General features: G+C 43.0%; 1 protein-coding gene and 1 pseudogene across 4 annotated transcripts; one reads left to right on the top strand and one right to left on the bottom strand.

The window, feature by feature from the left end:
* The first annotated feature begins 1,042 nt into the window (after positions 1 to 1,042).
* On the top strand, positions 1,043 to 1,187 carry LOC121292059 (annotated as a pseudogene).
* Positions 1,188 to 9,857: 8,670 nt separating this feature from the next.
* Positions 9,858 to 80,919, bottom strand: l3mbtl1b (L3MBTL histone methyl-lysine binding protein 1b). 4 transcript variants are annotated; one of them, XM_041213464.1, is made up of 23 exons: positions 80,617 to 80,919; positions 79,524 to 79,537; positions 76,322 to 76,455; positions 75,264 to 75,369; positions 69,165 to 69,303; positions 64,410 to 64,533; positions 58,461 to 58,548; positions 57,240 to 57,334; positions 56,832 to 56,936; positions 51,852 to 51,987; positions 47,170 to 47,249; positions 46,875 to 47,026; positions 43,227 to 43,303; positions 42,977 to 43,062; positions 41,032 to 41,142; positions 29,173 to 29,287; positions 27,423 to 27,525; positions 26,193 to 26,354; positions 19,317 to 19,484; positions 19,135 to 19,217; positions 15,439 to 15,605; positions 14,269 to 14,331; positions 9,858 to 10,943 (listed from the first exon to the last, which is right to left on the bottom strand). In XM_041213464.1, exons 1-23 carry the CDS (start codon positions 80,682 to 80,684, stop codon positions 10,800 to 10,802), a joined length of 2,520 nt encoding a protein of 839 aa, XP_041069398.1. In that variant the 5' UTR covers positions 80,685 to 80,919; the 3' UTR covers positions 9,858 to 10,799. The 4 variants fall into 4 exon arrangements, with proteins under 4 accessions (XP_041069398.1, XP_041069402.1, XP_041069401.1 ...); XM_041213468.1 differs by lacking the exon at positions 80,617 to 80,919 and adding an exon at positions 80,047 to 80,145; XM_041213467.1 differs by lacking the exon at positions 79,524 to 79,537 and having other exon boundaries at positions 80,617 to 80,918.
* Positions 80,920 to 101,788: the final 20,869 nt, after the last annotated feature.

The raw sequence follows: 101,788 nt of genomic DNA on the forward strand, positions 1-101,788 counted from the left end.
GCTGAAGATGAGGTTCCGGTGCCTGGACTGGTGGAGCCCTGCAATACCGTCCCCAAAGGGTGTCACACATCGTCATCATCGTCTGCTGTGCCCTTTGTAACCTAGCACTCCAGTGGGGAGACGAGCTGGCTGTGGAGGAGATGGAGAAGCTGGAGGTCTCATCCAATGAGGAGGACGCCAACGGGGATGAGGAGGTCCTCGAAGGTGATGATGACAGGGATGAGGCCCTCACACTGGCTAGACAAGGCAGGCGCACTCGGGAGGCCTTCATAGTTGCTAGATTTGTGGACGATGATGATGACATGCAGTGAAGTGACCCCATGGATCCTCACATTGCATCTGTGAATGTTTGACTCCAGTCTGTCTTATGGCAGTGCGAATACCCTCTGTGATAATGCTCCTGTCATGGAGACGCAGTGGAGGCCCTAATAGTCACTCGATTGCAGAAAGATGATGACGACATGCAGTGAGGTCACTCCACAAATCTTCACACAGCCTCTGAGAATGTCTGACCCCTGTCTGGCCGAGGGCAGCTCGCTTGCGCTCTGTGGTTGGGGTCATATTATAGAGACGCAGCCATGAAACTGCAGAAGCAACTGATCCTTTGTCCACCTTCAGCACCTGAGCCCTTCAGAAGCACACTGTCAATGCTGAAAGATGCTGAAGAGATAGGGGGCCAGCCCCTCCGTAAAGGTGCTGAGAGCACAGAGAGAATGACGGAACTCTGTGGTGCCTGCCCTCTACATTCTGGCAGCAATGACAAGCACCATCGAGGTGCAGGCATCAGTAATGTGTCCAGGGAGTGTGAGGCCGGACCATCACTGTGGTCTGAAGGCTGCACAAAGCACAAGGAAGAGGCCCTGGACTGAGACTCCTGCCTTTATCTTGTGCAGAAAGGTTTCACATCTGAGTGACAAGAACACTGCTCATCAGAACAAGGAGCCATAGACAGGGAGACATTCTTGGGAGTTTGTTAACAATAGTGAACAGTATGTACAGGTGATTAACACTCGTGCCAAGGCTGTGCAATTAATTCTCCTTCATACTCACCTGGCAGGGGAGAGACAATGATCATGGAGGTTGTTCTCCCAGGACGAGGCTATCCCATTGCACTTCGGTTGTGCTGATGCCTGCGATGTCCCTAAATGCAGGATACTCGACTGCAAAATTTGCGGCTGATTTACAATTCAATAATTCTCCTTAACTTTCCTAACCCTGCTGCTACATCTTGGTGCTCCCCGGACATCCACAGCAGAGGTGGAGGCAGTCTGCTGACTGTATCGCCCTGTCTGTGATGACCTTGGTGGGTATCCTCTGGAAGGCCAGGATTTGGAGGGCTCCAGCCTACTTTCGGGGTCCTGCTGTGTGGCAGTGGCACCTTCCTCGGTCTGTAAAGCTGGAGCTGCGGAGGTCACAGGAAGCGGGGGGGAGTTGGATGGACCCATCACTCCCAGAGTCACCTGGATGGGTGGAGTGTGCACCTGCGGATCCTCCTTCTTATGAGTGTCCGAGGGCCCTTGGCTGACTCCTTGAGGAGAAGGGGCGGCTGGAGTGAGATCCAGCTGCTCAGTGCCCCTCTTGCGTTCACACCTTTGGAGGCCAAATATGGCATCAGCGATGGAGTTGAGACCACGCAGCAGTGCAGGAGCGATGTCCTGGACCAAGGTCTCCAAGGCGGCCGCCATCCTACCAGTTCTCACCTCGGTGCATTGGCATCCAGGCCCTATCATCTTAGAATGAAGGTGGATGGACTCCTCCATTGTGCCTTGCAACCTGAGATGCAGCGGACGTCCCTTCCTGATGTTCTTGAGCTTGCCTTTGTCGCTCCAGCAATTGTGACATGACCGAGTCCAGAGGCTCGTCATCTGATTCAGACTCAGCAGATTTCTGGCCTCCAGCAGTCCTCCGAGTGCCAGACATGTGGGAATTCTCTGTCACCACCTGCTGTGGATCAGGCAATGTGATGTGCTCACCAGCTTGTGATCCCAAGGCTACTCTAAAGCTAGGTCCCACCCGAAGTGTGTGTCTCTGCACTGGTGGAGGGTGTGGGTGAGCACTGTGAAGGGACTTCAGGGAGGGTGTTTTCAGATTCCTCTTCACAGGTTTCTTCAGGGCTTGATTGGAGGCCCTGGGTCATGGACTCCATTGGCTGTTTGGCACGTGTGCCTGTGAAAGCAAGGGGAGATAGTTAGTGCATGGCAGTGGCCTGTGAAACAGGACACATCACTCACAGCATGGTTGTGTGATGGATGTTGCACTGCTGGATCCTCACTTGGTAGACCAGCGCCGACCTCACTGTCAGCACAGGAACAGTCCAGATCCTCCCTGGCCAGCTGGATGGCTCTGTTTTCAAAGTCCGTGAGGACCTTGATTTAGGGCATTCTGCCACTGGTCTGTGACGTCTCCCTTTAATATGCCAGCTCATCCTGCATGAATAGAAAGTGTAAGCAGGATTCCTGCCAGACCAGATGATAGGAATGCCAGGCCTGTGTGGGTGGGCGGCACTGGGTGGCTGACCCCTTTTAAAGGGTGTTGGTCCTTTAGAACCAGATGGGTTTTTACGACAATCAGCAATGGTTTCATGGCCGTCGTCAGACTTTTTAATTCCACATTTTTATTGAATTCAAATTTCTCCATCTGGTGGGATTCAAACCCGGGCCCCTAGAGCATTACCCCGGGTCTCTGTATTACCAATTCGGTGACAATACTACTATGTCACTGCCTCCCCATTGTGTTAATCCATAGAGATCATTGCTTGACATTTAAAATTTATGAACCCACAAATAGCTTTGAGCATTAATGCTGTAGCTTCAAAAGGTTAGCAACATGAACTGAGGACTGTGAAAGGTCATCTTCCACACAGGTTGTGCTTGTGTCCAGCTCTGGTTCCATTGAAATAATGTCACAACTCACTAGGATGTTAGATCATTAGACAGGGGCCCTAAAACCCTACACTACTATTCTGCATACTTTACTAATTAATTCAAGCTAAGTAAAACTTGTAAATTGAGGCATTTTGAGATTGACGCCTTTGTATCATCTTGTGCAGGGTATTGTATTTCTGCTATTAACATCTTCGATTAATTAACACACCATTGTTTAGTGGCATTTTAACTAGACAGTGCAGTGCACCTACATGTCATAATAGTAATTCTGTCCTGATATATAGGTGGCAACCAATGTAAAAATTAAAATTCTGAAGTATTGCTTCACACGTTTTTATTGAGAAAGCAGCTGATCCTCCCAATGTTGCTCATGGATATTCTTCCATCCTCTGCATGTCATATTTAACAGGTAGACTTAAGTCTGCTGCTTATTTATTGCTCTGGGAATAAATATTGGCCATTTCTCTAGATTGTCATCTTGGCTCCTCCCATTACGACCTTGACAAGCTGTGGTTGGCTACTTCAAGGTACAGGAGAAAATAACTCCTCCCTTTTTGCATTCTTTTAAAAAAATGTCGATATAAAATGTATGAGCGTATGAGGCACTCTATACTTTACCTAGCAATAGAAACTCAGTTACGTGCTACCAAGCTAGTCAGACCATAATTAATTGCTTTAGGCTATAAGGGACTGGAGGTACATTGAAGGCAGATTCACAGAATCTCTCAGTGCAGAAGAGGCCCTCCAGCCCATCGAGTCTACACCGACACGTGAGAAACACCTGACCTATCTACCTAATCCCATTTACCAGCACTTGGCCCATAGCCTTGAATGCTATGACGTGCCAAGTGCTCATCCAGGCACTTTTTAAAGGATGTGAGGCAACCCGCCTCCACCACCCTCCCAGGCAGTGCATTCCAGACCGTCACCACCCTCTGGGTAAAAAAGTTTTTCCTCACATCCCCCCTAAACCTCCTGCCCCTCACCTTGAACTTATGTCCCCTCGTGACTGACCCTTCAACTAAGACTTAGAAATTAGGCAGTTTTAATAAAGATGGAAGCAAAACATGCAAGCTGAGAATGGATAGGATTTCTCTAGTGCTACCTTACTCTCACCTAAACAGATTTACTAACTACACTGATTCCTGTAATTCACAGGACCCCAGGATCTGAGCATGATGGGATTTTGTCACTGCAATTGGAAGGATGTTTTACAAGGTTGTAATAATAGGTAACTAGTTATTTCTCCAGCTGATTTGAAAAGCTGTACAACAAAATTCCAAAGCCATTGTCAGGCAAAAGTTTCTCATAACTAATGCTTCAGTGGTCATTTGAGACCAATTTTGAGAGACTGATAAATAAGTTCTAAATCAATTGTTCCTCAGAGAAAATAGCATGTGCACAGGTTATAACCATTTCAGTAATATTTTCTAAATGTAAAATTATTGAAAGGCTAATTTTAATCTGCACGCTTCGTCTCAATCACTCCTTGTGGTAGCGAGTTCTAAGTTCTAAGCCTTCTTTGGTCTCTGGGTAAGACATTTGCCCTCAATTTCCATCAGATTTATTCGTGACCATTTTATATTTATGGCCTATAGTTCTGATCTCACTTGCCAGTGGAAACATCCCAATGTCTAACCTGACAAACCCTTTCATAATCTTAAAGACTCCTCTCAGGTCGTGCTTCAGTCTTCCTGGCTTGCTCAATCTTTCCAGACGTGTATGACCTTGCAGTTCCGGTATTATTCTAGTAAATCTTTTTTTGTACCTTCTCCAATGCCTCTGTCCTTTTTATAAAAAGGTGACCGGAACTGTTCACAGTATTTAAAGTGTGGTCTAACCAAGGTTCTATACAAGTTTAACATGATTTCTCTGCTTTTCAGTTTTATTGCCGGCAAGCCATTGAAATCTCCGTTCACCTCGGCAGGACCGGAAGATCCTGCCAGCAATGAGGGGCTGGAAAATTCCAGCCAAGATGATTTGTACATCTCGAACTCCAGATCCCTCTGCCCCATTTACACTTATTTTCCAAGGCCCTCCTTATTCTTCCTACCAAAATAAACCACCTCTCAGTTACCTACGTTGAAGTTAATATGTCAATTGCGCTCCCATTCTGACAGCTTATTGATCTCTTCCTGTATTTTGACACAGCCCTGTATTTTGTTTATTCAATGAGCCAATGGCCATTATAATACATTATACTATAAACAGGTACTCGCACAAGTGACTTACTTCCTGCTTGTTGGGAAACCACATTTTCAGGAACTATATTTTCATTTAAAATTTGGATGGACATTGCATCATTTGGACACTTGGGAACTGACTTGGATTTTTTTTAAAAAAGGTCATAAGTTCACCTTGGTCTGTGAGCAACCATGCCTTTTTCAAGAAATCACATGATCAGCATGGCACTTGAGGAGGAACATGATTTGCTTATTTGAACTGTAAACACTTTAATGGCTAGGGAAAAAAAAACATTTTAAAGGCAAAGGCCCTGGTGATTAACTGGAAAACACCCGATGAAGATCATGTTCTACGCTTGTTTTTTTTTAACTCAGTTGGGAATAAACTAAAGAGGAAAGCTGCCCCATTCTCACATTCCTTGCCTTGCCTGAAACACAGTGAGGTTATCAATACCCAGCTAGGAATCCTCACCTCAGTGGAACTTGTCTGTATTTGGTAAAAGAGGCTGAGACAAGAGGGAAGTCCCAAGGAATGATCCAGCTCTATTCTCCTGCTTGACTTCTAGTCCTTTGAAGCAGTCACGTGCTGTGGATAAAGGGAAGCTGGTGGATGTACTATACTTAGATTTCCAGAAGGAATTTGATAAAGAGCCACATCGAAGGTTATTGCAGAAAATAAAAGCTTATGGTGTAGGAGGTAACATATTGGCAAGGATAGAAGTTTGCTTAGCCAACAGGAAGCAGAGAGTTGGCATAAATGGGTCTTTTTCTGGTTGGCAGGATATGACGAGTGGTGTGCCACAGGGATCAGTGCTGGGGCCTCAACTTTTTACAATTTATATAAATGACTTGGATGAAGGGATCAAAGGGATGGTGGCTAAATTTGCTGACAACCAAACATAGGTAGGAAAATAAATTGTGAAGAGGATTTAAGGAGGCTACTGAGTGGGCAATGTGGGCAAATGTGAAATTGTTAATTTTGTCAGGAAGAATAAAAAGGAAGCTTATTATCCAAATGGTGAGAAATTGCAGAGCTCCAGGGTTCAGAGGCATCTAGTGCATGAATCACAAAAGGTTCGTATGCAGGCACAGCATGTAATTAGGAAAGCTAATAGAATGTTATCATTTATTAAGAGGGGAATTGATTATAAAAGTAGGCAGGTTGTGCTTCAGTTGTACAGGATATTGGTGAGACCGCATCTGGAGTATTGTTTATATTATTGGTCTCATTTAAAGAAAGATGCAAATGCATTAGCAGTTCAGAGAAGGTTTACTAGACTAATACCAGGAATGGGCGGGTTGTCTTATGAGGAAAGGCTGGACAGGTTAGGCTTGTATCCAATGGAATTTAGAAGAGCAAGAGGTGACTTAATTGAAACCTTTAAGATCCTGAAGCATCTTGACAGGGTGGATGTGGAGAGGATGTTTCTCCTTGTGGGAGAATCTAGAACTAGGGGTCACTGTTTAAAAATAAGGGATCGCTCATTTAAGACAAGAGGCGAAGAGAAATTTTTTCTCTGAGGGTAGCCTTTGGAACTCCCTTCCTTAAAAGGTGGTGGAAGCAGAGTATTTGAATATTTTTAAGGCAGAGCTAGATCGATTCTTGATTAACAAGGAGGTGAAAGGTTTTTGGGGGTAGGTAGGAATGTGGGTTGAGGTTACTTTCAGAGCAGGCATCTTATTGAATGGCAGAGCAGGCTTGAGGGGCTGAGTGGCCTCCTCCTGCTCCTGGTTCGTATATTCATGCTGAAGCCCCTTTGGTGAGAACCTCCAGACTTCCTACTGGGACTAACATTCCATCTTCACATGAGGAAGCACCGGGTTGACGACATCAAAACCCTGTGAACTTTAACATGATGCCACCTTCCAAAATAGCGCTTCTGACGTCTTCTTTCTTCGATAACCGAGGTTCCCTCCCCACTGTGATTACCAGGGCTCTCAACCGTGTCCAACCCATCTCCCGCACCTCTGCCCTCCCTCCTAGAACCATGATAGGGTCCCTCCTAGAACCATGATAGGGTCCCCCCTCTTGTCCTCGCTTTTCACCCCACCAGCCGCTGCATTCAAAGGACCATCTTCTGCCAACTCCAGCATGATGACGCCACCAAACACATCTTCCCCTTGTCAGCATTCCATAAGGACCTTTCCCCCGTGACACCCTAGCGCACTCCTCCATCACCCCCAACACCTCATCCCCTTCCCACAGCACCTTCCCATGCAATCGCAGAAAGTGCAACATCTGCCCCTTTACCTCCTCACCGTCCAAGGGCCCAAGCACTCCTTTCAAGTAAAGCAGCGCTTCACTTGTACCTCATTCAATTTGGTCTGCTGCATTTGCTGCTCCCAATGCAGTCTCCTCTACATTGGAGAGACCAAACGCAGACAGGGTGATCACTTTGCAGAACACCTTCACTCAGTTCGCAAACATGACCCAGACTTTCCTGTCGCTTGCCATTTCAACATGCCATCCTGCTCTCATGCTCCACCCCCCCCCCCTTAAACAGTATAAATTTCATCACATTTCTACTTCTCTTTAGCTCTGAAGAGTCATACAGACTCGAGATGTTAACTGTTTCTCTCTTCACAGATGCTGCCAGACCTGCTGGGTTTTTCCAGCATTTTTTGTTTTTGTTTCAGATTTCCAACATCCACAGTATTTTGCTTTTACCCTGTGAACTTTATCCTTTTTAAACTCTTCTTTACCCGACAATCTCTGCAATTTGTTTTACAAAAAATAAATGTTTTATAATAAAATGATCATTGAGTTTATTAAAGAAGTTTGGTTAAAGTCCCTTTTATTCTGGGTCTAACCATAGTGAAGGTAAATAACTGGCCATTTTGTGAGTGAATTAAACATTTACACTAATGGTGTGACCTGTGGAGTCGTGGAGTTAGATAAACTGCGCATTCCTCCCATGCCGGTTGTAACATATAAACAGGTACTCTGACGAGGGACTTACTTCCTGACCTCTCAATTACCTATAAGATGTAAGTCAGGCTTCTGATGGTGCAAGTATAATTACACTCAAGAAGCTCCCCATCTCCCATGACAGAGCAGTTCACTTAAATTGGTGCCCCTGAACTCCATTTCTGTCCCCTCCACCATCAGTGTCCTGTGACTGCAATAGCAGAAGTATTGTGGAAATAGCATCTCCTCCGAGTTGCCCTCTGAGTCACACACCTTCCTGACTTGGGCCATATTATCAAGGCTTCGTTGCTTCTGGGTTAATATCCTGGAATTTCCCCACTCAGTAGCACAGTAGGAGCACCAAAGGGCTGCAACGGTTCAAACAGAAGGGCCTTCACCACCTTCTCCTGATATCCAAGTATGAGTAATGAATGTGGCTTTCCAAATGTTACCCATGTTCCTGAAAACAATAAATAAAAAGACACATTCCCACAGACATGCAGTGAGCTGCACCACAGACAACATGCCTTTGATTTCCTGTAATATTGAATGTGATGAGCAGAAAATCTAGGCCCATACATTTTTTTGGAAAGGTCTTGACAAACAATTATTTTCTTCAATTTGGTTGCAAAACAAGCCTTTCTTAATAAGGAAAATTTCCTAAAGCAATATGATATATTAACACTAATTTTTTGAAACATGTACCTGTTCCTTGTTGCACCACTTATCATTCTTTAAGGAACCTGGAGCTTAAAAAACATGTGTGAGAGCACCTCTGGGTGCTCTACCCTTTTAATATCTCCCTGGAGGAAGTGATCGGAAACTGCTTCATATCTTTGCCCTCAAAGGCTTGGGGAGATCAGTTGAGCATCAAAAAGCTGAATTACAACCAAATACGTGGGTTGCAGTTCATTGAAATTGCTTTTAAAATATAAAGTCTTGGCGGTAATGCAGCTTGGGTACAAAAACTCTATAGCAGTGAGTGGCAGGATGTGGGTTTTGCCAGTAGAGTTGGTATTTTAAATTAACAGGTTTTTTGTTAATACACTATTATTCTTGTTACTATGGAAAAGAGGGTAGCTGTCTTGCCAAAAGAGAGGATGTTAAATACTTAAACTCCTTTCAAACCAATAAATCTTGGCACCAATTGCTAGTTATCATTGAAATCATTTTTCTTAAAAGGGAAATTCAGAGACATCAAAGATGAGCGATAAAGGCATAAAAATATTGGGAGGCGTATGCATGTTCCTTAAAAAAAATCTCATTCAAAACTTCTGTTCAAATCCCCATTAGTGCTAACATTCAAGGTAGCTAAGGTTCTGAATCTTCTCAACTTAAAAAAAAATATAGATAAAAAACAGAACAAGCAGCACTGGGAACCAGCTTAACCATGGCCTCAGAAAGAAATGATTCAACCTTAACTTGGTGTGATATTGTAAAATGGGTGTGTGCAAGTTTACAGCACATTTTATATTAATGGCAAAAAAATCAGGAGAATATCAACAGAAATCAAGAGATGTAAAACAGTCTGGCAATTTATCTTACATTTTGTTATTGCGCTAACTCAAGATCTACCCCATTCTGTGTTAGATACAGTGCCAAATCGTTAACTTGTTTTAAAAAAACAAGAACTTCTCAAAATTGGGTTCGCAACTTTGCTAGAAATCCCAGAGGAACTCTTTGCCAATGTAACACACAGACAATTCTATTAAGCTTTTATGAGAGGAATAAAAACAGCCCCCTTTTTAGCTGAATATTACCTGTATTTTGCCACAAAAGGTGAAATTTCAAACTTTTGTCTAAGTCCTTGATTGCTGTCCATTTTTGAACATAATTACATGACAAACACTGGGGAACTAGCAAATTACAAACACTTACGAGTTTTTACTTTACACAGTTTAATCTATTATAAACATTTCAATGTAATGTGCGTACATGAGAAACAAATGGATGTCTCTGGCAGCCACAGCTCTCAATGAAACCTTCACATTTAAAAATCCACTGAGAATTATACATTAAGCAGTGTACGATTAGTTCACGACTGTCCAACAACAGCAGCTCAGCTATTCCACTTCAACATTCCCTGCAACTCATTACACAAATAATCAGACAAGATCACAGTTTATACCAGAAGTGAAAGGAATAGAGGGTGGCACACCTCATTCCTTCAGATTATGACTGCAAACACATATTGAGATTCAGTTCATGCGCTCATCGTAATTGTACAGTTCATCCTGTCGTCTCAAGAAAAAAACAAGTCCAACTGTGTTGAACAGATTTTACCCAATGGTGCTAGGACAATGGTCTCTTTTTTTTTTAAATCTTCCTAGCCTCTGCCACATCTCTTTGCTTCTCATTCTTTTTCACACGTACTAAAAGAAGCACTTGAGACCAAAAAACAATTTGCATGAAGAAATAAAGGTAACAAGATGGAGACTAAGTTTTCAGATAGGCTTGGGTGGAAGACACAGGAAATGGACATCATGTGACACAACGATCAAGGCTCCAAGGATGATAACCTTTTTCAGTCGGTTTCCCTAAACGAGGTTCAAGTGTTCTCTTAAAATTCTGGATACCTAGAACAATATCACTTACAATAATATAATACAGGGAGACATTTGTTCTTCCAACAAAAAAAAAACGCTTGTCTGTCTTCAAAGGCTGTGGGCTTCACCCACTGGCGTTGGCACCACAGACTTTAGTTCATTAATAAATGTTAAATGAGTCAGAAAGTCAGAGAGAAGAAAAATCATCTCAAGCTGGATTTCATTCCGGTCTGCAGGTCCTTGTGCTTAAAAAAAAACAAACATTCTTTACAGTCCTTTAGCAGACTTCCAACTCATTTTCTTCTGCATTTTTAAACATGAGGATGGAGTTGTAAATCTTCAGCGCTGGTCCCAGTTTGATGCTCATAATTTTAACAATGTCCGTCTGAGTCAGTAGCAAAAAGGCTTCTCCATCTATTTGCTGTGTAGACAAAAAAAATTTAGGAAAGCAAAAATGAATGGATTATCAAAGAAATTTTTTTTTGTCACTTTTTCCCCCATCTCTTGTTCAAGACATTGGGTTATGCTTTTACAGGTTCTAGGTGTCCTCCAGCATTTCATCCAAGTATCCGTTCTTCACACTTGAATACTGAATGTCAGCAAGCCTATTCAACTAAGGTAGATTGTACAGTTTAGTCTAATCCCTCCTTATCTAGTGCCCTTGTTCATCAATACACTCCCACCCACACGTCTGCACACCAACACTTTTGATTTTCCAGCAAAACAAGAAGAAAACGATTGGGAGTGGCGTCTTGTCTAATATTTCTCCTCCATAATCCGAGGGAAGATGTCAATTACAGCAACCCAACTGCTATCACAGCTGAGATCAGCTAACACAGCATTAAGTATGAAACAAATCCACAACCTTTTGCTCTGCATTAGTACAGACTGGGTAGAGCCTTTAGCCACTCACCCATCGGAGAGCTGGGAATATGGTATGATATGAACTCAAAAGTATGAAAAGCACATCGAGTAGACCGTCAAAAATTCAAAGTGCTGCTCTTATTTGCAAAAAGAATCTCATTGGCTCTAATTCTAGTTCCAGACTGCACAATGAATACACCAAAACACTACAGCATTGACATTTATTGATTAAAATAAAAGATTTTAACAATGTAATTCTCTGAAAGGCTAGTTGTCATGATCAGGTGGAACATTTTAGAGCACATATATGACATGTTACTAAAAAACAAGTACTGGCTTTTGACAATCGTAAATTTAGCTTAGAACATTGAAGCAACTGAGAAAAGTCCAAGTGAAAAAAAATTCAATTTTTGATCCTAAGAAGCCAATGTTTTGATTTAGTAATTGCAGCGCAACCATGGGAAATTCAAACAGCTTCTCATTTAAACCCAAATACTTAGCTATAAAAAGCTTTCCATCTGTAGCTAAGCAATTACAAAAAAAAATCTAATGTCCAGTTTTACAGAACCACTTTTAGATTGAAGGAAGATAGATATCTGCCGAGATCGGACATCTGATTGCCAATGTAAACACAGCTGACACTGCACTTTTAAATCCATCAAAGCAAAATATTATTGCATTCTGGGCTAGATTTCATGCTGGGACTAGCTTGGAATTGGTGGTGGGTAACAGTTGGTGGATCCACTGACACTAATAACCCAAAATAAAACCAAATGCTTGATGTTGCATGTGCACAGTATTAAGTGTATCCAAGAAATGTTGTAATGTGTGTGTAAGCAGAAGAAAAACAAAATCATTTATGATTTTAACCCTGGAACTGTGCCCACCAAAAATTAGAGATGTAAATCGGCGCAGCTCCACCGATCCAGCTACACCACTGCACTTACTGGGATCAATTTTCACTGCCTTTGTCTGGTATTAGCTGGTAATGGATTCAAAATGGGGTTGGTACCCTTACTGACCCTGTTACCACCAGCAATGAAAGGGTGTCCAGAGTGCCCAGCTGTTTCAGGTGCTGGGCCCCTTTTAAATATAGAAATCAGGGTCTAATGACACAAATGGGACCCCAATTGCCTTGTCCCATTAGAGGTAGCCGACTTGTACATTCTGACCAGTTCCACGGAACCTGGAGGCCAGTCAAAAGTGAGTGCTGAATTAGTTTTGTGCTCTTCCAGAACCCACAAACATAATACGGGCCACTGCCATACTGCACAGTACATCAGAGATTATGCTGCTTCTGGTACATTAATGTTATTGTGACAGTAGGATAAGCATCAGGGAAAGTTGAAAAGACAGCTAAGAAAGTGTCCGGGATCTTTGTCTTTGTAAATACAAAACAAGAAAGTCATGTTAAAACCTTTGCAATCTGGAGGTAGGATGTCAAATCCTTGGAGAGGGTGCAAAGATGGTATAACAAGATGACGCCAGGGATGAGGGACTTCAATTAAGTGGAGAGCCTGCAGAAGCTGGTATTCTTCCCCTTAGAGCAGTGAAGGCTAAGGGGTGATTTAATAAAGATATTCAAAATTATGAGGGGGTTTTGATAGAGCAGGTAGGGAGAAATGTTTTCTTCTGGCAAGTGCATCGGCATCACAAGGTCGTGGGTTCAAGTCCCACTTCACAACTTGAACACAAAAATCAAGGTTGACACTCGAGTGCAGTACTGATGGAGTGCCATCTTTTGGACGAGATATAAAAGAATCAATGCCACTATTTTTGCAGATGAGCAGAGGAATTAGCCCCGGGATCCTAGCCATTATTTGCTACTCAATCAACATCACAAAAAGCATATTCCATGGTCATTATCACATTGCTGTTTGTGGGAGCTTGCAGAGTTTCCTACATTACAAAAGTGACTACACTTCAAAATTGGCAGTAAAGTACTTTGGGACAACCAGTGGTCACGAAAGGCGCTACATCAATGCAAGTCTCTTTCTACAAATTTAAAATAATTGGCAAAATAAACTAGAGGGGAAATGGAGATGATTTTTTCACACAGTAAGTTGTTAAGATATCGAAGGCACTATCGGAAAGAGTAGTAGAATCAGGTTCCATAGGAATTTTCAGAAGAAAATTGAACATACATTTGAACATAACTAATTTTCACGGTTATGGGGAAGAAGCTGCAATGTGGGTTTAAATTGGGCGGCTATTTAGAAGAGTTGATACAGGCAAGACAAGCCAAATAGCTCCCTTCTATGCTTTAAGATTCTATAATATAAAAAGGACAGCTTAGACAGAGAAATTATGCTAGGGATATGGCAAAAGTGATGGTTAAGTCACAACTGGAGTCCTGTGTAGAGTTGTAAGCACCCCATTAAAAGTGGGACATTACAGCATAAATTCACCAAGATAAGAAATTAGCTATGAGGAAAGATTTGAGATTTCCACTTGAGCAGAAAAAAGATTGAAGTCTTGAAATTTACTAAGGGTTTGGATAGCGGAAGAATACTTTTTTCTGGTTGGAAAATCAGTGTCATCAACTTTAAAATATCAGGAGAGTGAGGACAACAAATAGGAAAAATGTCTTTATGCATAGAGTTGTTACAGGATAGGATGCTATGTTGCAAGGAGAAGTTGAAGCAAACAACATTACATAATTTAAGGGAGAGAAGACAAATATTTAAAGCAGAAGATGATGAAGGGTTATGAGTACAGAAAGGGACAGTGGAATTTATTTTTGAATTGCTCCAGCACGGAGCCAGCATAGACCCAATGGGCCAAATGATCTCCATCTTATGAGCTGTAAACATTTATGGTTCCGTAAGGAATTTCCATTTCAATGCACTAATCACCATTGACTATTCACTTAGAGCACTTACCTCTTCCCTGAAAATAATGGCTTGTTCCTTACATCCTGGTAAACTTTGTACAAAATTGGCCACCTGTAGAATTCAAACATACATTCAGAACTTTGAACACTTAAGAAAATTGCAACATCCACCTTTGAACTTAAAAAAAATGTGCAGTTTGAATTATGGGTTGCCTAGAATACTTCTAAATTTTCTTGCCATATTTCTGTTCACCTGAAAGAGCTTGGTCTTTTGGAGTGAAGTACCATGGCACCTTGCTCAAGTGGGCATTATTCATTTGGACAGTGAGTGGCATTAGGATAGTTGACTGTGTGGGGCCAAAGCAGAGGCAGCTATCCATGCCTGTGCTCTTCCACAAAGGGATGTTGGATAGTAAGTCAAACTGGGAACTCTAGTTGCAATTCTGTCTCGACCTCAGGTCAACTACAGCTACTCTCTGACTAAGAATCATTAATTCATCACAGATCAAGAATCAAACCTGGTGATTTCTTGGTCCTTGTGGCCCGATTATTCACTGGATGAGCTCAGAGTCATTAGGAGTGGCAGGAGCAAACTAATATTTAATACAAAAAACTGTTTCATCCTGAACCGTGGCTACAGGCAACATCAAGGTGAAATGCTAATCTCTCACTTAATGCTTCAATGAACTCTCTCAAGGTCAAAAAATTGAAACTATTAAGATTCACAGCTTAACTTTGATAGTTCCTGTACCATTCAATTCAAGTTAGTTCAGTTCACAGTTTAATTTGTGCCAATTTACTAATTTGTAGAAGGACTCTTAAAACTTTAGAACAGAAGTGGTGATTTTGAAGGGGTAATTTCCTTGATTTTACAATGCTGCAATTTCCTCTTAGGAATCTGGAAGATTTTACACTGCATGTGTCAAAATTCCTGATTCTCAAAGCTAACGGGTGAGTTGCCTGCCTTAGTTATGAAGTCAGAAAATTAACCCAAAGAACAGGACAAATGGAGTGGAGAAGAGAAGTTCTTAACAACACACACACACATACGCACACAACCACAAGAGGTTTTCCTGAACAGAGGAAATAGGCCATGTAGAAGGCTGCGAGAGGGTTAAGCAGACCTTGAAGTTAAAGCATTCCTGGTTTCAATCACAAAATTAGAAAATTGACAGGCAGTGTCCTGCTGCCAGGGGTGGGGGCTGCTTCCTCATTTTACCTCTTCTATAGACCACTTTGCCACTTTCTTTGCAGTGTGACCTGCCACCTCAGGCAGTAACTTGCTGTGCTGTTCCCAGCAAAGATACAAACGTTGCATAGGATGTGAAGAGACCGAGGACATAAATACAGACTGGTGAAGAGCTTGCTGCAGATTGTAGTCGCTCTCTACAGAAAGGCAAAAGATGAAAAATTTTTCACATAAGTAACAGAATCCACCAGGACACCCAAATGCTACATCACGAATGTATATTTAAAAGATCACATTTGGGATCAGTATGGATTAAACACAGCATTACCAGTCCACAGAACTCCAACCTGTTGTTAACAATGTTCATCACTTACAAGAAGAAACCTCCCTTTCTATTGGTTCATAGCTGTCTTTCCAAAACAGGGATTGACTAGAGAGTGATAACTAGAGAGGGGTGAGAATGAAAGAACGTAGAATGCATCACTAACCAAGTTGAGATCTCACACTCTATAAGGACATTTATAAAGGGAGTTCTTTTCACAACCTTATCCATTGATTCCTATCCTTTCCTTGCTTTTTCCTTGTTTCAGTGCTAAGTGCTAACTATGACAAATCAAACTGCGTGTGCAAGTTATGAATCTTGAACTTTGAGAGGCAAATCTAATGGTAGAATCACACAATTTTTACAGCACAGGAAGTGGTTATTGGCTCATTGTGCCTGTACCAGCTCTTTGAAAGAGCTATCCAATTAGTCCCAAGCACCACCATCCCCACCCCCACCCCACACTCTTACCCCACAGCCCTGCAAATGTTTCCTTGTCAAGAATATAGCTAACTCCCTTTTAAAAGCTACTATTGAATCTCCTTCCACTGGTCTTTCAGGCAGCGGATTCCAGATCAATAACTTGCTGCATTAAAAAAAAATGCTCATCTTCCCCTGGTTCTTCAACCACTTATCTTAAATCTGTGCCTTCTGGTTTGAGATACTCCTGCCGGTGGAAACAGTTTCTCTCCATCTACTCTTATCAAAACCTTTCACAATTTTGAACTCCATTAAATTTCCCCGTAGGATAACGTGGCTGAAATTAAAGAAGATTGAAATCCAAGTGCTCATCCTGAACAACGCAACTCCTACTAGCAAACTGCAGGCATACAAGAGCCTGATCTTCACACATTTAAAGTTGCTGAATTAAGAAAGAAGGTGCACTTCAATCGAGAACAATCATGCCAAATGTTCAAAGCTAAGCAAGCTGCACACAAGTATACATCCTGTAGGATCCAATGGTTGCCTGCCAATTTGTAAGAGTTGAACTTGCTTGTTACTGCTTTTTAAATTTACCCACACGATTAATAATCAGCATCAGTTCAGCTGGTGACATTCTCACCGCTTGAGTCAACAACTCATATTTATATAGCACCTTCAACGTAATCAAACATCCCAAGGTGCTTCACAGGATTGTTATTAAAAAATTACACCCAAATCACAAGAGGAGATAGAAACAGAAAATGCTGGAAAAACTCAGTGGATCGAGCAGCATCTGTGGAAAGAGAAACAGAGTTTCTCAGAGGAAATAGGGGGGGTCAGATGATGACTACCTTGTTCAAAAAAGTAGGTCTTAAGGATTGTCTTAAAGGAGGAAAGTGAGGCAGCGAAATGGAGAGGGAATTCCAGAGCTTGGGGTCCAGGCAGCTGAAGGCATGGCCACCAATGGTGGAACAATTAAAATCAAGGATACTCAAGAGGCCAGAATTAGGAGTGCCGATATCTCAGAGGGCTGTGGGACTGGAGGGGATTATAGAGGTAGGGAGGGGTGAAGTAATGGAGGAATTTGAAAACAAGGATGAGAACTTTGAAACCAAGACACTGCTTGACCAGAAGAGCCAGGAGATTGTGAGTTCAAGTCCAACTCCAGGATTTGAGCCTAATCTAGGTTAACAGTGCTGTGGATTTCAGCGAAGTGCTGTGGTGCTGCCTGTCAAACAAGATGTGAAACCGAGATCCAGTGTGCCTGCTCAGGTGAACCCAAAGGATCCCAGAGCAATATTTGAAAAGAGGGGCCTCTGGGGTCCCTCAACCAATACACAACTTAATAGGTATGACTCATTTTCACAGTTGTGCAGGCTCAGAATATTAGCTGCCATGTTGTGCACTGACTGTTAACTTTTCAATCCACAGTGACTGATGGACATTTGTTTTTCATTGATGAGAGAATTCTAATGTTCCTTTCACTAAATACCTATGTTATGGTTTCCATAGAAGATGGAACATCAAACGAGGAAGTAAAAAAAGCTAAAGATAGATTGAAATTTGTGACCTCAAAACAATTAGTTTCAGTTGGGCTTATACTTCATTCCAAGTAGAAAACAAAATATTCACCTGAATATAATGTTAATGCTCGTTTGCCAATTGTTCACCATCAGATTTGAGTTCAGAATTACCCAGAGCAGGTCATGAGGTACAAATGATGATTCTGCTGACCAGAGATTGCAGAGTGCGCAAGCTAGGAAATGATGAGTTCACAGTGCCTGAATTTCCATTAAATTTAAAACCAAGGACTTTGGAGCTGCAATTCCTCACTAGTGCTGCATGCAAATTTCATCCCGCAATGGAAAGCCTGGCTGCAGAAAATGTGGGAAAATTTAGGAAATGTTTCAAAACGTTGACACATTTTGAGAGAAAACATGGAGGCGCCATTTCCATTGGCAGGAAAACCAGGGGGCACAGATTTAAGATCATTGTTAAAAGAACCAGAGTGGGGAGGGGGGAGAATGCTTTCTAGGCAGAAAATTGTTATGGTCTGCAATTTAGAAACATAGAAACTAGGAGCAGGAGTAGGCCAATCAGCCCTTCGAGCCTGCTCCGCCATTCATTATGATCATGGCTGATCATCCAACTCAATAGCTTGCTCCCGCTTTCTCCCGAATAGAAACATAGAAATTTATCATCCAAAGGGATAAGAACATAAGAAATAAGAGAAGACCATAAGGCCCATCAAGCCTGCTCCAACATTCAATATGATCATGGCTGATTTTTAGCTTCAACTCCACTTTCCTGCCCACTCCCCATATCCCTTGACTCCCTGAGACCCCAAAAATCTGTTTATTTCAACCTTAAATATATTCAATGATGATGCGTTGGCAACCCTCTAGGTAGAGAATTCCAAAGACTCGCAACCCTTTGAGTGACAAAATTTCTCATCTCAGCCTTAAAAGATTGGCCTAAATTATGGGTGGTGGAAGCAGATTCAATGGTAACTTTGAGAAGGCAATTGGATATAAACTTGAAAAGGGAATATGTGCATGGCTGTGGGGAAAGAGTAACGAAGCGGGACCAACTGGGCGGCTCTTTCAGACAGCTGAATGGCCTCCTTCTACCCTGTTGTAGTTCTATGAAAGTGGGATACACATTTACAGACATCACAATTATTTACCAGTATCCTGCTGCTCTCAATTTGGTAAATTTTGTTTTGTTTGCATACTTGCAAAGCGAATGTGAAATCCAGAGGAACAAAAGTAATAAGGGGAGCAGACCATATGCTGCAGCTGCTCCACCATTCAATAAAGTCTTGACTGATCTTCTACCTCAACTCCACCTTCCCATTCTATCCCCATATCCCTTGATTCCTTTAGTGCGCAAGCGAAATATGTGCACAAACAGCTCTACTTTTACACTGGCAGCCTGACAGCTAAACATTTGCAATAATAGCACAGTCTGATTAACATTACCTGCCGTTTCTTTTAGTCTGCCCAACGTTTCTTCTTCTTGCTTCACAAACTGGAGTTTTAAATACTTTGGTGGACGTCCAACTCTAAATATCAACAGACACATCATGAGGGCACATGGAGCAATAGGAGCCAAAAATGTTTTTAAAAAAAAATCAAGAGGCTAGTGTATACTGATAATTTACTTTCTCTGTTTTATCTTGCCATCAACTGAGACTTGGGGCTTTTTGACTGGCAATTCTTCACAGCATTCTTCGCCAACTCCTTTGGCCTGCCCATTTTCCATGACGCAATGTCCCGTCAGGTAGTCTGTTTTGATTTGGTTCCCAGCACCATTCTGTGAAAGAGTTTTTCTGGTGAAGGGTGGGGAGAAGGCAGAATTTGTTAAAGTGATGAATAACCTTTTTAAGATCTGAGAATCCCCTCAATCAAAAGCACTGTGTCTAACCTGGCTTCGGGAAAGAGGGGGCCCGCTGAGAGCCTTGCCTCTGCCTTTGCTGCTGACACCCCCCCGTGAAATATATGCCCTGTCCTCCCATCCAACCCCCCCCCAACAACATTACTTACCTGTGGCCTGGGTCACTCCGCAGTCCTGGGACTTCGGTGCCTGCCCTTCCCGCAGCAGCCACGGCCTCCCCAGTGGTGCTGCAGAGCACATGAGCTGCCAGCCTCTGATTGGCCTGCAGCTCTTGATAGGCGAGACTTCCTCCGCTCCCAGGGTCTTGATTCCAGGGCATGGCCTGGCACTGGCCTCTCCACTGCCAGTCTGGCACGTGGCTTGGTAGGCCTTACCAAAAAGAGGCAGTGCGGGTCTCTCGCAAGATCCCCAATGCCTCTATGAGATTCCACATTTATACATTTCACGACCATCGGACATCTCAAAGCACTCAACAGTCAATAAAGTACGTTTGAAACATAATCACTCTCGTAATGTAGGAAATGCAGCAGCCAATATGTGCACAGCCATCTCCCACAAACAGTAATGTGATAATGACCCAGGTAATCTGTATTTTGTGATGCTGATTGAGGGACAAATATTGGCCAGGTCACCAGGTACAACTCCCGCCTCTTCTTCGAAATAGCGCCACGGGCTCTTTTATTTCCACCCGAGCAGGTAAATGGGACATCAGTTTAATATCTCATCTGAAAGGTGGCACCTCCAATAGTCCAACACTCCCTCAGTACTGCACTGGAGTGTCAGATGAGGAAAGAAAATCTGCCCCACCACTAACTAACTTTATCTGGGTGATACTTGTGCAATAAATGTGTGAACACAACAAATTAAATTTATGAACCAAAAAATAAACTAGCTAATTGAGGCAGTTTCTATTTAACAGATTAAAAACTCAATTGGAGTACCAATTGCTGGCCTTCACCATTTCTGTTGGGTCTCACTCAAAGATAACCATAATACAATTAATGAAGATTGATTCTTGATTGGCCAACTTTCTTTATGGCAACATACTTACAAAAAACATGGACTGAACACTACGTTTCAAATGGAAATTCCGAGGATGTATAAAAGTCAAGAGCATCCACCAGGATAGATTAATCCCCAGTGATCACAATTTATATTGTGGTTTCCATTCATAAACTCGTGGTCATAAAAATTGCTAATTTTAATTTCTAGGATCAATTATGCAGAATACCGAAAATCCTCATTACCAATCATACTTCATTTTAAAATTATTCAGACACTATTATAGATTCACACCGCATTAATTAGTGAAAGATTCAGTGTCTGATGAGTGTTATGACAGTATGAGAAGCTGAAGCTGCCCAGTTAACTGACTGCAAGGAATGATGCAGCTTTCAGGTTTTAGAAACCTTCAGTCAAAGAGGCAACACTGTTAAATATCTTGCAAGCCCTGAAGCATTTTACTACTGTAAATTCAATAACAAGAGAAATAAATCACAGTACCAGGAAACTAATATAGCCTGTGCATATAATTTATGTAACACTGTAAAACACTACCAAAAAACTAAACAACTGGGTCAACATCATCAGTTATTTCTATTTTTGTCAGGAAGTTTAGCATTTCTTTATTAGAGGCAGAAGGATTGTTTATAAACGGATTCAAAATTTAGAGGAAAAATGAAGGCTTTAAGCCCGTGGGTCAAATAGTCTTAACAAATACATGAATCACCAAAACCATCTATTGCGAGCTAAACTGTAAAAAAATCTATCATTTAGAAAACTAAAAACCAAACAATATTTTTTTTTTTTAAACTGGCTCGGTATTTATTCTGTAGTCACATTCTTTCTGTAGTCACATTCCATGACTGGAATTCAGTCAAATACTTTTAGAGAGGCTCTCATTATATCTTTGTTAAATTGTTAAATGCTTCCCTGGCAATTTGAAAAAGAAAAAGGAAAAAACGCTACTTTCCATAAGTATCGAAAACATCGAAGATACAGAAATATTTTGATATATATATATATATATACACACACACACATACGGGCATGAAGTTATCCACATGTACAATAACATTTTTTTAAAAAAGGGATTGTCATGCAAGGCAAAGAGGGAACAACAGCCACCAAACCCGAATGGCCTAGTAAATTATACTGCTACACCAAGAGGCAAGATGTAGATTTCTTCCAGCCATTGTGTGTTCTGCCAACCCTGGTGCACCAAGTGATGGTCTGAATCAACATTGCTATACGAAATAACCTTTGCTATTAAAAAAAACTTCCCAATCTGCAGGAAACCTCAAAAGTGGACAGGGATCAAGTCGACAGTCCAGCGAAGGACAACTGGTTTAGATTTTAAACGCCTCCCAGCTGATGGAATTCAGGCAGGAAGGACAGTCGCTCCAAGGCAGTGAACCCAAGTCCTTTTAAAATGTGTAGCTTGGGCTCAGCATAATTTTGACCCAAGGCCCAAGTGGGGGAAGCAGTGGTGGCTTCCCTGCCAGGCAAACATGAGAAATAGGAATGGGAGTAGGCCACAAAGCCCCTCTAGACTGCTCTGCCATCCACTAGGATTATGGCTGATCATCTCCATTAACTCCATTTTCCCCCCATCCCTCGAATCCCCTAGTACCAAAATTTTTTTTTGATCAATCTCAGCCTTGAATATGCTCAATGATGGACCACAGCCGTGTGTGGTAGAGAATTCCAAAGATTCGCAACTCTCTTGAGTGAAGAAGTTTCTCCTCGTCTCAGTTCTAAATGGCCGACCCCTTAGCCTGAGGCTATGACCATTAGTTCTAGACTCTCCAGTAGGCGGGCAAGCCAGGAGCACCAGCAAACATATCTAAAAATGAGCTGTCGATCTGGTGAAGCTATAACACAGGACTACTTGTGTGCCAAACAACACAAGCAGCAAGTGATAGACAGAGCTAAGCAATTCCATAACCAACGGATCAGATCTTAACTCTATAGTCCTGCCACATCCAGACATGAATGGTGGTGGACAAGCAACTCAGGCTCCACAAGTATCCCCATCCTCAATGATGTGGGAGCTCAGCACGTCAGTGCAAAAGGTAAGGCTGAAGCATTTGCTACAATCTTCAACCAGAAGTGCCAAGTGGGGGATCCATCTCAGGCTCCTCCAGAGGTCCCCAGCATCATAGATGCCAGTCTTCAGCCAATTCGATTCACTCCACAAGATATCAATAAATGGCTGAAGGCACTGGATACTGCGAAGGTTATGGGCCCTGACAATATTCCCGCAATAATACTGAAGACTTGCGCTCCAGAACTTGTCACGCCCCTAGCCAAGCTGTTCCAGTACATCTACAACACTGGCATCTACCCAGCAATGTGGAAAATTGTGCCCAGATATGTAAAAAGCAGGACAAATCCAATCCTGCCAATGGTCATAGCCTCAGGCTAAGGGGTCAGCCATTACCATCCCATCCATTATCAGTAAAGTGATGGAAGAGGTCATCAACAATGCTATCAAATGGCACTTCCTTAGCAATAACCTGCTCACTGATGCTCAGTTTGGGTTCCACCAGGGCCACTCAGCTCCTGACCTCATTACAGCCTTGGTTCAAACATGGACAAAAGAGCTGAACTCCAGAGGTGAGGTGAGAGTGACTGCCCTTGACAGTAAGGCAGCATTTGACCGAATGTGGCGGCAAGGAGCCCTAGCAAAACTGGAGTCAATGGGAATCGGGGGGAAAACTCTCCGCTGGTAGGAGTCATACCTAACACAAAGGAAGACGTTTGTCATTGTTGGAGGTCAGTCATCTCAACTCCAGGACATCAATGCAGGAATTCCTCAGGGTAGTGTCCTAGGCCCAACCATCTTCAGCTGCTTCACCAATGATCTTCCTTCCATCATAAGTTCAGAAGCGAGGATGTTTGTTGATGATTGCACAATGTTCAGCACCATTTGCACTCCTCAAATACCAAAGCTGTGCTGGTCCAAATGCAGCAAGGCCTGGACAATATCCAGACTTGGGCTGACAAGTGGCAGGCAATGACCATCTCGAACAAGATAGAATTGAAAAATCGTCCCTTGACATTTGATGGCATTACCATTGCTGAAACCCCCACTGTCAACATCCTGGGGGTGGTGGGGGAGGATTATCATTGACCAGAAACTGAACTGGACCAGACATATAAATACTGTTGCTTCTTGAGCAGGTCAGAGGCTAGGAATCCTGCAACTCACCTCCTGCCTCCCACTGTCCTCAATCTACAAGGCACAAGTCAGGAGCATGATGGAATACTCCCCACTTGCCTGGGTGAGTGCAGCTCCCACAACACTCAAGAAGCTTGACACCATCCAGGATAAAGCAGCCCACATGATTGTTTGCGGATGGGGTGCCATTCACACCCTTCACCACCAACAAACTGTGGCAGCAGTGTGAAACATGTACAAGATGCACTGCAGGAATGCACTAAGGCTCCTTAGACAGCACCTTCCCAACCCACGGCCTCTATACCATCTAGAAGGGCAAGGGCAGCAGACACATGGGGAACACAACCACCTGCAAGATGCCCTCCAAGCCACTCACCATCCTCACCTGGAAATATATTGCCATTCCTTCACTGTCGCTGGGTCAAAATCCTGGAGCTCCCTCCCTAATAGCACTGGGGGTGTATCTACACCACTTGGATTGCAGCAGTTCAAGAAGGCAGATCATGTCCACCTTCTCAAGGGTAATTAAGGATGGGCAATAATTCATGGCCTAGCCAGCAAAGCCCACATCCCTCGAGTGAATAAACAAGGCCAGGGCAAACAGCCTCTCAGCATCTATCTGGTTAAGCCCCCTAAAGAATTTTGTAAGTTTCAATGAGATCACCTCCCATTCTTCTAAACTTGAGAATATAGGCCCATTCTACTCAGCCGTCCCTTATAGGGCAGCTTTCTCATCCCAGAGATCAACCTAGAGGAAGTGCAATGTAAGTTCAAGTCAAGTATATCCATCCTTAGCTAAGGAGACAAAACTATAAACGATAACTCCAGGTTTGGTCACACCCAAGTCCTTTGCTAAGAATAGCAGACAGGCCCAGAAAAGTAACGTAAATTTAACTTACTTTTCTTCAGTTTCCTTGTAGCCCAAGAGGTGCAGAAGTGCCCCTCTAGGCCCCACTAAGAAACATTTGGTCTTTCCTGCTCTGGGCTTCCCTGCCTTGTCAGGGATACTTCTTAAACCTCAAAATCCTTTCAGAAAAGCCTCCTGAAGAGTTAATGTCTTTTTCTGTCCAAAAAGTTATTTTACTTGGTCTTAAAAGATTGATGGTGATCAAATCCTTGAATGCTTTTCTGCTTCCAGAAAACTCAAGTTTCTTGGGTCTTTCCATGGCGGACTACTCCCAGGCAATTAGTGGGCCTCATTATCTGTGCCCTGCCCACCTCGGAGTCAAGGAGCTATTACAGACCGGGAGAGAAATGCCATGGGGGCTAAGAAAGTTGCAAACAATTTTAATTCAGGGGAAAAGAATACCATCAATGTTGGAAGCCTCACGGCTGCTGTTTGTGACCTCACAACACTGGTGGCCATTGTCACTGCTGCAGAGACTGGGTTCTGCTACCATTTCCAGGCACACGACTAAGGGGTTGGAATGGACCTGTGATACATGGGGCCAATTAAACTTACCTGACCCCAGGAATATAGGTGGGTACAGGGTGATTAAGGATGAAGTTACAGTATTCAGGATTATGTAACAATCCAGATTACTACGCTAGTGTTATTCTCCATGGAGCAGAGAAGATTAAGAGGTGATTTGATTGAAGTGTTCAAAATCACGAATGCTTTTGAAAGAGTAAATAAGGAGAAACTGTTTCTGTTTCCAGTTAGTTACATTCCAAAGACAATTGGATAAACACTTGGAAGGTTAAAAAAAAATGGAGATAAAGCAGGGGAGTGGTAGTAATTGAACAGATCTGCCAATAAGCCAGCACAGACACATCATTTTATGATTTCAGATTACTACTTTTCTCCTTTAAAAGTGAAAGAGCCCAGTGTCTGAAATGAGAAAATATCACTCCAAGTTTGTTTCAAATAAATTAGGCATAGCATAATGAATAATATATGCTTTGCCTTTTCTTCACCTCCCTCTTCTTTAAGCTGCCAATCTGAAATTAACTGGCATAATACACGATTACAGATTCTCACTGGCAAATGTTTGAGAATAGTGCTTGTCTGCTTCTCTTGGACAAGAGACTGCATGCAAATAAAGAAATCAAAGAGGGGGGCAAAATATTTTAAACAGACCATTTTTTTCTATGTTGGAGATCCACAATAAAGCAGCATGAGAAAAAAATGTTTTTACATAATGAGTGGTTACAGTTTGGAATGCAAATCGGGTTGGGAAACAGATTTATTAGTAACTTTCAAAAGGGAACTGGATAAATTGAAGAGAAAAAAAAAATTCAAGGATAAGGGGAAAGAGCCAGCAAATGCGACTAACTGGATTGATCTTCAAAACAGCCAATGCAGACTCAATGGGCTGAATGGCCACCTTTTGTAGTGTACAATGATTCTATGATAACAACGGATGGGACAGTGGAGGATGCATTCACAGCAAAAAAAAAAACCCTCAGCTCTCAAGATTAACTACAGTAAACTACTTCTGTTGTATTACTACTACTCACTTAAGCATGGAGGTGTCTTCTGATGCTGTTGAGATTGCCTGTGTTCCCATTTTCTTTAGCTTCTGAACAGCCGAGACAGGTGACTGCCTCTCTCCACTTAAACGGTCTGGTAAAACCGTATCTTTGTTGAGGTTAATTTCAGAATACGGACAACTGACTAATCTAAAATAGAAAAACAATATATCGCTATTTGAGGTCTTCTAAACTCATATTCTGAAATATTACCCGTGTACAGTCACTATACAAAGTGATCCACATTGCTAACAGTTAACTGACTCAGTCATATTTCCATTCCTTGTTATCAGCGTTGCAATACTGTTAGCCTGTTACGTGAGGGGAAAGATAGAGACATCCCAATAATTAAACACTGGCAATATTTCAATCTCTTCACAAAAACCCAACGTCTGTGCACATTTCCTGTTGTCTTTTACCCATTAGCGACACCTATGCCTAAACATATAATGGAAATTGCCTATGTAAATATGTTATGCTGTAATACTGCCTTCACGCCAGCTGAGGTGCTGTAGTATCTCAGTTTTGCTTCTCCCAGCTCCTCAGTTTGTACTGCAAAGTCTCTCCAACCAACTCTACTTTCAAATTGCTACAAATTTTGACCTTAAGTAATATTTTTGTCAGAATTGTATTTGATAAAGGCTGAATATAAAAATGGCGACTGAAATACACCTTCGTGCCCTGGTTGAATTATCCCATGAACCCCGACCCTAAATCATTGGAAGACTAAATTTGGCCCTGACTTCTCAAGCACCACAGGAGATGAACTAAGAGTTTTATAGCTTTTCTGCCTCAGATTTCCATCACTACTAACATTGCATCCCTCTTTTAAATGATTGTTTTTTTTTTAAAACAATCACGAATGGATGCAAATTTTTATTAAGAGCTTAAACTAATTAGTCACTTCTAGTCACTGCTGATGCCCCTCTATTCAAATGCAATGAATATGCATTCCTTGCCCTGTTGATTTTAGTGAAGATGATCCAGGAGTACAGACTATATATCTCACTTCAAACCCCACTAACCTTTCTTTTACCAACAATGTAAGGACTCAAATAAACAATGGTTAAAATCTGTCAATCAATTATAATTTTTTTTTAAATGGTCAATGTCATCACCGAGGATTAAAATGAACAATTCTAAAGATTTAAACACAGAAACAAGTTATTTTTTTTTAATATAAAAAGGCAGATGGTACTAATAATTTCTCTCACATACGTGTAGTGTGCAGCATATCTTGCTCCTTTGATGTGCCCTATTCCTTTACAACCAGGTGTTGGGCATCCTCCTTGTCCTGGACTTAGTGCCAAGTCAGCAGGGCCTAATTGTGGGGGAGGGCAATGAAAATACAACACTTAGGCTTTATAACATTGGCCTTTTTGACTAAATAGAAACAGAAAATACTGGAAAGTCATCATAGGTTTGTCAGCATCTGGTAGGAAAAAGGCAGATTAACCATTGAGAATGAAGACCATTTGGGCAGAACTTTCCCAGTGCCAGGATGGCGGCGGGCGGCTTGGAACTGAGCCTCAGAGGGGCAGCTCTCTGGCCCATTCCCACCTGCAGGGAGGAACGTGGATCAAAACGTGGATCGGTTGTCCACCCGTATTTAAGGCCCCAATTAGGGGCCAGTCAGAGTGTAGCAGCATGCCATCCATCGCCTGTGGAGGTTGCCAGCTTAATGGAGGCTGCCTCCCTGCAGCAATTCAGGTGGCTATTGGAGCCGGAGCCTCCATCCCCAAGGACGTCCTTGGCCCCAACAATACCGCTGGAGGGGTTTTTTTTCCTCCAGTTGGAGGGGCCTAAATTTTTTAAAATTAATTTTCACTGCTCCAAGGGTGGTTGCATTGAGACACCCCCCTCACTTTTACATACCTGCCTCAGCAGTACCTACCTCTCTTGGTGGGGCTGCCAAGGCTGTAGGGCTGCTGGGCCGGCAACAACCGGACTGGACGGCAAGCTCAGAAACAGCTAATTAGCAGGCCACGCCCAGGAAACTAGCTTCCCCAGTCTGGCCCCTGGCAAGTGGGGGCTTGAGTGCCCATTTAGCCCCAAGGCCCAGAGGAAAATCCTACCCTTTGTCCTTCAACAGACTTGATAGCTCAGGTAATAAAATCCCTTCAGATATTTGGGAAAATAAAAAAAAATTAAGCCAATTACAGAGGGGAGGTTAATGGCTGGCAGGAGGTCTGTAATGAAATAGAAAATGGTGGGAACGTGCAATTGTCCCAACAATACTGAAAAAGAAAAAAAATAGTAGGCCAATGCTCCAACACAGACCAGCCCCTATCAAACTGGGTTCTGAAGAGATCTAAAGGTCAGCCAGCTTCCTCACCCACTGGATGCCAACAGACCTTCCCTTGGCCATAAACAAAATGGGGCATATAGTTATTAAAGTGGTTACTCAGACCAGAGAAATGTCGAGGACCCAGTAGAAAGAAGAGATTCTGCTTCTTGCAACGAGCATGATTGGAGCTGTGTAGAATGTCAGAGAGGTACCGACTTTCAGGTGCAACGTTAAAAGATCCAATAACTGGGGCTTCAACATTCATCCCTCAGCTGGCAGCACAAAAAAAACAGGCCAGGTGGCCATTCATTCCATTGCTGTGTATGGGATCTTGCTCTGTGCATTTAGCTGCTATGTTTGCCTGACAGAAACAAAGACTACACTTTTATCATGAAGTAATTCATTGGCTGTGAAGTGTTTTGGGATGTCCTGCGGATTTGAAACATGCTATAAAATGCAAGTTCTTTCTTTCCAGTGGCTGTGAAGAATGTTGGCATCAAATGAGGAAAAACTGACTGTGTCTCCGCTCTGGAAAAACACAGCTCACGATCCACTTTTAATAAAATCATGGCAACATAATTAGCAGCTCTGATTCCTCTCTGCAGTGAAAGGAGGACATATTCTAACAAGTGGCTTTAATGCAAAATAAAAGGAGAACACACAGCCAGGACTCCAACTTACTAAGAGGTATCTGCAGTGAATGTCCAGTTTTAGCACACCAGCCAGCAGGATGGATATCTGGGCTATCTGCATCTATCCAATAGTCATAGTCATGACTCCAGCCATCAAAATGGATCTGAAACACCATAACGATATTATGCATTATTTATTCTAAATAAAGTAACATATATAACGCTCATGTCATGCAAGTGCTGGGTAGCAACCATCACCAACATAAAAAGACCCAACCATATCCTTATGACTGTGAATGGCACCACCACCTCAAAGTTCCCCACTACCACCCTGGAGGTCACCTCCGACCACAGCTAACTAGGTCAGATCAACAGCCCAGCTACAAGTGCAGGACCAGGGCTGGGTACTCTGAATGAATGGTTCACCTCGTGACCCCTCCGTGCCTCTCCATCATTACAAGGTTCAAATCAGGAGGGTGATGAAATGTTTACCTCTGACACAGATAGAGTCACAGCAACACTTCAGATGGCCATGTCATTGAACTAAACGTCCACTGTCCCTGCAGTTTGCACTCTGCACCAACACACCAAAGCTTATTCCAACAACAACCCCAGACAATGACCTCCACCATTAAGCAGTGAGGTCACTGGGTCACTTGCATCTCCAAGTTCCTTTCCGAGTCAAAAGTCCTGATTTGGACATTCACCATTGTTCCTTGTTGCTCAGTCAAAAATCATGGAACTCCCTGGCCGACATCATGTGGGAGCTGCCTCAGCACTAGATTCGCAGCAGTTGCCCTGAGAACAACTACCATACCCTCCTCAGGGTAATTAGGGATGGTCAATAAAGGCAGGCATTAAAAGGAAATAGCTGCTCATTCACCATATATGCATCGTGAAATCAAAGCTTTGGCTTCATATCAGCTAAGTATTTTCCCCCAATTTGTAATTGTTAATCCTAAATTTCAAGTAAGTTCAATCATTTCCAAAAGCTGTCTGGCCAAAATCTTTGTATTAGCTGCTAGTTTTGGATGGGGAGAGGCAAGGGATTCTAAAACAAAGCAAATGCTGATTTACTAGACTTCACTTTGTTGCAATATGCAGCTTATGAGATGTGAGAAGAATAATGTTTCATTCTGTATTAATGATAAAGCGCTAATGATGGAAATATGAGTTTCGTGGCTGTTATCTATAATTTCCAAATTGCACCTTCTGCCTTAACTTCACTGATGGGAACCAGTGATCTTTACAAAGATGAGCCCCACTATTTGTCGACAAAACTGTTATACAGATTTCAGCTTCCAGGTGTTGTGTGACAGTATCTAAACACGGAATTTTCCATTCCGTGACTAAGTCCCATGAGGGGGGCAGGAACGAGGAGTCTTTCCTGCCATGGGGGGAGGGGGATTTTTTTGCTTTATCACACGAAGCTGGCCTCATTAATTATGGGGTCAGGGGTTTCCTGATATTTTGCACGGCAGGGCAGGTTGGGTGGCAAGCGTCCCACTGTCGTATTTGGGCGCCATATTTAAAAGCCGCCCGGGCATCAATCTACCCATCGGTCAAGAAGAAATGGCCCCACCAATCACAAGAAGCTCGGGCCCCCAGATTCAGCGAGGCCTTCCGGAAAGTCCTGCTGAATGAGGTGGAGGCCAGGAGGGGCATCCTCTGCCCAGGGGATGGGAGGAGGAGGCCGAACCAACAGACCAACCTGGCACAGCAGGAAGTCTCCATGGTGGTCAGTGCCCAGGGCCTCCACCACAGGGCTGGCCTGCAGTGCAGGAAATGGATGAATGACCTCATCTGCCTCCGCAAGGGTAAGTGAAACCTCAACTGTTCACACTCACCTCACTGAATGGTAGAAGGGACATGGGCCTCAGTGGCAATGTGTAAGGTGATGGGCTCCACTGCAGTCCATCTAGTCTGCAGGTGGAGAGGCCACTGTGGGCCCTTGACCCTTCCACACAGAGCTCACATGCCGTCTTTGGCGGGGTGGGAGGTGGACAGGGCAGGAAAGGGTCTCAGGCATTGAGGGCACCAGCGAGCACCCCTAATAACATGCCTCTGTAAGTCTTATCCTTATATCTGCATGTTTTCACCGTTCTGGAGGGTGCTGTCCCAAAACCCTTGTGGACAACCTGCAGTGCAGCAAATCACATGGCACACATTCCAGTGGGTTATTTGTAAGACTGGAAGCATAAGAAAGATACCTGAAACCAATTGCTCTCAACCCCATCTTCTCTCTTTGCACAGGAAAAGTTAAGGCACAAGAGGAGAGAGGGGGAGAAGATGGGACGGCAGCCGGCCTGATTTGCCTCCATCCAGTCAGGATCCATGCATGTCATAGAAACCCAAGGATCACGTGTTCCTCCATGTTGGAGGCAGCTCATGAAGTCACTCGGGCTCTCATCTCTCACTTACAGGTGCCAGCAGGAACCTGTTGGCAAGGCAAAAGGACAAAGCCCCACCCTGCAGTCACAGCAGCCACAGAGGACCCAGGACATTGGGGAAGAGGAAGAAACCCACTTGTAGAGGAGTCATAGCAGTCACCTGCATCCTCCACCAGTACAGAGACAAACAACTCAGTGGATACTAGATGTAGTTCAGTAAGGAGGTCTCATTCTTGTGGTCACGGTACAGGCACATGTCCGCAGCAAGAAGAAGAGTCAGCCAAGCTCACCAGTGTTCAGAGGACTGCTGGGATAGAGGCATCTGCGAAGCCAGAGTCCAATGATGAGCCTCTGGAATCAGCCATCCATGAGATGCTGGAGAGGCAGCAAGCAGCAGGGAACATCAGGCAAAGATGGCAAAGGCCCTCAACAGAATGGCATATGAGCCAGAGGAGGCTGTCTGTCTGTTCTCTGATGAAGTGCTTCCGACCTATGCACACATGGAGGCCTCCATGGGGAGGGTGGCAGATACCCTGGAGAACCTGGTCCAGCAGATTCTGCCGGAGATGCACACAGACCTTTATTCTATCGCTGAAGGCACGAGTGAGCTTTTGCAGTGGCTACATGAGGTGGGGAAACGGGGCACCCTGACATCCTTCCAAGTGCCCCTTCCCATCAAGGAGTCAGGCAGGAGCCATTGGGCATCCAAAGGGAGGAGCAGCGGCTGTGACCTCCACTCAGAATTCTCCGAGGGTGTCCGACCCTTCGAAATCCCCGTTGCCTGTGACCCCTTCAGCCTCGTCCTCTGTGACCGCAGAGGGAGCAGCTGCCCCGCAGCAGGACAGCCAAATTAAGCCAGGCCCTCCAGGCCTCGGGTCTCCAGAGGACGGCTGCCAAGGTCATCCAGGGCAACAGGACAAACTGGTCAGGGGGCTGCCTCCAGCCCTGCCACGGTGTCAGGGGAGCACCTAGAAGAAGTGGTAGGGAACACAAGATTAAGAAGTTTTGAATTCACGTGTTTGCACGGGTGAACTATGATTGTTGATCTTATGAAACTTCTGTAAATATAGTCCACTTGCACTTTAATGAGATCTGATGTGGTTTATTTGTTACGTAGTCCTTGAGACTGCGCACCCCGCCAAAATCTTCCGAGGGACACCCAGGCTGGGTCTATGTCCCCCAGAATTATGCATGTGCCAGGAGGCAAAGGTTTTTGCCAGGGCTCTTGAGAGCCATGTGTAAGGAGCCTTTGCCCTTCACATTCTCATCTGTCCCGACGCCCTAGCATTGTTAGTACTATATGCTGGGGTTCCCCTTCAGTTGTCCAGTCGAGATAGTAACATGGGAACAGGAAAAGACCATTCAGCCTGTCAAGTCTGCTCCGCCATTCAATACGATCATGGCTGATTGAACACTTCAATACCCTTTACCCACACTATCCCCACAGCCCTTTACATTGTTGCTAATCAGAAATCTATCAATATCTACCTTAAACATACTCACTGACTGAGCTTCCACTGCCCTCTGGGGTAGAGAATTCCAAAGATTCACAACCCTCTGAGTAAAGAAATTTCCTCTCATCTGGGTCCTAAGTGGCTTCCCCCTTATTTTGAAATTGTGTCCCCTGGTTCTAGACTCTCCAACCAGGGGAAACACCTTACCTGTCTATTCCTTGAAGTATTTTGCAGGTTTCAATGAGATCACCGCTCAGTCTTTGAAATTCTAGAGAATACAGGCCCAGTTTGCCCAATCTCCCTTCATAAGACAGTCCCGCCATCCCTGGAACAAGTCTGGTGAACCTCCGCTGCACTCTCTCTATGGCAATAATATCCTTTCTGAGGTAAGGGAACCAAAACTGCACACAGTACTCCGGGTGCAGTCTAACCAAGCTTCTGGACAACAATCTAGACTTCACTACTCCTGTACTCAAATCCTCTTGTGATAAAGGCTAACATTCCATTAGCCTTCCTAATAGCCTGCCGCACCCGCAAGTTAGCTTTCAGTAACTTATGGACAAGGATGCCCAGGTCCCTTTGTACATTTACACTTTCTAATCTCTTACCATTTAGGAAATACTCTGCACATCTGTTCCTCCTACCAAAGTGGATAACCTCTCATTTTTCCACATTACATCCCATCTGCCATGTTGTTGCCCACTCACTAAGTCTGTCCAAATCCTCCTATGGCACTTTACATCTTCCTCAAAACACACATTCCCGCTTAGCTGTCTGCCTTCTGAAAATCCAAGATATTGGGTCCATTGACTCTCCTTTATCAATTTTGTTATTAGCATCCTCAAAAAGCTCCAACAAGTTCATCAAACATGATTTCCCATTCACAAATCCATGCTGTTTATGCCCAATCAGGTGATGATCATCCAAGTACCCATTTATCACATCCTGCATCTCCGCCCACCCTTGATTACCCAACTCCCATACAGCATCTCAAGATCTGCATCACGAGGCTCCATACTGTTTGGAGCAGCCATGATTATTGTGACCTTCAGCATCCAGTCGAATACCTTTACCCCTCCCCACCGTAACCCCCCTCCCCCCTCCACCTGAGGTGCGTCATTTAACCTCCCCACCGTTACCTGTCCCCCATCAACCTTCGTCCCATACAGGTGAATGTCGAAGTTCCTTACCTTCCCAAGGACCCCGCCCCCATTACAATTGGCATGCCCCCTCATCCTGCCAACCCCAAAATTCCACCTTTCCTTCCACACCCCTCCAACAACCCTCAGGGCCCCTTCACTCGCCATCGCCAAACCCTCACCTTCGAAACCTACTGGTTCACACTGCCCCGCTTTCACCCTCACCACCCCTTCCTATCACTGGTTCCCTGAATATTCCCCTCAGGGACTCCTCAATTGAACCACAGGCCCCTCCTCTGAGCCCCTCTCTATTTCCAACTCCTATGCCCATTCACACCTGCACACCAACCCCCGGCCAACGCCCAAACTCCAGCTGGACCCTTCCCACCCTCACACCCCATACCAGCTCACCCCCACAGCATTGCTCTCTTTCCCCTGCTACCCACAACCTCCTCCACCCTCCTCTAGGCCTCCACACGTGGTGTTCCAGGGTCCAGTCTCTACAGGCTTCCATCTTCCCTTCCAATCTCCGCTAGCTGCCCCATGCCTTCCTGCAGAAAAGTGCAACATTTGCATGCCACCTTGGTCCAAATGTGTTCTGCACTGGCGTGAAAACCCTCTGGTGGCGTGGGGGCAAGTGGGGGACGATTCCCTTCAGGTCTTCATCTGCATCCCATTTACTGGATGCCAGCCTTTGGTGGGAATGGCGACCCACCACGATGGGCAGGAGCGCACGTTCCCGCTGTCATAGTACACCGGCGGAAAACTGACTTTACGGCTTCGGCCGCATTGCTCCCCCCCCACCAACCACACCCGCACCTACCATTAAACCTGGCACCTGGGGGGAGGGTCTGGAAAATTCCATCCTAAGGACAAATCAGGTTTCCTACAGTACTAATCCCTACCAACACTTGCTGTCAAAGCTCACACAAGAAATATGCCGCCTGGGCAAGCTACTGGAAGGCTGTGTTCACCTGCTGTGTCACACTTAGATAACAGTCAGTGGCTTCAGGCGTGGGCTAAAGGCGGTGGAGGGAGAGTGGGGACAGAAAAGTTGGAAATGAACACTTTTCAACATTTCACCAATTTGTTCTCTACCATGACTGCTTTGCGCACACAGTTCCTCATGCATCAGCAGCCCTTCAGAACCCAGCACCAGTAGCCTATTTTTCACATGCGACCCTAGATGATCAATTTGAAGGGTATTCGACCACAAAAAAGTTCTGTCGAAGGGTCATGAGGACTCGAAACGTCAACTCTTTTCTTCTCCGCCGATGCTGCCAGACCTGCTGAGTTTTTCCAGGTAATTCTGTTTTTGTTATTACAAACAATTCTGTTCTCACCCAGCAAGTCCACACCCCCACCTTCCAGTGTTGAACATCATGGAGAGTTAATGGGATTGGATTACCAGACAACTTGTTTGCATCATGCAGCAGACTTTCCAATATAAGTAATACATGGATGACTTTGAATATCATGAGAGGGAAGTATAGTTCGTCTTTTAATATGTGAAGCACTCATCGTTATTGTGATGAGTTGCTTTGCACATCAGCTATGAGTGAATAAGGTGCAACTTTAGGGGCTACAGTAATAAACATAGGCAGAGGTATCCATGGTAGAGGTATCCATTAGCAACGAGATAGAAAGATAACAGTTGATAAAGCCTGCTCTTCAAAGATATTAGAAACTGTTTGATCAAAGTAACTTTGGAGAAAACAACTACAACTGTTTACATAAATAGACTGTCTTCAAAGGATTTAGGAAAAGACGCTTCACAAAGTCTTATCTACGTCCTGTACCTTTGATGCGGACACAATGTGATAAAGGAGCATGGTTTGCATAATTCTTCAGAGAGAATTCGGAAGATACAGAAATCAGAGTGTTGCTCTCTCTGTAGGCAGTCAGGCTGATCACTATGCTTAAAGTCTATTTTGTACACAACATTATGGAATAGTTCATGATTACTCGAAAGGCATTCTTGTGAACCACAGGGCTTACTGAATACTACCTGGGAACAGGATGCCTGGATACTTTTATTCCCTCAAGCCTAGGCCCAATTACTGCAGGTATATCAGCAGCTCACCTGAGATCAAATAACTCAGTGCATACCAGGAATCAAACCTGGGCCCTCCCTGATCTGACAGACTGGGTGCCACACCATGCAGTGACCTCACCAACTCAGCTACTGAGGAAACTTATTACTAAATCTTTAAAGTAATTCTGTTATCAAAGTATGACACTGTTAACACAATGAAGTCCTGCTGTTCACGGGGGATACGTTCCTGTGAATTCTTACACAAGGTGAAATCGCAAATGGGAAGCATACTTTATAATGGGAATGAATTAGATAGGTTCCAGACATCCCAAAATTTGGATTTTAATTGGGTTTTTTCTCTCTCACTCAGAGGCCTTCCTGTACTGAAAGCACCAACTGAACCTTTCACTGTTACACGCAGATCTCTCTCTGATCCAGTTTCCCCCCTCCCCTTCCTCATTATTTATTTTGTTTGTTTTTTCAAGACAGAAGGCTGAAAACAAAAAGCAAGGTCTCAGCCCTGAGCCGATTCCTTTCACTCCGCCATTATAGTGAGAGCAATGAGAAAGCGGGGCTTAAAGGGCTAGACCTCTCTCTCTCCCCAAGTTGTTGACAACATCACACTATTTCCAGTATGGAGACAGCTCACCACCTGTAATACCAAAATTTAATCCTCTTATTCCTCTTCTCTCCATCATTTAACTATGGCCAAGTGCCAGGGTCCCATCCATCCACCGGCCCTTATAAAGCATCTCTCTCTCTCTTTCTTTAATGAACAGCAAGGGTCATGAGGACTCGAAACGTCAACACTTTTCTTCTCCGCCGATGCTGCCAGACCTGCTGAGTTTTTCCAGGTAATTCTGTTTTTGTTTTGCCTCTTCTCCCTATCCCGGCTTGCGGTGGTATTGGGTGAAAGAAGTTCGTTTAAAAAGTCACTGCTGGTTGTTCTGTTGTTGGTTGTTGTTGATGTGCAAGTGACTGTCAGGACAATTGAGGGAGAAACTGCTGCTGCAGCTGCTGCTGGCTTTCTATCTCTCACTCATACACTCCCTCTCCCTCCTGTTTGGACCAAGGAAAGAAGCAGCCTCTACAACAGGGGCCCTCGCTGGTTGCCAGGCCCGAGCAAGATCCGAGAGCAACCAAAGAGACAGACTGTAACAACTGGGAGAAACGTACACTATTCAATAACCTTCCCTCACTCATAAAAATATCTCTATATAAATGTGCACGCATACACCACTGATCTGCTTTTCCTTCCCCCATCGGTGCCTCTCTCTCACACACACACACACACAAACACAGAAAGAACTGGCTTGTTACAAGAGCCTTTTGTTTTTAGTTTGCTTAAATCGCGGATAGGCAAAGATTTGGGGCTGCAATGAGCGATCGTGTGAACAAGGGCTTTCGCCCGGGTAAACAAAACCGTGAAAGTCATCGCGAATTGCGGAACTTTACTGTACATCAGGGTACTGCAGGTGCCAGCAAACTTGACGCAACACAGGGAACTCACAATATCCATTTTAAAAATAATTGGACAGGTGATAACTAAAAGGTGAAAGAATTTCGCTTTGAAGAGTTCCTCAAATGTTAAGCCAGTGAAACATAGTTTCAAACTAAGATGAGCTTGATCATCCAAGGGTATTAACAGAAAAATTGTTTTGAAGAGTGGACTGGATTGGTGACGTGTATGGCACTAGATTGTTCCCACCTTTCTAGTAATTTTGACTTTACACAACACGTGATAGCTAAGGGGCAGCCCTTTTATCCTGGAAATCACATTTTACACTATCACACAAAGTCACAATCATCAACCCCACTCCCCTTCCCTTCTGCAGACTCTTGAAGATGCTGAGGGTCTAAACTATAAATCACAGAACTTTTCAATAATCCTTCAAAGCAAACAGTTATTTGGGACTGCATCTACTGAAGTTAAATGAATAGGTCTGGCTGACTTATGGTATGGATTATTTGGGTATATTTCAGAATTGGGGAGGTGACTGTGTGGATTAAAGATTCAGTGGGAAACACATTGTATTTAACAGTTGTTGTAGTTACTAAGATTATCCAGGCTGCTGCAGGTGGTAATCAAAATAAGGCTACATGTAGTTTCGCAAATAAAAAGGCACAAAATAAATTCAATTGAAGGCAGACTTGCAGCCTTAAAAAAGAGACACCAATGGAAACATGACAGACGTCATCTGACAATATAAATGAGTGCAATGTAATTGCTCAGTCATGAATGGGAAGAACGCAAGTTTCAAAAGTGCTTTGAAATAGTAGTAAATGCATATTTAGCATTGTCAACATTTACAATCTTGTACAATTGTTTTACTGGGGGATGAATGCTAGACAGAATGTGAATGGTACAATTACTTAAAATTATTTTTATAAATTTATATCAAACACCCAAGAATTCATAACATTGAAACTTCTGCAGGTTTTCAAAGAACAAAACATAGCATAAAAAAAACTCAAAGGAATTTAAACTTCACGCTGATTGGATTTGGTCAGACCAAACCTGTACCAATCAGTAAGTATAAATATTCTGGATTTCTACTGATGTAGCCTGCAGGGTCTAAAAGAATCAAGCAGCCATATATATTTTTTCATTCAATTTACGAGATGTGGGCATCGCTGGCTAGGCCAGCATTTACTGCCCATCCCTAATTGCCCTCAAGGTGGTGGTGGTGAGCTGCCTTCATGAACCGTTGCTGTACATGTAATGTAGGTACACCCACAGTGTTGTTAGGGAGGGAGTTCCAGAATTTTGACCTATATGGTAGTTATTTGCTTTCCTCTCCAACTTAACACAAAACTGTTTTAAGAATTTTAAAGAGTTGTTCTCTTAGCTATGAGAGGAAAGACTGTGCAGGTCACAAGGCTGATTCTTTTATTACATCTTTCTCATTTAGTATCTCGATAAATATAATTAAACCAGGTTTCATAGCTGCCCAATGTGGTAACATCACTAAACGCAGGGAACAAAATTAGATAAATGCAAAAAACTGCGGATGCTGGAAATCCAAAACAAAAATAAAAATACCTGGAAAAACTCAGCAGGTCTGGCAGCATCTAGGGAGAGGAGCACAGTTAACGTTTTGAGTCCGAATGACCCTTCAACAAAACTAAGTAAAAATAGAAGAGAGAGGTGAAATATAAGCTGGTTGGGGGGGGGGGGGGGGGGGGGGGGGGGGGGGGGGTGCAGTGGGACAAGTTGAGCTGGATAAAGGGCCAGTGATAGGTGGAGATAACCAAAAGATGTCACAGACAAAAGGACAAAGAGGTGTTGAAGGTGGTGATATTATCTAAGGGATGTGCTAATTAAGGATAGAAAGCAGGACAAGCAAGGTACAGATAGCCCTAGTGGGGGGTGGGGTGGGGTGAAGGAATTAGATAAAACATGTCCAAGCCAAGTGAGCCCAAACCAGTTCAGGCTTGGTGTACTGATTGTCAGAAGATTCCTATGTGGCTTGAGTAGCCTCATACTGCACCTTTCCAAGTTGGTCAGGTCTAATTTTGTTACTTGTTAGGGGAAAATTGAAAATGCTAAAAGCGAACGTTAAGAATTTACTGAAAAACCCTAAAATCTCCAGGTAGACATGGATGCTGAACATATTGACTGTTGAGGGTAAGCAGATGGACATTGCACACAAAGGAGCTTTGAGTTTTGTGTGATTTACAAAGTTTCAAGAGATGAGCTAATATCTAGGCACAGACAGAACCATTCAAGTGGTACAATGGCACGATGAAGCCTTGAGAGCTGGACTGGAGATAAAACATAAAGTTAGTTTAGGTGTACTTCTCTCTCAGATAGGGACAGGGCAGATGGTTTTAGCTTAGATATGAGAAAACATACAATGGACAGAGGGATCTTTGAAGAAACACCAGCAATCTTGAGTTGTGAGAACCAAGGTCTTGCGTACGTGTTTTAATTTTGATTGGATAATATAATTATGTATACACTCTTTAGAATAATTAGTTAACAGAACCGCGTGTTTATGCACTCAATAGGATAGTTTTAACATGGCACCTGTGTGTCGGTTACCGAGTGGATATATTCAAATGTACTCAAATCTATTGTGATAAGAAAAAGTATATACGTTACGAGACTTTGTAATTATGGCAGAATGCCCCTTGATGGACTAAGAGGCTGCTCTCCCTGCGTATGCTCGTACAAGCTTGAATAAAACGTCTTGTTCGAGAATCCAAACAACAGACATCCTGAGTTATTTGTCCTGACCTGGGACTTGGTCTAAGCCGTAGTTAAGAGGGCAGCTGCCCCATGCAAAAGCCGGATCAATCCGGGGTCTTGGGGAAGGAGGTTGAATCCCACCTACATTACTCAATTGTACAACACAACCTAACCCGATACTTAAATGGGAAAAGAAGTGAGGTAGCAGTACCGTCACTGGCACGTTTTCCCAGGGAAGTGTCGCTCAAAATAGGTTGTTACCCAGAGTGACGATTCCCCAATAATGGAACCATCCTGGGGTGCTCCATATCAGCGATACCCATGCAACAATCTTGTTACGGACTTGCAACATGACAGGTCTCCGTTAGCGACAATTTTTAAAAAATGTAACATTTACATATTTTTTTCCCCCCAATATGAGAAGGGGAATAACATTGAAGAAGTCATTAAACTAAGGTGTTTCCCAATTACAGATCCTAAGGCACTACACTTCTTTTGTCGAAGTGGTGCTCAAATGCAGGGGAAATAAGTAAGGCAAGATTGAGGTTGGTTATACCATAAAGTGCATATATAATTACAGTACAATTAATATTTAACAGCAATACTTTGTAATTATATAATGCCTTTAATATAGGTAAATTTCTCAAGTGCTCCATAGAGGCATGGGGGGGGTGGGGGGGTTGGGGGAGAGTAAATACCTTTATTCTATGATCTTCAGTATCTACAATAGTTGCCACTCTTATCAGCATGGGATTTCTCTTATCTACAGTCTCCAGTTTCATGTTCAAATGAAAGCCATGGGGTGGGCGCTAGAGGGGAAGGAAACAAAATACAGTTCAGAGATGTGTCTTAAACTAGTATGCTGATCTGAGCAAACAAACTTTTAACTTATTTTACACAATTAATGAATGCTTTTACCAGTGATGCTGGAACAGAGAAGTCTAATGCAGAACAAATTTTAGTTCAAACAGATGGTCATGTGAATCCTTCACACTAGCCACAAAAAGACAAATGGAAAGCACTTTGTTTAAAAATTTATACTCAAGGGTTTGGGTGGCAAAACATTGACTGATGACTTCCCTCTTGCACAAGTAATACTGAACACTCTAAATTTGGCATAACATAGGTTAGATGCCATGCCTGGTTTCAATTTCACCTTACCTACCCTGACAGTGCGTGCAACTGGCAATGGAAGGAGGCTGTTCAAAGCAACTGTTCAGAAATCTAAAAAAAGACTTGCCTTTACAACTTCAGAATGTTCCACAGCATTTTACAGCCAATTAAGTACTTTTGAAGTGTAGTCACTATTATGTTAAAGACACAGCAGCCAACTTGCACAGAGCAAGGTCCCAGAAACAGGATGGTGGTTATGACTAAAGGCTTAAAGATGCTGGGTTGTGGGATAAATATTGGCCAAGGTACTGGGGATCGCTCCCCTGCTCTTCTTCAAAATAGTACCACAGGATCTTTCATACCCTACCCATGAGTACAGACTTAGCCTTGGTTTAATGTCTCGTTCAAAGGGTGGCACCTCTAATAATGCGGCACTCCTCCAATGTCAGCCTAGATTTTGTTCAAATCTCAATAATGGGACTGGAACCCACAAGCTTCTGATTCAGAGATGGTGGTAGTGCAACAAATTGAGTCAAGGCTGACATTGAGCTCAACAGACTTTAATTACATTGTCCGCTTGATCACAGACATTGTTCTGGGTGGCCACTGATGGCCATCGTCTAAGAGCATGGGCTTCATCCTGTGCCCACATATCTCTGGCGGCATCAAGCCAGGCAGGTGAAAAAAAAGGTGGGGGAATTATCAAAAAGAAAACCCATTTTAAAAATACTCAGCCTGTTGCACAGAATTTACTCCAGCTAATGGAATGCAATAAATCCTTTCTTAAGCTGGGTTTTCCATGATCCATGTGCCATCTGCAGTCAAAAGGATGATGGACACCTTGCTTCTAAGTCTCTGCTGTGCTATTATTTAAACAAGCCAAGTGGATTCATGGAAGAGCAGCTCAGTAATGAGCATGCCCACTAATACTCCCTTTCTCTGCATCTCAAAGCATCAGATTCAACAAAGATTGGGAAACTTGGTGCAGTCAAGACCTGGAGCACTACCATGTCCTAGCACAGCAGTGACTGCAGTATACAACTAACTTAAGAAAAAAACCTTTGCATAAAAAGATGAGAGGTAAGTGGAGAGATTGCTTAATTTTTTAAAAAAAATTGCAAATTTAACTCAAGATGATCGGGAGTTTTTTTTATTTTAATGGTTCAAAGGAATTAAGGAACCCACAAACTGCACATTATTGAATAATAAATGTCATAATACAGCTTTGCCTGACTTACAAACTTGTAATTATGATATATGCTGCACTGAGTATGACCATTGTTCTGCAAAGGATTTTACACCAGATTTTACAAGAAGTCTATTTGCTATACCAAAAATACGTATTTTAATTGTCACCATACAACAGGTAAAGAATCCCTTGGCTAGTTGATCCAATTGCCTTCTCCCCCATTAAACGATGGCTGAATTTTCTATTTCTATGCAAATGTTGCAACAGGAAAGAATCAAAGATTGCTCACTGCCTAATTTCTAATCATCTGCTGAGCACAAGGGAGTTTGTCACCTCATTACCTGTTTAAAAGCCCGTGCTGGAGCTGCCTGTGCACCAGAGCCCTCCAAGTACTCCTCCCAGGAAAAATCTTTGGTATCTTTATACTCTGTAAGAAAATGCACAGTGACATAAATTAAAATAGTAATGCAGGGAACGGAGCTTGAGAGTTTTAATCTAGACATAGAAAGGAGTTGTATTTTAGATGGAATGCTCACTACAGTTTATGCTTTTTAAACAGAATTTGTATTTTGAAGGAAAATGGAGACTAACCAGGTGGTGTTGTAAGAGGCAATCCAGATGCCTGACATGATCCAACTGGACGAATATATGGACTGCTAGCATCACACCTATCAACAGAAAAATATTCCAAAAATGGCAATAATGTCCAACTCTGGCAAATGACACAAATCGCGCCCCTGACTGTAAATTAAGCCTAACCTTCTTGCTCTCTCATGTAATTAAAATAATCAAACAGTTTCCATTAGTACAAAATTAGTACATTTTGTAAAACAAAATCCAAGAGCTAAAATTTCAATAATCCACAAAACTCATCAGGCTTTCATTAGGAACAAAGAGGATGTAAACTTGGGTCCATCAAACTCTGCAGGAGTGAATCATAGTAAATACATCTGTTAAAAAACAGCACTTATTAAAACACCCATATAACTTACATGACAAAATATACAAGAGGCACTCTGAAACCACGGACACTAACAAATGATGATCTACGGATAGTCTGCAGTGCACAAAGGCATTTTACAACTTAAAGCACAGCTAGCTGCAAAGCTACTTGCACTGGGTCAGGAGCATTGCCACTTTCCCTTGTGGCTTGCTTGCTCCTTTTCTATCCCCAGATTCTCATGAGGTCAGTACATGTTGGAGAGCATGAGATGGCAGCAGGTTTTGTAAAAGAAATGGTTTTTGTGGAATGAGGAGCTCTTTACCAAACACGTATAGGAAAGATGGAAAGCCTCTATCGGTGGTACTGTAGGCTTGCACATGATCCAACGGATATGGACTGTATGCTCTCATACCTAACCCCAACATTTTTATCAAACCTGTTGACAAGGATGGTGCTGTTGTAGTCTGGCGTACCGACCTCTAGCTTGCTGAGAGTGCCAACTCTCATGCTTTTTCCTACCTCACCCTGGATCATGCCTCACCACTAAACATCAAGCCATTGTTTCCAGGACTGTCACTGACCTAATCTCCTCTAGAGATCTTCCCACTTCATAGACCCCAACCCATAGCCCACTTTTATCCCTTCCCAAAATCTATAAACAGGACTGTTCTGTTAGACGAATCATTCCAGTCTGTTCCTGCCTCACTGAACTTATTTCTTATCTTGACTTTTTTTTCTCCCCTTGTCCAGTCTCTTCCCACAATTTCTAGTTTCCCAGCCCTATCTGCCTCCTCTTCACTATGGATGTCCAATCTCTGTACACCTCATTCCCCACCAGGAGGGTCTGAGGGCTTCCCGCTTCTTCCTTTAATGGAGGCCCAAACACCCCATTCACCACCACCCTCTTCTGCCTAGCTGAACTTGTTCTCTCATTGAACAATTTCTCCTTTAACTTGTCTCGCTTCTTCCAAATAAAAGTTGTTGCTTTGTGTGCCCACATGGACCCTAGTTATGCCTGTCTTCCTGTGGGGTATGTGGAACATACCTTGTTCCAGTCCTACTAAGGTCTCCCTGCAAACTCTTTTTCCAGTACATCGAAGTGCCACTTCTTGCTCTTGCCTGGAACTGGAAAAATTAACCAATTATGCTTCCAATTTCCATTCTCTCACATTCACATGATCCATCTCCAACACTTCCCCAACCCACCCCTTCCTTGACTTCTCTGTCCCTATTTCTGAGGATAGGCTTTCTACTGATATTCATTATAAGGTCACCGACTCCCACAGCTACCTCAACTACACTTCCTCTTCCTGTAAGGACTCCATTCCATACTCCCAGTTTTTCTGTTTCCGTCTCCTGTTCTGATGATGCTACCATCTCAACTGCGCTTCTGACACATCTTCCTTTTTCCTCAACCAAGGATTCCCCCACACTATGGCTGACAGGGCCCTTAACCTTTTTCAAGCCATTTCCCGCACTTCTGCCTTCACCCCTTCCCCCTTCTCCCAGAACCACAATAGGGTTCCCTCTTGTCTTCACTTTTCACCCCACCCACCTCCACATTCAAAGGATCATCCTCTGCCACTTTCGCCACCTCCAGCAGGAAGCCACCACCAATCATATCTTCCCTTCCCCTGTCGGCATTCTGAAGGGACTGTTTCTTTTGCAACGCCTTGGTCCACTTCGCTATCACCCCCAACGTCTTGTCCCCTTCTCATAGCACTTCCCATGTAACACCAGCCCTTTCACCTCCTCTCTCCTCACTGTTCGAGGCCCCAAACACTCCTTCCAGGTGAAGCAGCGATTTACTTGTACTCCTTTCAACTCAGTCTATTGTACTTGCTGCTCACAATGCTGTCTCCCCTGCGCTGGGGAGACCAAATGGAGACTAAGTGACCATTTTGAGGAACACCTCTGCTTAGTCTGCAACCATGACCCTAGCCTTCAGTTTAATTCTCCACCTTGCTCTCATGCTCACATTTTTGCCCTCGGCCTGCTGCAATGTTCCACTGAAGCCCAACGCAAGCTGGAGGAACAGCACCTCATCTTCCAACTAGGCACTCTACAGCTTTCTGGACTCAGCACAGAGTTCAACAACTTCAGAGTGTGAACTCTGTCCTCCATTTTAATTTGTTTTTACACAGAGCTGTCTTTTATTCTGCCATTAACACTTAGTCTAGACAAATGCTTTGTGTCTTTACTACAACCATTAAAACTCCCCTTTGCCTTTTGTTCCATTACATTTTTGACATTATCTCCCACCCTCTAACTTATCCCTGACATTTTTTTGTTCCACCTGACCCTTCCCCCTGCCCCCACCTTTTCAACAACAAAAACCCCATCACATTTCTACGCCTCTTCAGTTCCAAAGAAGTGTCATATTGGGCTCAAACATTAACTCTGTTCCTCTCTTCACAGATGCTGCCAGACCTGCTGCACTTTTCCAGCACTTTCTGTTTTTATGTCAAGCGATACAGGTGCTGGGTAAAGAACTTCACATTTTACTCATTCTTTTTCCCACCACAGCAGATAACGACAATTCAAAAAGAAAGACATCTGTAAAAATTAGACAGTTGATGCCAACCTCCCATGGTGTCCATAATTTACAGGTCTCATTACATAGAGTGCCCTTGAAGCAAATGAGGGTGGCAGGATAGATGCTGTATTTGCAAATGTACTCTTACTAAGACAATATAATACATCACTGCTGCAGATTAGAACTACCTTAGTCCACAATGAATTACCGAATGAGCAGTAAATATGAGACGCAAAATCCATGGCTAGGATTTTCCGGTCCTGGGAAATTCCCGCCCAAAGTCAACGGGACTTTGGCTGGTCCATCAAGTTTCCGTCCTGCCCTAACGATTCCCACCACCAAAGGCAGGACTGGAAAATGCCAGCCCGTGTGTCCCATGCAATGAACTTCGTTCTTATTCTGTATTCCATTGCTTAAAAGTAGAATCGAGGTAAATCGTAACGGCACTCTTCGTACAAAGACATCGCTGATACTGGCGTCATTCCAACACGGTGTTTAAAGAGGTTTGAGACACAAACACACACACACACACCCAACACCACACACATAGCAGAGCAGTAGAGATCACCAACCTCAGAACTTCAATGACATTTTATTTCCGTTTTTAAAAAAACTAACACGTGTGGAAACATTTAACTGTTTAAAATCACAGCTATACATTTCGAAAGTTGTAGATGTACTGCAGCATCGACGAGGCTCGTGACGAAAACCGATACGCGCTACAACAGAACTACAGATCAATATACTCCAGATTCTGTACCAATAGTCATAGCTGTCATCCCAGTTGTCAAAGTGAATTAGCAGGCGGTTATCCACCATATCAGCAATAGTAGCCACACATGTAAGGGAGGGGTTCTTCTTATCGACTGCTTCTAACTTCATCCCCACTCGGAAACCAGAAGGGGTAATAGACTACAAACAAAAAATAATAATTTGTCATTTTAGTTACGCGTGATAGAAAATTGACATCTAAAACAGTTAGTCTGGCAAATGCAACAAAAACACTATCTTCAAAAAAATGTTGTTTTGTTTGACTACATCATTTAAACACTTACCGTATTCAATGACCTGAAGAGATTTTTGGGAGCTGCTTGAGCTTTACAAGACTTTAGGTATGAGATACTGTCTTTGTAGCCTACAGATTAAAAAAAGAATCAAACGGAAAGGAATTTTTTGAATGCAAAATCATCTACCTATGATCAAAAAAAACTTTGTGTGAAAAAAATTCAAAGGTTGAAGTACAAGAGAAAATGCCATCTGAGTAATTTAATGTGAAATATTTTGTCTACAAGCAATTGTAAGCTTTCACATTGGAAATACAGATTAATAGGTAGAATGTGGGGAATTTCTATGAAATCAAGTGCAAACTATCTTCTTGAAAATATGTTGTAAAATACCTTAGTGAGCACTCATGCATATGACTCAACTGCTAGAACTGTCTTGAAAATGCCAACAAGCTCTCAAATAATGTTAATCCTTCAATTGTTAAAATTTATCAGCAGCAGAAGACACTCAAGTACAACACACACTTGCTCTTCTAATGCACTCTGCGTTGAAATATAACACTGCATGGTTTCCAACTTCCAGGAATCCTTTCCCAGATCTCAAAACTATGGATCCAATCAGTCTGCCTTTTCTATCCCAATCTGCAGGCTCTGCATCCAAGACAACAACAACTTATATTTACCTAGAGCCTTTAATGGGAGATGTCCCAAAGGGCATTATGAAATAAAAAATGAGACCAAGGCACATAAGGAAATATTGGGACAGATGATGAAAAGCTTGGTCAAAGAGATGGAATTCAAGGAGCATCTTAAAACAGACAGAGAAACAGACAGGTTTAGGTAGGGAAGACCAGAGCTTAGGCAGTTGAAGGCTTGGCCACAGGTGGTGGAGTGATAAAAATCAGGAATGCTCAAGAGGTTAGAATTAGAGGAGCGCAGATATCTTGTGGGGTTCTGGGGCTAAAGGAAGGGCGAGGCCAAGGAGGGATCTAAAAACAAGGATGAGAATTTTTTAAAAATCGAGGAATTGTTTAAGCAGAAGCCAACATAGGTCAGCGACCACATGGGATAGGCAATTGGGGCTTGGTTCAAGGTAGGACATGGGCAGCAGAGTTTTGCATGCCCTCAAGTTTATGGAGGGCCTTCCTTCTTGTTGTCTTCATGCAACAATTGGAAGAGACTTCAAGGCTCTGATGGTGGTGAAATGCCTGCAACAATTTATTAATCAGGAGCACCATGAGAGGAGTGTAGGAGGGTCTTGGAGGGATGAATTAAGATGACACAAACTACTTTCCTCATCCATAAGTATCCTATAATCTTAGATGACTGTTCTATAGTTCCAAAAAAAAAGCACTTACACGACAATTCAAACCATTTAACTATACTAGACTGAGTTAGTACTTACACTGGATGCCATCTATTGGACTAAATAATTGGCCAAAACCACTGCAGGACTTAAGCACATAATCTAGGCTGACATTTCAGTACAACGATAAGGGAAAGCTCCATTGTTGGAGGTGCTAGCTTTCAGGTACTTTCCCTCAACCTGTTTAATTAGATATAAAAGCACCAATACACCAATTTCAAGAGAAGGGTGAAGTTCTCCAAGTATTTTGATCAGCATTTATCCCTACCACTGCCATTAAAACAGATTTGTCTCATTAATACAACAGCAACAATTTCTGAATGTAACCTCTGCCCCTATTTTGTTTCTCTTCTTGCAGGTTTCAGTTTTGTTTTTCCATTGTTTTTGGATGCATCACAAGAATACAAGAAATAGAAGGAATAACCTGCTCTGCCATTCAATACGATCATGGCCGATCTTGGGTTTCAACTCCATTTTCCCACCTGTCCATGTCCCTTAATTCCTTGAGAGACCAAAAATCTATTTATCCCAGCCTTAAATGTATTCAACAATGGTGCATTCAGAACCCTTTGGGTAGAGAATTCCAAAGATTCAGAACCCTTTGAGTGGAGTAATTTCTCTTCGCCTTAGTCCTAAGTGATTGGCCCCTTATCCAGAGACTATGCCCCCATATCTTAGGCTCCCCAACCTGCAAAAACAATCTCTCAGCATCCAACCTATCAAGCCCCCTCAGAATTTTGTAGGTTTCAAGGAGATCGCTTCTTATTCTTCTAAACTCCAGAGAATATAAGCCCAATTTACTTAGCCACTCATCATAGGACAACATCCTCATCCCAGGGACCAATCTAGTGAATCTTGGTTGTACTGCCTCCAACGCAAATATATCCTTTCTTAAATGTGTTCCACAGTACTCCAGATGTGGTCTCACAAAAACCCTGCACAACTCTAGTAAGGCTCACTTATTCTTGTACTCCAATCCCCTTGCAATAAAGACCAACATGCAATTTGCCTTCCTAATTGCTTGCTGCACCTGCATGTCAACTTGCTGCATTCCTTGTACAAGCACACCTAAGTCACTTTGAACATCAACACTTGGAAGTTTCACACCTTTTAAAAGATATTATGCTTCTCTATTACAAGCAAAGTGAATAATTTCCCACTTCCCTACATTACACTCCATCTATCATCTTGTTGCCCACTCACCTAACTTGACTATATTCCTTTATAGCCTCTCTGTGTCCTCCCCATAGCTTACCTTTCCACCTAGCTTGGTATCATCAGCAAACTTAGATACATTACTCTGTCTTCTCATCTAAGTCATTAATATTGATTGCAAACAGCTGAGGCCCAGCATTGATCCTTGTGACACATCACTATTCACTGCCTGCCAACTTGAAAAAGCCCCATTTATGCCCCACTCTCTGCTTTCTACCCATTAACCAATCCTCTACCCATGCTAAAATAGGGATGGGCAATAAATGCTGATCTAGCCAGCGACGCCCACAGTCCATGAAGGAATAAAAACTATCCCCCAACTCCACGAGCCCTTATCTTGCCTATTTATCTTTTGTGTAACACCATATCGAATGCCTTTCGGAAATTCAGGTATACTACATCTACTGGTTCCCCTTTATCTACCCTATTAGTTACATCCTCAAAACATACTAATAAATTTGTCAAACAAGATTTCCCCTTAGTAAAATCAAGTTGACTTATTCTAATCATACTATGCTTTTCTAAGTGCATTGTTAAGACTTCCTTAATAATAGATTGCAGCAACAGTTCTTCATCCTAATATTTGCACCTCCTTTTGCAACAACTTGCATTTCTTCACTTGTCCCATTCCCACTCCATTTGGTCTTGCAACACCAACTCTTTTGTCATGGCTTCTCTTGTCTTCTATACTACCAGATCTCCCCTTTTATTATTTTTGCATCCTCCACCACCCTTCACTTGCTTAACTCCAATTCTATTTCTATCTTTTCCCAATTCTGCTGAAAGGACATCAATCAAACATTGGGGCTGTGACTTCCGACTAGCACCAGAAAGTGTTGGCCTGCAGAAATTAGAGGAAATACACGTACAGAAATGTACAGTTATCTGGTCTTGAATCAGGAGTCGGTGTTTTTGGGGGGGGGGGGGGTCCGAGATCAGGGGTTTCCAGTTAGAGGGGATCTGGAGCTTGGGTGGAGACATTCAGAGGTTTGGGTCGTGGGTGGGGGGGGAGGGTCGGGAGGTCCGTGGTCTCGGTGGGGAAGGGTGGGGGGCGTGGGTCACGTGGTGAGAGTCCCATACGGTCAGTCTAGGTCTTTACAATGGTTACCCAGAAGTTACAAGATGATGTTTTAATTCTTCTAACTTTAACTTTTTCTGTTTAACTATTGGTATAACCCCAGCGGAACCATCGAACTTTGCAACTTAAATCATATTTTCAGATGGTTCTCAGCACAGCGCAATTGTCCAGAGGAAGTGTGCACTTCTGGGCATTTGCTGTGCAAACCATTGCCTGGGAACTTCCCAGAGGGATTCCCCAGCACATCTTTGGGGTACCCCCCAAATCCAACACTGAGGAGCGTGGAAGTTGTGGGCCATTACTCACTTTTCTCTCTCCAGCTGCTGCCTAACTTCCTTAGTATTCCCAGCACCTGTTTTCATTTCAGGTTTCTCTCATTATTGTTTTTGGGAACATGCTGTGCACAAATTGGCTGCCATAGCTAAAGTGACCAGGCTCTGAAAGCAACCCAATGTCTATGACGCACTTTGGGACCCCCCTGAGCATGTAAAAAAGGTGCGATATATATTCAAGTTCTTTGCAAGACACTAACTGAGATTTTCCACTTTTTGTGTGGAAAACCATAGCCCTGGTGAGGGCAAAAGCAGAAAGCTCTTTGGGTGTATTTTTATATATTGGAAGTTTTTCAGGCGTGCAAATTATATAAATTCTCTCCCAACGTTGGAGCTATAATTCAAGTAGCTGTCAAGATTTATTAATTCTCCAACCTAGGACATTCGCACACATGTTTAAACGTAGGTGCTGATGTAGCCCAATGATGTGGAGAGGCTGGACACCAATGAAGCCAACAATGCTCCTTCTAGGAGAAAGCTCCACAGGTCAATATCAGGCAATAATGAATCCTTAATTTTTCAGTCATTGTCAGATGAGTCAAAATATCAGCCAAGTAAACCAAATTACACACCTGCGCCTCTCATTTTAAAAAAAATTGTTAAAACTAGGATGTATTTCAGAGATATACAGATAAATACAGATGGCAATGTGGTATCAGAACAATGCGGCATTTTGGAAAACAGAAAATATTCGAGAGTTCATCATTAAAGCCCAGACACATTTAAGCTACTTTAAAAATACCTTTTGGAAGATGTAGTTTATGGCCTGTTTTCTCACACCAACCGAAAGGATGGATATCAGGGGAGTCTGCATTTATCCAGAAATCATAGCATTCAGAGTAGCCATCAAAATGTAACCTGATCCTGTATCCCTGCACCTGCCAACAATGTCACATCATTAACCTTATTTATATTTTAAACACTCTATGGCCACATTTATTCACAATATTTTGATTTCTAATCAAAATGATAGATCACAGGCCCTTGTTACCTTAGAATGATTTCCTCTGTAGCTAACATCATGTTTTAGATCAAAGATGCATTTTGTACCCTATCTGCAAGTTTGAATTTTTCAGTTTTGAACATAAGTACTGCAGGAACAAAACAAAAGCCAAAAGGAGGAACTCTTCCATGACTGTATCGTTAGGATGACCACCGCACAGTCCTTGAGGAGAAGAAGTCCCGCCTTCACACTGAGGATACCCTCCATCGTATTATGCAGCACTACCACCGTGCTAAATGGAATAGATTTCAAACAGAGCTAGCAACTCAAGATTGGGCATCCATGAGGCGCAGATGACCATCAGCAGAAGCAGAATTGTACTCGAACACAATCTCTAACCTCATGGCCTGGCATATCCCCCACTCTACCATTACCATCAAGCCAGGGGATCAACCCTGGTTCAATGAAGAGTGCAGGAGGGCATGCCAGGAGCAGCACAAGGCCTACCTAAAAATGAGGTGTCAACCTGGTGAAGCTATTACACAGGACTACATGTGGTGCCAAACAATATAAGCAACAAGTGATAGAGCAAGGCAATCCCACAACCAACAGGTCAGACCCAAGCTCTGCAGTCCTGCCATAACCAGTCGTGAATGGTGGTGGACAATTTAACAACTCAATGAATATCCCCATCCTCAATCATGGGGAAGCCCAGCACAGCAGTGCAAAAGATAAGTCTGAAGCATTTGCTACAATCTTCAGCCAGATGTGCCAAGTGGATGACCCATCTCGGCCACCTCCGGAGGTCTCCAGCAGCACAAATGCCAGTCTTCAGCCAATTCGATTCACTCCATGTGAGATCAAGAAACGGCAGAAGGCACTGGATGCTGCAAAGGCTATGGACCATGACAACATTCTAGTAACATTCACACCACACAAGTGGCAGATAATGACCATTTCCAACAAGAGAGAATCTAACCATCATCCCTTGACATTCAATGGCATTACCATCACTGAATCCCCCACTATCAACATTCCGGGGGTTACCACTGACTAGAAACTGAACTGGACTAGCCATATAAATACTGTGGCTACAAGAGCAGGTCAGAGGCTAGGAATCCTGCGATGAGTAACTCATCTCTTGACTCCACAAAGCCCGTCCACCATCTACAAGGCACAGGTTAGGAGTGTGATGGAATACTCATTTGCCTGGATGGGTGCAGCTCCCTCAACACTCAAGAAGTTTGACACCATCCATGATAAAGCAGCCCCTCGATTGGCATCACATCCACAAACATTCATTTCCTCCACCACCGAAGCACAGTAGCAGCAATGTGTACCATCTACAGGATGCACTGCAGGAACTCACCAAGCCTCCTTAGACAGCACCTTCCAAACCCACAACCATTACCATCTAGAAGGACAAGGGCAGCAGATATGTGGGAACACCACCCACCTGCAAGTCACTCACCACCCTGACTTGGAAATATATCACCATTCCTTCACTGTTGCTGGGTCAAAATCCTGAACTCCCTTCCTAACAGCACTGTGGGTGCACCTACACCACGTGGACTGCAGCAGTTTAAGGCGGCTGCTCACCACCACCTTCTCAAGAGCAACTAGGGATGGGCAATAAATGCTCTGCCCAGCCAGCGAAGCCCACATCCTGTGAATGAATTTTAAAAACTCTGACCTATGAAGAAATATGTAGAGCCCAAAAACAAGATTAACTGAATTGTGAAGGATTCATCCATAAGTTAATTAAACTTTATTTGATCAATTACTTGACACTTATGTCCCAAAATCTTCATAAGATCATAACAAATAGGAACAAGGGTAGGCCATTCAGCCCACAGAGCCTGCTCCGCCATTCGATAAGATCATGGCTGATCCAATTGCAGCCTTAACTCCACTTTCCTGCCTATCCCCATAACGGTCGGCTCCCTTGTCAGTAAAAATCTAACTCAGCCTTGAACATATTTAAATACCCAACTTCCACTACTGTCTGTGGAAAAGAATTCCAAAGACTAACCATCCTCAGAGAAGTTGTTCCTGGGAGATTTTTTTTTCCTCAAGCCGTCCCCAGTAGTTCTATACATCCCCTGAAGAAGAAATATCCACCCAGCATCTACCCCGTCAAACCCCCTCAGAATTATATGTTTAAATAACAAATTAGCTGAAGTATTAGATGGCATGTGGAGAAAAGATGAAGTCATAATAATGCAGATAGGACCAAGCAGGTGAAGGACAGTAGATCAACCACTGATTCTGACAAAAGATCATCGATTTGGAACATTAACCCTACCATAGAGTCATTATGGCACAGGAGTCCATTCAGCCCATCATGTCTAAGGAGCAACCCACGTACTGCCATTCCCCTACCCTCTCCCCGCACATTCGTCCTTTTCAGGTATTTAGAAAATGTTGAAAAATTTACAGCACAGAAGACGGCCGCTCGGCCCATTGTGTCTGTGCAGGCTGAAAAACGAGTCCACCAACCTATTCCATTTTCCAGCACTTGGTCTGTAGCCCTGGAGATTATGGGATTTCAGGTGCATATCCAGACACCTTTTAAACAAGTTGAGGGTTTCTGCCCCTACTACCCTTTTAGGCAGTGCCTTCCAGGTCCACACAAACCCCTGGGTGAAAAATATTTCCCTCAACTCCCCTCTAATCTTTCTGCCAATCACTTTAAATCTATGCCCCCTAGCCACTGGCCTCTCCACTAAGAGATTAGGCCCTTCCCAGCCACTCTATCCAGGCCCCTCTTTACCTTGTACACCTCAATCAAATCTCTCCCTGTTCCAGGGAAAACAACCCCAGCTTATCCAATTTTTCCTTATAGTTGGCAACATCCTTATAAATCTCTTCTGTACCTTCTCTAGTGCAATTACATTCTTTCTGCAATGAGGTGACCAGAACTACACACAGCACTCAAATTGTGGTGTAACTTGTGTTTTGTATAGTTCCAGCATAACCTCTCTGTTCTTGCATTCTATAATAGAATGATATTCTTAGAAAGAAAGGTATTCCATATGCCTTCTTAACCACCTACTGACGTGTTCTGCTCCCTTCAAGGATCTGTGGACATGCACTCCAAGGTCCTTTACTTCCTCCACACCTCTCAGTATCCTCCAATTTATTGTGTAATCCTTTGCCTTGTTTGAACTCCCCAAATGCATCACCTCACACTTCTCTAGGTTAAATTCCATTTGCCACTTTTCTGCCCACCTGACCAGTCCATTGATATCTTCCTGCAGTCTACAGCTTCCCTTCTCATTATCAACCACATGGCTAATTTTTATGTCGTCTGCAAATTTCTTGATAATGCCCCCTCCATTTAAGTCCAGATCATTAATATATAGCACAAAAGGCAGGGGACCTTGTTCTGAACCCTGTGGAACCCCACTGGAAATAGCCTTCCAGTCACAAGAACATCAACCTTTACCCTTTGTTTCCTGCCACTAAGCCAATTTTGTATCCACCTTGCTATAATTCCCTGGATCCCATGGGCTTTCTTTTTTAGCCAATGTGCCATGTGGGACCTTGTCAAAAGCCTTGTTAAATCACAGAATTGTTACAGTGTAGGATGCGACCATCTGGCTCATCTTACTTACACTTGCTCTCTTAATGAGCATTTCATCTAGTGCCATTCTCCTGCCTTCACTCTAACTGTGTAGATTGCTTTTTTTCAAATAATCACCTTCTTCCCTCTAGAATGCCTCGATTGAACCTGCCTCCACCACGCTCTCAGGCAGTGCATTCCAGAACCTAACCACTCGCTGTGTGAAAAAGTTTCTCATATCACTTTACTTCTTTTGCCAATTACTTTAAATCTGTACCTTCTCATTCTTGATCCTTTCACAAGTAGGAACAGTTTCTTCCTATCTACTCTGTCCAGACGCCTCATGATTTCAAGTACCTCTATCAAACCTCCTCTTAGCCTTTTTTTCTTCAAGGAAAAGCATCGCAACTTCTCCAATCTTATTTCACAACTGAAGTTCCTCATCCCTGGAACCATTCTCGTAAACCTCTTCTACACGATCTCCAATGCTTTCATATCCTTCCTAAAATGTGGTGCCTAGAATTGGACGCAACACTCAAGTTAAGGTCTAACTAGTGTCTTATACAAGTTCAACATAACCTCCTCGCTCATGTACTCTATGCCTCTATTAATAAAGCATGGAATACTGTATGCTTTATTAACTGCTTTCTCAAATCCATATAGGCCACACCAACTGCACTAACCTCATCGATATTATTTTTTACCTCCTCAAAAAATTCAATCAAGTTAGTCAGGCATGATCTTAACAAATCCATATTGACCGTCCTTGATTACCTTCTGCTCCTCACAGCTCCTCCCTACCCGTTCAGTATTTCTAGTATATTTTGGTTTAATTTCTAATTTCCAGCAATTGCAGTATTCTGCATTTTTTAAAATACCTAAATCTGATTCTCACCAGCTTAGGTTGAAATCACAAACTGAGGGTGCATTTGTATTTCAATTGAGTGTAAAATTAAAGCCTAAATCTTCCAAGTATGCACCGGTAGCAAGCAACTTCAACCACATTCGACACATATTGGAAAAGTGTGCGTACAGTGGTCCTGATGCCCTGTCCATTGATTTCCAAGGTGTGTGGCACATACTCACAAAATGTGCCCCTAAATCTCAAAATACTTGAATAGGATTCAAACAGTTCACAACTGGAGCGATCAGATTTTCTTAACGTAGAAGAAGTGAATGTGATGTGGGAGTCTCTGATATTTGGAGAAGCTTACCTCAGCAACACTAAGAACACAAAAGATTGATGGATGTTCTGGGTCGATGCCCTCAAGCCTCATGCCTAATTTAAATCCATTGCGACTCTGTGGAAACAACTGGTACTGTAGGGAAAAGGAACATAGCATTAGATGATTTCATATCATTCACTACAACTAACAGTTAAGCTAGAACCAAAATTCAGCAACAGAGTCTCAATCACAGACAGCTCGAGGAGTCAAACTCCAGGCAGGGGTCAGTTCAAATTTAGGCAAAGTACTAACGCTCTTAAAATCTAGCAACATGGTTCCAATAGTTAGACAACGGACGCTCCGTCATAAAGTTCGAGACTTTGAAAAATATTCAACATTGAATGATGACAAGGAGCTGACATGCTGTGACAGAGAAGTTCTTAATCAAACATAAACCTCTTTGAAGAGCTTGAGCGGTGCAGCTTGCATTTTCTCTTCTTCCAGGTAAGAAGCCCAGTTCCAGGTTTTCTTCTTGCCAGGAACAGCCAGGGCTGAATGGATGAAAAAAAAGAGAATCACCAACTTCCACCTCTGCAACATGTGCCAACAACACTACCACTTACTCAAAATTTATTAAAGGCAAAATTGCAGCTTACGAAGCTAACAAGTGTTACTAAATAAGTAAGTAGACCTATTGCTCAACCATGCAAATATCCACTTCTACTCAATACTCAATTCCACTAGAGATGTTGGGCTTTACCATAGCATCTTTTAATATATGAATGGATAAGCTGACACTCTCAGTCTCATTTGTCGTCATGTATCTTTCCCAGTTGCTCAAATCAAAGCTCTATTGGCTGGTGGTTTTCTAGAAAACTACATTAAATGCTGTTCATTCCTTCAACCTTTCTGGTCAACCAAGCCAAGAACCATTCAAGTAAGCTGCTCTCAGGCTTCTCTCAATGTCAATCTTAGTAATGCTTCCAATCCTTTAAGTGATGTGCAAAAGGTGCCTTCGGCTTCCAACATTTCAACCTTTCTCTAAATGAGCCTTAATTTCCAGTTACCCAATGTGAAATCAAGGATATACAGCAAAATCAACTACAATATAAAGCATCCCACAGCATAGTTGGGCTGCCGTGATATAAACCAGGCACAACTCAGTGGGTTGAATGGCTTACTTCTGTGCTGAAGTGTCTGATTCTGCAAAGCTTTTAGTTGTATTTCTCTATTTTAAAATTCTCATTGTTGTTGCTAAATTCCTCCACAGGCTCGTCCCTCCCCATCTCTGTTAACTCCTCCTGACCCGCAACCCTCCAAGGTATCTACGATCCTTCAAATCTGGTTCCTTGAGCACCCTCAATTTTAAATCACTCCACAATTGGCAGCCGTGTCTTCAGCTATCTGGGCCCCAAGCTCTGGAATTCTCTCCCTAAATCTCTCCACCTTGCTCACCTCCTTTAAGACATTCCTTAAAACCTATCTCTTTGACCAAGCTTTTGGCCATTCACCCAAACACTGCCTTATGTTGTTTTATAATGCCCCTGTGAAATGCCTTGGGGTGCTTTATTACATTAAAGGTGCTAAATAAATAAAAACTGTTGTATGAAACAGGTTAATAGATCATTCATTATTTAAAATGAAGAACCTAACAGCTTCAAAAAGTAGCCAACATACCTTGTTTTAATAGTTTGGGGCCTCTCCGGCCTCGGAGATGGGGTTCCTGAGCTATTTTGGTCTTCACCTTGAATTCTTCCAGTGCTTCCTATAGACATTAGAAAACTTCAGTTTGGATAACAAGATAATGCACTTCACTACAATCTTAATTAGTATCATTCACCAGTGGTTATATCAGAATGAATTTCCCCAATTCTTCCCATGCTGGAAAATTAATAATTTGATCTCGGTCCTGTGGAATTTTTCCTTTTCTTTGCTTAATAACCTTCCATTTCTTCCTATATCGGCTAGCTTAGGTTACCACAAGTAGAGATTATAATGTTTCTGAATACAGTTACATACATAGAAATAAATAAAAGCTACAACACAAAGAGATAATCTGATCCAATCAGTCTGTGTCAGTATTTATCCTCCGAGTGAGGACATAGTTCTAACTATATTTCCCCCACACCCCCAGTTGCTTCAACCATACAGATAAAATATTAAATTTTCCTTTCTCTTTCAAAGAAACTGAGTGCAAAATGCTTCTTAGAAACTGTTGGCTGCTCATAAGTTCTTTGAACAATTACCTTCTTGGATAGCCCCTTCAACTACATAGAACCATAGAAAAGTTACAGCAAAGGAGGCCATTCGGCCCATCTTGTCCATGCCAGCCCGAGGACACCCAGGTGCCCTTTCTAATCCCACCTTTCTGCACCTGGCCCATAGGCCTGCAGCTTACAGCACTTTAGGTGCAGATCCAGGTACTTTTTTAAAAGAGTTTAGAGTTTCTGCCTCTACCACCAACTTGGGCAGCAAATTCCAGACACCCACTACCTTCTGCGTAAAAAAAGTTCTTCCTCATGTCCGTCCTACACCTTCTGCCGCTTATCTTGAATCTATGTCCCCTGGTTCTAGAATTCTCCATCAAGGGAAACAATTTTATCCTGTCCACTCTAACTATTCCCCATATAATTTTGTACACCTCAATCAAGTCACCTCTCAGCCTTCTTTGTTCTAAGGAAAATAACCCCAACCTATCCAATCTCTCCTCGTAGCTATACTTTTCTAACCCTGGCAACATTCTTGTAAACCTCCTCTGCACTCTCTCCAGAGAGATTACATCCTTCCTGTAATGTGGTGACCAGAACTGCACACAATACTCCAGCTGTGGTCTCACCAGTGTTTTATACAATTCCAACATTATATCCTTACTTTTATATTCTATACCTCTGCAAATGAAGGACAGCATTCAATATGCCTTCTTTACAACCTTGTCTACTTGAACTGCTGCCTTCAGGGACCTGTGTACTTGTACGCCAAGATCTCTCACTTCATCTACCCCTCTTAGTATATTCCCATTTATTGTGTAATCCCTGTAACTGTTTGACCTCCCTACATGTATGACCTCACACTTCTCTATGTTAAAATCCATCTGCCACTTTACCGCCCACTCCACCAACCCATCTTTATCATTTTGGAGATTATGGCTATCCTCTACACTATCCACTACTCAGCCAATCTTTGTCATCTGCAAATTTCCCAATTGTGCCCCCCCCACGTCCAAACCGTTAATATATAACACAAACAGCAAGAGTCCCAACACAGAGCCCTGTGGAACACCACTTGAGACAACTTGCCATTTGCAAGGGCATCCATCGACCATTACCCTTTGTTTCCTGTTACAAAGCCAACCTTTTATCCAGTTTGCCACATTACCCTGAATCCTATGGGTTTTTACTTTCCTGACCAATCTGCCATGTGGGACCTTGTCAAATGCCTTGCTAAAATCCATGTACGCATCATCTACTGCACTACCTTCATCAACCCTTCTTGTCACTTCCTCAAAGAATTCAATCAAATTTGTGAGGCAAGACCTTCCTTTAACAAATCCATGCTGACCATCCCTGACTAGTCCATGCCTTTCCACTTGACAGTTAATCCTATCTCGCAGGATTGATTCTACTAATTTGCTCACCACCGATGTAAGACTAACTGGCCTATAATTGTTTGGCATTTCCTTTGATCTCTTTTTAAACAATGGAACCACGTTTGCATTTCTTCAGTCCTCCGGTACCTCCCCTGTATCTAGTGAAGATTGGAAAATCATCCTCAGAGCATCTGCTATCTCCTCCCTGACTTTCTTCAGCAGCCTCGGAAACAATCCATCTGACCCCGGTGACTTATCAACTTTCAAGGATTTCAACCCTTCGAGTACTTCCTCTCTCTTTATAACTATCCCGTCCAATATCTCGCAGTGTTCCTCCTGGATTACTATATCTACATCCTCCCTTTCCTTTGTAAACACGGAGACAAAATATTCATTTAAAACCCTTCCCACAGCCTCTGCATCTACACACAAATTTCCATCTTCATCTCTGATAGGTCCCACTTTTTCCTTAACTAACCTTTTAGCATTAATGTATTGGTAAAACATCTTTGGGTTATCTTTAACTTTACTAATCTTTTTTCAGCCCTCTCTTTGATTTCCTTTTTTACTTCATCCCTGCACTTCCTATATTCATCTAGGCTATCTGCAGTGCTTAGTTCTTTGTGCCTATCGTACACTTTCTTTTTCTGTTTGATATTCCCCTGTATTCCTCTAGGCAACCGGGGCTCGGGGCGGGGGGGGGGGGTGGTTGTGGTTTCTAGATGTGGCAGTACCACTCTTATTTTTGTAGGGGACATGTCTACTTTGTACAATTAGGATCTCGCTTTTTAGTGCTTCCCACTGGTTTTCCACTGTTTTATCCTCCAGCAGTGCTGTCCAGTCCACCTCAGCCAAGTCCCTTCTCATTTCTGCAAAATTTGCCTTCCCCCCGTTCAAGACTTTTACTCCTGCCTTATCTCTGTCCTTTTCCATGGTAATGCTAAATCTAACTGAATTGTGATCACTGTCCCCGATATGGTCGCCAAATGTCATTTCACTCACTTGTCCTTCTTCATTCCCCAAGACTAGGTTCAGACTTGCATCTTCTCTCATTGGCTTTATCACTAATTGGTTGAAAAAAATTTCCTGGACACACTGCATGAATTTTTCTCCCTCAGTGCCCCTTATATTGTTTGAATCCCAGTTGATATTAGGATAGTCGAAGTCTCCTACTATTATTGCTCTCTTGTTCTTACAAGCAGAAATTAGCCTAAATATCTTCTATCTCCCTTTCACTATTTGGGGGTCTGTAGTATACTCCCAGTAGTGTGACTGCCCCTTTTTTATTTCTAAGCTGCTAATTAAAAGCAGCTTAGTACTAATTAGATACTACTCCTGGAAGACATTAGTCAATTGTTAAATATTTAAATCATCCACAAATATTTCCAAAGAAATACAGCAAGAATGAAAATTGTACATAAAAGAGTACTTATAGTACTCTAATGTTCAATTTTCATTATTGCTATCATGCTGCTCATCATCTTCCCCAATTCCATACTTTTCCTCCTGCACTGAGGTATGAGGGAGTTGACCTGCACCAGGCTTTGTTTATGCCCCTATGTGCTTAGAACTAGGACATGCATGGAAGTGGCCAGGGGTGACTAGCTGAATAAATTTCCCTCCCTTACTATGGGAAAGCACAGCTACTCAACTGTACCACAAAGTTTGGAAACTTGCTGTGTAGCACAATGACTGTTAGTAAACCTTTCCACTCTACCAGAAAGGCATCCAATATTCTACAATTTAAATATTTTTCCCTCCGCCCCTGAAGGTGCCAACTCTTGCCAGCATAAGGTTCCAAGAGCGTCAATGGTGTCCAAGTAAGTTTCCAAGTAAGCCATCCTTTTTTTAATAAATTCATTCTCAGGATGCAGGCACTGCTGGCAAGGTCTCAAGAAAGTGGAGGTGAGCTACATTCTTAAACAGCTGCAGTCTGAGTGGTGAAGGTGCACCCACAATACTGTTAGGTAGACAGTTCCAAGATTTTGACCCAGTAGCAATGAAGGAATGGCGATATATGTCCAAGTCAGATGGTGCAAGATTTGGAGGGGTTCTTAAGAGTTTCCCATGCATCTGCTGTTCTTGATTTTTTTCAGTGATGGAAGTTGCAGGTTTTGAAGCTGCTGATGAAGTAGTTTTGATGAGTTGCTGCAATCAACCCTGTTGTCAGTACACACGTAGCCACAATACTGGGATTGTGAAGGCAGTGAATGGAATGCCAATAAAATAGACTACTATACTTTATCCTGAATTACATTGAGCATGAATGTTGTTGGACCAGCACCCATCTAGTTAAGTAAAATATTTGATCATGCTCCTGACTTGTGACTTCATAGATAAGCCTAGGCAACTAAGTGTTGGTAGGCTGCCTTCATAGAATGGTAAGGGGCCATTTTTTGGCTCAATGAGCACATGTTGGGTCTTTCAAAGAACAATCCAATTAAATCCACTCCCCCACTCTTTCCCTATATCCATGCATTTTTTTATTTTTCAAATATTTATCCAATTCCAACTTGAAGGCCACCAGTGAATCTGTGTCCACTACCCCATCAGGTCATGCATCCCAAATCCTAAACATTTATTGTGTAAAAATGTTTTTCCTCTTATTACCTTTGGTTCTTTTGCCCATCATTTGTATCCTCTGGTTTCTGGCCATTCAGTCACTGGAAGCAGTTAATATTTATTCACTTTATCTAAACACTTCTTGATTTTAAACCCTCTATCAAATCTCTTCCTGGTCTTCTCCACTCCAATGAGAAAAACCCTGACTTCTCCATTCTATCCATGTATTTGCAATCCTCAATCTTGGAAACATTCTATTAAATCTCTTCTGTGTCATTTGTGACGGGTGTCAGATGTACTGGTAGCACAGTGGTAGGACTCTCGCCTTAGGTCAGAAGATTGTGGGTTCAAGTTCCATCCCAGGCTTAAGCATAAAAAAAATTCAAGGCTGACACTCCAGTGCAGGATTGAGAGCAAGCTGCAATGTTGAAGGTGTCATCTTTCAAATGAGACATTAACCATTAACCCTCTCAGATGGATGCGAAAGATCCCATGGCGCAATTTCAAAGAAAAAGAATTGCCCTCAGTATATTTGCCCCTCAATTAACATCATAAAAACAGATTATATGGTCTATTTCTGGGAGCTTGCTGTGCACAATTTTTTTCTACATTACAACAGTGATCACACTTCAAAATTACTTCAATAGCTATAAAGTACATTGGGACATCCTGAGGTTGTGAAAGGCACTATAAAAATGCTAGTCTTTCTTTCAGCATTAATCATCAAACCGATTAGTAAAATTCAAACACAACTGAACCTGTTAACTCCAGTCCAAAAATATAATTACTACATGTGTACATTAGAAATATTAAATAACTACATACTTCCTTTAACCTCTTTTCTATTCCAATTCCTATTTCACATTTACGACTATTTCCTATTGAAGCACTTAACACTGTAATTACAGCTCCCACCAGTGGAGCCACTACTGCATTATCACTGACAAGGGTAATTACTGCATGACAACTTTTTATAGGTAGTTTGTACCGTAAATGCTCAACATTAAAATTACCCTGCTTGTCTTGACTCACCATGTGAAATTCCATAGTAGATTGGTCAATTATAAATTATATTTATACATATTTCTAAGAGTAATGAGATTAGGGAACAAAGTGGAAGTAACTGATCTGAACAGTGACACTACCCATCAACAAGGGGAGATTCGTTCCTCCTATAGTGTCTACCTCATTAACTACTCCAATTTGGTTCCTCAATTGCAGCTTTAGCGCAAAAGCATATATTTTTTTTAAATCACAATGATGTTAAAGTTAACGATTTAAGTTATTCCGATACTGAGGGCAATCTCTTTAAACAATTAAAAATTGAATGGCCATAGTAAATATAGATTTTTTGTAACATTCTCAAAACAGTCACTAATGCCTATAAAAAAAAATGTTGAATTTAGCTAGTGCATAAAAGAAAAAGCTAAAAATGTCAATATTAAAAAAAGAATTCAATAAGACACTTAGTACTCTACCTCATCTTCATCTGCCTGAAAATCTTCATCTGCCCAGTCTAGTAGCAGCTTTCGTTTCTTCCTGAGACGTTTCATGATGGAGCCATTGCCATTTGCCACATCTACATGAGTAGGCTTATTAGTGCTGTGAAAAATGACATAAAACCTTGAAGTAGCAATCGATTATTAGCTCTTTAAAGCAGCGTTGTTGTTTATAGACAAATTTGAGAGGGATCATCATTGTATCGCCAATGTGTCAGTGTATGTAACTATAACAAAAACATCACCACACAAATTGTTCACCTGTTAAGTACTAAATTTGGTCCTCACTCCTGCTCCCAGTTCTGATCAGCTAACTCAAGACATGCACTTGAGGCTTTCTGGTCTGTGTGACTTAGAATTTACATTATTTACCCACTGGGTTGAGGGCCAGGTAGCGATTATTGAAAGACACTGGAACAATATGTTAAAACCAGAGTTGAATAGGCTTGCTTCCATTTGCAAAGAATACTCCAAGATTTAAAAAAACACACCTGCAAACCAAGTGTAGCTAAAACAGCAGCAAGAATAGAGTTGCCCATAATTGTAACAGCAATATTTCAAAAATATTTTGCCAAAAACAACAAGGGTGGGGATGGTGGGGGCAGAGCGGGCTGTAGTCACCTTAAAAATAAAGGTCCAGTCAAGTACATTTAATATAAAAAGCAAGAAGATAAAAGCAAAAAACTGAGGATGCTGGAAATCGAAAACAAAAACAAAAATACCTGGAAAAACTAAGCAGGTCTGGCAGCATCTGTGGAAGGGAGCACAGTTAACATTTCGAGTCCACATGAGTCCGTTCTGTTGAAGAGTCATGCGGACTCGAAACGTTAACTGTGCTCCCTTCCACAGATGCTGCCAGACCTGCTGAAGTTTTCCAGTTATTTTTGTTTTTGTTTTATAAAAAGCAATCTGGTGGGAAATTGTCAGTGTCTGGGAGTAAAGGAATCCAACTGTTATTTGTATAGGAATAATTGGATTAGTATCCTGGAGTCACTGAGGGAAACTCTAACCCCAGAAAACAAGTAGGGTTAGCATGAGGTGGGATGCAAAAATCTTTCCAAATCTCAAACCTGAATCCACTCAAACGCAGCCTCAAACCACTTCAGATTTTAACAGGGGCAAAGGTGGTGGGGAGGCAGGAGAGACCAAGGAGGTAGGTTTCTCATTTAAATATTTCAATGAGCCTGCATGCCTCAGAATTTAAATTTAATGCTGGGCGACCAGCTTTCCTAGACCTTGAGGAATGCTGCTTTCCAGCACTGCTTGTGGGCCAGGAGAAGCATGAGTACTTCCCTGCAGCACACCACGCTAACCTGCTTCCTTCTGTGCAAGCAGACCTTTCCCTCCACCACAAACCCTGCATTCGTACATATCCCCCAGCACAATTTGATACCACTCACATGCAATGACACCCCCCCCCCCCCGCATTTTGTCTCTGACCTACAGATCTCTACTCCGACAGTACAAACTTACTCGTTTCTGGGCTGCAATCTCTGCTGCAGCATTTCCCACCCAACAGGGACCCAAGCCTGTCAATCAGGGTGACTTCCAGACAGGGATCCTGTTGGAAAAAACAGCACACGGTGGAGTCAAAATTCCATAGAGTTCAAAGACTGACTAGAACTCCTCTGATCTCCACCTGGAAATCCCGCCCCAGTAAATATCAGAGTCATTGAGACTAGCCATGAAGAGTTAAAAAATGATAATGGGAATGCTAAAAGAACAAAGTTAGCTTCTGATTCAGTCCACTTTTTGGCAAATTTAGTATTTAAAAGGGACAAAAAAAAACTATCGTAAATTCTCGAGTAATGATCAATCTTGTGTAAATGTTGGTCCCTGGTTTTTGGTCAAAAAGTCCAAACTCTTTGTATTTATCACATGCTCATCCCTGAAGTCAAACTCATTCCGGTACAAACCGACTCACTGACAGAATCAAAGCACACCACTGAAGGTAGCTATTCAACTCCATGTGACTGCGCACATCAACACATGATGGCAAGGCTACCACATCACTGGTGCATGCTACGTTTCCGCTAACCCCACCCTCTAATATGGCATGAAGGAATGGCAGATACACAGCCCAGTTCAAACTTAAAGACATTGAGTTCACAAAGCACACAAATAATTTTGCAGCAGTTATAGAACTCAAGATACCAGAGAAGGATGTCAGAAATTGAAGGAAGCTCTCGACACAACTTAGGCTCCTTTCACGCTATATTTGGAGGCAGAGTTGACAGAAATCCTCTCTGACCTGGCAACTTTGCAATAGTGGGAGAATGGGAGAGGACGGATTGCAATCTCTCGAAACTATTACTCATGTAAAAGTCAACCCTCTACTTCTTGGCTAAAAATTTAGCCTTAGAAACTCAATTTTTGTACACAAGTATATACAGTAGTCAAGGGGGCCTGAAAACTAGCAAAATAGACAGTTAATTTTGGTTAATGACAGATCAATGTAGTACTAACCCAAATAGACCAGGAATTATCATCCTCAATCTGTGCAGAATTATCTGAATATTGGAGTTACCCTGCTCCTCCACAGGCTGCTCTTTATCTCACCAATAGTCGCAGCACTGAAATTAATATAAGGATGTGAAGTTACCCACTAAATAGGGCACAAAGAGCTTGGAATGGTGAATTCAGGAGTAAGTGAATTTTTTCAAATGTCATGATGTCATAATTACTGCCAAAACACTCTGGCACTGAAAAATTAATTTTAGCAAGTGTGTAGGCTCATGCCTTCAGAATTTATTTAATGTTGGAAATTTTTTAAAGAATAAAAATGAAAATACTTTTCAAAATTTTATGCTGTCTCTTTTCTCTCTTTTATTCACATCTTTCTTTCCCAACCTTTATTTCACTTTCTGTACAAAAATTTAATTTATACTGCCTGGTTAATATTTACTTGTTTAGACTCTGCATGGCACAGTGAGGATTCTTCAATTTGATTGGCTGAAGATCCTTGCTTTTGCCTGCCAACCTGACAGGTGCCACAGATCCCCTGACAGCAAGTCTATGCTCAAACACTGCAAAATCCAGTGAATGGCAAGCACCATTCCTTAACTGCTGACTGCAAAAACTAGACCAGTGTACCACTAAATGAGAAAGAAACTTGCAACACTGGTATAGGAAAATTCAACCCAGTCAGACAGGTGGCAGCCTTGTGTTTTCTGCCTTCTTCCTCAAACTGTAAACAGGACAGTGTTATCAGCAGGAGGGTAAACTACCCAGTGTACGAAGGGCCTCCATGTTGTAAATTTTACTGCAATATACAAGCATAAACTTCCCACATAGTCTGCAACCTACAGTGGAAATTGTGGTTCAGAATAATTAAAGACAGTTCTGTTCCACATATAAACCTATGTGCAAACTTTTTTTTTTACAATTGTTTTTGATAACAACCTTATTTCCACATCTCCATATACTATCCCCCCCACCCCCACTCCTTTTCAATGCCAATTTCTCTCTCCCTTTCTGTGAAGTCATTGGCTAATTGAGGAGGTTGGATTACATGGATGGCAGATGTCAGTGGCCACTGTTCATATAAACTTAAACAGCAATTGGTGGCAAGCTATTTTACCAGAGGGAACCTGGCTTCAAAAGAAAGATTGTTTGTGCGAATCTGGGTGAAGCTACATCTAATGCTTTCTGCAACAGTTTACCACCACTTGTGACTTGTTAGGCCGTGTCTAAAGGTATTGAGCATCATCAAGTATGTAGAATGGGACAACATCATTAGTCGGCCAGGCTAAGGTGTGACAGTTCATTACCCTGAGGGAACAAGTGAATCTAGTCCAAACATGTTTCTAATGACAAGCTGGCAGCCATCCCAACAGTGACCAGGTTTATTGAATTCAGGTTCACAATTTACCATAGTGGGATTTCCTAGCCCAACATTACAACTACTACACTTATCTACCCAATAAAAACGCCATACTGCCCTGACATCAAATACAGTCGGCTCAACAGCAGCAATCCTGCCTCCCTAGCCCAAAACCTGATCACCACCATTCCCACAAACAGCTAACTCCATATAGACTGGGATGTGTATGCTCATCTGATCAATATCATAATCAGCTGAACCTTGTACGGATCTGACATTGGTTTTCTGATGCTATTTCTATGCTGACATTTCTCTCTCAGCATTATAACAACTGGATAACTTGCTAGGAGATGGGAGATTTTAACACAATCTTCAGACGGGTTGCAACACAGAGCACAAACAATTCAATAATTATACAGGTATTTCCTGTAAATACCAAAGTTGACTAAATAAGCACCACCCACTTGCATACCTTTTCAATTGGCTTTTCCAATCTTACTAACTGAGCCATAATGGTAATAATGAAGTTAAAAGAATTACTAGTTATTAGTTCCACTGTTATAATATTTATCGTTAAGGTGAAATCACACAAGAGCCATGGGTGAATCTCGTGTGAAAAAAAATGAATGTCAGACTCGGTCCACGTGAATCATTTTTAGTCGAGGCAGATAAGGCAAATAACACCTGAACCAGAGAAAACCATAAGGAGTGTAAGTTACACAGTTAAGACATTTACTCAGAAGAGGCTAGTTTTCATGACATCACCAATGGTTCACTGTAACTGAAAGGAAGTCATGTTCGATTTCTGACAGATACATAATTCAGACTGAGTGGAAATAATGGGTCAAGAAAATTATTGCATCGAAGAAGCTTGCTGTTGTGGAGCAGGGTTGTCGGTGAAGAATGCATACCTTTCTTTGTAATGCTGTGCACAGGCCTCACTGCAGAATTTACCCCCGTGGCTGAAGTGCTCAATAGTGCCGTAGTGTCCACAGTTCCCGCAGCAATAGATTCCATCCATGCTGGGCACTTCCTCTGTATTTTGTGAAGCTGGAACCGTTGCCACAGAAACAGGAGGGACAAGGGGTGGGGGGTGGGGGGAAGAGAAAAAGGAAAATTCTTAGTTTCATACACACACCCCAATCCAGGAACGTGAAATGTAATGAAATAAAAACTGTTATCTCCTCCAGCCCTACAACCCTCCAAAATCCCTGCACTCCACCAATTCCGGCCTCTTGCACATCTCCAATTACGTAAGAACATAAGAAATAGGAACAGGAGTAGGCTAGTTGGCCCTTGAGACTGCTCCATCATTCAATAAGATCACGGCTGATCAACTTATGTTTCGATTTCCACATCCCCATCTAACCCTGATAACCTTTGATTCCCTTGCCTAAAGAATCTATCTGCCTCTGCCCTAAAAACATTCAATGACCCCCGTCTCCACCACCTTCTGAGGCAGAGAATTCCAAAGTTACACAACCCTCAGAAAATAATTCTCCTCATCTCTGTCCTAAAAGGGCGACCCCTAATTTTAAAACAGTGCCCTCTAGTTCTGGACTCGCCCACAAGAGGAAACATCCTTTCTACTTCCATCTTGTCAAGGCCATTCAGGGTCTTGTACACGTCATTCAAATCACCCCTCACTCTTTTAAACTCCAGTGGAAACAAGTTCTGTCCATCCTTTCCCTGAAGACAACCCACTCATTCCAGGTATCAGTCTAGTAAACCTCCTCTGAAACGTCTCCAATGCATTTACATCCTTCCTTAAATAAGGAGACCAAAACTGCACATGGTATTCGAGGTGCAGTCTCACCAACGTCCCGTATAACTGAAGCATAACATCCTTACTTTTATGTTCAACCCCTCTCATAATAAGGGATAGCATTTCATTTGCCTTCTTGCTGTGTCTGCACACTAACTTTTTGTGACTCATGTACTAGAACACCTAGATCCCTCTGCACCTCAGAATTATGCAACCGTTCACCATTTCAGTAATATTCTGCTTTTTTGTTCTTCCTGCCAAAGTGAACAACTTCACATTTTCCCACATTAAACTCCATTTGCCAGGTATTTGCACACTCACTCAACCTATCTATATCCATCTGCAACCTCACGTCCTCTTCACAACATACTTTCCTACCTAGCTTTGTGTCATTTGCAAATATCGTGTCTTCACACTCTCATCTAAGTCACTGATGTAAATTGTAAAAAGTTGGGTCCCAGTACAGGCCCCTGTGGGACATCACTCGTCACATCCTGCCAATCAGAAAAAGACCCATTTATGCATACTCTCTGCTTCCTGCTATTCAATCTTCTATCCATGCTAATATATTACCCATTACACCATGCGCTTTCATTTTCCATAATAATCTTTGATGAGGCACCTTATCAAATGCCTTCTGGAAATCCAAGTACAGTATGTCTATAGGCTCCCCTTTATTCAGTGCGCACGTTACTCCTTCAAAAATCCCCAATAAATTGATTAAACATGATATTCCTTTCACAAAACCATGCTAGCTCTTCCCTACTGCCTTGAGCTCTTCTAAGTGCCAGGCTATAACCTCCTTAATGGTCGATACTGATAACTTCCCCACGATAGATGTCAAGCTAACTGGCCTATAGTTTCCTGTTTTCTGCCTCCCTCCCTTCTTGAATAGAAGGGTTATATTTGCTACTTTCCAATCTGATGGAACCTTTCCAGGATCTAGTGAATTTTGGAAAATTAAATCCAGCGCATCAGCTACCTCATTAGCCACCTCTTTTAAGACCCTAGGATGTAACCCAGAGACTTGCCAGCCCACAGCTCCATCAATTTGCTCAGTACCATTTCCCTAGTGACTTCAATTTCACCAATTTCCTTTCTCCAGTTCACCTCCTGATTTGCAGCTATTACTGGGAATGTTTTTTGCATCTTCTACAGTGACCACAAAAGCAAAGTTTTTGTTCGTTTCTTCCATTTCCTTATTATCCATTATTAACTCCCCACTGTCACTCTCTAGAGGATCTACACTCACTTTATTTACTCTTTTCCTTTTTAAGTACCCATGGAAACTCTTGCTATCCATTTTCACATTTCTAGCTAGCTTCCTCTCATACTCTAATTTCTTTCTCCTGATTAACCTTAGTCATTCTCTACTGTTCTTTATATTCTGTCCAATCAACTGTCCTGCTACTCATCTTTGCAGAGTTGCATGCTTTTTCCTTAAGTTTGTTGCTTTCCTTAACATATTTAGTTAACCATGGATGAGGAGTCCTCCACTTAGAATTTGTCTTTATAGTAGGAATGTACTTATTCTGAATACTCTGAAATATCCCTTAAATGTCTGCCACTGTTTCTCTATTGATCTATCCTCTAGCCTAGTTTCCCAGTTCACTTATGCTAGCTCAGCTTTCATCCCCACATAGTGGCCCTTATTTAAGTGTAAGATGCCAGTTTTAGACCCACTCTTCTCCTTTTCAAACTGGATGTAAAATTCAATCATATTGTGGTCGCTGATACCTAGAGGTGCCTTTACCCTGAGGTTATTAATTAATCCTGTCACAGGTTGGTTCCAGAACGAGCTGCTCTAAGAAACTATCTCAAAAGCATTCTAAGAACCCCTCATCCAGGCTACAACTGCCAATCTGATTTTTACAGTTTGTGCAATTTAAAATCACACGATTATTGCCATCCCTTCATCACAACACACAATATTTTCTCTTGAATGCTTTGTCCTACACTGTGGCTACTGTTAGAGGGTCTGTAGACCACTCCCATTAATTACTTTTCCCCCTTACTATTCCTCATCTCCACCCAAACCGATTCTACATCCTGATCTCCTGAACCAAGGGCATCTCTAACTATTGCATAAATGCCTTCTTTGATTAACAGTGCCACCCCTCCACCTTTACCCAGCTTCCTATTCTTCTTGAATGTCATGTACCCTTCAATATTATGGACTCAATCTTTGTCGTCCTGCAGCCACGTCTCCGTAATTGCTATCAGATCATTTTTATTTATTTCAATGTGGGCCATCAATTCATTTACTTTATGAACGCTACGTGCATTCAGATAGAGCCTTCAGTTTTGTCTTTTTGTTACCTTTGTAACATCTAGTCTTGACTGTTGATGTATTCTTAGGTTTTTCTCTCTCTGCCCCTTCCTCTCTGACACTCATTTCTCATATTACTATTTTGCTCTCCTGTCTTGACTCTACACCTTGAATTGCTACTCTACCCAAACTTGAAACATAATGTAGAAGTGGCGACATTTTCCTGAGTTTGAAACTTATATTGGCATTCTTGTGAAGCGTCCTGATGAGTGCAAGCTGTAAAGCTTCAACATGTCTATTTTGTCTGCAAAACTCAAGATCTGTACTACCAAATGGCAAACAGGTATGGTTTTTTTTTTAAAAACTAAGTAGCTAAAGAATTTACCAAGTGCTAGAAGTTATTACACTGATATTCAATGACATGACAATTGAGTTTCACGGGTTGAGAGAGAGTTGTGAAGCATTTCAGCAGACCAGTCTATTGCTCGAATGGAAATCAAAACAGGCTGAAGTTCACAAATTGTTTTCCTGTAACATCAAACCACTCTTGTAATTCAAAGCTAAAGCTCCTGATTTGTCACAACGTTGTGCGATAAATTGTATGATTATTGGAACATATTGCTGCAAGCATGATTTTATCTCAAGTAGTGGATGTTTTTGTGCCCATCAACACAAGGGATTGCTAGTGCCGAAGAAAGAGGAACTCTTTCCATTTCAGCATCCAGTATTGGCATCAACAAACCCCACAACATGGACACAGAGCTAGATGCCGAGTAAAACTCTCTACACCTACCACAAGGTGACTCAGTTTCAAACTCAGGAAAACACACACCATTTCTACATAATGATTTATAATTCACTGCACCAGCTAGTCTATGGCCTCCTGTTGGTGCTTCATAATGGTGCAAGGTAAATGGAAGCTAAGCTAAAAGGAGAGATTATAGGGAATGACCAATGGCTCAATCAAAAATGTGGATTTATGGAGGAGAGGGAGATAGAAAGACAAGGATGGAGGTCCATGCACCTAACAGCACAACTGCCAATGGTGGAATGAAGATGGTTAGAGGGTAGGGTGGGGGGTTGAGATATACGAGAAGCCAGAGCGAGGAGAACACGTTGAGGCAAGTGGGGAGGGATGAGGAAGAAAAAGAAGGTATAGCTGTTGAACTAGAAGAAGTTATGGAAATAGGGAAGAGCTTTTAAACACAAGGAAAAGAAATTGGAAGCCAACATAAGTCAGCAAGGGCAGGTGTGATGGGCCAACATGACTTTTAGTGTGACAGTTTTCAGCCAATACCAAGTAGAGCTGCAACTGGATTGGAACTGTCCAAAAAATATTTCATGTAGGATCCAAACATCCAGAAAACTTTCTAAAACTTTCATCCATCAATCTGGGCTGGAGTTGCACCCTGGTGTGACATTAAGAAACTTAAACATGTACATCAGAATCAACTGCAGGTTGACACAATTTATAACAGGACAGGTTTGTTAGTTGCAACATCACATTATTATTACATCTTTCATGCAGAAAAACATGTTGAAGAAGTGATTCACAGGTATAATAGAAATTTGATGCCAAGACAAAGGAGAAGGTATTAGGTGGTGTGACAAAAGTTGGTCAAGAGTCCACCTGCTACAGTATTAGTCTGCTGGAACATTACAGCCAACAGTTAAGCCAGTTGTGATGCACAAATGTTCTTACTATTTCAAGAAACAGAATTTAGCCTACAGCTTTGTTGATACATTTTTAATTTCCCATTGGAGTCATTACAATAATGTCCTGCTGGTGCCGGAGCACATTTCAACTTTCAGCATTCAACACAATTTTTCACAATTCTAATCGCAAGCATCCCATGATTTGGGCTAAATTTGCGACGACCTCAATCCCTTGCCTTAATCATAGGACCAGCAAATTTATTTTGTTTTATTTTATTCATTCACGGGATATAGGCATTGCTTACATGGCCAGCATTTATTGCCCACCCTAAGTGCCCTTAACTGAGAGGGCTTACTGGGCCATTTCAGACAACAGTTAAGAATCAAACAACACAGCCATGGTTCTGGAGTCACATGCAGGCCAGACCAGGTAAGGGTGGCAGATTTTCTTCCCTAAAGAGCATTAGTGAACCAGAGTTTTTACAATAATCCAGTAATTACACGGTCATCACTATTGATACGAGCTTATCATTCCAGATTTATTTAATTAATTTAAATTTCCCAGCTTCTGGTGGGATATGAACTCATGTCTACAGATAATGCGCCCAGGCCTCTGGACTACCAACCCAGAGGGGGCTGCCAGTTAGTTTAGCTGGTTAGAGAGCTAGCATGTGGATCAGATTAAAGGCATCAGAACAGCGTTTGAACCCTGTTCCGACTGAGGTAGACTCAGGGCCTGCCTCTGCACACTGCCTGAAGTGAAAAAAAATCATAGCACTTCCTCGTGGGTCAGTGAATAATTGTCGCAGACCTACCTTGGGACAGAGAACTTAACAAGAAGATAATCACTGTGCTGCTGTACCCCAGTGTGAGCATAGAGAGAAAGGGAAAGAAATAATGTAAAGAAAGGAAATAAAGAGCAAGAAAAACTTGTTAGGTCAATGCATTGTTGCAAGTCTTAGAAATGTCTCCGTGCAGCTGTTATAAATTAATCAAATTGGAAATGTATCTCTAAAGTGAGCAAAGGGCAGCTATTTCATGCAAAGCAAAATTCCCCAAATAGCAGTGAGAAAGAACAGGCAATTAACCTTAACTGAAGGGCAGTGCCTCAGACAATGCAACACTCTTGATTTCTACAGCAGAGACTTAGAGTTCATTAGGTGCTCAACAAACAGTCCAAAAATTTAGAACAAAAAAATATCAGATGTGCCAGAACCACTGGAACACTGATTCACAGTTCCTGGGAAAAGGCAATCATGGCATTCTAATGTTTAAGCCTGTCAAGTTGACACACAGTTCCAAAAAAGGGAAAAACCTCACCTTTTGAATCTAGGACCCTGCTCCCACTTCTCAAGCTGGTGTCTTTCCCATCTTCCATCTCTGCATTTGTGATGATTTCCAGGGTGTTGAACTCAGTGATTCGGAACTGTACACAAGAAAGTAAGTTGTGGATGCATGCACTATTTTGCTTCATCTCTTCATTTCCAAGTAATTGCATTATTTTCACCTTTAAGAGTTGGTGGAGCTAAATAATCCATCAGATCATGATGGACCAACATACTCTCCTGCAAGTGTTGCGCTGAGAATTTACATCGATGTTTATAGCTGCATTCTGAATTGTTTAGTGTCCTGCCATGTATGGGTTCTTAAAATAAGTGAAAAAAAGCTGAATATTGCAAAAGACAGGGCTTTTGTACAGTGCTGCAACTGTACAGGACATTGGTGTCCCTGTCTCTTATGACCCTAAAAAAGACAGATCTATCAGCCTCAGAGAGATTACGGGTTAAACATTTCAGAACCTGAAATGTGACAAAATGCCCCACTTGAAAGAATAATTTGACTTTTCCCGTCTCAGATGCTAAGGGATCTCCTGTTACATATTACCAGCATCTGCTGTTATAACAAGGACCGAAAGGTAAACTAACACCAAAGGTAAAGAGATTTCTAAAGAACAGAAGTTAATACTAAGAATTTTAGCAATGGTAAATATTCAGAAGACCCTAGGGGAAACTGGTAAAGCCAACAAACAGTGCATGGCGCAAGGGAATAAGCATAGTTTTATTTTCCCAAATCTGTGTGTCTTATACTGTAAACTCTGTAGTTTAGTGACACTGTCACACCTAGAAAATAATACCCTAACTTGTAGAGGTTAAGAGTGACAAATCAGCGTTTTCTTTTTGCCCAAATGTGCAGAAAGTTGATAATTTGTAACTTGATGTCCACCACTCCTAGAGCTCATGGTGAACTGATATTCTATGAGCAGTGTCTGAGGCTATGGGGTAAATTTGCAGCAGAAAGTTAGGTAGCTGAACACTGACTGATTCCTGGAACTCTTTGGTGCTACAGGAACATGCATTCTAATCAGATTGCTGAATTACCTTTAAGTTGCTGCCTGGCAGTGTAGCAATTCCATCCTTCCATTCCATAGCACTAAGCAGGTCAAAATCTTGTCCTGCTGCAGTATTCACATTTTCTTCTCTTAAACTTTGTTCCATTGTATTCTGTAGACTTGCTGCAGCAAAAAGTAGAGTCTATCAATGCACAAGGGCAATGCCTAGATTTGGAATGAAGTCTGAATATGTTCTTATTTTGCACCTTCGTTACAACAATAACTTGCATTTACACAGCAACTTTAAATGTAATAAAATGTCCCAAGATGCTTCACAGGAGTGTTATCAAACGAAATATGACACTGAGACACATAAGGAGGCATAAGGACAGATGAACAAAAAGTTGGTCAAAGTCTTAGAGAATGTTAGAGAGAGGGAGAGGTATAGGGAGGAAATTTCAGAGCTTAAACCTAGGCAGCTAAAGTATGGCCACAAATGGTGGCAATGAAAATTTGGGATGCTCAAGAGGCCAGAATTAGGTAAGTTCAAATATCCGAGGGTGGTGAGACTGGAGGAGATTGCAAAGATAGAGAGGGGCAAAGCCATGGACGAACTTGGAAACAAGGCTGAAAATGTTAAAAATTGAAGCACTGTGTAACCAGGGGCCTACTTAAGTCTGCAAGCACAGGGGTAATGGAGGGCACAGGCAGAAGAGTTTTAGATCAGCTCAAATTTACATTGGGTAGAACGCGGCAGGCATGCTAGGTGTGCGTTGAAAGAGTCAGGTCTGGCAGAACAATATGGTGGTGTTGCAGCGCAGTGGTAGCATCCCTATCTCTGGGCCAGAAGCTCCAGTTTCAAGTCCCACTTTCAGTACTTGATGGCCATGGAAGGTGCATTCATAATGTGGGCAAACAGGTTGATTATCAGCCTGTAAAACTTTCCAATAATCCTGATGGCAGGCAGTAAGAGTGGGAGAATCTTCTGGTTAGCTGTTCTGCAGAAGGCAAAGACAAACCAGTGCAGTAGTTTGCCAAGCATAATCATGGACCTATCCAATGGAAGTTCATGGTCACCAATTCCCTCAGAGTATAGTACCTGAAGGAGGGGTAATAACAGCATAGAAGAGGGTTTCAGCAGCTGAATTGAGGCGCGCGCACACACACAAAAAAAATCCTCTCAGCAAACCATTTAGCTTGAAAACAGACCTGCCAAGTGTTACTCATTAGCAGTGACGAGTCATTAATTTTTGTTGAATCTATCTTTATACTGCGGGCCAGAATCAATAGCAGTATTACACTCCTGGCTGAATACCATTTTGTACTTTGGCATGTGGAAAACACCATGCATACATCCTTAAAAGCATAGTTAAATGGCTTGTGTGATCATAAACACCAGCATAGACCAGCTGGGTCAAATGGCCCATTGCTGTGCTGTAAATAATTCTATGTAATAGTCAGAAACTCTGTTCATCATTGGTAATTTTTTTTAATGTCAGCACAGACTTGATTGTCCTATTGGCTCTTCACTATTAATGACATTTAAACATGAAGATTGGATCATTTTAAAAATGTTAAAGACAATAAGTTTAAAAACAGGTTTTTTTCCCCTCCAGTTGCAATTGTACTTCAGTTGATGTGAAACCTAAGCAGTGCAAGGCCACCTCACCCAGGTGTTTTTTTTTTTAAACATTTGCCACAATTTGCAATCCACATTCAAAATTCTTACAGGGCTCGACAAGGTAGATGCAGGAAGGATATTTCTCCTGACTGTGGGGTCTAGTACAGGGGACACAGTCTCAGAATAAGAGGTAGGCCATTTAAGCCTGAGATGAAGAGGAATTTCTTCATTGAGGGTGATTAACCTTTGGAATTCTCCATCCCAGAGGGCTGTAGAGGCTCAGTCATTCAGTATATGCAAGACAGAGATCAATAGATTTTTATATATTAAAGCCATCAAGGGATATGGGGATAGTGTGGGGAAAATGGCCTTCAGGTAGAAGGTCAGCCATTATCTAGTTGAATGATGCAGTAGGCTTAATGGGACAAATAGTCTATTCCTGCTCCTATTTCCTACCTTCCTATTAGTACCTCAAACTGGAATTAAACTACAGTTTCTGCATTGTATTGCAAAATTATTTTTAACGCTGATTAACGTTTAAAGTAAGCACACAAGGCAATTAAATTAGGTATGCTTTAAACATTTTTTTTATTCATTCATGGGATGTGGGCGTCACTAGTTAGGCCAGCATTTATTGCCCATCCCTAATTGCCCTTGAGAAGGTGGCAGTGAGCTGCCTTCTTGAACCACTGCAGTCCATGTGTTGTAGATACACCCACAGTGCTGTTAGGGAGGGAGTTCCAGGGTTTTGACCCAGCAACAGTGAAGGAACGGCAATACGTTTCCAAATCAGGATGGTGTGGCTTGGAGGGAAATTTCCAGATGCCCTTGACCTTCTAGATGGTCATGGATTTAGAAGGTGTTGTCTAAGGAGGCTTGGCGAGTTCCTGCAGTGCATCTTGTAGATGGTGTACACTGCTGCCACTGTACAGGAATATATTTGAATAACACTATTAAACTTTCATCTGTTTTCAAATGTCTCAGTAACCTCCCAAACTCTGAAAACTCCTTAAAAACTCTCCGTGATCTCTGCACTCCTCCAAATCCGGCCTTTTGTATTTATCAAATTCTCATCTTTCCACCACTGGTGTGCATGACTAGGATCTAAGCTCTGGGATTCCGTCCCTTAAACCTCACTGGCTCTTTCCCTCTCAATGATGCTCCTTTAAATCTACCTCTGACCAGACTTTTGGCCACCTGTCCTAATATCTCCTTATATGGCTCAGTGTCAAAGTTTTTGCTTGCTGACGCTCACGTACATTAAAGGTGCCACATAAATGCAAGTTGTTCTTTCCCACCTGCGGCACCTCCGCTGCTTCAGAAATGTTACTCATCCCACCAAGCGCAATCTAATACATTCATTAATTCAGATATATATTGATTTGCGTGGCACCCCAAGAACAATCGAAACAAAGATCTGCAACCCTATTTAACATCGCAATACAAACAGGAGCAGAAACAATATGATCGGAATCATTCCCCATATCCTGGAAGCCATTGACCTGGCCACAAGGAGTCGCTCTTGACACATCTCGTTCAACTCAAGCCTTCCTGACTTACTGAGCTAAAGAATACAAGTAAAAAAAAATTCATCTCATACAAACAACAGAACAAGTCGAATGATACATACCCTGTCCTACTGATCTATACGTTGTGCCGGAAAATATCAAAGTCGTTTTTTTTAGTATAATTTAAATAAAAACTCGACACGTTCAGCAAAAAAAAATCGATCTCACATCCCCCCAAAAATTCTACGCTCTCAGCATTTGTTATAAGTTAACAGTATCAACAATTGCAATGCATTAATTAATATGCATGGGCTTGCAGAGCATGGGAGGAGGAGGGGGGGGGGAGAGAGAGAGAGATAGTAAATCATAATTCTTCCGGCCTGTGAGAATAATTTTTATATTTGGAAAAAAAATCCACAAAATACGGGGATAGTAAATTTTCGATAAGAAGCGCGGATATAGTAACTGCCCGGTTTCAGCTTTTCCAAGGTTTCCGGGTTTTCACAATTTTTTTTCAAACAAATAAATTTTTTTTTTAAAAAAAAGTTTCTTTCCTGATGTAATTATTTAGCTGAGTTTAGACTTGTCACAAAATGGCGGAATCAACAAGGCCTGAAACACGTTTGAGACTTAAAATTCACAAACCTTTCACTTCACTTAAATCCAATTCTCTCGACAGCCCGGCGGCTGAGATTTCAATACATAAAAAACAAGTTTCAAACAACAGCTCCCTTCATCGCCATTACAGAAATTCTCCTCATCCTCGTCCCCCCCCCCCTCCCTAAAAATATAACATAAAATCACCCCCCACCCCGGGCTTTGGAAATGTATTTTATTTTAAGCGACATTTTCCTATTTTTTTTAAGCACCCTTTCACTGGAACAGAGAGAAAAAAAAAACTTCATTTTTTTTCTGAATATAGCAGAAAACTTTTAGGCTGGGGGAAAAAAAAGAGGTGAACAATTTCTCCAAAGACCCTTTCGAAAGAAACGTCAAAGTTAATGCTGGTTGCAATCATTTTCAACTGGTTAAAAGTCCCAAAGAGGAAGAAAACCTGGCACAAAGTGTGAAACAGAGGCTGCTGCAGCGCCCTGGCCGTAAAATGAAGCCGGGGGTTGGAAGGGGGAGGAGGGGGGAAGCGCGAAATAAGCTATTTTTCATCTCCCCCCCCCAACTACCACCCCCACCCCACACACACATTTAGAATGAACGCACCTTCGCTTCTTCCCAACTAAATTGTTGTCAGTTGTGGAGTGCGGCCGAGGGCAGCGCGCATGCTCCATAGGTGAGAACACACTGCAGGCAACAAACTTTTTGCAACATTGTCCACTCTTCGCCCAGCGCAAGGAAATCCCCACTCACTAGCATGATCGCACGTTGCGATTGCGGGAAGATAAATCCTGTCTGTACCCATTCAACTGGGAATTATTTCTCTCTCTGTCTCTTTCTCTCTTTCTTTCTCTCCCTTTGCAGGGGTTTCCTGTTTTCTTTTTAAATTGTTGATAGCCCCATTCCTTCCGACTGGTGAGATGCCAGTTGGTGCCAAACTTTTTTTTCTCTCTCTCTCTCTCTCTCCCCCCCCCCCCCTCCTCTTTTTCTTATTTACGGCTGGTTTCGTTTTTGTTTTTCTGACATGCGATTATTGTGTGTATCCCACCCGTGTTGGGTGTTGCTTTAGGGGAAAATAAAGAGAGTGGGTGGAGAGAGAAAACAAGGGGTTTCGAGATTTCGCCACATGAGATGTGTGGTCGTTAATTTCGTTCCCCGGCGGGTTATTCCGCACCAACTTGCAAATGGAACATACTAATTTCAAACGCAGGCGTATCTGCAAGGTGGCCGAATCTTAGCTATTCTGTGAAATATAACTGCGTGGCATTTTCGGAACGCAATCGGATCCACACCACGACATTGAGCCAATAACATTTGAAGCTGCACATGCTTCGTCCGTTAAATGTGTATGTTCGTGAGTAAAGGAATAAGCGCTGTTAAACAGTGGAAACAATTATTTCATTTTGAAAGTGTAAAATTTAAAACACAAATATACACATGTAAAGGTGCCTCATTGGATTGCTGCAAACTCCATTCCTTGCATCCCCCCAAGTAGGTCAGAAACTCTTGGACTCGTTAGAATTAGCTCTTGTTTTTAACAAGTTAAACGGCGACTGATAGACAAGACAATGCTGGCCAATGCAAGTTGAGACCTAGTGTAAAAAATGGTCTTTTTTGTCGGAAACAAAAACTCTGGAGTTATTCAAGACCAAATGGGATGCTGTGTGCAGGTTTCCATGGAAAGAAAGGCTGAGTGGGCCAAGTGGCTTCCCACCACTTTGCAACTTCCAAGAGGAGTTTGAGTGATCAATCCAAATATCAAATACAATTTAAAATCTCATATCTTCAAAGAAAGTCTATCTGTATTTTTCAAGCAAGTCTTTTTTCAGCCCATTTTAATGAGAACTGGCAAAGTGAAACATACAGTTTGTGCAATTATACAGCTTTAAAATTTATACATTTTAAGTATGTCAACTTATTCCTTATTTCAAAACAAATACACAAACTTATGCCAATGTGACCATTGTTCAAAGTCTAATAGGTTACTCTAGGGCTGACAACAGAACCCCAACTCAGTTCCTAAATACATAGAATATCAGTAATAAACACTTGAATTTGAAGATTTGATGAGGTGATAAAGGACTGCTCTATTTCTATAACTAGTCCAATGCATTCTATTGACTCACATCTCAAAGGAAGACAAAGACTAGCATTCATATAGTGCCTAATAAGGAATGCCTCATTGCTCTTCACATATAGTGAATATTTTGAAGTGAGTTCGCTGTTGTTAAATAGGGAAACACAGCATCTAACGTGCAGGTGGGAGGATTTCAGAAACAGCAATTAGAGAAATGGCCAATTAATCTGTTCTTGATGGTGTTCACTGAAGAAAGAATATTGGCCAAGTCACAAAGAGGATTTCCTGTTCAGCTTTGAATGGTGCCATTGGACGCTTAGTGCCCACCTGAAACACAGAGCTTTGAATGTGGAGGATTGCAGTTAAACACCAGCATTCATATTCTTGCATAAATGATAATTCATTGAAGAATGAATGCATTGATTTCTAGTTTATTTACCATGTGCAGACATGGGAAATTTACAGGTAAATTTGAAACATCATGAGTTGTGCCTACTTTTAGGTTTTGAGTTCAGGATTCGCTTTTTGACCTCTTGATCTGGGAATAGTGGGATACAAGAGTGGAAATTATTAGGGTCATAGGTCAGATTGAGAGAAGCTTTTTTTTGGAAAACCCCTGATGGTTCTTTGATTAAGGTAAAGAAGTTAAGAATTCTTCTGTTTCCCCTAATGAATATCCTCTTCAGGTTATTAATCCCAATGTTCTTACTTGTAATACAATTGCAGAACTATAGTTCAAATTTGTTCACAGCTATCTCTATAGTGAAGAATTTCTTTACATCTTAGTTTATTGCAGTAGATGTAAAGATGAAATGACTACAAAGTTCCAACATATTGAAGGCAAACAAGCCAATGTATTGGCACCTCGTGTTATACACAGTAATCAACTCTCATGTATTTTCTATGAGCCTCACTGATGTGATGTTCATCTCACAGTTTCACTTAAATGTGCTCCAAACTCATGGCCAATGAACTCCGCTCTGCTGCAGCGAGTTTCTGAGCACCACATCGGGAGATAATTGTCTGTAATGACCATATTGAAATGATTGTAATATTCATTGATTGTACTGATGCACCTCGTGATCCATGTGGAAAAGTTGAATCTAATTGTACCTTTGGTGATGGTGATTTTGAAATGTTCTTCCAGATATTTTATGAATAAAGTATGCTTTTCAAAAGAAAACATCGGGTCTGGAGACAGATGCAGTGGTTTTTGTCGCAGTTCATCCTGAGCAGCTCTGTGACTCAGGACTCTGTGCTTACGGGCTGTTCCCAGGGACTCACACCGAGATTAACGTCAACTGCGGCTGGAGCACCATCAACTTGGCGAAAGACGCTCTTTGGTCTGCCCGAAATTTGCTGGTCTTCCAGTGCAAGGAGTTATCCTCTTTGCACTGGGAGACCAGGTGTTGCAGACTGGCACATTCCAAGGCCCAAGACTATGTGCTGAGGGACGCACTAAAGCTTGAGGCAGCCGTTGCAGAGACGCAATGCAGAAAAGTCACTGTCTAAAGCCTTACAGCCATAGTACACTGAGGGGTTTCAAAATTGATAGAACCCCTTGGGCTGTATGGCTGACATGAAATGCACATTGTAAATATCAAAAGTATTGAAATTGGATTGAAGCACATCAGAGTGGAAGATGCTGTATGGAGAAAAGTTTTGAATCCCATTGCACTTCCTGTAATTTTTCAATTTGAAGTGTTTAACCTGCAGGCTATAAGCCTGACAGGGAATATACATACGAACATATGAAATAGGAACAGAAGTAGGCCATTCGGCCCCTCGAGCCGGCTCTGCCATTCAATGAGATCATGGCTGATGTGCTTGTGTTTCGAGTTCCACATGCTTATCGATCCCCGATAACCTTTGATTTCCTTGCATAACAAGAATCTATCCATCTCTATGTTAAAAATATTCAGTGATCCCGCTTACACCACCTCCTGAGGCAGAGAGTTCCAAAGTCACACAACCCCCTGAGAGAAAAAAGTTCTTCTCATCTCTGTCCTAAAAGGGTGACCTCTAATTTTAAAACAGCGCCCCTTAGTTCTGGACTCACCCAGAAGTGGAAACATCCTTTTCACATGCACCTTGTAAAGACCATTCAGGATCATATATACCTCAATCAAGTCACCCCTCAAGACAGCCCAGTCTGTCCAACCTATCCTCAAAAGGCAACCCCCTCATTTCAGGTATTAATCTAGTAAATTTTCTCAACTCCTCCAATGCATTTACATCCTTCTTTAAATAAGGAGACCAAAACTGCACACAGTATTCGAGATGTGGTCTCACCAATGTCTTGTATAACTGAAGCATAACATCCTTACTTTTATGTTCAATTCCTCTCATAATAAAGGATACTGTTCCATTAGCCTTCTTGTTTACATGCTGTACCTGCATACTAACTTTTTGTGATGCCTGCACAAGGACACCTTGATCCCTCTGCAGCTCGGAATTCTGCAGCCATTCTCTTTTAGGTAATACTCTATTTTTTTATTCTTCCAAAGTGAACAACTTCATATTTTCCCACATTATTTTCCATCTGCTAGATTTTTGCCCACTCACTCAACCTATCTATATCTGTCTGCATACTTTTTCTGTCTTCTTCACAACATACTTTCCTACCTATCCTTGTGCCAGCTGCAAATTTAGCTACCGTGCCTTTGCTCCCATCATCTAAGTCATTGACGTAAATTGTAAAAAGTTGAGGCCCCAGCACAGATCCCTGTGGGACTCCACTTGTCACATCTGCCAATCAGACAAAAACCCATTTATGCATACTCTCTGTTTGCTGCCAGCCAGCCAATCCTCGATCCATGTCAATACATTACACCCTACATCATGAGCTTTTGTGTTCCACAATAACCTTTGGTGTGGCCCCTTATCAAATACTTTCTGGAAATCCAAGAAAAGTCTCTCCTTTATCCACAGCGCATGTTATTCCTTCAAAGAACCCCAGTAAATTGGTTGAACATGATTTCCTTTTCATAAAACCATGCTGACACTTCCCAATTACCTTGAATTTTTCTATAACTTCCTTAATGATCAATTTTCACAGCTTCTCCATGACAGATGTCAAATTAACTGACCAATAGTTTCCTATTTTCTCCCTCCCTCCCTTCTTGAATAGAGGTGTTATATTTGCTACTTTCCAGTCTGATGGAACCTTTCCAGAATCTAGGGAGTTTTGGAAAATTAACACCAACTCATCTACTACCTCATTAGCCACCTCTTTTAAAACCCTAGGATGAGGTCCATCAGGACCTAAAGACTTTTCAGCCAGCAGCTCCAATCAGTTTGCTCAGTACCGCTTCCCTAGTGATTGTAATTTCACCATCTTCCTCTCTCCCCTCCACCTGCTGATTTACAGCTATTACTGGAATGTTTTTTTGTATCCTTTATAGTGAACACAGAAGCAAAATATTTGCTAATTTCATCCATCATTTCCTTATTATCTACTATTAACTCCCCAACTGTCACTGTCCAGAGAACCAACACTCACTTCACTCACTCTTTTCCTTTTAAAATACCTGTGGAAACTCTTGCTATCAGTTTTTTCATTTCTAGCTAGCTTCCTCTCATACCCTAATTTCTTTCTCCTGATTAACCTATTCGTTATTCTCTGCTAATCTTGATATTCTGACTAATCATCTGACCTGCCACTCGCCTTCGCACAGTTATAAGCTTTTTTCTTTTGATGCTTTTCCTAACTTCCTTAGTTATCCACTGATGGTGGGTCCTCCCTTTAGAATTTTACTTTATAGTAGGAATATACTTATTCTGAGTGTTCTGAATTATCCCCTTAAATGTCTGCCACTGTTTCTCTATTGATCTATCCCCTAGCCTATTATCCCAGTTAACTTCAGCAAGCTTAGCTTTCATGTCCACATAGTTGCCCTTATTTAAGCTTGAAATACTTGTCTTAGACCCACACTTCTCCCTTTATCCTGGATGTAAAGTTCAATTATGTGGTCGCTGCTACCTAGGGGTGCCTTTACTCTGAGGTCATTAATTTATCCTGTCACATTACACAATACCAAGTTGAATATAACTTACTGTCTGGTTGGTTCCAGAATGTGCTGCTCCACAAAACTATCTTAAAAGCATTCTATGAACTCCTCATCCAGGCTACTATTGCCAATCTGATTTTCCAGGTTATATGTAGATTAAAGTCACCCATTATTATTGCTGTCCCTTTATCACTGCACTCAATATTTCTTCTTGCATACTTTGGATGGAATTTTCCACACCCACCCGTCGCTGGGATCTTCCGGTCCTGCTGCAAGTCAACGGACTTCTGGCTGGGGCACCGCCTCGCCCATGGCCAGTCCCGCCCACGACGGGGCTGGAAAATCCCGGCCTTTATCCTACATTGTGGTTACTCTTAGGGGACCTGTAGACAACTCCCACTAGTGACTTCTTTCCACTACTATTCCTCACCTCCACCCAAACTGATTCCACATCCTGATCTCCTGAACCAAGGTCATCTCTAACTATTGCACAAATGCCATCTTTGATTAACAGTGCTACCCCTCCACCTTTACCTAGCTTCCCATTCTTCTTGAATGTCATATACCCCTCAGTATTCAGGACCCAACCCTTGTCATCCTGCAGCCATGTCTCCGAAATGGCTATCAGATCATATTTGTTTACTTCAATGTGTGCTATCAATTTGTTTACTTTGTTATAAATGCTACACGCATTCAGATATAGAACCTTTAGATTAGTCTTTTAGTTATCTTTGTAACATCTAGTCTAATACTTTGTGCAATCTCTCTGTCCCTTCCTGCCATTCTCCAACCCCCATTTCCCATATTACTATTCTCCTCTCTTACCTTGCCTCTAGTCTTTGATATACCACATCTTTCTACTTTTGACCCCTTGTCACCACTATTTAGTTTAAAGTCCTCTCTACTTCCCGATTTATGTGGTTTGCAAGAACACCAGTCCTAACATGGTTCGGGTATAAACCATCCCAATGGTACAGCCCCCACTTTCCCCAGTACTACTGGCAGTGCCCCACAAACCAGAACCCACTTCTCCCACATCAGTCTTCAGCTAGGTATTCATTTCTCTAATTTTATATACCCTATGCCAATTTGCATGTGGCTGTGGTAATAATCCAGAGATTATCACAGAATCAGAGTGCAGAAGAGGCCCTTCGGTCCATCGAGTCTGCACCAACATGTGAGAAACACCTGACCTACATACCTAATCCCATTTACCAGCATTTGGCCCATATCCTTGAATGTTATGATGTGTCAAGTGCTCATCCAGGTACTTTGTAAAGGATGTGAGGCAACCCGCCTCCACCATTCTCCCAGGCAGCGCATTCCAGACCATCACCACCCTCTGGGTAAAAAAGTTTTTCCTCACATCCCCCCCTAAACCTCCTGCCCCTCACCTTGAACTTATGACCCCTTGTGACTGACCCTTCAACTAAGGGGAACAGCTGCTCCCTATCCACCCTGTCCATGCCCCTCATAATCTTGTACACCTCGATCAGGTCACCCCTCAGTCTTCTCTGCTCCAACGAAAACAACCCACGTCTATCCAACCTCTCTTCATAACTTAAATGTTTCATTCCAGGCAATATCCTGGTGAATCTCCTCTGCACCCCCTCCAGTGCAATCACATCCTTCCTATAATGTGGTGACCAGAACTGCACACAGTACTCCAGCCGTGGCCTTACCAAGGCTCTATACAACTCCAAACATGACCTCCCTACTTTTGTAATCTATGCCTCGATTGATAAAGGCAAGTGTCCCATATGCCTTTTTCACCACCCCACTAACATGCCCCTCTGCCTTCAGAGATCTATGGACACACATGCCAAGGTCCCTTTGTTCCTCAGAACTTCCTAGTGCCATGCTGTTCATTGAATACTTCCTTGTCAAATGACTCCTTTCAATGTGTATCACCTCACACTTTTCAGGGTTAAATTCCAACTGCCATTTATCTGCCCATTTGACCATCCCGTCTATATCTTCCTGTAGCCCAAGACACTCAACCTCACTGTTAACCGCCTGGCCAATCTTTGTGTCTTCCGCAAACTTACTAATCCTACCCCCCACATAGTCATCTATGTCGTTTATATAAATGACAAATAAAAGGGGACCCAGCACAGATCCCTGTGGTACTCCACTGGACACTGGCTTCCAGTCACTCAAGCATCATTCTGTCATCACCCTCTGTCTCCTACAACTAAGCCAATTTTGAATCCACCTCATCAAATTAACCTGTATCCCATGTGCCTTTGCCTTCTTTACAAGTCCCCCATGTGGGACCTTGTCAAAGGCTTTGCTGAAATCCATATAAACTACATCAACTGCACTACAAAAACAGAATTACCTGGAAAAACTCAGCAGGTCTGGCAGCATCGGCAGAGAAGAAAAGAGTTGACGTTTCGAGTCCTCATGACCCTTCAACAGAACTGATTGAATGTTAGAAGAGGGGTGAAATATAAGCTGGGTGGGCGGGGAGAGAAGTGGTGGGGGGGTGGTGTGGTTGTAGGGACAAGTGACAGGGAGGTTTGGGTCTTTCTTGCGGACAGACCGCAGGTGTTCTGCAAAGCGATCGCCCAGTTTACGTTTGGTCTTTCCAATGTAGAGGAGACCGCGTTGGGAGCAACGAATACAGTAGACTAAGTTGGGGGAAATGCAAGTGAAATGCTGCTTCACTTGAAAGGATTGTTTGGGCCCTTGGACGGTGAGGAGAGAAGAAGTGAAGGGGCGGGTGCTGCGTCTTTTGCGTGAGCATGGGGAGGTGCCATAGGTAGGGGTTGAGGAGTAGGGGGTGATGGAGGAGTGGACCAGGGTATCCTGGAGGGAATGATCCGTACGGAATGCCACCGGGGGGGGGGGGGTGAAGGGAAGATGTGTTTGGTGGTGGAATCAAGCTGGAGTTGGCGGAAATGGCGGAGGATGATCTTTTGAATGCGGAGGCTGGTGGGGTGATAAGTGAGGACAAGGGGGACCCTATCATGTTTCTGGGAGGGAGGAGAAGGCATGAGGGCGGATGTGCGGGACAACTGCACTACCCTCATCTACACACCTGGTCACCTCCTCAAAAAAGTCAATCAAATTTGTTAGGCATGACCTCCCTCTGACTATCCCTGATCAAACCTTGCCTCTCCAAGTGGAGATAGATACTCTCCTTCAGAAATTTCTCCAATAGTTTCCCTACCACTGACGTGAGACTCACTGGCCTGTAGTTCCCTGGCTTATCTCTACAATCCTTCTTAAATAGCGGAACAACATCATCTGTTCTCCGGTCCTTTGGCACCTCACCCGTGGCCAGAGAGGAATTAAGAATTTGGGCCAGAGCCCCTGCGATCTCCTACCTTGCCTCCCTCAGCAATCTGGGACATAAATCATCCAGGCCTGGAGGTTTGTCCACTTTTAAGCCTGCCAACACCTCCAATACCTTGTCACTCCCCATATCAATTTGCTTAAGAACCTCGCAGTCTCTCTCCCCGAGTTCGATACCTTCATCTTCATTCTCTTGGGTGGAGACAGACATGAAGTATTCATTCAACACTTTAGCGATGTCCTCTGGCTCCACCCATAGATTGCCCCATTGGTCCTTTATGGGCCCTATTCTTTCCCAGGTTATCCTCTTCCCACTGATATAGAATATCTTGGGATTTTCCCTACTTTTACCAGCCAGAGCTTTCTCATATCCCCTCTTTGCTCTCCTAATTGCTTTCTTAAGCTCCACCCTGCACTGTCTGTACTCCACTAATGCCTCTGCTGATTTGCTTCCCTTGTACCTGCTAAAAGCCTCTCTTTTTCTTCTCATTGTATCCTTAATATCTCTGGTCATCCATGGTTCTCTGGGCTTGTTACTTCTTCGTATCACCCTAGAGGGAACATGTTGAGCCTATACCCTCCCCATTTCCTTTTTGAACAACCCCCACTGTTCCTATGTAGATTTCCCCACAAGTAACTGTTCCCAGTCTACCTTGACCAGATCCGGCCTTATTTTACTAAAATCCACTCTCCCCAGTCCAAAACACTTTTTTGTAACTTGTCGATTTCTTTGTCCATAACAAACTTAAGCTGTACCAAGTTGTGGTCATTATCGCTAAAATGCTCACCCACCACCACCTCAGCCACCTGTCCGGCTTCATTCCCCAGAATTAGGTCCAGCAATGCACCGTCCCTTGTTGGACCCCTCTACATATTGACCTAAAAAGTTCTCCTGTACACATTTCAAGAAATCCACTCCATTATAACCTCTGAAGTTCTACTTTTTAATTTAGTGTCCAGCTCCTCATACTCTCTATGCAGAACCTTCCTCCTAATTCTACCTTTGTCGTTGGTACCTACATGACAACTGGATCCTCCCCCTCCCACTGCAAGTTCCTCTCCAGCCCTGAGCAACTGCCCCGAACCCGGGCACCGGGCAACACAGCCTTCTGGACTCTTGCTCTTTGCTGCAGAGAACAGCGTTTATCCCCCTCACGATACTGTCCCCTACTACCACTAAGTCCCTTTTTGTTCCTCCCACTTGAATAGCTTCCAGTACCACGGTGCCATGGAGAGTTTGCTCATTCATCCTGCAGCCCTGGCTCGCAACTAAACAAGCTGAGACTGCCTTGAAGCTATTTGACAATTTTAGAAGCTCATACTCCTGTACTCCTGCCCTCTGGATCCCCTAACCTGCCTCATTCACAGTCACACCCTCCTGCCCCTAACCACTGACCCAATCAGAAGACTCTATCCTCAGGAGTGTGACTGCCTTCTGGTACAAAGCATCCAGATAACATTCCCCCTCCCTGATGTGTTGCAGTGTCTGCAGCTCAGCCTCCAGCTCAATGACTCTGAGCCAAAGTTCCTCAAGCTGCAAACGTTTACTGCAGGCATGTTTGCCCTGGTCACAATGTTATCCAGGAGCTCCCACATGCTACAGCCTTGACACGTCACCTGTCCTTCCATCCTTAGTATGTTTTGATTAATTACTTAATTATATTATTCACTTATTTATGTTGCTTTTTTATATATTTTATTAACTTTACCAATTTTTGTTCTATTTAAACCTTAGCTATAGAATAGAACTTAACCACTTACCAGATACTCACCAAACAGCTGGGTCCTTTCCTTGTAGGGTAAGAACCAATTCCTACAGGGTGAGGAAGATAGACAAAGGAAACAAACAGCTCCTTCCCCTGCTTCACTGAACTCCCCCACTCAATAAACTCCAAGACTTCACTCAGTTTCCTCAGCTGCAATCATTCATATTGTAAATATCAAGGCATTTACAGTTGTACTTAAGACATACCTAAGAGTGGAACATACTGTATGGAGGCAAGTTGAATTTTTGCTTTTACTCATTCACGGGATGTGGGCTTCGCTGGCTGGGCCAGCATTTATTGCCCATCCCTAACTGCCCTTGAGAAGGTGGTGCTGAGCTGCCTTCCTGAACTGCTGCAGTCCATGAGGTGTAGGTGCACCTACAGTGCATTTAGGGAGGGAGTTCCAGGATTTTGACCCAGCGACAGTGAAGGAACAGTGTTATATTTCCAAGTAAGGATGGTGAGTGACTTGGAAGGGCACTTCCAGGTTGTGGTGTTCCCATGTGTCTGCTGCCCTTGTCCTTCTAGATGGTAATGGTCAGGGTTTGGAAGGTGCTGTCTAAGGAGGCTTGGTGAGTTCCTGGTGAGTTCTGTGTGTAGACGGTACACGCTGCTGCCACTGTGCATCGGTGGTGGAGGGAGTGAGTGTTTGTGGATGGGGTGCCAATCAAGTGGGCTGCTTTGTCCTGGATGGTGTCAAGCATCTTGAGTTTTGTTGGAGCTGCACTCATCCAGGCAAGTGGGGAGTATTTCATCACACTCCTGACTTGTGCCTTGTAGATGGTGGACAGGCTTTGGGGAGTCAGGAGGTTAGTTACTGGCTGTAGGATTTTAAGCATCTGACCTGCTCTTGTAGCCACAGTGTTTATATGACTAGTCCAGTTCAATTTCTGGTCAATGGTAAACCTCAGGATGTTGATAGTGTGGGCTTCTGCGATGATAATGCCATTGAATGTCAAAGGGCGATGGTTAGATTCTCTCTTGTTTGAGATGGTCACTGCCTGGCATTGTGTGGCATGAATGTTACTTGCCACTTGTCAGTCCAAGTCTGGATATTGTCCAGGTCTTGCTGCATTTGGACATGGACTGCTTCAGTATCCGAGGAGTCGCGAATGGTGCAGAACATTGTGCAATCATCAGTGAACATCCCACTTCTGACTTTATGATGAAAGAAAGGCCATTGATGAAGCAGCTGAAGGTGGTTGGGCCAAGAGCACTACCCTGAGGAACTCCTGCAATGATGCCCTGGAACTAATATGTTTGACCTCCAATAACCGCAACTATTTTCCTTTTTGCTGGCTATGTCTCTAGCCAACGGAAAGTTTTCTCCCTGATGCCCATTTTGCTCGAGCTCCCTGATGCCACACTTGGTCAATAGTTGCCTTGATGTCAAGGGCAGTCACTCTCATCTCACCTCGAGAGTTCAGTTCTCTTTTCCATGTTTGAACCAAGGCTGTAATGAGGTCAGTGGCTATGTGACCTTGGAGGAACCCAAACTGAGTGTCAGTGAGTAGGCTGTTGCTAAGCAACCACCACTTGATAGTACCGTTGATGACCCCTTCCATCACTTTACTGATGATGGAGAGCGGACTGATGGGATGGTTATTGGGTGGGTTGGAATTGTCCTGTTTTTCGTGTACAGGACATACCTGGACAACTTTCGACATAGCTGGGTAGATGCCAGTGTTGTAGCTGTACTGGAACAGCTTGGCTAGGGGCACGGCAAGTTCTGGAGCACAAGTCCTCAGTACTATTGCCTGAATATTGTCAGGGCCCATTGCCTTTGCAGTGTCCAGTGGCATCTGGCAACACAGGACTACTTGCATGCCAAACAGCATAAGCAACAAGTGATAGACAGAGTTAAGCAACTCCAAATCCTACTAAGCTCTGCAGTCCTGCCATGTCCAGTTTCTTGATATCACATGGAGTGAACCGAATTGGCTGAAGACTGGCATATATGATGCTGGGGACCTCCAGAGGAGGCCGAGATGAATCATCTGCTCAGCACTCCTGGCTGAAGATTGTTGCAAATGCTTTAGCTATGTCTTTTGCACTGATGTGCTGTGCTCTCCCACCATTGGGGATGGGGATATTTGTGGAGCCTCCTCCTCCGGTGAGTTTTTAATTGTCCACCACCATTCACGACTGGATGTGGGAGGACTGCACAGCTTAGATCTGATCAATTGGTTGTGGAATCACTTAGCTTTGTCTATCACTTGCTGCTTATGCTGTTTAGCATGCAAGTAGTGTTGTGTTGTAGCTTCACCAGGTTGACACCTCATTTTTAAGTATGCCTGATGCTGCTCCTGGCATGCCCTCCTGCACTCTTCATTGAACCAGGGTTGACCCCCTGGCTTGGTGGTAATGTGGAGTGGGGGATGTGCCAGACCATGAGACTGTGGTTGAGTACAATTCTGATGTTGCTGATGGCCCACAGCGCCTCATGGTTGCCTAGTCCTGAGCTGCTGGATCTGTTTGAAATCTATCCCACTTAGCATGGTGGTAGTGCCACACAACATGATGGAGGGTATCCTCAATGTGAAGACGGGACTTTGTGTCCACAAGGACTGTGCAGCGGTCACTCCTACTGATTCTGTCATGGACAGAAGTATCTGCAGCAGGCAGGTTGGTGAGGATGAGGTCAAGTAGGTTTCTCCCTCTTGTTGGTTCCCTCACCACCTGCCGCAGTCCCAGTCTAGCAGCTACATACTTTAGGACTTGTCCAGCTCGGTCAGCAGTGGTGTTACAAAGACACTCTTGGTGATGGGCCTTGAAGTCCCCCCCACTCAGAGTACATTCTGCGCTGTTGCCACTCGCAGTGCTTCCTCTAAAAGGTGTTCAACATGGAGGAGCACTGACTCATCAGCTGAGGGAGTTGGGTGGTGGGGGTGAGGGGGGGAGGCAGCATATGGTAATCAGCAGGAGGTTTTTGTGCCCATGTTTGACCTGATGTCATGAGACTTCATGTTGAGAACTCCGACTGTATACCATTGTGCTGCTGATTATCACTTACCACCACCCCCCACCACCCACCCCTCAACCACCACCACCCCCATCCACCTGATGAATCAGTACCACTCCATGTTGAACACCATTTGGAGGAAGCACTGAGGGTGGCAAGGGCACAGAATGTACTCTGGACAGGGGGCTTCAATATCCATCACCAAGAGTGGCTCAGTAGCACCACTACTGACTGAGCTGCCCAGAACAAAGAAACAGTAAAGATTGGGAAATAAGAATACTGCTCCAAACTGGTCTTGTATACCTCAAAATGGAACACCAGTAAAAACTAGGAAATAAGAGAACTCGTCCAAACTTTGTCATTCTGGATGGCCGAGTACTAAATGACAAAGCTGCTAGACTGGGTCTGTGGCAGGTGGTGAGGGAACCAACAAGAGGGAAAAACCTACTTGACCTTGTCCTCACCAACCTGCCTGTCGCAAATGCATCTGTCCATGACAGTATGGTAGGTGTGACCTCCTTGTGGAGACAAAGTCCCACCTTCACATTCACAGGGATTGAAGGGATGGTTGCCAGATTTGCTGATGACACAAAGATAGGTGGGAAAGTAAGTTGTGAAGTGGGCATGAGGAGACTACAAAAAGATATAGATAGGTTAAGTGAGTGGGCAAAGATCTGGCAAATGGAATATAATGTAGGAAAATGGGAAATTGTCCATTTTGGCAGGTAGAATAAAAAAGAAGCAATCTCTGTTTTAAGCGGGCGACCCCTTACTTTTAAACAGTGACCCCTAGTTCTAGATTCTTCCACAAGAGGAAACATCCACCCTGTCAAGACCCCTCAGTTTCAATCAAGTCACAGCTCGCTCTTCTAAACGTCAGTGGATACAAACCTAGTCTGTCCAACGTTTCCTCAACTTCTGGGCCTGGATGTTTGGCAGTGCTGTTCATGATGTTGTTTTCTTACTGGTGGAGAATCCCTCAATGAGAACACTATGCTGTGTTAATATCAGCAATGCAGGTGTATCCAGATTAATGGGAACATGGATTAAATATAAATGTGGGCCATGTGTGCTTCGAGATACTATGATAACTGTCCCCTAAATGTTCCCCTAAATGTTCCCCTAATGACCCTTGATCCTCTTATCTCACCTCATTCCCCATTCCCCAGATCCAGTATGCCTCCTTCCTCACTGGACTGGAAACATAATACCGTAGAAAATTTTTCTGAACACGCTTTGGAAGCTCTTCCCCTCTCTATCTTTAGGCCATTACCATGCCTGCCTATATTGAAATAATTATATTCCCCCAACATAACTAGTCCATAATTCTTGCACCCCTCTGTAATTTCCTTGCATATTTATTCCTCTATATCTTTCCGACCAGTTGGTGGCCTATAAAATACATCCAGTAGTGTAATATTAGCTCTGTTGTTTCTTACTTCCAACCAGATGGATTCTGTCCTTGACCCATTAAGCACATGTTCTCTCTCCAGCACTGTAATATTATTCTTAATCATAACTAATACCCCTCCTCCTTTCTTTCCTTCTCTGTCTTTCTGAACACCTTGTGTCCAGAAATGTTTAATATCCATTCCTGTCCCTTTTTCAGCCAGGTTTCCATTACTGCCATAAGATCATATTTCTACATGGTTACCAGCACCTGCGGCTCACCAAATTTAACCCGATTTTCGCCTTATTGCATTCCCTCTTACTCTGACCCAATCCAGTTCCTTATTATTTATTTCTTTTGTATTACCTGTCTTACACAATTATTTTTGCACTTTGTTTTTGCTCTCTAATGTTACCTTCTGGTTCCCAAACTCCTGCCAAGTAGGTATAAACCCAGTGCCAATGGCACTTATATAATTAGTGTTAATATGTTGATTGTTGTTGTGGGAAATTTGCAGATTGCCTTTGAGATTAAAATTTACCAAGATCCTTGCAAATCTGCTTCACTCACTACAATTGTCCTTTGTTATCAAGATGTTAAAATTTTGTGTCCTGTTTTGGATAGATCAAATTCATAACAGCTCCATCAGAATATTATACTGTGTATAAATGAATAATGTCAAAGCTTCTTGTCTTTAGGCATGTATCATGAAGCACACATGGCCCACATTTATATTTAATCCATGTTCCCACTAATCTGGATACACCTGAATTGCTGATGCTAACCCAGCATAGTGTTCTCATTGAGGAATACTCCACAGTAGGAAAACAACATCAAGAACAGTACTGCCAAACATCCAGGCCCAGAAGCTGAAAAATAAAGAACAATTACCAAGTAGGAAATACAAATGCAAATAAGAATGTCCTGCCTAGTCTGAGGACTAGATTGCCAGGTTTATGGGTCTCATGTGGATCACAGGCTGCAGTTTGGTATAACACAATTATCATTATAAAACAACATAAAACCCAACTTACTTTAAACAGTGCTGAGGCAGATCTGGTGGAGTCAGTTAATTAACTAATGCTATCTGACTTTTGTTTAAGCCATCTTTCGTAAAAATGGTCTCAGCGAACATACCAGTTCAGTAGCGCCAAATCCCCAAAGTGGATTATTTTATTGAATCTTTTGACTAGCTATAATTGCACAGAAACGGCAAATATAACATTGTATCCTGCTTATTGTAAAGTAGATATCAGCATTGCTTTTGCCTCACTACTGCCAATTTGCATCTAATATTGTTAAAATTATTTCCTTAGCTGAGTTTTAGAACAAAGAACAAAGAACAAAGATCAAAGAAAAGTACAGCACAGGAACAGGCCCTTCGGCCCTCCAAGCCTGTGCCGATCATATTGCCCGTCAACTAAAATATTTTGTACTTCTGGGGTCAGTATCCCTCTATTCCCATCCTATTCATGTATTTGTCAAGCTGCCTCTTAAACACCACTGTCATACCTGCTTCCACCACCTACTCTGGTAGCGAATTCCAGACACTCACTACCCTCTGTGTAAAAAACTTGCCCCGCACATCTCCTCTATAGTTTTCTCCTCTCACCTTAAATCTATGTCCCCTAGTAATTGACTATTCCACCCTGGAAAAAAGCTTCTGACTATCTACTCTGTCCATGCCACTCATAGTTTTGTAAACTTCTATCAAGTCGCCCCTCAATCTCCATCGCTCGAGTGAGAACAATCCGAGTTTCTCCAACCTCTGCTCATAGCTAATAACCTCCAGACCAGGCAGCATCCTGGTAAACCTCTTCTGCACCCTCTCCAATGCCTCCATATCCTTCTGATAATGTGGCGACCAGAATTGCATGCAATATTCCAACTGTGGCCTAACCAAAGTTCTATACAGCTGCAGCATGACTTCCCAATTTTTATACTCAATACCCCTGCCAATGAAGGCAAGCATGCCATATGCCTTCCTGACTACCTTATCCACCTGTGTTGCCACTTTCAATGACCTGTGGACCTGTACACCCAGATCCCTCTGCCTGCCAATGCACTTAAGGGTTCTGCCATTTACTGTATAATTCCTGTCTATTTAATTCACACAATTACATCCAATTGTGAGTCATCATCATCTTAACTCCGAAGGAAGCTTGCTTGCAAAATTAATGTAAGAAGAGGACGTTTTGTTCAAAATACAACTTCCACAACAATATGGTCTGCAAAGGAAATTTGCGTATCACTTTCAGACCACAAAATATATACATTTGAATTCAACAGTTTATCCTGACAGGAGAACCTCACACGTATACGACTTTCCTTACACACTGGTGTTCAATTAACAGAGTGCATTAATCCAAATTATGTAGACTCGCATGCCAAAAATAAATCAACCTGTTGGATTTGTTAATATCAACATAGCTTAATAGAACTTAATAATTCCTTCCAACACCTTGCTGATGCCTGTGAGTAGGCTGAAAGGGTAGTGATTAGCTGGATGGGATTTTTGCTGCCTTTTGTGAATAGGTCTGCAATTTCTTTTCCCACATTTTTATCAAATGATTCAGGGTGAAATTCCAGGTCTTTAATTAATAAAATTGACCATTGCTGTAGGACCAATCAACAAAAAGCAACTTTCATTGAAACAGTACCTTCAATGTGTTAAAACATCCCGAGGTGCTTCACAGGAGTGTTATCAAACGCATAAGGACATATTAGGGCAGATGACCAGAAGCTTCTCAAGGTGGCATATTTTAGGGAGTGTCTTAAAGGGGGAAATAGAGGTAGAGAGGTGGAGAAGTTCAAAGAGAGAATTCCACAGTCTAGGGCCCCGGCAGCTGAATGTGCTATTGGTAAAAAATTGATGTTTCCTTTTTAATTGAATAATAACAAAAATAGTCAAGCTAAGAGGTTCAAAACCTTTGTTTCTCCCTTCAGTAAAGTAGACAAGTTACAAGCAAAGCAGGTTTAACAGATAGAATGCAATAATGTAAGAAAACATTCTGATACTGTGCTGATTTTCTAGACTTAAAATATTTCCTTTTATACCGTTCTTCTGCATGTAACAGAATTAAGTTCGTCTCCTTTCCCTTGATTGGCATCTCTCTGCTGCCTGACCTCATATGGTACCCACCTTCAGTAGTTTTCCATTACTTCCAGACTAATCCAAACCCAGGTTGTTCTATACATAGGCCGGGGTTTTCCACTCCCGTTTGCAGGGACAGAAATCAGTTTCGCGCCGGTATGAAATCACAGTGGGATCATCCGATGGTTTCTGCCATGGTGTGACTCCTGCTGGAGGCCGGCATGAAACCAATGTGCATTCCACTAATGGGATGCAAGGTAAGGCCCACCGGAATCGTTCCCACGGCACCCAATTTACTGTCACGCTGGCGTGAAAACACGTTGGTCCAGAACATGTCTCGACCAGCATGATGTGCAAAAGGAGGGACTTAAATTTAAGGACTTGCTCAGATGGCGGACATCCAAGGGGAAGAAGATGCTGGAGGCCTATGGCAACCGGTCCCTGGAGGAACACATGCGTTGCACGCTGGGTGGGTCTTCGTGCACATGACTCTGCCAAGAAGCTGCTCTCAGGAGGTGGGAGGGCTCCATGAGACAGCTTCGACTTTGCTGAAGCTTCAGATCTTCATGGAATTCTCTGACATTTCGGACCTGCTTCGGAACTTCAGGGACTTTGCCATGGGCTCACATCATCTGCCAGGGACTTTGTCATCGGGTACAGTGAGTGGCAAAGTGGGGGTGGAGAGGTGGAGAGGAAGGTCTAGGTGAGAGCGGGAGACGAAGGTGTTCCGGGGAGAGGGGGGTTGAGGTTGAGAAGTGGGGGAAACATGTTCAGGAGGTGGGGGGGGGGGTGAGGCTGTGGGGGCTGAAGGTGTTGGAGGTTGAAGTTGGGGAGGTGAAGATGTTGAGGGGAGATGAAGTTGGGAGGGTTGCGAAGGTGTTGGGGGGTGAAATTGGGAAGGGGTGCAAAGGTATTGGGGGGGGGTCAAGGCGTAAGTGGAGGGGGAAGGAGTGAGGAGTAAGGTATAAGGAGAGGGGAAGATGTAAGGGGGGGTTGGAATGTCCAGGTGAACATGTGAAGAGGGGTCTGTGGAGTCAATGACTGCTTCCTGGGGAGTGAGCTCAGGATGGGTGTGGTAGGATGGAATGGTGAGTGTGAGAGGGGGCAAAGGGAGCCAATAGGCTAGGAGGGTGAGGGTACATCGGTACTGACAGAAGGGGCGGTGAGGGTGGTTGGTGGGGACATGGATGCAAACACGGACATTGGGGGTGGGACGGAGGAGGTCGGGGAAGTCAATGTGGATGGGGGGGGCGGTGGGATTTTCACAAAGGTAGGGAATGTACACGTTCACCTGGACATTCCTGAAAGAGAAGGTTCGGGCTGCACAGTAATTGTGGGGAAGTGGAAGGTGATGCCAGGGGTTGTCCACTGTGATGGGGGAAAGGAAATGGGTGAGTGGGAGAAGGGAAAGGATGGGGGTGCTTACCAGAAACTTTACTATGACCATTTTGCACAAATCGAAAGTGAACGGAGCCTCATGTTGGATGGGCACAGACGCTGCATGGGAGAGCAATCACTGGGCGGGCGGAGATGCAGGTCAGCTCAGATGGAGGACTGAAAGAGAAACCCAGCAGGCTGCATTGAAAATGCTCAGGACATTGAGATGAATGTTATGGAGGAAAGCTTCACGTGTGCAGGACAGTGCTTGCACGAGACTCCGAAAGACCCTACAACACACACACTTCTCCCACCAGACTCACTCATGGTCTGGCTATGTGCATCTGAACTGCTAGAGGAGGGTGGGGGACTGGGGAATGCAGGGAATTGACTCACAAGGCCTGTCAATGAAGTTGAAAGCAACTTAACACATTATTCAGTGAAAGTGAATATATTTTCAGAATATAAAGTGACAAAATGTGTTCACTCATGCAACCAACTGTGATCAGAATTTCTTAAGTTTTCTAGTCCTACCATTTCTTCTAGGTGCTGCCCTGACATCCGTAGCAGGGGCGGAGACAGCCTGTGCAATGGTTGGCCCTGTTGCCTCTGATGACTTTGGCGTGGGTTCTCTGGAGAACTGAGGCCTTGAGGGCCCCAGCTTGCTTTGGCTGTCCTCCTTTGAGCCAGCAGCTCCCTCTGCAGTGACAGAGGACGAGGTTGAGGGGGTCACAGCAAAGGGGACTCGGAGGGAGTGAACAGCCTCTGAGATTCCTGAGTGGATGACCCAGGGAAGTATGCCTGCCGCTTCCCCTCCCTTTGGTTGCCAGGGGGCCCCAGCCTGACTCCTGGTGGAGAAGGGGCACCTGGAGGGACTTTGGGGTGCCCCATTTTCTTCTCGCGTTACCACTGTAGGAACTCACCCATGGCTACCGTGATGGAGTGCAGGTCTGCACACATCTCCGTGCTCTGCTGGATCAGGGCCGATTCATCCCAGATTTGCACTAAGTGTGATAGTGGGCGGATAAAACGATGTTTTACCCGCAGGCCGTGTTGGCAGGTTTACATGCTGTATTGTCCCAAACCCACTGCAATACTTATGCATTCCTGGGAAACACACCATTTCCATGGCGGGCGGGCTCTCATTCTCCCACCACGCCATCACCTTGCCACTTCATCACACCGGGCGCCATGTTTAAAGTCCAGCCGTGCACTCACATCTCAGCGCATCCAGCCCACAACTGCTGCAGGGATTAGATGTCCAAAAAAAGGCAAAAAGACTGCAGCCCCCCCAGGTTTAATGATGTGTCACTGGAACGCCTTTTGGATGCTATGGAGGCCCGCCATGATGACCTCTACCCCTGCTCTGGCCACAGGACAGGCAGAGGCATCACCAATCCAGCATGGCAGGCGGTGGTCAGTGCCAATGCTTCACAGAAGAGGTTGGGCATCCAATGCAGATGGAGGGTGAATGATCTCATCCGTACAGCCAGGATATGGGAACCATCTCATCACTCTAAACTCACACACTCACTGGCATCCCCCTCACTGCCAGCTGAAGGGACATCACCACCCATTCTCACACACATAACTTCACATGTCCATCTGGCCTCATCTCCTCTGGAGACTGCCTCCTCAGCCTTCACCATCTTGAGGCCACTTGCACAGATCATCATGCGCCCCCCCCACACACCCTGGGATTACCTCCTTCCCCATTACAGCCCTCGCCCTGCAGCCCCTTCCCTTGAGGCCACTTCTCCCCCTTCCCCAAGCAAGACCTTGCCCTGCAGCCATTGAAAAGC

The sequence above is a fragment of the Carcharodon carcharias genome, chromosome 19, assembly GCF_017639515.1.
Source record: "Carcharodon carcharias isolate sCarCar2 chromosome 19, sCarCar2.pri, whole genome shotgun sequence".
Classification (NCBI taxonomy): Eukaryota; Metazoa; Chordata; class Chondrichthyes; order Lamniformes; family Lamnidae; genus Carcharodon; species Carcharodon carcharias.

Coding starts and splice junctions, on each gene's coding strand:
- l3mbtl1b (XM_041213464.1), bottom strand. CDS start 80,684: ATGGAGCATGCGCGCTGCCCTCGGCCGCACTCCACAACTGACAACAAT. Junction 47,027..47,169: donor TCTTCAGGTCATTGAATACG/GTAAGTGTTTAA, acceptor TTTTGTTTGTAG/TCTATTACCCCTTCTGGTTT. Junction 26,355..27,422: donor AGATATGCTGCACACTACAC/GTATGTGAGAGA, acceptor TTTCTATTTTAG/ATTAGTCAGTTGTCCGTATT.